General features: G+C 42.5%; 2 protein-coding genes across 2 annotated transcripts; one reads left to right on the top strand and one right to left on the bottom strand.

The window, feature by feature from the left end:
* The first annotated feature begins 23,181 nt into the window (after positions 1–23,181).
* On the top strand, positions 23,182–32,930 carry stx4 (syntaxin 4). Its single transcript, XM_056297188.1, has 10 exons — positions 23,182–23,364; positions 23,751–23,855; positions 24,338–24,437; positions 24,970–25,044; positions 25,376–25,446; positions 26,320–26,428; positions 30,201–30,274; positions 30,840–30,977; positions 31,074–31,184; positions 31,345–32,930. Exons 1-10 carry the CDS (start codon positions 23,335–23,337, stop codon positions 31,423–31,425), a joined length of 894 nt encoding a protein of 297 aa, XP_056153163.1. The 5' UTR covers positions 23,182–23,334; the 3' UTR covers positions 31,426–32,930.
* Positions 32,931–34,748: 1,818 nt separating this feature from the next.
* srcap (Snf2-related CREBBP activator protein) lies at positions 34,749–127,510 on the bottom strand. The gene is made up of 31 exons (XM_056296720.1): positions 125,511–127,510; positions 123,770–124,042; positions 122,635–122,820; positions 122,011–122,151; positions 119,860–120,052; positions 115,677–115,846; positions 112,121–112,208; positions 111,528–111,617; positions 110,336–110,509; positions 109,907–110,145; positions 109,465–109,642; positions 109,088–109,224; positions 108,779–108,948; positions 98,222–98,551; positions 85,605–85,791; positions 84,454–84,623; positions 83,698–83,843; positions 83,105–83,308; positions 82,347–82,511; positions 81,885–82,037; positions 81,041–81,370; positions 80,201–80,385; positions 78,539–78,852; positions 77,640–77,842; positions 76,844–77,013; positions 76,315–76,511; positions 42,880–42,994; positions 42,166–42,291; positions 40,407–40,583; positions 40,023–40,106; positions 34,749–39,749 (listed from the first exon to the last, which is right to left on the bottom strand). The coding sequence occupies exons 1-31, from the start codon at positions 127,503–127,505 to the stop codon at positions 34,749–34,751; spliced, it is 12,291 nt and encodes a 4,096-aa protein (XP_056152695.1). The 5' UTR covers positions 127,506–127,510.
* Positions 127,511–128,431: the final 921 nt, after the last annotated feature.

Raw genomic sequence — 128,431 nt, 5'->3', positions numbered from 1 at the left:
TAGACATACTTACATATAGACATACATATATATAGACACATATACATATACATACATACATACATACATATATATATATATACAGATATATATATATATATATAGATATAGATATAGATAGATATAGATATATAGATATAGATATATAGATATATATAGATATAGATATAGATATGGGATATTTCGCTCCTCATTAGTTGAGCACTCACAACACCATTGACGGTTTCGGAAAAAAACGCTATATGTATATATGTATATATGTATATATATATGTGTATACACACACACATACACACACACATATATATATACACACACATACATATAGACATATATAGACATATATATATACATATACATATATATACATATATACATACATACATACATACACACACACACGCACACACGCACACATATATATATATACATACATATAGACATATATATAGACACATATACATACATATACATACATATATATATACATATATATATACACACATACATATAGACATATATATATAGACATATATATATATATAGACACACATACACATACACATATACATATACACACACATATACATACACACACACACACATATATATATATATATATATACATATACAGATATACATATACATATATACATATATATTTGGTGCTGTAATACTATTTTAAAGGATATTGTGTAACTTCATTTCATCGACGAAGAAAATGAAATATCCTTTCATGGTCAGGTGAATGTGTGTGTGCAAAGCATGAATGACTTTCTCCCAGATCCCATTTAAATCTGTTATGTAACCAGGCATAACTTTCTGGGGCTGCTAAAACGACAGAGGCTGGCTCACAGTTTGTTTGATTCATTTCATAGCTTATGGGACTTCATTTAATAGTTCTGCTAACAGCTGCAAACCACAGAATGAACCCATAGCCCAACATAGCCATCCATTGTATTATCAACCCTCACAGTGTCTGTTTCTCATTGGGGTGCTTTTAAACTGCCCTTGGTAATGTTTCCAAAACCAGAATGATTGATTGAAGAGAGGCTGTCTACAGTTGCCCACAGTCATTGGCATCACATACGCAAACTGCATGTTCTGGTTGGATTGGGTGTTTGATAAATATGTTCTAGTGCTAATTGCTGTTTATATTGCATAGACGACATTTTCCATCATCTGTGTTCATCACACGCTCACGTCAACCGCGAGGGTTGTCAAAGCTCTGACCACACCATGGAAAACCATCCTGAGCCGTTACTCAGAGCAGAGATGGGCTTGACGAAGGTCTGGCTGTGAGTCATCATCAACACACCTACCACTAAGCTGCTTGGAGGTCCTCCCTGATGACGCTGATGTAGTCTGGGTGTAAAGACTGACGAGACAGACCCAGAGACTTGGAGCTGCAATCAAAAATTAATCTGTTCACTTGTGTTTGTGTAAAGTTGGATCTTATCTTGGAAGCCTCCAAAGTCATTGCAGAAATGTTAACATGTTTAGCTGCATTATTAGGCAGTGGCACAATGGTGTTTGCAAAGAGGGTGCAATATTGCAAGTAAGATTTGACCTTAAACACAACAATCAGACCTATCTGCGTTGCCGGGAGGTGAGGGTAGATTCGTGATCTTAGTTAAATAGAGTTGGCGGCCATCGAATGCTTCTCTTTCTTTGTGTATCACCTAGCCTCTTCCTACTGGCACAGTGCTATGTAATGAAACAGGCAATTATTTACTGTTGCAACCCCCTATATACAATACATGTACATATACGTATAGCATTGCTACTGCACACTACCCTGTCCATCTTCCCTCATTATATTCCAAGTTTTCAATGCTATGAAGGCCCATTTCATTCACTCCATAAACAATATTGACATGAATGTGCTGTCCCTTTTAGGATGTCTATACAGCCTCTCAAAGTGCACAGACAGGTTGTTGTCAGGGAGGGCTCGGTAGATGGGAGAAAATAAGACACAGAAAAGCACACTCCAGCCAGCCAGCAAACTAGGTCAAAGCTTTGTTAAGTATGGCAGAATGGCTGCATGAGATGCTAATATACATGTCTTTATGAATAGACAGCTCACGTTTCACAACATAAAAGGTCATTTAAAGACCAAAGAAAAGGAGTTTGTTTCACTGAAATGAAGAAAACCCGTAAGGATCTGTGGTTTGTGCTTGCATATAACATGTAAATGCTCTTCTGCATACATTTCTTCCGCAAATATTATAAGGATGGACTGCAGCCTCGTGCAAAATGCTATTGTCCACTGGTGAAATGTATAGGTCACATCTCTTGTTGGGAATAGGTAATACTAAGCTTCATTATGTACCACTGAGTAGTACTGTGGTAAAGCAAACACACAGACACTTATACACATACAAAATGCTAACATCCCAGTCATTCATCAAAACCACTAACTACTACTACTACTACAACTACTATTACTACTACTACAACTTTTAACATCTCTTCCTGTCCTCTGCATCTTATTCTGTCACGCCAGCCACCTGCATGCCCTCCCTCACCACATCCATAAACCTCCTCTTTGGCCTTCCTCTTTTCCTTTTCCCTGGCAGCTCCATATTCAGCATCCTTCTCCCAATATACCCAGCATCTCTCCTCCACACATGTCCAAGCCATCTCAATCTTGCCTCTCTTGCTTTGTCTCCAAACCGTCCAACCTGAGCAGTCCCTCTAATATAATCGTTCCCAACCCTGTCCTTCTTCATCACTCCCAATGAAATCTTAGCATCTTCAACTCTGCCGCATCCAGGTCTGCCTCCTGTCTTTTCGTCAGTGCCACTGTCTCCAAACCATACAACATAGCTGGTCTCACTACCATCTTCTAAGCCTTCCCTTTAACTCTTGCTGGTACCCTTTTGTCACAAATCACTCCTGACGCTGTTCCCCACCCATTCCACCCTACCTGCCCTCTATTCTTCACCTCTCTTCCACCCTCCCCGTTACTTTGAACAGTAGACCTCAAGTATTTAAACTCATACACCTTCGTCAACTCTACTCCTTGCATCCTCACCATTCCACTGTCCTCCCTCTCATTCATGTATTCCATCTTGCTCATCAAAACCATTAACTTTAGGCTTATTCCACATAGAGAATGGATGAATGAGACGGGCTTTTCCTTTACAGAGGCAGTTGTCAAGCACAGTAGGACAACCTTCAAGCTAACATGAATTACGGCATGACATTAGACAGTAAATCAGTGTGCGAACTTCTGTCACAGTAGATTGGGAAAGAATTGTATAAAGTGTCATTAAAGTTCTGGGGATGTAGTGATGAATTGCCTGTATCAGGATCCCTAATGCTAGCTACACAGAAATCAATAAGCCAGAGATTTATGGCAGGGATTAGAGTGACTCCACTGTCTAGGACAGGAGTGCATGACAAATCGAGCACAGTCAAGTGTCCCATATTCTGGCATTCCCTCATTCATAAATGACAAAACATTTGCGTGTGCATTTGTGTGTGGCTGGAGTTTTAACCCTGTGAAATTGGGATGAAAACTTTTACCGCAAAGTTAGGATGGACAAAAAAAAGAAAAGAAAAACGTACCTTCCCACATTTCACGTAAGTCAGGAGCAGGTTTACGATGTTGATGGCACATCGTTGCCCGCCACAACTGACCTCGACTGGAGCTACTCGGCATTCCCTTTTTTTAGCCCCATTCGTCATATTTGTTTAGTTGTCCTGCCCTTATGCCCGAAAACCAAAGATACCGCTGTCCTCAATAAACCAAAGATACTTTACTACACAACACCAGAAGATCCTCCATTAATGACCAAGTGTGCAACAACAGTCTCCCCTCTGGTTAACATCGTTTCATCCTTCTCATCAGATGCCAGTGCCAGCAGGAGCCGACTCCCATCCTGGCATCCTGAAACCCCCACTGTAGCTTTGATGTTTTAAAGACTTGCGACTCTTGCAGATGATGGAAAGACGGGAGAGTCGGGATCGTTTTCAAGGCTCCCAAGGAGCCCGAATCGGGGATAACTGCACCCCTGGTGTGTGACAGTTCCTTATAGAGACATTGTGTTATCAGCGCTGATGCTTTCATTTGCCACAAAGCCCATATCTCATCGTAGGGTTTCTGTGCTGACAGGGCCTTTGTTGCTGCTCTCAGAACAGAAAGAGCAAAGTGGAGATCATTTTGTAAAATAAATGGCGTCTTGTCAATGTTGAAAACACCAACATTGCAGTGAGACAGGGGGCGGGATTCACACAGTCTAACCGCCGTCTCAGGTTACCAGTCTGCACAAACACACCTGTTCACTTTTGTGTGCATGTATGTGTGTGTGTGTGTCACCAGGTGTGTGCCGTAATGCCTGGCTCACATCTGAACTGCCTGTCAGTCTGTCTGCCACACTATTTGACACCGTTAGCGGGGTTAGGGGCATGGCCCTAAGGTTCCGCAGCAGGAATCAAGGTCAAGTTCAGATCTTGTGTACACATCCGCAGCACTTCCCTTGAGCCACGGTGGTTTAAAAATCCGAACTTCTTTCACTGCTGAGTGATTACCTGTCTTAACTGACATTGCACCTGGACACGGGGGTTGCTACAGCACGGGTTGCTATATCATTCTGACAACCGGGTCTTCATCAGGCACACATTGCTTTAAGAGCTGAGAAGAATTTTGTGTGCCCCAGTTTTTTCTAGTCTACTTTGACTAGGCTCCAGGAAAGGTGGAAAGTTTTTTGGGTTTTTTTTTTTTTTTAAAGGAACATTAAGCTCTGCCCCGCCAGTTCTGTCCAAATGTGCCACTTTTACTATCAGAAACTGCTGCACCTCTGGCTGCCAAGTTCACTTAGCACATTACTGAAAGTTGTGTTCTTCGCAGGGTGCACAGGATAAAGAGATTATAGGGTCCCTTCAGAGTCTCTGTTTTTCCAGGAAAGTAGCTGGTAATAATGAATAATGACCTCTGCAAAGAGAGATGGAGTACAGATGGTACCTAAGGCCAAGACAGGCTTCTCTCCGTAGGCTGATCAACCGATGGAAAAAAATCCAGCGTTGGCATCAATTTAACCTCTGAGTTTTTTTGCAATACTTTGGATTAAACTTCAATGCATTACTAAAGTCACACATTTTTTCTCCCCAGTCGTATCCAGCCAATTATCACACTCTTCCAAGCCGTCCGAGTCACTGCTCGACTCACTCTGCCAATCCGGGGAGGGCTGCAGACTACCACATGCCTCCTCCTCCTCTGATACATGTGGAGTCCTCAACCGCTTCTTTTCACCTGACAGTGAGGAGTTTCGCCAGGGGGACGCAGCGTGTTGGAGGATCACGCTATTCCCTCCCAGTTCCCCCTTCCCCCCGAACAGGCGTCCCAACTGACCAGAGAAGGCGCTAGTGCAGCGACCAGGACAAATACCCACATCTGGCTTTCCACCCGCAGACACAACCAATTGTGTCTGTAGGGACACTCGACCAAGCCGGAAGTAACATGGGGATGTGATCCAGCGAGTCCCGTGTTGGTAGGCAATGGAATAAACCGCTACGCTACCCGGACGCCCATAAAGTCACACATTTAAACTGAGGCAAAGCACTATTGTGTAATTTAAAGAAACCTAGTATCTATGTCTTTATGCATGCTCAATAATCCAGGTAAGAAAACCACAGAAAGGTGAATCAGTTCATCTGGGCACACCATTTATTGGGAGAAACATTTCATCAATCATCCAAGTGAGCTGTTCAGTCTCAGCTGACTGCAGGTATCCCCACCCTTATAAATGGGGGGTCAAAGAGGACATCTGTGTGAAGACGGAATGACTGATCGTTGGTTTCGGTCGTTATGCCACTGTATTGTTTATAAGGGTGGGGATACCTGCAGTCAGCTGAGACTGAACAGCTCACTTAGATGAGTGATGAAACGTTTCTCCCAATAAATGGTGTGTCCAGATGAACTGATTCAACTTTCTGTGACTAGTATCTATAGTGACAGGAGCTGTACGACAACATCTGGGAGGAAATTGAAGATGTAAAGCAGATGACACAAGTGTGTGAGGATAAGGTCAAAGGTCAGCCAAAATAACTCCATCATCAATATCTATGGCACAGTCTCAATTATCAATACTTTTACATCATCAGTGCCGTGGCCCTGTGTATGAAGATCTAAAAGGAATTGATCACAATTTTCAACATTCTCTCACTCTCTCTCTCACTCTCTCTCTCTCAGACAGGTGACAAATTAAAGGGAAAAGGAAAAGCCTGAATGTTTGACCCCTACAGTGAGGGGGTCCGGGGGCTCTATTATGCTGTGAGGGGCATTTTCCTGGCATGGTTTGGGTCCACTTATCCCCTTACAGGGAAGGGTCCCTGCAAAACAATACAAAGTTATTCTGAGTGATCACCTTTATCCTATGATGAAACATTTCTATCCTGATGGGAGTGGTCTCCTTCAGAATGACAATGCCGCCATCCACAGGGCACGAGGGGGGTCACTGAACGGTTTGATGAGGATGAAAATGATGTAAATCACATGGCCACCACAGTCACTACATCTCAACCAAGTTGAACACCTATGGGAGATTTTTGGACTGACATGTTAGACAGCACTCTCCACCACCATCATCAAAACACCAAATGAGGGAATATCTTTTGGAAGAATGGTGTCCATCCCTCCAGTAGAGTTCAGAAACTTATAGAATCTATGACAAGAAGCATTGAAGCTCCTCTGGAGGCTCCTGGTGGCCCAACATCTAACTAAGACACTTTATGTTGGGTTTTCCTTTAATTTATCACCTGTCTCATCGTTGTTAATCACATTTTTATACAATGAAGGTTATCAGTAAACCAGGATGTAATTTTTCATATTTACAGACTGTTCGCCAGTGATGTCACCAGCAGAGATAATTTCAGCAGCGTTTCAGAGACAAACAGAAGGCTGCTCAGTATGATGGCTGCTAATGGACTGTCATCCCTACAACATATGCTAATGGCAATAATGTTGAAAACTGTGACTGTTTCCTCTTAACTGTTGCCACAGAGTTCACATGGATAAATGAGGCCATGTGCACTGAGACCTATCATAATGATCTGTGGTTGGGTAACCTCCGGGCCTAGCTGAAAGCGTTAATGCCAGGAGAGGAGATACTATGTGCTGGAGAAATGAAGGAGATGTATCTCTGGCTGTCCACTCTCCCCGGAGGCAGCCCCAAACAATCTCCCCCATCCTTCCTCTGTGTGACGATGATGACTACTCTCACCCTGTACCCAAACCTCATCATCAGCCAGCCCTTTGGTATCCTGGAGTACGCTCATTCTTCTTCCCCTTCTTCTTGCACTTGCACTGATCTCTCTCTCTCTCTCCCCCTGCCTCTCCTTTTCTCTCTATCGCCATCTCTCACTCCATTATCAAACTGACTCTCCAACCAATGGGGCGAGTTCTACCTTTGATGTTCTGCCCAGAGGGAGACGGGGCTCTTGATGTGCATTTTAACACAGCTAGAAGGAGAAAGGGAGGAGGGAATTAAACCTAAAGCAGCGAGTAAGAATTTCTCTTTATTAACACACGTCTATTGGATTGTGTGGTGTGGTCATATCCGACAACAATGGAGCCCAGAGCACCGTGGTTCCTACAAATAAGATTTGTTAGACAAGTGAGTTTGCCTTTACAAGGGATTTGACTCAATGGGAAAGCATCTAGGTGGTCTCAGTCGGTTACGCCGCAGGAAAATAGGCTATTCTCTCATTCCTGGTTTTTCAAAACGATGGGTCGAGCCCTAAAATAGGTCATTGACCTACTTCTGCTGGGTCCCCACGTAACAAGAGGAGCAATATGTGTTCATGAGCCTCGGTCTGCGCAAAAGAAATGTAATGTCCCAGGATGAGAGAGGAATATCTCATTTGGGAGCTTCTGCTCCAGTTAGTGTTAATGTACTGTGTGGGTACAATAGGGCAGTTGAAAGTTGAGTGAAAGTATGAGCAGTGCTGAGTGCAGATGTCAACTGGGGTTTCTTAGATTTCAGAATTTGTTAATGACATTTTTATGAGGTATCATGAATCTAATTCAATGAAATATTTGCGATAACCCCAATGATATTCGCCCACTCACCTACCCCCAAAATGAACAATTTGTCAGCCTTTGTTTGATAATGCTGGCCTAGTTGTGGAGGACTGCTGCATCAATATCCATCCATCCGTCCATGGGTCAAAATATAATGTAAAACTAAAACAAAACGTCATAACTGACATGAATATGCTATGGCACACTTACTCTACGCTGTTGTGCAGTTAAGCATGGTTGTTTTGCAGAATGGCTCAAAGGAAATATTGGTCATGGACATTGCAGCAAATGGCACCACAGCTCATCCATATGGATACTATGTGTGCTACCTCGGTAGCTACTGTGCATCACTAACTGTGAAACAGAAGTCTGACACGCTCATCACCCAACATCCTCTTTATTTAGACATGGTCACAGATTCGTAGCCCGGACACAGGATGTCCTAAATATGGGCTGGAGAGTCAGCTCATTTTCCACTATACTGTCATCACACACACACACATACACACACACACACACAAACAAACAAGAGCCCTCCTGCTGTATGTGAAGTTGCCCTCTTCACCCCTGCCCTTCATCTCACACCATGCCCAGTGTGGTGACAACAGCGACACCTGAGCTCGGAGGGTTTGACTTCCCATTAAAGTTTAACTAACAGGTCTAGTGGGGTGGGGATGTAGGGTAACAGGTATGGTAGGAGCTCCCCCCCTCCCCCAAACACACACACACACACACACACACACACACACACACACACACACACACACACACACACACACACACACACACACACACACACACACACACACACAACAGCTGGGAAAGGCAGAGCGGGGCGTGTTTCCTCTGATTCCACGTGGATCAAATAGCCAGACAGAGCTCAATGAGCAAACGAAGACCCCGGGCTGAGTTTACATGACACAGTAAGCACTTTCTGGGGAATATAAAGAGCCTAATCATATTAGACCCAGTGTAAGGCCTATCTAGCCTATTCTGCTCTTTGTTCAAAGATGGGGAGGATGATGGTGTATGGTTTGGCTCTAACAATCATGTCAACTAGGTGCCATTAAACAGGCTATAAGCTTTTCCCTTTATGTAACAACAGTGCAGAAACCAGCAAACAAATAGACAAAGAAATATGCCTTGTACTGCATGAATTAGCCTAAGCTTACTATGATCTCATTGTCACAGTTATCATCTGCATTTGTTACAATCAGTAAAGGCATTTTCCTCTTCATTGTCTGCAGGTTTCTTTCCTATTTAACAGAAATAATAGAATCCAGATAATAAAACCAATAATGCATCCATCTAAATCCTTCTGGACTATTTTCCTGCTTGTTTGAAAACTGGTCTCAGCTTGTGACACAAGACTTTTCATGCATGAGGCCAAGGCGATCATTAGGTTTTTCTCATTAGGATAAGAGATGAGAGCACATCCCACTGAGAGCACTGGCTATCCTGGTTAAGGTTTAAATTAAGAGGAAGGCCTCTCCACTGCGTCAACTCAATTCTTGTTTTCCGACAGTCATCGTTTGAAATGAGCCTGGCTGACAGGATGATTTGGACTATGTAGGCCTCAGTAGCAATGACATCTCTAATGACAGATGGGAATAAAAACTTAAATGGTATCCCTCCAAACTGCACTCCATCGTGGGTCTGAATGGTTTTTTTTTTTGTCCCCCTCATTAACCTTTACTGTTCCCATTTACAGTGGGGCGATGGCAGGATGTCGACGTGTTGTGTTTTCTCAAGGACCTCATTTGGCAACTGAAGCGTTGACTGGGGCTTAACTACACCAGAACTGACAGCTCAAAATGAGACATCAGTTGGCAACATGGTCTCTGAGTGTGATTCACATTCTACAAAAGGCTCCAGTTAAGGTCCATGCCAGCATTGAAAACCCCGCTGGAGCTTTGGGACTGTTATTCCCCCTCATGATGTCATTTCCTGTCTACTTCAAGCCACACTGTGGAATGCATGTTGATGAAACACTCCGGTTTCAACTTGCAAGGGAATCCACAAGGACTTTTTTTACCGAAGGGTGTTAAATAGTCCAGTGGGCCTGCAGCATATTTTTGTGTGAGGCGGGCCCTGTTAATGATGAGCTAACGTTCCCTGGCTGTCTCAGTGGTGGCATGGAAATGGTTGAATTTACAGGATAGGTGGAGTACGGGTGGGACACCACTGGCAGCGTGGGTAATGCCTGCCTCAATAGAGCCTGGAGACCCTAGTTGGCCTGCTGATGTAATGGGCATGTCACAGGATGTCATGTAGTCACAGATACATGCAAGCCAAAGATACACACCAAATGACTTGGGAGTTCCAGCTAACATGTTCGCTTGACCCTACCTCTCTCTCTTCATGCATGTTGTGTTACCATAACAAAGTTAGCGTTATGTTTTCAAAGCCTGCATATATCGCATATGGAAATACATGCAAGTCAACATGGCTTGTGTGTATTTTCTTGAACAGCTAAGAAAAATGAATGAATTAAGTGGTAAAGATCTGGTTGGCTGAGGATCAAAAAGTTTGCCTTGGTACGAGGGAGGCAGCATATCCCTGACAGGACAAGCAGAGTGATCATATGTATTTGATGCTACTGGCAGGCATTGTAATATCTATCTCAGTGAGAACCCGGTGACCCTGTTTGCCCCAGTGATGGAAATGATGTTTCACAGGATGCAATGCAGCTGTACTCTCTAACCCTTTCTCTGAATCACTCCACATCATCAGTGCATCTCCTCCCAACTCTCTTCAACAGCTTCGTAGCAACAGCTACGAAGCAACTGAGTCAAATGAGAAAAGTAATACATGTATTTTTTCTATTTTTTGCTCCGGTACCATGGCAAGCCCTTCCTCATCTAAGTCTTTAAAGATGGACTGAAACTGAAACACTGATATTTTCTAACATCACTTATTTAATTTATCATCATGCATTTTGTTTCTTTTATTTGAACCGAAATAAAAAGTCTAAAAATTGGAACTAAATGTTTAGTATTTTTCTCTTTTTGATATTGCACCCCCTAGCTAGCTTCTCTCAGCAGATCTTTTTTGTCTGACACTCATGATGTCATCATACACACTCATTTAAATACAGCCAATCAGATCAAATCATTCAAATATGAAACCCCACCCACCCTTACCACCAAACCTTGCTTGCACCTTGTCACTCAAAGGTCAGCTCATGAATATTATATATTTCACAGATGGCAGTCAGTACTGATGAGTAATGTAGGGGATTGAAGGAATAAGGTCCTGACTATGCACCATATGTACAAAACCAGAAGGTTTGCGAACAGCAGTTGTGCGCAACAATTGCGGATTGTACATTTGAATGCTCCAAGGACAGCCCGGTGGCCCAGTGCTTAGCGTTGCTGCCTCACAGCAAGAAGGTCCTGGGTTCAAACCCCAGGGTTGTCCAACCTTGGGGGGATAATCCCAGGTCATCCTTTGTGTGGAGTTTGTATACTCTCCATGTGTCTGCGGTGGGTTTTCTCTGGGTGCTCTGGTTTCCCCCACCATCAAAAGAAACATGCATGTTAGGGTTTATACTTCTGTCTGTGCCCCTGACCAAAGCAAGGGGGAAAGAACTGGAGTTGGTCCCCAGGCGCAGCATGAAGGCAGCAGCCCACTGCTCCTAGCTACACAGATCACAGCTAGGATGGGTTAATTTGAAGTAACTGAATTTCCCCAAGGGGATTAATAAAGGAGGGGCATGGTGGTGTAGTGGTTAGTGTGGTTGCCTCACAGCAATAAGGTCCTGGGTTCGAACCCCGGGGTTGTCCAACCTTGGGGGTCATCCCAGGTTGTCCTCTGTGTGGCGTTTGCATGTTTTCCCCGTGTCTGCATGGGTTTCCTCTGGGTGCTCCGGTTTCCTTCCACAGCCCAAAGACATGTAGGTCAGGTGAATCAGCCATACTAAATTGTCCCTAGGTGTGAATGTGTTGGCCCTGTGATGGCCTGGCGGCCTGTCCAGGGTGTCTCCCCACTTGCTGCCCAATGACGACTGGGATACGCTCCAGCATTCTGCAACCCCAATTGGGGTACGCGTCTTGGATAATGGATGGATAAATGTGTACTATATTGACAGAGATGTCAGTGTTCTCTTGCTCACAGAGTATTTCCCACAGCCCCTGCATGTACCAGAATGCATTTCTGCGCGTTACCTTCTGTATCATAGTCCATAAAATCCACTGTGCTAGTGTTGTGGGACATCATTTCCACCATTGGAATCATAGCTTAGTCGAGAGAATGAGGATGTGTTTTTGGGACAGAGTGTTTAGTGTAGATTAGAGTATTAGAAACCCTGCTAGGCTGTTTTTAGTTTTTCCTGCTGCCAACGGACATCATGACACGTCACTTGGCAGAACAAAGCTCGGTTTCACTGCCATCCCTAAGATGCAGAAACAATCGGGAGCAACTGCAGGTATTTTTCATGTGCTATCCCTGTTGCAGATAGAAAGAGATAAGACTGAAAATCGGTGACGTTTCCCTTTAATGGGGACTAGACAACCCCCTCTCTCTCAGTTCTTGAGACAATTAAGAACAGCTGCAGATAAATGTATAGTAAAACAAACTATTAGTCATTTACAAATATACTGTTGCTGAAAGTTTTATTATGCTGTCTTCAGGGTTTTTAGACATGAAAATTTAAATCTGATCATTGATTTAGATCCGACTTCAACAGAATAGCATGCCAGTGCATGAAAGGTGCGAGTCAAAGCTGAATTTAGCCTCAGAATTCACCTTGCCTTATTGTCAAAGACAGCATGGGAGCTCGGCGCACAGCATGGTGAAGCAGCATTTCTCGCTCAACTGCCTTCGGTATACTGGTACTGTATGATGTGCGTTATGAATTTTACACGAGCCAGGCAAACCAGTGTCAGGAGGTTCATGTGAGCAAGGTATAAAACTCCTAATTCCTCCACTGAACAGCTGTGGGGGACTCACCAGTAACCAGCAGCTCCCAGGAGTGACTGTATAACAGAATGAAACAGGGGAGCTCTAAAATAGATGGTGTATGCTTGGCCGGCCTTCCTTGAGCAAGGAAATAAATAAATGCAAAGGATGCAGGACACATTCAGGACACCAAAACCTCAGAAGTTTGCATTCGAAATGAGTACCTAAACTCTGGAGACCTCCTCCCCCTTCTAGCTTCAGTTACTGGATTAGCAGTGCAGCCGCCGCCTGTTATCGCTTGGTTTTGCAAACTCTTGCATGACCCACCCTCTGTTTTGTATCGTCATTAGCAGCAGAGCTGAGAAACTTGGGGTGTGACGTCTGTCTGCGTGGCGCTGAGGAGCTCGGCTACAATCTGAGGCAGCGTCTGCCAAACCTCACACTCCAGCGAGTGCGATGACGCACCGACACCTCTCCAAGTAACTCTCTCGATATCACCCGAAAGAGAAAAACTAAGGACGACATCCCGGTTGAACACATGGAGAGAGGGGGCATGGGATCTGTCAAGCTGCACTTTTTTACCTCACCCCATAGGTTGTTGCACCCAATCCTCCTGTCCTGGTAAAGGAGCTCGATCTATGGCCGCCCACTAAGTAATTCAACCAAAAAATGTGATCTTGGTATATGCGCCTCAGTGGAGCACATAGAAAACATAATTGTGTGAATCAGTCGCAGTGTCAGTCACAGGAGGCTTTTTTTTTCCCCCATTGGAAGATGCAACAGCCACCTTCCTGTCCTGCCCTTTTTCCATCTCAATCACTTTCACAGCCTGACTGCCGATGCCCCTCTTGGGTATGTGGCCTGCTTTCGGGGAAAATGCAACGATTTTACCAGAGAATGAAGAGAGACCACGAGGGGAGGCTGAGTGCTGAGTTACTAACACATCCACACTGACAGAAAGGAGAAAGGTGAATAGTGAGAGAGAGAGAGAGAGAGAGAGAGAGAGAGAGAGAGAGAGAGAGAGAGAGAGAGAGAGAGAGAGAGAGAGAGAGAGAGAGAGAGAGAGAGAGAGAGAGAGAGAGAGAGAGAGATGCTATTAAGTAATTGTATTAAACTGTACAACATTTATTGCACTTTACTGTATGGCAATAAAAAAAATTGACTGCTTCAGTAGGCAAAAATATGGAAACTGCTTGTGTGATGACACCTATGTATTTAATATGTGAATTTAATGTGTATTTAATATGTGATGTAATGTTTGAATCTTCTGCAACATATTTTTTTGCTCATGCCGATAAAGCTATTTGAATTTGAATTTGAGAGAGAGAGGGAGAGGGGGAGAGAGAGAGAGAGAGAGAGAGAGAGAGAGAGAGAGAGAGAGAGAGAGAGAGAGAGAGAGAGAGAGAGAGAGAGAGAGAGAGAGAGCCTGGGAATTTGAGTAGCTGGTAAATTGATGTAAGCAGCAGAAAGGAAAAAAAAGGACAAATTGGGAGTAATTGAGAGGAAGAAAGCTGGAAAATAGTTTTGATTTCTTTTCTTTCGGTGCATATGTGTGTTGTATGCACATCATTGGATCTGTGTCTGTATGTGCAAGTGTCTATTTGCGTGTGTGTGTGTGTGTGCGTGCGCGCAAGCACGCACACATGAGCGTTATTGGCACTGAAAATGGGGAAGTGCCTGTTTTGGAGGCGAGAAAATGAGAGTTTATGTGTCTTTACGTGAATGTGAGCTTTCCCCCTAAGCTACTGGCAGGCTTCTACAATCTTTCGTTTCCTCATAATTACAGTGGAGCCAGCAGATAGGGCCAGGCTCTAATTGCTTGCAGGAATGTATCATTAGCACACTATCGCCGTGATTAATGAGGAAGACTCGAATGTGGATAAAGCTCTCATACACACACACACACACACACACACACACACACACACACACACATACACATACACATCAAACGGTAAATGCAACCAACACACACATGTGCTGAGGATACACACAGATTAATAAACCCACGAATGAGCAGGCATATAAGAGAAAGAAAATAATAGTGGTTGTTAAAATAGCCCCCCCCCCCTTTGCACATCAATACCTTCAAGGAACCCAGAGGGGTGCAACCAGGTGCGACGCTACACATTATAAACTTAATGTCACCTTTGTCAGGTCCTATTACTTGCACCACCTCTTCGCCCTTTCAGCCCTGAGCACCTTATGTGGCAACCGGGCAGGAGACCAGGCTACCTCTAATACTAGCCGACACGATTTCATTATGCTCCCAGGACAACATATCCACACTGTATTCAGTGTTTAAGGCGCCCGTGAGTGCTAATTATGTTTCCAAATAAAGCCAAATCATTCATCAAATCCTGAGGATGTTGCTGGAATTAATATACTCGCACTACAACACACAAGCAAGACTATGAGCACCATGTTTGACGAATGGGGTTCATTATCTTTCCAGGGAATGGCCCGGCAGTCAAGGAGGACGAAAAACAGATTAACATAATTTATGTTTGCCTCTATGGAGCCGTTTGTACAAATCTGGAACACATACAAGATAGCAGCTCTTTATTAGTGCCAAATAGTTTGCCAGAAGAAGGCTCTGTCTTCCAAAGTGAAAACGTCCGAGCTCAATGTTGTTGACGAAGCGTCGACAGGGTTGAGACAACACTGTGTCTGGTCTGAGGATGCAGCAGCATCAGAAATGGGATGTCCAGACAGCAGGAGGTCTGGGATTGATGGGGGTACAAGACCAGGTTAAGAGTCCCTCAGGAACTCTTAACTCCAACACAGAATCAGATGTGTATGTCTGAGGCCTGGAAAAGTTGAGTTGGCATGGGGAAAATGCTGAATCAATGTCAAGGATAAACAAAGACGTGGGCGTCCGGGTAGCGTAGCAGTCTATTCCATTGACTACCAACACAGGGATCACCGGTTCGAATCCCCGTGTTGCCTCCGGCTTGGCCGGGCATCCCTACAGACACAATTGGCCATGTCTGCGGGTGGGAAGCCGGATGTGAGTATGTGTCCTGGTTGCTGCACTAGCGCCTCCTCTGGTCAGTCGGGGCACCTGTTGGGAGGGGGAACTGGGAGGAATAGCGTGATCCCCCCGCGCGCTATGTCCCCCTAGCAAAACTCCTCACTGTTAGGTCAAAAGAAGTGCCCGGCAATTCAACATGTATGGGAGGAGGCATGTGGTAATGTGGTAGTCTGCAGCCCTCTCTGGATCGGCAGAGGGGGTGGAGCAGCAACCGGGACGGCTCGGAAAATAGGGTAATTGGCCAAGTACAATTGGGGTGAAAAGGGTGGGGGGGATAAACAAAGACACGTGCACAAATTCTGTGATACGGGGCAATCCATGAATGGAAAGAAGAAAAAAAAAAACAACAAACTATTTCTTCTTTTTTGTTTCCTCCAGGAAGCCGGGATCTGCAGCATCATCTAGCAGTAATTCAGATTTTTGTTCAAAGCGCCAGCTTCGTGTACACAAGCTGAGCCAAGCAGATCGGGAATATGTGAGTCATGTCACAGATAGGAATAGAGTTTTATGTCAGGGAACGCACGGCGGCGTTGACATCCAATCTCTCGCTGCACTCCCTCACTTTCGTCATGTCAAATAAAGCCACAGTAAGATTGTTGACACAAGGCCTTGATCAGATTTTGTTGTGGTGAGGCTGGACAGCCACACGCCGCCCTCCACAGCATGCTGATCAGACGGCGGCTGTCAAGGTCCGGGGAAAAGCAATGGCCCACGCGCTGTCAAAATTATCAAAACTTGTTTTTCACAGTCATCCATCTATCAAACAGTGAGTTTTTGTTCCCGCGTGACAGGGCATGAATCTACTCCGGAATATGACAGGGAAAGCAGTAATGCGTGAAATGGCAAATGAAAAGTGATGAAGCCATTAATGGCATGCCTGGATTTTTCATAGCGGAAAAACATGCAATTTACAAAGCTCTCCTCAATCACCGGGGCTAACACACTGACAATTGACAATGGTTTTTAGACCTGGGATGGAATATGAGCAGAAACACACAATGGCTCCCGGGGCTTTGAGGCCTGCAGCCTACGCACTGCTCACTGACAATAAGAAACCATTTCCTCGTCCGTCACTGAAGATTAGAAACCCGTTTTCCCCAACATCCCTGCAAAACACGTTTTGCTTCTCTCAATTCCGTCCTCTCTTGCGCGTTCTTCGGCTTTCTTTGCTGACCTGGCGCCAAAACTGAACCCCAATACAGATGTCTTGGTCCCACTTTCCAGGAAGAAACATCCTTGATGTCTAATTATCTCTCCACAAGCCCACTGCTGAGACAAACAGTCTCTTAATTTTTATAGCCCTTGCGTGGCCCCGCTACACAGAGAGCACGGTCAAGACAAAAATGTGAATGAAAACATGAACTATAAATAAACAGCAAAATAGTGTCTGGGCCAAAAGAGGATTAGGGGCCTGTCCCCTTCCCAACCTCCCCACCCGCCCACAGACAGTCACACATTTTCATTCAGTCACAGTTTACGCAGCATTACGAGGGATTAATGATGCAGGCTCGGGGTTTTGGAGATGTGTTTAACTGTGTTAGAGCCCCTATGGGCTTACATGCTCAGCTAGAATGACACTCGTTCAAACATTTGTCTAAAGGCAAAATTCGGGAAAATTGTCACACGTGTGTGTTTTCCCCGTGGTGCAGGGCTGTAAGAGCACAAAGCCCTTTTGTAAAATTGCAAATTACAGCGGAGGAAAAGCAAAACAGAGTGTTCAACATCCGCCTGTTATTTGAGTTGCACAATGTTGGTCACTTCCCGTGCAGGATGTTTGAAAGCCGAGAGCTGATGTTCTTGATTAATTCAAAGTGACAACGACAATTAGATTGCCAGGCTCAATTACAGGGCTCAATCCTGATCCAACCACTTTGTTTGGTCAAGATGAAACAGGTTTGGCGTCAGAGACTTGGTTTCCTGCCCTTCCTTTGTGGGATTACCGGACTGCCGCTCTTTGGGGTCCTTCTCGTTCACCTGATCTGGATAGCATGGTGATCTGCTGCATCTCTATGAGGCTATGGCTGTATTTTAACTTCATATATCCCGGTAGGTCGCTGGTTTGCAACCTTTATATTTGACTTGACACTGCTTTCCTTGGTCGGATGTCCCGTTTCTCACTCTCAGAAGATTTATTTTCATTAAGTAAAGGTTAGACAGAAAAATTATGATGTGTGACTAAAAACGTCACTTGGGGAAAAAATTTGGCTTGAAAATCCTTCTTTATCCTTGATTTGAAACCATCAGGGAAATCTGTAGGGAAGATTATTTTGTATACTCATTATGTTTATATATTTGAAATATCTTGGCATACATAAAACCATTTAAAAGTTCAGATAGCCCCTTCCCAATGGGCCAGGTTATCTCCCCCCCCACATCTGAGCATTCCTGTTGCCTCTAGGCACTCCAGATTGTATGGCTTACGGTGGAGGGGAGGAGTGCGTGTGCGTGCACGTGTGTGTGTGTAGGTGGGGTGTTGCGTGTTTTCACAACACGAACCTGATGCTGCCCTGCCTAAAAACAAACCAGGTAATAGTGGCCGCCAAGGAAGGTCATGGAAACATCCAGAATTACATCTGTGGTGAGCAGTCGGGGGTGATGTTGAGCCCCACCCCCCACCCCCACCCCCCCAAATATGACTAATTGGCCCGGCTGTTCTGCTTCTTAGAGTGCAGGTTATAGCTCATCACTGAGTAGTTACGCCTCAGTGGGCTCCTGTGCCTCAGCTCTCAAACAAACAAGGGATGCAAACAAGCACCTGTGCCAGCTTACGTGCATGCACACACACACACACACACACACACACACACACACACACACACACATACACACACACACACACACACACACACACACACACACACACACACACACACACACACACACACACACACACACACACACACACACACACACACACACACACACACACACACACCCCTAAGAACAACTGCTTTGATTCAGGCACAGGGAGAGCGTGTCTCTTGTCCCTTAGAGATCCTGCAGGGCACATTTCCAGTGACTTCCAGCAGTCTTTCAGCACTGGGTAAATGACCATCGAGGTTTCCTGTTAGCCCTACCATGTCCACTCTGCTGAGCACTAGAAAGAATAAAACCTTTTTCATTGATCAGTGCCTGTATCAGCTCCTCTCCCTGATGCCTCCGAGTGTGTGAGTAGCTCCTGGATAGATAGCATGGCACAAAATCCTCTTGGTGTGCCAACTTTACCAGTTGCCGCTGTCAGCCAACCAAAGCAAACATTCCCTATTACAGCACACTTAAAAGCAGCACCTGGGAACCAAAACAAGTTCTTCTGGTTGACGACCTGATAAATCAATGCTCGGATTTTGACAGGTCCTGTTTGGGGAAGATGAGTGAGATGTTGTGCTGTTTTTTTTCCTTCTTCTGTGTCAGGGTTATGCAATAGTCAGAAAGGATGAAAAGAGACTTTATCCCGGTCACCGAGGGGACGGTGTTGACATGTGACATTAGCTTTCAGTTACGAGGTAAGGGTGGGGTTGACTAATAGACACAGCAACAAAGACACCACACTTGACTCCTATCGGGAACAGAGTTGGAGTTTCACTTCTTAAACTAGACCCCCCCACCCCCCACCCCTCCATTACGATAAGGTGGAGAACATGTTTTGAACACTAGTGCCCTTCTGATACACAGCTGCAACAACCAGGGCCTCATTCATGAAATTGCTAAGGTGTGGGTCTCTTGTTGCACTTTGAAAAAAGAAGCACAAACGGGTGGTGGAGACTCGATGGGTGATGATGGGGTGATGAAAATTCAGTTTTGATCTATTACACCTGCACTCATTACACACACACACACACACACACACACACACACACACACACACACACACACACACACACACACACACACACAAGCAATATATTCCTTTTAACAATGGTCAGGAATAGCGGGGTACGCTCAGCTGTTGTGTTAGCATGCTACTCTGCTCGGGTACCATATAGCTTCATATGGTCTCTCCTCATTTGTGCGCGGATGCGCGCTCGTCTCTGACCAGTCAGCTGTGCTCAGTCAATCATACCATTGTTAATAATGCAACTGACACAACCAGGGTAAGCAAATACATGATACAAGGCAGAGAAAACTGGCGGCAACCGTGCCTTAATATGAAAATAAAGGGCAACATATGAGGGCGAATAGTCGACAAATTCACGTTTTAGCTGTTCGGGTCATCGCAAGGCATAATGCAGCCACCTCTCTCTCTCTCTCTCTCTCTCTCTCTCTCTCTCTCTCTCTCTCTCTCTCTCTCTCTCTCTCTCTCTCTCTCTCTCTCTCTCTCTCTCTCTCTCTCTCTCTCTCTCTCTCTCTCTCTCTCTCTCTGGCTATCTATCTGTCTCTCTCTCTGGCTATCTGTCTTGAGTGAAACCATCTCTGATAATTTTGCTCTTACCTGCCCACTGTTTGGTTGGCGAGCTGTCGCATTCGATTGAATTGCTTCTTCATCTCGAGTATCTCTGCGTTAACACCGACGGGCGAAGCAGCTCCACATATCTCATTGACAACAAGTCAGCTCTCCAAAGAAATGGCAGACAAGAAGCGCTGATCTTTAAGCATCCGGGTGTTACATCGCTACAGGGATTCTCCAAAGAAAGAGAAAAACACGAGCTAATGTCTCGTCATTTTGCGGTCTCGCTCACTTCTCTGCAAAAGATGCTGGGACCAATTCCTCCCCCGTGCAGAGTGACAGCTCGGGACACAACGGTCTTTAGCGGTGCATTGTGGGAAATGGAGTTTCAACCACTGCGCGTACGGTCTTTATGTCGATTCAGCTTATATATATCGTAAACGACGGCCCTTATAGTTTATCTAAGACCGATTGGATGATTACAAAGACTACGTGTCTATTGTCTGAAATATCACAAAAGCATCAGCGTCGCTATTATTGCGTTTTTACTACTGCAAAGTTCTGCAAAACAAAAACGGCTCTGGCGGTAGATAATTTCATTTATCGGGACAAATATCATTGTGTTTTGCTGGTTATGTCTGACAAGAGTTTGATATTGACAGTGTGGACGGTATTGACTAAAATGATTCTATGCGAGGTACAACGAAGCTTAGTACAGGCAAACAGCGTCATCGTGTGGCTATGAGAGTGGAATGTATTAGGCCGCATCATTTTACACAGTTTGTGTGTTTTTAAATGAAGTCAACGCAACAGCATGAAACAGTGAAATGCGCCAAACTACAATGAACCAACCCACAGCGACATTGGCTAGTCAGGTGCGGATGGAATTAGTCGTTAAGGAGATATACTCAGAAATACAAAGTACTACATTGAGTCAAAATATGGAGAAACACAAAATATGGGCATTTTAGAACGGAGGTCGACTAAACAAGACCAGGTCAATTCGCAAGAGAACTTAATTTAATTGCAAGTATACATATATATAGTATCTAATTAATTATCTGTTAACTCCCCCTCCTCTTTCATCTGTTTCTATCTGCGACGATATTGCACTAATAATATTACAGCGCAAACACGCCCGTGCCCCTTGTTTTGCATTTGATTTTTATTATCCACGTGGCAACGTATTGTAGCGAATTCGGGGGACAACGCAACCACAGGAACTGCCGCGGCCGGGAAGCGAACCCGTGTCGCCCGCACCGCAGGAGGCATCGCCAACCGCTCGACTAAAAGGTCAGACCCGCCGGCCGGCGGCCAACGTGTCTACTTATCCATGCACGTTACAGTATAAATCGTGGCTTTGCGCCAAGAACACAGGTTCAACGTCATCCTTAATCTCATCAAGTTTAGCAAGAAATGTTTGACCCGGCAACCTGTATATGCGAATGATTTCGGTCTCAGCTAATCAAAAAAAGTGACAATCTCCTTTGAAACGTCCGCACACGAGCACGCCTGGCATGACGTTGCCTTCGTCTGGGCTACGATCACTGCTGCCATGACGACTGGAAAGTCTGGGCGTCACTTACCACCAACTCTCTCAAGTCGCACATATTGTTCACTCTAACTGCATGTGGCTCTTAGCGCCGGTGTTTTGCAGAGGCTCGTTTGCATAGAAAGGGGCCACTTTTGCGCCAGATGTTGAGTATTTCTCTGACTTGTACTACAAGTTACAACGTCTTGGTGCAACGCGCTCTCTTTTATTACGTCTCTTACGCTGGTGTGTGCCCTCCGGCAATAGTCACATGTAAATGTGTTATTCTTACCAATAGATGTTAGTAATCGACCATGAATCACAATATATGACCCTATGTATATTATCTAATTTAAATACGTGCGAATAGCACGGGAGCACCGACACGCTATTTGCTTGGCAGCGCAGTTAGGGGTGCATTTTCCCCTTTGCGGGTGTTTAGGGGATTAAACGGTTCCATTTTTCTTCTTATATGTGCAGGTTCAGCGGCTCCAAAAGGCCCGCAAACCTTTAGTGACTTCGCCAATGAATGTTCTGTCAGTGATTATTATTTGGAGTGCTCTAACTGTGCGCTTTTTTTTCTTTTCTAACTGCGCTTTGCCTCTTGCCTCTCTGTGCTCGGCCGACGATCGTGTAACTTCAGTGACGTTATTGGTCAACTTATCCACTGGCCCAGTCGTGTCAAACATGGTCACTCAGTCAGCCAGCCAGTCAGTCAGTCAGTGACATTTCTGTGAATGTTCTCATTCATCCAGGTCATGGTTATCCAAAGGAATTGAATCAAGTGCAACTGGACTTGGGTTAATCAGTGAAGACGTTTCGCCTCTCATCCAAGAGGCTTCATCAGTTCGTGCCTTTCTGTCTAGCTTGACTAGCTTGGTCTAGTCAGAAAGGCACGAACTGATGAAGCCTCTTGGATGAGAGGCGAAACGTCTTCACGGATATATACCAAGTCCAGTTGCATTTGATTCAATTCCTTTGGTCAGTGACATTCCTCGTGACTTTCTCGTTTGTAAGGTTGGCTCGCCACCAGCATCTGTCTGCGGACTGCAAGACAGGGTGTCTCGTACAAGACACGCCTCCATAATGCAAAAAAACGCCCATTTCCCCCCTCTAAGGTTGGGAGATTACTTTCAAGTTACTCCCCTAACACGTTCCGCCCGCCTTGCAGTCCGCTGGTCCAGTCCAGCCAAAAATGATCGTATCGCCTTAATGCATTTACACTCCACTGAGGCAGGTGGCGATAAAGTACAATCAACGAATAGGTCAAACGGTTAAAAGTACAATAGAAGAAAAAATGTAGTTATTTTACTTGTTGAATGACATCAGATAAAAGAGTAGAGTTTTTTGTTGTTGTTTTTGTTTGCTTTTTTGTGCAAGTCTTTACGTTCTCTGACATACTGTTGCTTCGTTTTTTTATACCTTTGTGACAATTTCCCCTGGTTCCGTCTTCTTGGAAAATGAGGGACCGAACCAAAGAACTAGGAAACGTGAGTTATAAGGAAAATGGCTAACGTTAGCACTAGCCGGCTAGCCCCGCTAACTGAAAGTTAGCTTGAACTTCTTACATGAAGTTAGGTATATTTCTATCAGTGTTTTGTTTTTTTGTTTTTGTTTTTTACAGATCTGCGATGTGATAGGAAATTACATTCTGTTAATTTGACAATATTCACAAATTTGCATACTTTGATTTCTATTCCATAGCACTGTATACTTCCGTTACTATCATTTTGTCAGTTTTCATCAGGATTTTCCAGGCCGGGGTAGGGCTACTCAGTTCTGCTTTTCATTGAAAACACAAGTGTCTTTTGCCATGAGACGTAACACGTATATTTCTAATGTGCACATGTACTTCCTTATGTGTTATTGGCTGCAGAATGCCGAGTGCTCAGACGAGGATGAGGAGGGTAGGGCACTGATGATCAAGCCTGGAGCTTCCTCACCCAAAGAAGAGAAGGACAATGAAACATTTTTCAGAAAAGTAAAACTGCCCTACAGATCCTTAAACTAACATTTATCCTTTGGTAAAATTTTTCACATCTGTTGCATTTGCACGCTTTGCTGACATCCTTTTGAAGATGTATGATAACAGAGTTTGGCAGCAGAATTCACTCCTCAGAAAGAGATGACACAAAAATTGCTGCATCTTCAAATGTGGAAAGGTAGAAATAGGATTTACAAATTGTTGATGTTGTAAATACAGATGATGGTCAGATGGTCCTCTGATATGTTGTGGCAACAGTTTGTTGTGTCAAGATATGTGGCCCCGCCCCCTCTCTTATCTCTTTGTAGTTGAAGTTCTAAACTGCTATTCACATGGGTAAAACTGTAAAGGTATTGCTAAACTTTCATGGGTGCAGTAATGGCATATGCTGTGTTTTCATGTAGATATCTGAGGCAATACATGTGGTAGGTGAAGGCAATAACTGCTGGTTTTCTGTAAACACTACAATGTTCCTTCAGGTGCAGGAAATTCATGAGGGACTGGAAAATCTCAAAAGAAAGGTGTCAGACCTTGAGAACAAACAGAAAACTGTGCTGGGTGTCGCACTACCAGAGGATAGTAAGTGGTTAGCTATATTAACAGTATTATCTTTAGCTCAGAATTTTGGAATAACATTCAGGTATAGGTGACGCTCATATTCTTGAGTATAAGTGCAAAACCTGCCCAATAGCCACTCTTAAGCTTATCAAATTGAAAGGCCAAATTAATTCAGAATGATGATGTCTTATATGGCACTGCACAAATATTAACTGTGAAATTTACATTAATTATTACTGCAGTTTCCAAACTGTAAAGGACAGCAATTTATTCCCTGAGAAAATGGTGTATTTCCTGTTGTACTGCTGAGCAGAATCTTTGCCGATAAATGAAAATGCATCTTTTTTTAGAATTCCTAATTTATTCAGATGGAACACATTAAATGCATTGGTATCTTTCTCGCTGTCTCTCTCATACACACACACACACACACACACACACACACACACACACACACACACACACACACACACACACACACACACACACACACACACACACACACACACAGCCACTCATGGTTTGCTGACAAAGGGTTTTTCTCTTGGTTAAGATATGAAGAAGGAGCTTCAGACATTTCGAGAGGAGATCAAAACTATAGCAAATCAAATCCAGAAGAAACTGAAAGGTGAGCATTGCAACATGAGAAGGTATTTTCGCCAATATGATGGGTAGAAATTAAGAAAATGTCTTGCTCTGGGTTTATAAGGGTGAGGTAAGGTGTTTGCACCACTCCAGATCCCACTTAGCACTTTAATGACACCAGTATTGGGATGGTGACTGGTGATCATTGGGGAGATATGTCTTTGCTTTGATAGTGCCATTGTTTAGGAAATGACACAGTCTTGCTGTCAAGTTCAATTCCTGCTGGGCGCTTCGGATGTCATTGCTCATCCGCTTTTGTTCAGTCAGCTGAGTAACATTCATTATTACGATTATTACTTGTTAATTTTTTTCAGCCATTGAACCCAAGAAGGGAGATGATGAGGGCAAATACATACCCATAATCGTGAGGATGCAGCGGACACAGGTTGAGCATGTCAATTTTGTCACTTTCATGTTTTAATACCTTGATATGATGTTCTCCTCATATCCAACAGGTTGCTTTTACTTCCATTGAAGACATAACTCATGGATAAAAACAAAACAAATTCAAGGTTGCTTTTACATCCATTGAAGACATAACTTGTAGATCAAAACAAATTCAAAGAACTTTACAATCGCTTTCAAAATTTAAAATTCACATCAATATTCCTTCATACTAATCAAATATAACACATTCAGACTTCATTTAAATATGTTTTAAATGTCCCCAGGGCGTCCGGGTAGCGTCTGTTGCGTTGCCTACCAACACGGGGATCGCTGGTTCGAATCCCCGTGTTACCTCCGACTTGGTCGGGCGTCCCTACAGACACAATTGGCCGTGTCTGTGGGTGGGAAGCCGGATGTGGGTATGAGTCCTGGTCGCTGCACTAGTGCCTCCTCTGGTCGGTCAGGGCACCTGTTCGGGGGGGAGGGGGAACTGGGGGGAATAGCGTGATCCTTCCACGCACGTTCCCCTGGCAAAACTCCTCACTGTCAGGTGAAAAGAAGCGGCTGGCAACTCTACATGTATCGGAGGAGGCATGTGGTAGTCTGCAGCCCTCCCCGGATTGGCAGAGGGGGTGGAGCAGCGACCGAGATGGCTCGAAAAATAGGGTAATTACCAAAGTACAATTGGGAGAAAAGGGCAGGGGGTGTTTTAAATGTCATACATGTTGTTGAGTCCTTGTGTAAGGATGGCTGTCAGTTGAAAATCCAAGCCTATTTTTCAGCTTTTTGTGGTATAGTTGCCACTCTGTCTACGTTGTGATGCCAATGTGAGCCCTTCTTTTTTTCCCCTTGACTCCCTCTTCGTCTCTAGCATGGAGTCTTGTCCAGAGAGTTTGTGGAGTTAATGGGTCACTGCAACACCATCCAGGCTCAGTACAGAGATCGTAATGTGGAGAGGATACAGAGGCAACTCAAAATCAGTAAGTTTGTAGGGCAGTTATTGTCATATTTTATTTGGAGTGTTTTTTCCCAGATTCAGAAAAACTCAAAAACCTTGAAATTAACTCATTTACACACACACATTTACATAGACTTGAAGTACTAGCTCTTGGAAGGGTGGGAGCAGAGAAACAAAAAAAAAGAAAGCAGAAAAATGTTTTGCGAGGCTTGACATGAAAAGAAAGAAAATGGGGGAAAAATGTCACCCTTTCAAGAATAATGTAAAACTGAACAAGCCAGTGTTCAGCCCCTACGAGTCTCCCTCTATGGATCGTATCATTTTTCCTCCTACTATGAACTGCTTGCAACATTTTAGTGAAATGTGCTCTTATAAGCCTTGTGCCTACTGAACACATAATGAAATGACTGATTTCCTGCACTTTTCAAGTAAAAGCACACAAATCACTCAATATGGAATGACCGCATCTAATTGCAGTATTTGTGGTCCTGGTAGGAATTGAACCCCTAAATTTAGGCAATATCAGTTAGGGTTGGGTACAGAAACTTGATGTACCACGAAGGCACTGGCTCCCATACAACTGATATACACTCACTGGCCACTTTATTAGGTACACCTTGCTAGTACCGGGTTGGACCCCCTTTTGCCTTCAGAACTGCCTTAATCCTTCGTGGCATAGATTCAACAAGGTACTGGAAACATTCCTCAGAGAGTTTGGTCCATATTGACATGATAGCATCACGCAGTTGCTGCAGATTTGTCGGCTGCACATCCATGATGCGAATCTCCCGGTCCACCACATCCCAAAGGTGCTCTATTGGATTGAGATCTGGTGACTGCGGAGGCCATTTGAGTACAGTGAACTCATTGTCATGTTCAAGAAACCAGTCTGAGATGATTCGAGCTTTATGACATGGCGCGTTATCCTGCTGGAAGTAGCCATCAGAAGATGGGAACACTGTGGTCATAAAGGGATGGACATGGTCAGCAACAATACTCAGGTAGGCTGTGGCATTGACACGATGCTCAATTGGTACTAAGGGGCCCAAAGTGTGCCAAGAAAATATCCCCCACACCATTATACCACCAGCCTGAACCGTTGATACAAGGCAAGATGGATCCATGCTTTCATGTTGTTGACGCCAAATTCTGACCCTACCATCCGAATGTCGCAGCAGAAATCGAGACTCATCAGACCAGGCAACATTTTTCCAATCTTCTATTGTCCAATTTTGGTGAGCCTGTGTGAATTGTAGCCTCAGTTTCCTGTTCTTAGCTGACAGGAGTGGCACCCGGTGTGGTCTTCTGCTGCTGTAGCCCATCTGCCTCAAGGTTCGACGTGTTGTGCGTTCAGAGATACTCTTCTGCATACCTCAGTTCTAATGAGTGGTTATTCGAGTTACTGTTGCCTTTTTATCAGCTTGAACCAGTCTGGCCATTCACCTCTGACCTCTGGCATCAACAAGGCATTTTCGCCCACAGAACTGCCGCTCACTGGATATTTTCTCTTTTTTGGACCATTCTCTGTAAACCCTAGAGATGGTTGTGCGTGAAAATCCCAGTAGATCAGCAGTTTCTGAAATACTCAGACCAGCCCGTCTGGCACCAACAACCATGCCACGTTCAAAGTCACTTAAATCTCCTTTCTTCCCCATTCTGATGCTCGGTTTGAACTGCAGCAGATCGTCTTGACCATGTCTACATGCCTAAATGCATTGAGTTGCTGCCATGTGATTGGCTAATTAGAAATTTGCGTTAACGAGCAGTTGGACAGGTGTGCCTAATAAAGTCGCTGGTGAGTGTATATCAGACCAAAATGCAACACAGATTTCGGTGCCTCATTATGATGCTAAAATGGTGCCTGAGCTGCCGGTTGAAATATCTGCTCACTGTTTTCCACTATCATCTGGTGCTCTGAAACAGACGTTACAGGCAACAAGAGCGTTGGTTTTTGCACTCACCTAAGACCCTGTTGCACGCCTTCACTTAACATTCACTTGCTCTGTTGACAATAAGTGACTGCAGGTGCCATGAAGCTAGCTAACATGTTAAACTTGATCAAAATGCCTAAAGCAGAGTGGTGAAATGTCTGGCTGTATCTTACCCAAAAAGATTCTAACAATGGGACATGCAACAGTAATTTGAATTTAAATGATTTGTGTTTATTTATTATAAATGTAATTACAACAGTTATAAAAGAGTTAACGTTGTTCAGTTTCTTTGCCTTGGCAATAAAAAAGACATTCTTTAAGTTTTAATTTTCTCTTTATTTTGAAGAAAATATTACTTCAGGCAACATTTATTTATTAAGACTTAAACACTTCAGTTTTTTTCCCCTAGCCATCGGGACTCTGAATTCCTCCCTGTAGTCCCCTCCTTACACACCATTGGCATAAATACCACCATTCACCTAATTGTTATGCGTGATATGTTTATTTCTGTTATTTTGTAACTGTATTGTTCGTGATAATATGTGGAGTGTCTGTTTTATGTATTGTGCTGCAGAGTTTGTGTACCAAAAACAAATTCCACTGGCCTTGGTTGTGTGGCTAATAAAACAGTCTAATCAAACTTAGGCACCGGTATTTAGGCACCGGTATTGCTTTCTTTATTTTATTATGTCTTTTTTACATATATTTTTATAATCATATGTGTCACTTATTTTATATTGCATTTTAAGCTTGTGCAGCACTTTGGTTCAACTGTGTTTGTTTTAAATGTGCTATATAAATAAACTTGACTTGACGTGAAGAAATATTGTTTTAGCAGCAGTATCACACACTTTTTTTTTTAACAATACCCATCCCTCGGGCATCTGGGTAGTGTGGCGGTCTATTCCGTTGCCTACCAACACGGGGATCGCCGGTTGTTTGTGTTGCCTCTGGCGTGATTGGGTATCCTTACAGACACAATTGGCCGTGTCTGCAGGTAGGAAGCTGGATGTGGATATGTGTCCAAGTCGCTGCACTAACACCTCCTCTGTCAGTTGGGGCACCTGTTCGGGGGGGACTGGGAAGGAATAGCGTGATCTTCCCATGCACTACGTCCCCCTGGCGAAACTCCTCACTGTAAGGTGAAAAGAAGCGGCTGGCGACTCCACATGTATCAGAGGAAGCATGTGGTAGTCTGCAGCCCTCCCCGGATCAGCAGAGGAGGTGGAGCAGTGACTGGGATGGCTCGGAGAGTGGGGCAATTGGCCAAATGCAACTGGGGAGGAAAAAAAGGGGGGGGGGGTCCAAAAAGAAAAACAAATCAATACCCATCCCTACTGTCAGTGCAGTGTTCAAGGTGTATGCTGCCATAACATAAGGTGCTTTACTGACTGAGCTACACAAGACCAAGATAGAAAACACATATCTACACTACTGCTGTGTGTCGACCGGAACCCTCTTTCAAAGAAATGGGTAAAAATGTGAACGCTTGAGTAGCGCTGTGTGAACAGTGGGTGATCAGTGCTGAGAAGAGATGCTTGATAGTCGATGTTATGCAAGAAAAGGTTTCCTGACTAAAGAAGTGTTCCTCCTGTTTCCTCTTTATTCATATTGTGATAATACACATACAAAATGTCAAATAAATGGGGTGTTTTCTGTTACTAGCACTATTGATTCATTTTCATTACTTTTACTTCTATGTGCTTTGCCAAAGTAAATATAGCTGTCATTTCCTGAATAGGTAAAGCTGCCATGTCAATTTGTGTTTTCAAACAGTATAGTAGTTGCATTTTCTTTGACTTGTTTTCTAAGTCAGAACATCCAGTATTGAAAACAAAGATGATATATACCCTTTTCCTTTAGCTGGCTCCAATGTAACCGATGAAGAGTTGGACGTAATGCTTGAAAGTGGACATACAGATGTGTTCACGCAAAATGTGAGTGCACTTTTCAAGGCTGTTTACTGAGTTACTTTCTAGAAGTAACCATAATGCAAACTGCTAACTCACTAAAGTGCCACAAGTGCATTTTCCATTGTTAAAAAAGATGTTTAATCAACCAGCATTCTGCTACCCACTATACAATGCTTTAAAATGTCATTGTTAATCCACGTATCTCTTCAGTCCAAATAATCCCAGCTGTTTTCATGACTTTTATGCACAAATACACTCAATAAGAGCAGCTACTGCTGTTATTGCCATCACAAGTTACTAAAATTGCATCAATTGAATGATCAGATGTTTTGTAGTCTCTTCTTTTCGCTCTAACTGGACCACAACCTGGGTAAGCATGGCAAAGAAATTGGATGTGCTGACCCGAAATCCTCAATAGTGTGGCTATGCCTGACAGCGTAGACCCCATGATTATTCCATTAGCTTTTCATGTTCTCCAGCTTCATTAGATGTTACCTCAGAGCTTGATTGTTTGTGTGTTTTTCATAAGCATGTGACCGGCACTTAATGCATTTCAGCTAATCCGTGCTCTCTGCACTGCTGTATGCAGATTTTGATTGATGCTAAAGCCACCAAGCAGGCGCTGAATGAGATTGAGTCACGGCATGACGAGATCCTGAAACTAGAGAAGAGCATCAAGGACCTGCATGAAATGTTCCTTTACCTGGCTATGGAGGTGGAGGCACAGGTAAGGCTGCTTGAAAGTAAATGTTTGGTTTCTTTGTTTTTCAGGGTTTTGTTTTGTTTTGGGGGGGTTTTTTACTCTAAAATGTGTCCCATGCAGGGAGAGATGGTCGATCGTATTGAAGCAAACATCGTACAGTCTTCTGACTATGTGGTGAAGGCAAGGGCAGACACAGAGAAGGCCGTCACCTATCAGCAGAAAGCACGCAAGGTATAATTTGGATTATTACAATTCAATTTGTTTCGTTTTTATATATATATATATATATATATATATATATATATATATATATATATATATATATATATATATATATACCTGGTCCATTTTGATGTAATCTGTTTGACATATTTCTCTCCTTTTGATACAGAAAAAAATTTGGATTGCAGTATGTCTTGCCATCCTCCTCCTTATTGTAGTCGTCTCGTTGATCGCCACCTTCAGCAGCTGAGACTCACTGATGTGAGTGGCTCTCAGTGGGGATGACAGATGCACATTATGGGCCCAGAATCGTCTTTCATGTAAAAAGTAACAATGCATACAACCCCACAAGGTGTAGTTAAATTGAATCAATAGATGTTACAATTCATTGTTGTCTTCCCTTTGCCTGTTTCATCTTGCAGCATTGCCCCCTCTAATCCCACCCCCTGTCCGGCTGTTGGACATTTTTTAAAGAGATGGCCTCTCTGTCTGTTCTGACTTTTATAACTAACACCTGCTCACAGACCAGCATATAGTGATGCACACACACATAAACAACTGCAATCTCGACCATGCTTGTTAAGAGGTAACACTGCTGAACATCATGGATTCTGTCAGATCCTGGTCTTCAGCTGCACTGTAAGATCGAAAGGCTTTGTGAGTTGTGTCAATTTGTGACTATATTTTGCTGTAACCCATGCAAGTGTCTATGAGTGACAAAGAATGCAGTATTGGAAACTGACACTGAACTGGCGCTGATCATACTGTACTCAGGAAAACTGCTTAATTCTTAGTACATTGTTTATAAATGAATTGCAGAAGTTAACGTTATAGAGTAGGGCTTTTTTAAACATAGACTAATATAATTGTACATTGTCAATATATTTTGAGTAATTAAGGCATATTCTAAGCAATTTGATTAAAAACTTGAACTATATGAACTGCATTGTGTAAGCAATGTAAATGGAGGAACTTGTGTGATATTAATGGCCTCTGAAATTATAACTTTTTTTTTAAGACTCCGTTTAAGGTGTTGGAGCACTGCAATGACTGGCCCCCATATTTTGTTTGACTTCCACACGTTTGTAATTTTAACATTGTTGTGAACGCTGTGTGAATAGTTCTGCCACAGCAGTGATTCGGGATAGAATCCTCAAGTTTCATAATGGTGCCTTGTCTCGCATTTAACGTCTCGTGTCAGTGGACGGTCCAAAGGCTAAGCTGAAATGATCACATTAGTGCACTAATATATTGTCAAGAAGGGATGGAGTGCACTGCAATGTTTGTGTGATGTTCTGCTTCAAGAGCACACTTGTTACCATTAATTTCAGCATATACATATTCAAATTCCAGCATTTATGTTTGAGCCTCCATGCTGTATCCTTGTCTTATGCAAATTACCCACACTTTGAATCTTATTAATTTTCTTCTCCGGACATTTTGTAAAAGCTTGTACATTGGTTCCCGGGTTTCCAGTTTGTTAGCATTCCACATTAAAATGATGGGGCTCTAAGCTGACCAGAGAACCTTCTTTAAGGAGAGTCAAACACAAATGTAAACAAGATTCATAATGTCTCTTGTCCTATTTGCCATTTTTCCTTTGGATGTTGGAAGGCTGGGATGTCTGCACCGCTAATTTTGGCTGTCGATAAGGATGAAGGGCAGAGCAGTGAGAACTTTGCTACTGTGTATTATGGCTATCGAATTTTGTATCAAACTCATTTTAATGTAGAATTGTTTTAAAATAAAATATTGCCGTGTTCTATATGGCCTGTCCCTTATCTCTTTAAACACTAGACATTAGGTGGATACTGTGAAGTCATCGGCAGGGGTCAGATTCATTATTTGCTTTTAAAATGCTGCCAATTTTCTAAAAGCAGAATTCTTTTCTTCAGTTTGAAGATGGATGAGGGCCAGTTCAGTTTGAGGGCTTGTTCATGTTCCCAACATTAATTTTCGTGTCTGAAACTTGTAATGATGCTGCCCCTTTGAAACCTGATATACCAGCAGATATGGCATTAATATCAAGGCTATCCCTTTCTTCCAAGAACAAACAAAACAAAAAAATGTTGGTCTTTTATTCAACTGTCATTTTATCTTTAATTTTTTTTTCAAGTAAAACAAGTTGGAATTACAAGGGAACAAAGGAATGTAAAAATGAAAAATCAAAATAAGACCACCATAAACTACTCGTCCCATCAAGTGACACCCCGCCCAAAATAGTTTTGACAAATGCAAATCCAAAAGTGAATCAACAATTTACAGTTATCTGGAACTGTACCAGTATTTTTATTCACATATTTTGTCCAGGTTCTTTACATGAAAGAGCAATGAAGAAATGGCAACAGTAAAAATTGTGAAAAAAAAAAGTAATTTGGTAGCACAGATGCACGGGGTGTTTTTTTTTTTCCAGGGAGAAGTTAAATAACTATAAAGTTTTTCCACACCCCAGCTTCAGGTGCTTCACAAGGCAAACCAGGGTTCAAACCCACTTAGCCAAACAGGCACTCTTGTTCTCAAAAACAATGATTCATTGCCATCCATTTAGGTGGTGGATAAATTGACTTTGGAAAGGTGAAGACAACCAAATCATGATTCTGCTGCTCCATTACTGTGTTGCAAGCAAAAAGGTGTAGTGTCTTGGAGACGAGGTTACAAAGCACAGACAGACTTGTATTTAGAGCTTCAGAGATACATTGTGAGGTACCAGGAACATGGTAATTGATTGAAGTTGATGTAAAAATACCACAATGCACTCGAAAGCTGCGGGCCACTGATTAGATGTGCAAATGAGAAAAGCAAGGCTGGATTTAAAATGAAAGGTCCAGTGGACAGGAAATTACATGGGGGCCCAAGCAAACGCAAGCTCCAGCATAGTGCAGCAAAGATCACATTTACAGATCTGTTCTCTTCCTAATACCCTGGAAGAAATAATAAAATATCCATAACTTATCAACTGACTACAAAGAAACAGAACAGCTGACAAAATTTTCAGAACCCAACTGTCTAAAACCTTCAACTTACAATACAACTGGTCACTCAAATGGGTTTTTTTTGAATGTCACACAAATGATTTTCATTTATAATCCTTACAGGGGGCGCATTCTAATCCCATTTTAAACATATAAGTTTCCAGTCTTTTAAGTGATTACAGTACATAGTGTGAACTAAAAACAACTTTCCTTTATCTCTTACACCTTTATACCTCCAAAGTCCCAAGGGTTGCATTCAAGACTGTCTGTGTGACGTCCCCCGATCAGAACTCACCATCAACCATTGTGTGGCCACGACAATGGTGGGACACCCCCCCCCCCCAACTCGGTCCAGCATCCCTGAGCCTTCCCCCATCAGACAATGACTGAGCTGGTGAGGGGATCAGCTCCAACTGGAAGGGGAGAGGGCCCAAGAGGCAGAGAGGTCCATTGCCTGTGCAGCACTCATTAATTCTCTTGCATTTGTTAGAGTGCAGACAGAGCAACAACCTTGGAAGTCATGTCATGCACTCCCGCAGTGCTCTGTGCAAACCCTCTCCCCCTTCTTTCTATTGATTTTTTTTTTCCTTTAGTCCTCCCATCACGTTTTGTTGTGACGATGCTGGCCAGAGGAGGAGCGTGTGCTTGCAGCTGGTGACCTGGCTTGCACTGCTGCCAATGCCGCAACACTGCGCAGCACCCTGTCTGGTGTCCCCTCATTTCCTGAACTGCTGCCCACTTCCTGTGAGAGCCGCTGAGATCGCCTGTTGTCCTTTCGACTCTCCTGTGCCTGGCCTTCCCTCCTGTCCCTGTGTTTTGCCCTCTCTGAACTGCGGTCCCGTTCACGCTCAGAGGAGGTTGCCCGGGAGTGGGACTCTCGGGGCCCTGTGCTCTGAGAGCAGACGCTGGGGGTGCGTTGGCTGCTGTTGCTGCTGCTCCGACTTCTGCTGCTGCGCCCACCATTATCACCCTCACAGTCACTGCTGATGCTGCTGCAGGCGCTTTGGCCCCGGGATGATGGCGCCTCTCCCTCTGCTTCTTTTCCCTCTTCTTTCTTCTTATTCCCCCTCTCCTTTTCTTTGTCCCTTTCCTCTGGTTTGCCCCGCTTGTACTCTCTCGCTAATGGTGGGACAAGAGAACCGGGGCACTGTCTGGTAGAGCGGGAAATGGAGCGGCTAGACTGAGCTGGCATGGAGGGTTTGCTACTACTAAATTTGTTGTTACTGAGGTTTACAGAGTTGGTCTGAGGGGAGGTCTGTATGTTTTTGCTTTTAGGCTTTTGGCTCTTGTCAGATGAAGCGGGGGAGGTCACTGTGGTCTTGGCCCCTGAATCTTTCCGAGTGGTGTGGCCAGGGGTGTCCACTCTGCCCTTCATGGCTAATAGCTTGGCTGCTGCATTGAGTGCAGAGCACCTTTTCCCCAGAACCTCTGGTTCAGGCGGTGCAGAGGGTACACTGTTTGTTTGTGGTTTGCTATCTGGTGTTGGCTGAGATCCTGCAGATTTCCTGGTGATTCGAACAGAAGATGTGTCACTGCCAGATTCTCCGCCTGTGGATGTGGTGTTGTTTCTGTCAATGTTCTGCACTGTCCTCCTCCTGTGCCTATTGCACTCGCCTTCCTGTTCCTGGTCCTGTAGCCTGTGCTTTGCTGAGCGGGTCAGCCGGCGCTCCTTCCTGTTCTCAGAGTTATCAGATTCAGAGGAGGAAGAGGAAGACCTAGAACGTCTTTTCTGAGAGGTGGATGAGATCTCTTCTTTGCCCTCCCCTCTCTTCTCCCCATCCTCCTCTTTCTCCAGCTGAGAGGTGACATCCACTCGCCTTCTTTTGGGTGGATGCCTGTTCTCATAAGTCCGCTTGTGGTGGGCATGACGGGTGAGGGTAGAAGTGGAGCACTCAGAGGAGGCTGAAGAGGAGCGAGCTGACTCCTGACTACTCTGACGGCTGAGTGGCCTTTTCTGACTGAGTTCTTTCTCATCTCCAATGCTCTCCTCAATCTCCTGGTGCTCAGCTTCTGCTTTTTTAGCAGCCACTTGAGTTTTGGAGTCAGAGAGAGCAGGAGCCACTGCAGAGTCTTTGGCCTCTGGCAAACTCTCCACTTTTCTCTTTTTGGGCTGAGATTTATCGATCTCCTGCTTTTTGTCTTGCCCCTCTGTCCCACTATCAGATTTAACCTGCACATCTACCTCCATGTCCATTACCTGCTGAGAGTCTTCATTAGGTGCATGCTTTTTCTGTGTTGACTCCTTCTCCAAGCCACTGGAGGGAGCAGGTGTAGAAACCTTGGGCAGGGGCTGTTTTTCCCCTGTAGTCAACACCCCTTGTGGGACCTCAGTGGTAGTTGAGTTGAGTACCGAAGAGGGTGTGACTGTAAGGCTGTGTGTGCCGGATTCATGAGAAACAGTCTTGGTTGTACTAACTGTAGATGATACCTCCAAGGATAAAGGGACAATGGTTCTAACAGGGGAGGATTTAGCTACGGTGATGGTGTTTGTTGGGACCGTGGTAGCATTAATGTTAGACGTTGATGGGGTTGATGTAGTGGCTGTAGTCATTGTAACTGTGGCTACAGCACCACTTGTAGCAGATGTTACTGAAAATGTGGTTGTTGCTATGACGGTCTTTACCGTGGATGTCAGAGTAGTTGTTATAACTTGTTTGGAAGGTGTCATTTCAACAGTCCTTGTTGAGGCTGGAGGGGTTGTTTCTCTGACCCCCTCTGTTGGGGCCAATGTAGTTGCAGTAACAGCCTTTGCTGAGGCTGTACTAGTTATGGTGGCAGACTTTGTTGGAACAGGGGAGGGAGCTGTGGAGGCAACTACAATGGACTTTTCTAAGGAAGTGGTGGTTGGTGTGACAGTCATCATTGGGGCTTGTGTAATTGCTGTGACAGTCTTTGCTGTTGAAGAAATTGTGATTAGTTTTGCAGGGGCTTTGGTGGTTGTTATAGTAGTCCTTGGTGGGCCTGTGGTCAATTCTGTGACTTCATTCACTGAGGATGAAGAAGAAGCTGCTGCCACACTCTTTAGAGGTGCTGATGTAGCAGAAACTGACTTGGCTGAAGTTGTGGTAGAAACTAGGACAGACTTTTCTTGGGTTGATGTAGTTGCTTTAACTGTTTTTAAAGAAGTTGTTAGAGTTACTGCTGCAACAGGAGAAGAAGTTGAACCTGGTTTAGCTAAAGCTGTACTTGGGGTCGATGTGGTTTGTGCAAGAGTGATTGTGACAGGGTTTGGAGTACGGGGTTCTGCAGGGGGGTGAATACAGTCAGGGGGGTTATTCTTCACAATAGTAGTTGATGTTGTAGGAGCAAGTTTTGCTGAAGCAGTGGTAAGTGGTAAAAGGTTTGTTGTTTCTGCAGTAGTGGCAGGAGCTGGTATTATTACGGCCGAGACTCCAGTGGTACAGGGTGCTTCAGGGGATGATTTAGAGAGTACAGTGGATGCTGGTTTGGTAACTGTGGCAGTTTTGGTCGGTGCCAGGATGGTTGTTTTTTCTGTGGGAGGAGCTGTAAGTTTGGACTCTACATGAACTCCAGAATCTGCAGAAGCCCCAAGTGTTGGTTTTCCAGCTGGGACAGTTGTTGAAATTGTGGTTGCAGCAGGAAGTTGTACTACAAAAGCTGTGGTATTTGGGCTATCAGTGACTGGAACAGTAGCTGGAGTAGGAAGAGAAGTAGAGGGTGCAGAGGAGACATGGGCTGATGTTGTGGCTGGGCCTGGAATCGAAGCTGAACTAGCAACTTGGGCAGAAGCTGATGAGGGGACTGCTGTGGGAAGTGCTGTGGCAGGTGGAGGGGGTGTAGGTATTTTGGTTTGACATATTTTAGGGCTAGAGGCTTGGGCTGAGGTTGGTGTTGAAGCCTGGTCTGTGGCTGATGTGCAGCCTTGGGATGGATTTGGAGTGGTAGCTAGAAATTGGGCAGGTACTGTCGTCTTTGTGATAGCTTCCTCAGCTGTGGCAGATAAGGAGGGTTCAACAGTGCTAACAACAGCTGCTCTAAGAGGCTGGGACTCGGGAATAGTGGAGAGAGGCAGGACCCGTGGCTCTGTGTTAGCATCAACAGACTCAGACTTGTGGGCAGCAGTCTTTGTTGGTGGGTCAGATACACCACCAGTTGTCATGGAAGCGGCATTATTAGCACTCTGTTCTGCACCAACAGCATCTGAACCTGCTGTCATATCTTTGCGGGGTCGACCTCTCTTGCGTTTTGGGGAGAGACGGGGACTCACCTCTTCAATGATAGAAATGGGTTGGGCTGGAGGAGATACAAGACGTTCAGGCTCTGGCAGCCTTTGAGGAATTTTAGGGGGCCGACCCCGCTTTCTTTTGACTGGTGCTATGATGGAATTTACATTGGGCTCTGTAGAGGTGGTGTCTTTACCAGGTGGTATGTCCACTTTCCTGGATTGGTTCCCTCCCCTGCCCCTACCCAGATGCTGCTGTTGGTGCTCCCCAAGCTGGGCGGCCATGCGGGACTCTGTTTCCAGCCTACGTCGTACAGGAAGATTCCTCAGGACGGGCATATCAGGAGAAAGATGTGGTGGGGAGTATGGGGGATAGCCCCTGACAGGTTGAGGGAGTGCAGGGAGATTAGGGTTGGAGTCTTGGTCCTGAACCAATTTAGAGAGGGTCCCTTTAGTTTTGCTGTCAGGACTCTGAGACATAGAGTCTCTACTTGGTTCATCAGTGGAACTGCCCATGTGCTCCTCTGTCATCGTCTCCTCTGAGGAGCCTTGGCCTCCTGTGCCGCTACCTCTCCGTCTTATTCTCCTGGGCTCCTTCTCCTCTACAACAGTAACCAGCCGCCCTGGGAGCTTCCGCAGGACTTTGGCAGATGGTGAGTCTTCCGACAGGCCTCGGAGAACTTCACCGTCAGCACTCTGGCGCTTGCGTGGTGAGCGGGAGCTGGCCAAAGGGGGAGAGAGTGAGCCCTGCTCTTTGCTGTCATCATCTCTGGCCTGAGCTGAATACAGCTGGTGGTCCACTGGACAGGTGGACTCTGGTGACAGTATAGTCAGTCCACTTTCCTGTTCATTCTCTCTCTCTGCTCTCCTGGCAGACCTGCTGTCTGTCTCCCCAACAGTTTGTGGTTTCCCCCCGGGGGGAGAGGTGGAAGCGTTGGAAGGCACTGGGCTGGGGAGAGAGCGACTGGGCAGAGTCCTGGTTTTGACGTTTTGGTGATCTCGGGCAGGAGAAGAAGCTTTAGAGGGCTTTGGGAAATCTTGGATTTTGGATGATGTCTTGGGGTGGTCTGAGCGGGCTGGCGCAGCAGTGGTGCTTGAGCTGGTGGCTGTGAACGCTGCAGAGGTGTCTTTGGCAGCTCCTCGTCCTCTAAGACCAAAGCGGAGTCTCTCAGGCACTTCTCTGAGGGTGGGAGGATTGGGTTCAGGTTCAGGTGAGGCCCCACGTAGCCTACAGCTGGACCTTGTGGAAGTAGCGCTCTTGTCCTTGGGTTTACGGCCACGGCGGGCTGGAGTGGGCTGAACAGGCTCCACAGAGGCTGGTGATGAGAAATCATCATCATCATCCTCAGATGAAGCATGGAGCTTCAAGCCCTCCTCCTTGGCCTGATCCAGACCCTTCCTGGCAGCCTCCACTTGCTCCTATTCATGCGTGCACACATGCATGCACACACACAGACAATGCACACAGGACAGAATTTGTATGACATTTTCACAAAACTGACATAAGCCTAATTAACATTTCAGAAAAAAATATATTTTCAGTTCAATGTTTTAGCCTTTTGTAGATGAGCTAAATTTTTATTTGTATTTGGTTTAATGATTGGGGATTTGTTATTACATTCATTATTAAACTGTTTAACGACAGATGTTTTATTTAACGTAACTCTGTAAATGGTGAAGATGTGATCTTACCTCTGCTTGCTTTAGCTCTTCTTTGCACACATCCTCTAATGAAGCCTCTAGGAAGTTCATAGCATAGCGCTCAATGGGAGTCAGCTAGCGGGAGGCAGAGGCAGATAATTTAGAGCTAATGTGGACTAGCAAGACAGTCTTAAATACAATTTCCATTTTACCTCAATTGCTTCTCTTAGCAGTAAAGAACAAGCATTTCTTGAAATTGAAAGTACTATGGCCATATGAATGAAAATTTTATTAGCATGCTTTTTACAATTAGCATGTAGCCTGGGATAGAGCAATGATGTTTATGCTAGCCACAATAAATGAAGAATTTGAGATTATATGAAGATCACTGACAGGAAATTCAGACAGCCATAAATTCAAACTAATTTCATTTACCTGCTCCACCAGAGCAGCTATTTCCTGCTCAGCCTTGGAAAGCTCCTCCACTTCTTCTTGTTCCCCTCCATCATCTAATGGAATGTTCTCATTGAACTCAGCTAGTTCTGCTACCTGCTCTGCTTTGGCTTGAGAGGCTGCTACGATATCCTCTTCATCCTCAGCTCGACATAAGGCCTGTAACATTCATTTTTGAGAATGACCAGGTTAAATATCTTCACCACACTGGTAAAAGCCTGAGTTGTGTTGATACACTGATGAGCCAAAACATTATGACCCCCTGCCTAATATGCTGTTGGTCCTCTGTGTGCCGCCAAAACAGCACCAACCCATTGAGGCATGGAATCTACAAGACCTCTGAAGGTGTCCTGTGATATCTGGCACCAAAGCATGAGCAACAGATCTTTCAAGTCCTGTAAGTAGCGAGGTGGAGTCGCCGTGGATTGAACATGTCGGTCCATCACATCCCACAGATGCTAAATCAGATTGAGATTTGGGGAATTTGGAGGCCAGGGCAACACTATGAACACTTCATCATGTTCCTCAAACCATTTCCGAACAATGTATCCAGTGTGGCAGGGTGCATTATCCTGCTGAAAGAGGCCACTGCCATCAGGGAATACCATTGTTCATGAAAGGGTGTACCTGGGTCTGCATTGATGTTTAGGTAGGTGGCACGTGTCAAATTGACATCCACGTGAATGGCCGGACCCAGGGTTTCCCAGCAGAACATTGCCCAGTGCATCACACTCCCTCCACCAGCTTGTCGTATTCCCACAGTGCATATTAACGCCATCACTTCCCCAGAAAAATGGCGCACATGTACACGGCCATCCACGTGATCTAAAAGAAAACGGGACTCATCGGACCAGGTGACCTTCTTCCACTGATCCAAGGTCCTGTTCTGATGCTCGCATGTCCATTGTAGGTGCTTTTAACAAGGTTCATCATGGGCACTCCGACTAGCCTGTGGCTACGCAGCCCCATACGCAGCAGAATGTGATGCACTGTTGTGTTTTGACCTAGTCCTCCTGTAACCATCATTCAAATTTTCTGTGACTTGTGCCCCAGTAGACCTTCTATCGGTTCATATCAGATGGGATAGCCTTCGTTGCCCTCGTGCATCGATCAACCTTTGGCAGCCAACACCCCCTCCTCGGACCACTGTTGGTAGGTACTCACCATTGCTGACTGGGAGCACCCCACAAGCCTTGCCGTTTCAGAGATGCTCTGACCCAGTCGTCTGGACCATTTTCTCGGGCATCCAACACATTGACTATGAGAAATGATTGTTCGCTTACCGTCTAATCTACCCAGACCTTGACATGAGCCCCTGTTTGGAGACGATCGATGTTATTCAGTTCGCCTGTGAGTAGTCATAATGTTTTGGTTCATGAGTGTATGATAAATAATCTTTGCAAATGCAATCTGCTGAATTCAAACCAACTCTTTACCAATCCAATTTGACATAAACATCATTAACAAATAAACTGTCAATCACTGCTATATATTTTTTAAAATAACATTATTTTCCCACTTTTCTTGAACAAGGACAGAAATTTTACATTGCACCTCGATAAACCACCACACATAAGCAGAACATTCAACTTAGCCCGACCTAAACATTTTACCAATCTACACCGTTTTTGCATAATGCAAATTTCTTTGGCCCCAATCATCAAACATTAGGAAGACGCAATAATAAGATTGATCGACTACACAAGTCTGCATATGTATGATGGCATGTCATGTGGCTAACCTGCTCTAGGATGGTGGTGCTCTGTTTACTGCCTGATTCCTCTTCCTCAGCCTGGGGCACTGACAGCTCCACTGCCACCTCTCTCTTCTCCCCGTCATTCACGTCAAACAGCTCACGAATGGTTTGCTGGGGAGGTGAAAGAGCAGAGCAGAGACAAGATACCTTGGTAAAGTCTGCAAAGAGGTGTTTTGTAGAGTTAACACATTTCAAAATGTGGAGTGATATACAAGTTCAAAAAAAGTTTCGAGCAACAGTTAAAAATGACATGAAAATTCAAAGATTAAGTTGTTTTTCCTTGCCTGCGTGTTTCTGTGGGAACACGCAGAGGATAACAAAGCAATTTTCACATCAATTTCTAGGGAGAAATATGAGGAAGATTGCAGAGTGGAAAGCTTTTTATGGTTTTAGCATGTGCCCTCAAACAATGGAACTTAATGCAGCAAATAGTAAATTCAATGCAATGTGTTTTGTGTAAGAGGTTAGAAGAGAAAAAAGGAAGGAGGTAAAAAGCTGGAGAAATTATTAGATATTACAAAAAAAAAAACGACCCAGAAGATAGTATAGATGGAAGATAAAAGTAGGAGAAAAAAATTACTTCCAAAACCATAGATTTAAGATTTTAAGAAAAGTTGGTTATTTGGTTTAACTTCTTGTATGCCTTCTCACCACCCTGCTTGATAAGTATTGTGGGACTTGCCCTCAGTAAACCCTTACCTCTTTGAAGAAGGCAGTGGTGAAGTTCCCTCCTTCAATAGCCATATCTCCCAGCATCCTCTTCTGGTTGGCTTTCTTCAGAATGTTCTCCTCCACAGTGCGCTCACTGATCAGTCTGGGTAAGAGGTGGAGGAATAACATTGGATTAAGGATGGGAGTAATGTCTGTGAATGTTCTCATTCATCCAGGTCATGGTTATCCAAAGGAGTTGAATCAAGTGCAACTGGACTTGGTATATATCCGTGAAGACGTTTCGCCTCTCATCCAAGAGGCTTCCTCAGTTCGTGCCTTTCTGACTAGACCTAGCTAATCTGACTGGCTGGTGATGAGACTCAGAATTTATCCTCTAGGAGTCGTTGTCAGTCGTTGATGGGAGTAATGGCTATTTTACAGGCTAACTAACAGTTGTCAATAACCAGTGGAAAACCAGTTAGCCGACGTTTTTTCTTTTTTCTGCAATAAACTGCTAGCCTACAAGGTTCAACAAGTGTGCACACTTGTTGAACCTTTTTATAGTAGCGCGACACCACCTCCTTTCTTGTTCTTCCTATTCGTGTAATTTAAGTTATACCCATCCATCCATTATCCAAACTGCTTATCCTACTCAGGGTAGTGGGGACGCTGGAGCCTATCCCAGGAGTCATTGGAAATTATATCCATCCATCTCAAAATCCACCCCTTTCTCATTGTTGAGCCAGGTCTCAGATATCACTATGATACTGAATGGTTGTTGGAATAGATTTAAATATTCCTTTATGTTTTGAAAGACATAAGATTAATAATAATAATGTTGTAAGTAATTTATGTTAAAACCAATACATAGCCTAGATAAAATATGGGATTAAAACATGTTCCTCCTTAAAATAACCCTTCCACCACTGTGGGGCAAGGACAAAAAAGAAGCTACGCTGTGAATCTACAGAGGGCCTCGCTCAGAGGCCCTTGCTGCCGATCAACCCAGTCACGGCTCTTTTCTGTCCTGGCCCCACAGTGGTGGAATGAACTCCCCACTGATGTCAGGACAGTGGAGTCGCTGCCCATCTTTCAGCGCATGTTGAAAACTCACCTCTTTAAGAACTACTACCCTGTTACTTGTTCTTAGCACTTATTGTATTCACTCATAAAAAATTTTTTTTTTTTTAAATCTTTCTTGCACTTTTACTTTAGCACTGGTTTTGCTCTTAGATGCTTGTTTAGATGCACTTATGACCTCTGATGACTAGTAGTTCTCCTGATTTCCTACGTTAAATGCACTTATTGTAAGTCGCTTTGGATAAAAGCGTCGGCTAAATGACTGTAATGTAATGTAATGTAACGTAATGTCAGCATTAAGACATCAGGATAGCACAGGACACCTCCAGGCAACAGTCAAACTCAAAACATTTGGGGACACAAGAATGGACCTGCAACTGAATGAGCAATGAAGAAGGAAAACAGAAATGCACAATGAAAAAGTGAGACAAAACGGAGAGATTGAAGAAGCTGATTCATTGTGTCATTTTCCTGGGGAAACAGGAGTTAGCATTTCGAGGTCATGATGAGGGCAAGGACTCAACTAATAAAGGTAATTATCTGGAGCTTCTTTCATTTTTGGCCGAGCATGGCAAGGACTTGTATCACCACCTGTCTGACAACAGGGTGTTCACTGGCACCTCAGGAACTATACAGAATGATTTGGTTAGTGCTGTTTGGGATGCACTGGGGGAAGCAATTAAAGAGATAAGCAAAGCACCATTTGTTGCGGTTATGGTTGATGAATCTACGGACATTAGCAATGCAGCACAGCTTTCTCTTGTGCTGCGCTATGTGACTGACTGTGGTGTCAAAGAGAGATTTTTAAAGTTTGAAGATGTGACAGAGGGCAAGTGAGCAGAAGACATTGCAGCTCTCATCCTCAAATTTCTGGAGGAGTGTGAGTGCGTGCACTTAGTTGTGGCCCAGTGTTATGATGGTGCAGCCGTCATGGCATCCGGTCTAAATGGACTCCAGGCTTAAGTGAAAGAGCAGTTCCCTCTGGCTCTATTTATCCACTGTTATGCGCACACCCTTAATTTAGTCCTGACACAAGGTGCAGCGAAGATGAGAGAATGCAAGATATTTTTCTCACACCTCTCTGGACTGGTTGCATTCTCTCCAGGTCTCTGAAACGCACGGAACTGCTAGATCAAATATGTGAACGGCGACTCCCACGAGTAGCACCAACAAGGTGGAACTTCACTTTCAGGTTGGTCAGCACTGTGATCGAGATTAAAGAGAGACTGACATGCTCTTTCTGAACACATTTTTTAACATTGGGAGTTTGAGTCATAACCAAAAATAGGTGTGGTTTTATGAATTCAAAGCTATTGGCTACTGTCTTCCAGGGTGGGTGGGGCTCGGTACCGCTCGTCACTTGTTATTTACAAAAAATGTCAGATAGCGAAAACGGGGGGGGGGGGTCCTCTGTGAGGATTACAGTTTCACTTTAAAGATGCACTGAGGGAGCTTTTTGAGTACATCATTGAGCACCATGAATATGAAGATGATGCTGTACGCAGTGCAGATGGATATATCGCACATCTGAACAGCTTCGACTTTAACTTTTTGCTGTCAACTTTTTGTGAGATTTTTGCTTATGCAGATGTACTGTCTGGGATTCTTCAGTCCAAGGCACTAGATACGCAGTTCTGCCTGGCCAGAGTGGAAGAGTTCTGTGAAAATATCGAAAAGCAGAGAGACCGTTTTGATGCGATTTATGATGGGACTGAGCGTGACGTAGGTGAGCCAGAAGGACGGAGAGGCCAGGGGCATGGGGACATTCGTTTAAAATACCGAAAACTGCACAATGACATCCTCAACAACATTCAGACCCAGATCACAAACAGATCTAAAGACCACAAGAGACTTGCTTTCCTTTCCCTTCTCGATCCACACCAGTTCCCCGTATTCAAAGTCACATTTCCTTTATTTTTCTATGTGCCAATCACTGCTACAATTTTCCTAACATTATTGTCAATTTCAGTTTCAAACAAGGATTCAACAACTATCCATTAGGGCTGAGTGCTATAAATCTATGAGGAAAAGCCAAAAGCCTCACAGTTTGAGCGTAAGGGAAAGTTATCCTGCAGGTTCAGTGCAGACTGGTTCATGAGACAGGTTCCCCGTTCGTCAAATCAATAGTTTCTGTGAATCATATCACTACTATGAATCTAATACTGTTAAAGGCTACGATAAATATATATTTCGTATGATACCCCATACATAAACCTAGTGTGTAAAAATTTGTAAAAGTAATGGGATTCACAGAAACTATATTGTGTTCTGAGTTCTGTCACTTATTTTACACACGTTCTGTGTTCCCTATTAGTTTAAATGAGTAAAGTGAGATTAGTAACGATTTGGCTACAAGTTTTGATTTACACATTAGTGCATATCAACTGCGGGGGGGGGGGTTGTTCATTTTTTTTCCCTCATTCATATAATCAAGTCATACATCATTCATATTTTTCTCACTGTACTCATGTACTCTCCTTTGTAACAAAAGTTCACTAATTTATTGTTTTTAAAAAGAATATTTTAATGTTTAACTGCACTTGCAGCAAGTACAGTATGTATTGTAACAGATGTGTATTTTCACAGATTGTACTTTTGGATTTCCATCCTGTGCAGCTACAAAGCTGCCAGTGTACCTGTGTGGCAGGTGCAGCTTTATGCAACCATGTGGCAGCGCTTCTTTACCAGACTGCACATTATTCCCATCTGAAGATCACCTCTGTTCCCCCAACACACAGCTGGACAGAAACTGAACAGATGTGGCATAAACCAAGAACCATGGTAACTAAATTTCTTAACATGGTAATTTTAGTTTAATTATGGATATTTGTAAGGCTTCTGAGACCCAACCATCACACTGCAGACATAAGGAGGGGGCTGGACATGGAACCTGCAGCAGTAGAAGTGCAAGGGAGAGCAAGGGAGGTTAGTCAATATCCTTGTGGGTTCCTTATCCACCCTGACGCACCTTGGATGGAGTCATCCCCTGATGGCATAGTGTATGACCCAAAGGAGTAGCCAGAGTTTGGCCTTGTTGAAATTAAATGCCCAAATGTTTCGAGTTATGTGGACTGCCCATACATTAAAATCAGTGAGGGCACACATACACCAAGGAAATCCCATCTGTACTTTTGGCAGATCCACGGTCAGCTGTTAATTTCTGGACTTGAATGGTGTGACTTTGTTGTCTACACACAGGAAGCCATGTTCATTCAGAGGATTTCCAGAGACAAAGAAATCACAGCCATAATCAAAGAAAAAATTGACCATTTCTTTTTTGATTTTTACCTCTATGCTTCCCTGCAATAGAGAACTGCTCTGCACGCTGCCTTACTCAGCTCAGTTTGTTACAGGGATAGTCAGTGGTAGTGTATATATTGTAATACTGTATGTTTAAATGTTTATCTGTAATTTTCTATAGTGCGTTAATATTTGTTGTTAAAGTGTACTGAAGTGGCAGATCACATAACATGATTAAATTAAGTTTGAGTTAAAACAAAAAAAGGTTATAAATGCCGTTGCAAGAACAATACTTTCCTCATATTTACAGATGTTTGATTAGAATGAGAACTTATTTTAATTGTAATTATACTTATTCTAATTATCTGCTAACTCCCTCTGCTCCGTTTCACTCTGTGGATGTCTTATTTTTCTCTCTGTGTTGAGTGTTTTGACAGGGATTGTTATTTGGAGTGCTTTAACTCAGTGTAACAAGGATACATGATTAGCATTGGAATGTTGTATTAACTACAGTAATTGTTACAGAAAGGTAAATGAGCAGAACTGATGGGTGGCTGACCAAAAAAATAAATTGAACAAAGTGAATGTATTTCAGTAAACAAATGTTCGATAACTTGAACAACATAAAACAGATTTCAGATAGTGTATATACAAATAATTGCTATTTACAAGATTCACATCATCAAGATAGTATACAACTCATTTCATCATCACTGAACAAAGTGAAATGATTTCAATAAACCAATATCAAACAACGTTAACAATATAAAACAGATTTCATGTAAGTATACAGAGTAATTGCTATTTACAGGATTGACATTTTGTCCTCAAGACAATACATCCCTTGCTAGGCTTTTTTGGGGATGGAGCCAGTGGCATCTTCAATAAAGCTACTCAGGCTTCTTTGCCCATGCCTTTACAAGAGACATGTCTTTACTGAGAGCTAAATCAATAACTGCAGGATCCGGAGCCAAAGTGTAGTCGTGGTCCCTGGGGATTGTTTCAGCCTCCTCGTCCGGTGTGTCATCCTACGCCATTGGTCGCTCTCTCCCCTCCCAAATCCCCGGTCTTGGAAGTGGGATGGAGAAATTGCTCCACTCAAACAACACCGGAACCATGGATTTCCATTGATTTCGGCAAGATGGCGGACTGAGCGGCTGCACATAGTCAAAGCGTGTGTAGAAAAGTTCCTCTAAAGTTGATATTTAGGCAGGTTACCCCCACTAACCACTCGAAAATAGTAGTGTGACCATGTCATGCAAAAATAATAAGGGAAAAAGTGAGCAGGAAGCACAAAAAACACGTGCAGAACATCCTAGAAACATATCCCCAGCGGAGCATGGGTATGCTCAAGCTATGGAATGCAAAGCTAGCAGCAGCAAATGGAACCTCAAAGACATGAATGATTCCCCACCTGTTACACCGTCCAAAGGAGCCCACACTCGGAAACTGACCAAAAATTACGAGCCCCCATCCTCCGGTGTGCTCAATGCTATCCATGTACTTACGGCCAGATTCGACAATCAAGAGAAAAAGATGGAAGATTTTGGTAAAAAGATGACATGGAACACAGTGATGATTGCTAATCTCACGAAGGCAATGAAGTTCAACACAGCGGAGGTGAAGGAATGCAAGGAGAGGATTTATACCTTGGAAACAAAAGTATCCACCTTACGCAAAGACGTCAACGAACTCAGAGAAAGGGGGAGAGAGCAGGACCGATACAAAAGACGGTGGAACTTGAGGATCAAAGGAATGAGGGAGAAAATGGGTGAAAACATCAAGGATGACGTGATACAGCTGCTCGGAAAAACCACCCCAGAGTGGTCACAGAAAACGGATGAGTATGTGGACACAGTCCATCGGATTGGAAGACATGGGGAGAACAGAACCCGCCAGGTGATCATCCAGTTTACTAAACATCAACACAGGGATGGCATTTGGAAGATGACCAAGGAGTCTCAGATCTGCAAGGATGCAGGGATCCGTTTCACTGAAGATTTGACCAGAGATGACAAGCTGGAGAGGGAAGCCCTGTGGCCACGCATTAAGCAAGCGAGAAAGGCAGGTGAAAAGGCATACTTTTGTGGGTCTTTCGGATTCATAAACGGTCGCCGCATTTATGTAAAGAAGAAGTAGGTTCGCACTAGAGACATTGACTAGTTACAACACAAGTTGAATGTGGGGGGATATTTGAGTTTACATGAGGGATGACCCTTCACTCTACCTCTAAAGGAAAGTAAAAAAAAAAAGACGCTTAGGCTTAAGTTACTGTTTGTTTTCTTTTTTTGGTTATTTGTTATTGCTGAGTTCATCCAGCAGTTTTTACATTGTTGTTAAACACAAGTCTAGCCTTTATTTTGTTAAACGCAAGGGGTCTGAAAGACAATGTGAAGTGAAAAGCTATTTTCTTATTTTGTAAAGAGCAAAAGGCCCACTGCACTTTTCTACAAGAGACTCACTCATGTGACGCTGATGCCACCTTCTGGTCAAACCAGTGGGGAGAGAAAATAGTGTTCAGTCATGGATCTAACCGTTCTGGAGGTGTAGCCATATGTTTCAATCGATGTCCTGGGAAGGTAGTCACGTTCAAAGCTGATGTGGACAGACATTGGCTGGCTGTTGTGTTAAATGTGGAAGGTAAATTTTTATTTTGACTAATGTTTATGGATACAACAATAGTAACCAAAATAAGCTGCTGTTATCAAGTGTGACATATTATTTCTGAATATAAGGACCATTATCATACAGAATTTATTTTGACAAGTGGGTTTTTTAATTTGACACCTGATGAATGGCAAGATAGATGTCCCTCTAGATATAATATTAACCAATATAATACTACAATTCTTGATTTCACTAATTCCAATTCGCTAATAGATGTTTGGAGGGACAGATACCCAGATGTTAGTCAGTTTCATGGATTAAACCCAATGGTAGCTGTAAATCCAGAATAGATCTTTGGTTCGCTGCACCCGAAATTATGAGGGATGTATCTGATGTGTCAATCTCTAGCACTCCTCTAACAGATCACTGTCTAATACACCTTGTCTTGAACCTAGGAGTTAGGACGTTTAATGGAAATTTAATGCCTACCTGTTAAAAGATGAGGATTATACTAAAGCTGTTAAAAGATTTAATGCTGAAGATGAAGAATGATATGACTATAAACAGCTATAGTAGTAGATGGGAGTATTTTAAATTTAAAGTTAGGGAGCTTTCAAATTCAGTAAAGCTAAATGTAGGCAACAAAAAGAATATGAGGTTAAATTACTAAGGGATATTAGCGAATGCTGTAATAGGCCATTGGTATCTGATGAGGAGAAAAACAGACTTATAAGCTGCAGAAGGTGCCTATGTAAGATCCCGAGCTAAATGGATAGAGGATGGGGAAAAGAACACTTCCTACTTTAGTGGGCTAGAAAGGAAGAGACAAGAGAGGAAGACAGTTAGTGTATTAATGATTAATGATGTTGAACGCACAGATCCTAGACATATATCTGAAGAAGTTTATAGATTCTATACTGTGTTATGTTCTTCCTCCTATTCTGAGAGTGATTCATTTGCCTTTATGGAGAGTATAAAACAGCATATCCTCAAGATAGACACAGCTTTTAAAGAAATTTGTGACTGATATCCGTATGGAAGAACTGGATAGTGCTGTTAAGAGAATATAATTAGGAAAAGCCCCAGGACAAGATGGTCTGACCTCGAATTTTCACAAATTCTTTTGGGAAAACTTGAGAGAATTGTTATTTGATGCTATAAGTGAATCTATAGAGAATAATATTTTAATGACTACAATGAAACAAGGGTTCATAACTCTTATACCTAAACATGGTAAAGACAAAAGATATATTGACAATTTACATCCTGTGACACTATTGAATGTAGATTACAAGCTGTTTACTCACATAATTGCTGACAGAATGAAGGATGGTGTGACACAGATAATAAGTGACACTCAATCGGGTTTTCTTAGAAACAGGTCTATACATAATAACATAAGGCTGGTCTTAGATTTATTAGATTATAGGCATTTGATTGAAGGTGAGGGTTTTGTTGTTTTTTGGATTTTTACAAGGCCTTTGATACGGTTGAACACTCGTTCATGCTTAAAACATTAGAACATTTTGGATTTGGTAATACATTTTGTAAGGGTAATTGAAATGTTATATGACGATATTAATAATTCGATATCTCTCCCACATGGAACATCTGGTAGGTTTAACATAAAAAGAGGAATTCGTCAAGGTTGTCCGAGCTCTCCGTTACTCTTTAATCTTGTGGTTGAGTTGTTAGATATCCTTATAAAAAACAGCCCAGACATAGAGCCTTTAAATGTTCATTGGTAATAAGTCAATTAGCAGACGACACCACTTTGTTTCTTAAAAACAATGCACAGATTCCTGCAGCACTAAATGTTATATCTTTTTTCTCAAAGGCTTCTGGTTTACATTTAAATGTGAAAAAATGTGAATTGATGGCCATTCAGCATCACCCTTTGATTACTGTGCATGATATACCAGTTAAAAATTAGGTTAAATATTTAGGGATTATAATTTCTAAGGATCTAAAGGTTAGGGAAAAGTCCAATTTACAGAATAATATACAAAAGAACTGAGCTATTCTTAATAGTTGGCTAGAAAGGGACTTATCCATTTTTGGACGTGTTTTACTCACGAAGATGGAGGGTTTATCAAGACTAACGTATCCTGCGTATTCTTTAGGTTTCCCTGACAAGGTCATCAAATCAATTAATCAAGATATTTACAACTTTATTTGGAAAAATAAACATCATTACTTAAGAAAAGGGGATATTGTGAAGTCTATTGAGGAAGGTGGTCCAAATGCAATTGACTTTGATCCAGTGAATGGTATCATCAAGTTGAAATGGATACAAAATTTTGATAAAAATCTTGAAAGTTTTTGGTTGATCTTTCTTCTAAAATAATTAAGAATTTTGGTGGTATAGATTTTTTGTTAAGATGTGACTTTGAGATTTCTAAACTACCCATTAAGTTCTCTGCATTTCATCAGCAAGTTCTTCGTTATTGGAAGCTAGTATACAAACATAACTTTACCCCGCACAATATGCCAATTTGGAACAATAGATGCATCTCAATTAAAATAATTTTTTTTAATTTTGATAAAGATTGGATGGAGAAAGGTATTTGGTCGATTCAAGATTTAATGGACGATAATGGAAATCTGCTACGATATGTTTTCATTCAAAAATATGATCTGATTTGCACCAACAGACAATATAATAACGTAATGAAAGCAACCCCACAGGCAATGATCCTTTTAATCAAAGGCATGTTGATGTATTCTACTGTTATAACAAAGATTCCCCCATTAGTTATAGCCGGATTCCATTTTTTTAAGATATAAAATGCAGTAATAGATTTTTAAGAACTAGCTTTACTACTACTCTGTTTTCCCTCGCCCTTGAAGAGGAAACATAAGTTTCAAGATTACACTAGAAGCTCTATAATCAAGATAAGGACCAGATATCTTACTTTTCCTATACCACCCAAAGCAAAAGAAGTGCATTTCAAAACATTTAATGACATCTACCCATGTAATGATTTCTTGCATCATAGATTCAATTTTGATTCGAACAATTATGGTTTCTGTGGATCAGACATTGAAACAGCAGAACACCTGTTCTTTGACTGCAAGGTCACGAGTACCTCTTGGGATGCATTCCAAACACCGCAGTTAAGATATGAAAATATAAAACTTGTTCTTTTAATGGGGGCCAGAAAAGCTGAATTTATGTACCATAACCCAATTATCTTAGCAAAGTTCTTCAAACACAAATGTCGCTTCTTGAAAACAAACCCCGTTTAATGGATTTGTTAATGAAATTAAAATACACAAGAGATGTGCAAAATTGATCAAATCAAGAAAAGCCCAATGTCTTTCTGAGAATCTTGGCACTTTAATTCCTGGTTGACCGCTTTGTGTTTTTTTATCTTATTTTTGTGTTGGCTGATTTCTTTTATTATTTTTGTTCATAACTTCCTTTGCATGGTTGTTGTATTTGCTCAGTGTTTGTATTTGCAACTGTTATTTTGAAAGTTGTGAAATGCCTTTTTGATTATTGAATTAAAAAAAAGCCAGCTTCCGTTTGTGCGTTAAGACTAAATTTCATTGACCGCGATTGCCCAACGATCGCTTATGTTAGCATTTGTAGGTGAGAAAATATGAATTTATACAAATAAATACACAGCATATTTCTTAAACCCCGTTTTGGCCACTATCACCGTGGCAGAAGCAGTTGTCAGCACGGGGGAGCGCCGCGGTTCAGTTAGAACTCTGTATTTAACAATTGAATGGCAGTGGGGACAAAGGAAGTCTTATATCTTTTAGTCCTAATACAGGGCATCCTCACCCAACAACCTGAGGGTAACAGCTCAAACTCTGGCCGAAGGGGGGGACCGTGGCACTCCAGAAGGGAAGTAGCCTTTCTGAACACCCTTCCTATTATAAAGGTCAGTCTGCTGGGCTCGACTTCTCCCTGAAATCTTACGAGCCCATTTGATGAGTCAATCAAGCTTTTACTTATTGGCCAGAGTCAAATTATCAAGTCAAGCAACCATACCATACATTAAAACTGTTTCAATAAAACTTGTATGAAAGAGAGTCATCATCTGGGAGGAGACATTAAATGTACACATTTTCCTCAGGAAAAAAAAAGTCTTGTTGGACCTTCTTTGATGTGAGAGCAACATGAGTTTCAAAGCACAACTTGTTGTCGAGAACAACCCCCAGATATTTGTAGCTGTCCACAAGCTCAATGTCAGCACCTTTAATGCTGGTTGGTACAGGACTAGGAGGAGTCTTTCTAAAGCTGATCATCATGTCTTTAGTTTTAGGTGAAGAAAGGACTAATCACACCAAGACACAAAATCGATCATAGGTCCATGTTGTTCCTCCTCCCATTTATCAAGACTAAAATCACTGAATCATCAGCAAATTTGAATATGTGTCTATTGGTATGGTTGCTACGACAGTCAGTGTACAAGATGTAGAGTAACGGGGAGACGCAACAGCCCAGAGGGGCACCAGTTGAAGAGTACAGCTGACTGGAAAAGGAGCCATTAACCCTCACACACTGGGACCTATCAGTCAAGAAGTTCAGTATCCAGCCAACTACGTAGATTAAGACCAAGTTTGAAGAGATGATTAGCTTTTCTGCTAACAGATGTGACTGGATTGTGTTAAAGGCTGAGGAGAAATCTATAAACAACAGTCTAGCATGAGCATTTGTCCTCTCAAGATGGCGGTACAGAAAATGTAATCGTGTTATCGGGGCACCTTGTACACCCCTGTCAGTCACAATTTTATGTATGATGCAATTGATTTTTTTGAATTTGGACCTTTTACAAGCATGCAATACAAACTATGTATAAAGAATGTAATAGTATAGTTAAATTGTCTTTTGGCACCATCCCTAGATTTAACATCTCAAAAGGTATAAAACAAGGAGACCCCTTCCGTTTTTGTTAGTTATACAGTTGATGACATTACATATTAATAATGACCCTTTCAAAGGACTAAAAATATCAGATACAGAGGTCAAATGTACCCAGCTGGCAGATGATACTACAATTTTTCTAAGAAATGAGGGAGAGATAAAAAAAGAGCTATAGATTGCCTAAGGTATTAAATATTAAAAAACGTGGACTGTTTGCACTGAAAGAAAAACCCAATCAGTTAAATGAAGTCGTAGGTATTCCAATTAAACAACAAGTTCCATACCTGGGCATTAAGATCTGCAAAAATCAAATAGCAAGAACAGACCTAAATTTAATTCCCCTAATAGATAAAATACAAAATAAATTTAACATGTGTTTGATGAGAGATTTGTCACTCAGAGGTCATATTCTTTTATATAAAACTGAAGGTTAACTCACTTGATTTATTTTGCTTTGGTATCACAGGCTCCAAAATCTTTTGTTAAGAAAGTTGACGGCCTCTTATTTAAGTTTATTTGGAAAAATAAGTGCCCTGTGATGGCTTGGCAGCCTGTCCAGGGTGTCTCCCCACCAGCTGCACAATGACTGCTAGGATATGCTCCAGCATACCCGCGACCCTGACAGCAGGATAAGCGGTTTGGATAATGGATGGAAAAATAAGATCCATTATCTTAACAGAAAAGTATTATGCAATCCTTATAAACATGGTGGTTTGAATATGCTTGATTTTACTCATCCAACACAATATTTAAGGTAACCTGGATAAAGAATTGCATCTTAAAACAAAAATAAGCTTTGGTACCTCATCTCAAATATCATTTTTTAAAAAGTTGGTGGGATAGAATTCCTTCTTAAATACGACTTCAATATAAACAAAATCCCTGTCAAGTTATCCAATTTCCATAGGCAGGCCCTCTTATCTTGGCTTCTCATTTACAAATATAATTTCTTTCCCCATAAACACTTAATTTGGAATAACAAGCTCATTATGTTCAAACACAAAATCTTTGTTTTTTGACCATTGGATTAATAATAGCATATTATGGGTGACACAGTTACTTAATGAAAATGGACACCTCACATTTACAGAATTTTCAAGAAAATACAAAATTCTGGTCACTCCTAGGGAGTTTGTGATAGATTGTGATGTCATTCCTTCAGGCTTAGTAAGATTATTGCAAGGCAGTGATATATATATAATGAAACTCCTACCTTTACTGTGAAATTATGTTAAATGGTATGGACATTAAGGGGGAAAAATTGTAATAATAGATATATTAGTAATATTATTAATTATACAACTCCTTATGCAGAATATTTTAGGAATTCTCAATTTGAAAACACTGATTGGAATGTAGTATGGACCTTTAATGATAAGTGTCACCAACAAAGTTAAAGATGTATATTTCAAAATAGTTCATCTTGTTTATCCAACAAATCAGACACTTAAAAAATACAAACGTGACACTGAAGTAAAATGTGTTTTTTGTGATTATGATGTTGAAACAGTTCTACATTTATTTTATGAATGAATGTGTGAAACTTTTTTGGCTCGAGGTTGAACATATGTTTGAAAGAATAGGTTGTATTAAAGTTTATTTGAATAAAGAGGATATTTTATTTTTTATTAAAAGAAGAACAAGAGAAATTTTTTTGTTGAATCTCTTTATTTTATATGGTAAATTTTACATTCACAAATGCAGATGGTCAAGTAAAAGACCACATATTGTTCAATTTAAGATGGAACTTAAGTATTATTTTGAATCTGCAAAATATTAAAAACAAAAAAGCCATTAAGACTGAAAATATACGAAGCCTTAAACATATTTGATTTTTTGTTTTGTTTTTTCATTTTCCCCTGCTGTATTGTTTATAATTTTTTTTATTTATATGTTTATGTTCTCTTTGTAATGTTTTGAATTGGATGTAAATAGTTTTGTTAAACCAAAAAAAAAAAGGTTAGAGTATACATTACAACAATCCTATATTCTAAAAATAGGAAAGCTATTAAAGCCATAAATGTATGTACCCTTTATAACATTTTTGTGAGCTAATTCATGATTTCTGTTAGTGTTCTGATCCCCTGGCACTATCTGTTTATGTATTTACTATATAAAAAATAATTTAAAAATGTAAGGTTAGAGTAATGATCTGGGGGGTTAGATGTCCCTTAGTTAACTTCATGTAGTGACAATAGTGGGGTGGTGCTTTCTGTGCATTGAGGACAACTATATGGTCACAGATTTTGGTTGAACAACAAAAGGCTGATGTCTAGATGGCCTGTTTGCTTATTGTGTTTTATTTATAACATTTTCATGCCAACTTACACAATGAAGTCAATGAAACTAATGTTTAATGCCAATTAACCATTTAACCGTTATAAATATCGAACTGAAAATAAGTGGTTAGCTGGCTAACTAACTGGTTAGCTGTGTACACCACTAATCCAATGACAATATTTTTGTGGTCCTGTCACTTGCATTCAGTATTATACCCCTAGGCAGGCCAAAATGGCAACTGAGCACTGCTCTCTTTCTAGCCTTGCTGTCATGTAAAACACTTCCATTCTCTGTCAAACTGTCGTTTAGTAAAGGCTGCACTGTTTGGTCTCATTTTGTTTGCAAACACAAGAATTAATACACAGTCTAAGGTAAATGGTAGGTAGTGGAGCAGATAGATTCCCAGAAGCATTAATCAGCGAAAATACAAAGTTTTTACTGGACATTAATAGTTGTAACACAAAGAAGACAATCCACAAATGTGTACCATGATCCACAAATATTTCACTATCCACAAACATGTATTTTTTTTGTGTTGTGTGAAGCCCCTTGAGACAAATTTGTAATTTGTGATATTGGGCTATACAAATAAAATTGACTTGACTTAACTTAAGTCATATCCACAAAAATACAGAGCAGTTCGCAAATATGCAAAACTTACTGTAAACACGTATTTCAATTTCACGTAAAAATGTTATAGGTTTGTAAATAGTTTCACCACAACAAATACATGTAAAGTGATATTTACACATTTATGGATCCCTTTGTACACGTGAAACGAGTTTTGCACAGGATAGCTTCCTGTCAGTTTGTGGGCCATGTGACATTTTACTTCTCTCCTATTTGCGAACTTCTGTCCAATTCGTACCGCAGAAGAGCGGTAGGAAAAAAATCCACAAATGTGAGGTGCAGTTACTAGCTACACCAGCAGGTGATGATACACACACACACACACACACACACACACACACACACACACACACACACGCACACACGCACACACGGAGCGAGAGAGGAGGGCAGACTTGAATACGCCATGTCCAGTTGAGTGTCTGTCTGGACGGGCATTGTTTTGCTAAACGTAGTAGTGCACGCTTCGGCGAGCTCCGTGACCGCCGTAGCCCGTGCTCTGATTGCGCATTCACGAGGTTCCCACGAAAGAGGCTGAGTTGCCTTAGTTTTGTACAAATAATGTAGGTTAATACTTTTAACTATCCTGTCATGCTAACATTACAATGTCGTTAACATGTGCCATGAAAATATTGAGAGGAATTTTACTGGCTAGCTAACGTTAGCTAACCGTTGACAACCTAACGTTATGTCAACAGGATCCCTTTTTAAAACAAGCCTCACACGCGGAGAGCTTGGTAACGTTTGCCCCACGGAGCTATAAAGAATGAAGTCAGTCCAGTGTATTGTCAGCGTTAAATTTGTTAACCCTAATGTTAAATTATATAACCCTAATGTAAACAAATTTAAAGTGAATCGCACCGTATTGTTAGCATTTCAGTTCACATCCGGCGAGTGAGCGCATGAGTTGAGTTGTGTGTGTGTGTGTGTGTGTGTGTGTGTGTGTGTGTGAAGTAAAATCGCAGTGTGATCAGAGGGTTAACGTTAATCTTAGCTCTCTGGGTTTTATGTTTTATAGATCTATCCTGTGTGCTTTCATCTTTTCAAATACTGAAGAGAAGCAGTGGCTATATTTCTGGAATCGTGAACTCGGAAGAAGAACGGGGAACCCTTCTGGAAAAGCCACAAAAGAGCCACACAATTCTTTCAACAAGTGGTATGTATGACATTACATTCTCTGGAATTTTTTTTCTTTTAAATTTGTTTTGGTTAATGTGTGTAAATGGCCCTTTCTCATGATCCTAGGTCTGACAATTTGACAGACTAGCAAACTGAAGGTGTTTTTTTAGAAAGTTTAATCAGTTCATCTGGACACAACATTTAGTGGGAGAAACATTTCATCACTCATCTATGTGACCTCGTCACTCTCAGCTGACTGCAGGTATCCCCAACCTTGTAAACAGTATAGTTGCGTCACAACCGGAACCAGCTATCGGTTTCACATACAAATTGCTGTGACCATTACAATGGCCATGTGTACTATGCACAGAGGATTAGGGAATCGTTTCAATCCCAACACCTTAAGATGGCTACAGATGTACCCCTGCCCCCCCCTCGATTCAGGAATGGTCATGGTCATTCCCCCTCTTCACATAGATGGCCTCTTTGACTTCCTGCTCAAACCAGTGTTTTGACTCCCCATTCAAACCAGCGTTTCTCCCTGTCAAGGATGTGCACATCCTCATCCTTGAAAGAGTGGGCACTGGCTTGTAGATGGGTGTAGACCACGGAGTCATGGCCTAACGAGGTAGCTCTTCTGTGTTGTGCCAGCCTCGTCGCCAGAGTTGGTCTGGTTTCCCAGATATACAATTAATGAGAATCCTCCCGGCACTTAACAGCGTACACTATATTGCTGTTTGTGGGGACTCGATCCTTAGGTTGGACCAATTTGATGGCATTTTTACACAGATCCCACAATACTGCTGTGATGACGACCCATCTTCACGCTGGCTGTTTTTTTTTTTTTACACTGAACCAAACAAAGGCAGCATAGTCATGCCCCGGTGTGTGATTTTACATAGCATGCTGGTGTTCCAGAAGCAGAGGTGGTATGATGTGTAACACAACAGTGTCGGCTGTCCCTTTTACACTAGAACGACTGGGATTTCACTCCTACCTAAAACGACCATGGGCAGTCAAAATGACCACCAGATTTTAAACTCTATATTCCATCTATCCATTATCCAAACGGCTTATCCTGCTCTCAGGGTCAGGGGGATGCTGGAGCCTATCCCAGCAGTCACTGGGCAGCAGGCAGAGACATATTAATGCATTGCATATGTTAGTATGTCTGTTAGGAAACGACTGACACCAAAATTAACATTTTAACAGCTATAATACTATTTTTAAACAATTTAAATTTCAGAGAGACATGGTCGAACTTGAATAGTAAAATTGAAAAGGTGAAAATATTACCTGAAAAACAAAACAGAAAACACATATTGCTAATCTAACAAACGTAACAAGGCCTATAAAACATGAAATATAAAAAACTACTAGAACGATCGTGGGCAGTCATTTTGACCGCCACGGTTTTTAAACTCTATATTCTGTCAAGATAAATACCCAATTGAGAAATTAATGCATTACATATATTAGTATGTCTGTTAAGAAACTGACACCAAAATTAACATTTTAACAATGTTCAATACTATTTTTCAAACAATTTAAAATGGCCGCTGTCCAACGCCTGTAAATACTGCAACACGTTGGTGGTAGTCATGGTACATCTGTAACAGTGTCTGTAACCAGACATGTTGGCAATAATCAAATCAAATTTAGACTATTTCTCTGCACCGGAGAACGCTAGTTTTTTTTTCTAGGACAGAGCAATGAACTCCGTGAAGGAAATGATGCAACCAAAACATGCCATAAATAGAGACATAACACGCACGATCATGTGCAAATTATGAGACGGTCATTTTGACCGCTCATGGTCATTTTAGGTAGAGCTTATAACTTTTTTTGTGTGCAATTTATCTAAAACACATTTCAAATGCAAATATATGCAATTTTAGAAGAATCCAGGAAGTAGCAGGTCTCTCTTTTTTTCCCCACAAAGTTATTAAACTTTGAAAACCCAAAATGGTCGTTCTTAAGCTGGGGTCAGATGACACGAATTCGTCCCGATTTTGACATGATTTTGTCATTGCTGACAAATTGCCAGCGTCGGGCCCCGATTACGAATGTCGGAAATTATGAACGGGCGACTTTACCCCATATAGTGTGACATAATTGCTGGCAGCCATACCAACATGTACCCTGGCTCTGCCGAATGATAGAAGCTAAGCAGGTATGGGCTTGGATGAGAGACATCTCGGGAAAACTGAGTTGCTGCTGAAAGTGGTGTCGGTGGGCCAGAGGTCATCTTCCCCCTCTGGTCCTAATTTAAAAAAAATAAAAATCCCAATGCCCCAGTGCAGTGATGGGGGCACTGTGCTGTAGGAGATGCTGTCCTTCAGATGAGACATTACACTGAGGTCCTGACGCACTGTGGTCATTAAAGATCCCATGGCACATATCGCAAAGAGTAGGGGGTCCCACGGTGTCCTGGCAAAAATTCCCAACCTGCCTCACTCCATCTGGCCACCTTATCATCTCCCTGTGTAATTGATTCAGTGATCCCTCCCTCTCCACCTCAAGCTGATGTGGGGTGAGTGTTCTGGCACAAAATGGCTGCTTTGCATCACCCAGGTGGGTGCTACACATTGGTGGTAGTTGAGGTGGGTTTTCCCCCCCTTCTCTGTAAAGCACTTTGGGTGGGTGTCTACATAAATCGCTATATAAATTTAATCTATCATAATCGAAGAACAGTGATGTGGTGTCTGGAATGCCCCACGACACCCAGATGAAGAACAGTCTAGCATGTCAGAATGTTTTGTATTTTCCCGCCTAGTCTGACAACTCCTACAATGTGTTCCTTGACGTTGACCAACAGGATGACAGAGTGCTCTCTGGAGCACACATGTAAACATGGCAAAGAGAACGTGGGTTGCTACTGTCAGGTCAAACAACGAAAATGAGGAAATGTTCATTGGCAACAATACCTCCTCGGGTCTCTTTGATGTTTTCTCAAGGGAGTCAAAAAAGATAAAATGTTGGTGAAGAATAGTGTAGGCACTTCAGCAACCTGCTGAGTAGCTGGTTAATGCTAGGTTATCATTCCCCAGTAGCACTAGCCGCAACAGTGTCCACAATCGTTTTTTCTTTTCGCAACACAAGACCAACAGCATCATACATAGCAGTTCTGTTGCCATAATTGACAATTTCTTGACCCTCCTCCCCAACAACCCATAAACTTGTGCATGATCATGAAAGGCAGTATACAATGATTGGTCGGGGTCATACTTGTAATGTTGCCAGTCTCCCAGCCAAGACACGGCCAGAATTTATGGCGCTATGATTGCCTAATATCATGTAGTCTGATCCTGGCATTACACACACATCGATTCAGTTTTGTGACTACTTCCTCTGCCGGCTTAACACCAGAACAACAATGGGAGGGCGGAAGGTTACAGCCAATCACCCTCTCAGCAGAGCGAATCATACGCTGCAGTCTGCCCTTGGCAGTGGTAGCAGTACACCAGATAGTGATGGAGGAGATGAGGGTGGACTCAATGATAGTGGTGTAAAAGTGCACCAGCATTGACTTTGGCAGGCTGAACTTCTTCAGCTGCCGCAGGAAGTACAACCTCTGCTGTGCCTTCTTGGTGAGGGAGCTAATGTTCAGCTCCCATTTGAGGTACTGGGTGATGATGGTGCCCAGGAAGTGGAAGGATTCCAGTGTTGACAGGGGAGCCACATAGGGTGATGGGGCAGATGGGGCTGGGTTCTTTTTGAAGTCCACAACCATCTCCGCTGTCTTACGGTGTTGAGCTCCAAGTTGTTTTGGTCACACCAGGGCACCAGATGGTCAATCTCCCACCTGTAAGTGGACTCATCCCCACCAGAGATGAGCCCAATGAGGGTGGTGTTGTCAGTAAACTTCAGCAGACTGGTGACTGGAGGTGCATCTCATCTGCGGCAGCGCGTCTGGTCTTCAACTAACCCAAAATAGCACATGTCACGCCGCTGTTCATACCTCCACTGGCTCCAAGTAGCTGCCCGCATCAAATTCAAAACCTTGATGCTCGCTTACAAAACAGCAACTAAAACGGCTCCTGTCTACCTGAACGCCCTCATTCAAGTCTACACTCAGTCCCACTCACTACGCTCTGCCAATGAAAGGTGCCTGGCACTTCCGCCACAACAGGGCCCTAAGTCACTAAGCACTCTCCTCTTCTGTAGTTCCCCAGTGGTGGAACGGGTTACCAAACTCCATTTGATCCGCTGAGTCCTTCTCCGTCTTTAGGATGAAGCTAAAAACCCAGCTCTTTCACAAACACCTCACCTGATAGTATTAATATATTAAAAGGGGGGGGGCTGCTTCTATGGACCCTATGCATTGCCTTTTTGCACTGCCTGTTGACACCTACAGTGCATCCGGAAAGTATTCACTCCCCTTCACTTTCCCCACATTTTGTTATGTTACAGCCTTATTCCAAAATGGATTAAATTCCTTTTTTTTCTCATCAATCTGCACACAATACCCCATAATGACAAAGTGAAAAAGGTTTTGTAGAAATTTTTGCAAATTTATTAAAGATAAAAAACTGAAATATTGCATGTACATAAGTATTCACACCCTTTGCTATGACACTCAAAATTGAGCTCAGGTTCATCCTGTTTTCACTGATCATCCTTGAGATGTTTCTACATCTTGATTGGAGTCCACCCGTAGTAAATTCAATTGACTGGACATGATTTGCAAAGGCACACACCTGTCTATATAAGGTCCCACTGTTGACAGTGCATGTCAGAGCAGAAACCAAGCCATGAAGTCAGAGGAATTGTCTGTGGACCTCCGAGACAGGATTGTATCGAGGCACAGATCTGGGGTAGGGTACAAAAAAATTCTACAGCTTTGAAGGTCCCGAAGAGCACAGTGGTCTCCATCATTCGTAAATGGAAGAAGTTTGGATCCACCAGGACTCTTCCTAGAGCTGGCCGCCCAGCCAAACTGAGCAATCGGGGGGAGAAGGGCCTTGGTCAGGGAGGTGACCAAGAACCCGATGGTCACTCTGACAGAGCTCCAGCGTTCCTCTGTGGAGATGGGAGAACCTTCCAGAAGGACAACCATCTCTGCAGCACTCCACCAATCAGGCCTTTATGGCAGAGTGGCCAGACAGACGCCTCTGCTCAGTAAAAGGCACATGACAGCCCGCTTGGAGTTTGCCAGAAAGCACCTAAAGGACTCTCAGACCATGAGAAACAAGATTCTCTGGTCTGATGAAACTAAGACTGATCTCTTTGGTCTGAATGCCAAACGTCACGTCTGGAGGAAACCAGGCACCTCTCATCACCTTGCTAATACCATCCCTACGGTGAAGCATGGTGGTGGCAGCATCATGCTGTGGGGATGTTTTTCAGCGGCAGGAACTGAGAGACTAGTCAGGATCGAGGTAAAGATGAATGGAGCAAAGTACAGAGATCCTTGATGAAAATCTGCTCCAGAGTGCTCAGGACCTCAGACTGGGGTGAAGGTTTACCTTTCAACACGACAACGACCCTAAGCACACAGCCAAGACAATGAAGGAGTGGCTTCGGGACAAGTCTGTGAATGTCCTTGAGTGGCCCAGCCAGAGCCCAGACTTGAACCCCATTGAACATCTCTTTAAAGACCTGAAAATAGCTGTGCAGCAACGCTCCCCATCTAACCTTACAGAGCTCGAGAGGATCTGCGGAGAAGAATGGGAGAAATACCCCAAATATAGGTGTGCCAAGCTTGTAGCTTCATACCCAAGAAGACTTGAGGCTGTAATCGCTGCCAAGGGTGCCTCAACCAAGTACTGAGTAAAGGGTGTGAATACTTATGTACATGCAATATTTCAGTTTTTTATTTTTAATAAATTTGCAAAAATTTCTACAAAACCTTTTTCACTTTGTCATTATGGGGTATTGTGTGTAGATTGATGAGAAAAAAAGGAATTTAATCCATTTTGGAATAAGGCTGTAACATAACAAAATGCGGGGAAAGTGAAGGGGTGTGAATACTTTCCGGGTGCACTGTATGTCCTATCAGACTTGAACCTAGTTTTTTGACACTTAACTTGCGTTGTTGCCTCCTGACTAGATCCTTGCTTGTGTTGTATTAACTCTCAGATGTACGTCGCTTTGGATAAATGTGTCTGCTAAGTGAAATTGTAACACTGTAAATGGAACCAGGTCATGTTGTAATTTTTCTGCTTGCAATATTCGTTGAAATGCAAAACATAAATTAGCCTATTGTATTAATCTTATTTAGGCTCTACATGGTGGGCAAAACAAGGGAAGAAGATATATCTAGAATAGAATTGTGTTGTGACACAATGTTTACTCTCTTGTCTTGCAACCCAACGATGTGAATTTGATCCTCTCCAAAATGTGTCAAAATCTGTCAGGTAGAACATACGTCTGTAAGCACACTAAGTCTGTAGTGAATTGTTGTATTACTAAAAAATTTGTGCCAAAAAACCCCCAAAACAGAACGTCTATAAAGCCATCTTATTTTGTCATTTTATTCTTACAATTAATTTGTTCTCTGCGTTTAACCCATCCTATTGTATAGGAGCAATGGGCAGCTGCAGCACCCAGGGACCAATTCCAGTTCTTCTTTCCATTGCCTTGGTCAGGGGTACAGGAATGAGTATTAACCCTAACATGAATGTCTTTTTGAAGGTGGGAGGAAACCCATGCAGACACAAGGGTGAACATGCAAACTCCACACAGAGAGGACCTGGGATGGCCCGGGATTCGAACCCAGGAACCTTTTGCTGTGAGGCAATAGTGCTAACCACTAGGCCACCATGCTGCCCTCAGTATGTGAATTCATCTTTATGTATGCAGACATTCTAACTCTGGTAATCGTCTGGTAATCGGAAGGTCACTGATTCGATCCCCGGCTCCTAGAGAGCGTATCGAAGTGTCCTTGAGCAAGACACTGCTCCTGATGAGCAGGTTGGCACCTTGCATGGCAGCCTCCGTGTATGAATGTATGTGTAAATGGGTGAATGTGAGGCATACACTGTAAAGCACTTTGAGTGGTCAGTAGACTAGAAAAGCGCTATATAAAACGGAGTCCATTTACCAAGGTTTTTCCTGCATAGGGGAATTTTTGCCACCCCCCAGAAAGGTTTTAGCCAGCACCAAAGGAAAATCACCAGCACCAAAACGATAAGAACTGAGAATAAAAATAGCAATTCAAACCCTCTCCGAAAGTGTTTAATAGCTTGTTTCAAGTTCAGCCCATTCAGCCCCTCTTTCCTGCAATTTCAGTGGTTTGGACCAATAGTAATCGAGTTAATAGACACGTTATTAGTATCTTAAACATTTTGGCTTCATATTTATGGGTCCATTTCGTGTCATGTCAGAGATTTCCAAAGATTGCGAAGAGCAAGCTCAGAGTGACAGCGGCGCGTGAGCTCAGTGACAGCAAAGCTTGTTGAAGAAGACAGCCGGCAGGCACATAGACAGCAGAGCTTTTTTGAAGACAGCCTTCGAGTCGGATCACCTGTGAGGTAAGTTTCCAGTGAAATTCAGCTTATTTTCTTTGTATTGATTTGAGTACATGTATAGCTACATATTTTATTCTGGATTGCTGGTCACTGACTGTGTAGTAGAGTTACAATAGACCGAAATCACCCCCACCAGACGCTCGTTGTCTCAACAGGCGCGCATTAATTAGATTCAGCTTGTTTTCAATTTATAAATATCATGAGTAACGTTAGGCTATAAAATATGTATACATATATAACCATCCCGTTCTTAATAATAAGAATTTGCGTATTATTGTATTGTCTGTATTGTTGTTGCGGGGAAAAGAGAAGGGATTGTTGAAAAACGGTTGAGAGGAGGGAGAAAAAAACGTTTTATGGTAAACTGTTTCAAAAGACTGAATAGTTTGTATTTGAGCGGCCTGCTGTATCTACACTACCGTTCAAAAGTTTGGGATCACCCAAACAATTTCGTGTTTTCCATGAAAAGTCACACTTATTCACCACCATATGTTGTGAAATGAATAGAAAATAGAGTCAAGACATTGACAAGGTTAGAAATAAGATTTTTTTTACATCAAACTTTGCTTTCGTTAAAGAATCCTCCATTTGCAGCAATTACAGCATTGCAGACCTTTGGCATTCTAGCTGTTAATTTGTTGAGGTAATCTGGAGATATTGCACCCCACGCTTCCAGAAGCAGCTCCCACAAGTTGGATTGGTTGGATGGGCACTTCTTTGAGCAGATTGAGTTTCTGGAGCATCACATTTGTTGGGTCAATTAAACGCTCAAAATGGCCAGAAAAAGAGAACTTTCATCTGAAACTCGACAGTCTATTCTTGTTCTTAGAAATGAAGGCTATTCCATGCGAGAAATTGCTAAGAAATTGAAGATTTCCTACACCGGTGTGTACTACTCCCTTCAGAGGACAGCACAAACAGGCTCTAACAGGTACTATTTAATGAAGATGCCAGTTGGGGACCTGTGAGGCGTCTGTTTCTCAAACTAGAGACTCTAATGTACTTATCTTCTTGCTCAGTTGTGCAACGCGGCCTCCCACTTCTTTTTCTACTCTGGTTAGAGCCTGTTTGTGCTGTCCTCTGAAGGGAGTAGTACACACCGGTTATTTCTAACCTTGTCAATGTCTTGACTCTATTTTCTATTCATTTCACAACATATGGTGGTGAATAAGTGTGACTTTTCATGGAAAACACAAAATTGTTTGGGTGATCCCAAACTTTTGAACGGTAGTGTACATTAGTCTTAAGAGTTGAATGTTTTATATTTGTTACAGTTAGGGCTGAAACGATTGATCGAGTAATTCGAATAATTCAATTCCAAAAATGTATCGAGGCCTTCATTAAGTGAAACTACTGTTCACTGGTCACCATGTTCAGAACAGACAATTATTACTGTTGCACAATGTGCTTGCGCTACGTCTACGTGACAGCTAGCTGTTTTGATAGTTGGCGCGATGCAGAGTACAGGAGGAGATGCTCAAGAGACGGGCCCAAAGAAGAGACCAAAACTCTCCAAAGTGCAGGACCATTTCAACTTAAACAAAGCCAAAAACACTGCGCAATCTGTACGTTGCAAAACCAAACTAGCATACCATAAGAGCAAATCGTCAATGCTGCAGCACCTTAACCATAGGCACCCCATTTATGCATCCAGTTCTCAGGGCGGGACCGACACAAGGTAACGTTTAACTTTATCTTTTTAGTGCAAATTAACATGACTGCTAGTTGAGATGAACGCTGGTGAAGAACATAGTTGTGGCTGTATGTATTGGCTAGTTATGAACATGAATCAATATGGAAGCTACTTATGTTGTGTTCCGTACTTTATTTAGCGTAGTTTAGTTCAGAGAAAACTTGTTTGGAAAGCCGTTCATGTAGCCCATAGCTGCCAACTTTCAAGGCTGACTTGGAGTGAAATTAACGAAGATTGACAAAAACTCATCTAAACGGGAGTATTTGTTTGGCGTGAGATGGAGTTTTTTTCCCCTATATACTAGCATGTCACGCTGAATGCGCGAGAGTTGGCAGCTATAAACTAGAACATGCACCTCTCTCTCTCTCTCTCTCTCTCTCTCTCTCTCTCTCTCTATCTCACACACTTACACACACCATATCTACCTCATTCAGGAGACAAGATCCTGTCTGAACTTTTTTAACAACTACAAATGCAACAAAGCCTTCCAAGAAGAGTTTTATTTTATATGTATACCTTTTGTTTACATTTGCCTATACTGTTTTTATTTTTTGTGTTTTTACATTTCAATTTTTTTTTTTACAAAACCAGATGGCACTTAAATGCATCAGTTGCACTTAAGAAAATTAGTTTCTAATCCAGGAGAAAGGATCCTGACAAAGATTTTTATTTGCCTCCTACAAATGCAACATTGCCTTCCAAGAAGATAGACAGTAAAGGCTATTTTGATTTATGCCTTAGTTACATGTATATCTTTTGTTTACATTTGGCATTACTGTTATTTCCTATAAAATGTTGTCTATAAAATGTAATAAAATGTTATGCTTTTAAAAAGGAAACCAAGTAGTTGCTCATTTTAAGAGACCTAGCTTCTTTCCTTTTGTATATTTACTTTTGCTCTTTAATAATTCCAAAATGTTTTTTATCTGATTACTCGATTAAATCAATGGAATAATTGATAGAATACTCGACTACTAAAATAATTGATAGCTGCAGCCCTAGTTACAGTAACACACCGTAAATGTTAGCTAGTTAGTTTCTTTTCAAGTTAACAGCTGTTCATGTTAGCTACAGTCAGCTACGTTCGATACCTGCTGCAAACTAAAGTTATGTTAGCTAGCTCAGTGTTTCCCAACCCAGTCCTCAAGGAATCCCTATCCTGCAGATTTTCTTTGCAACACTGAATAGGTACCTGTTTGTAGTTATTCAACCAATCAGCAATGAATTATGTCAGACGTTGCACACCTTGCATAATTAAGTGCTGTGAGATGATTGGTTGAGTAAGTACAAGCAGGGCTACCTATGCAGGGTTACAATGAAAATCTGCAGGATAGGGGTTCCTTGAGGACTGGGTTGGGAAACGCTGAGCTAGCTATCGAAAGACTCCGCCAAGGTTGTCCCTTGTCTCTGTTTGTGATATTCATGGACAGGATCTCAAGGCGCAGCCAAGGTGAGGAGTGTGTCTGTTTTGAGAACGTCAGAACTGCATCTCTGCTCTTTGCAGATGATGTGGTTTTGTTGGCTTAATCAGAACGCAACCTCCGGCATGCACTGGGGCGGTTTGCAGCTGAGTGTGAAATGGCTGGGATGAAGAGTCAGCACCTCCAAGTCTGAGGCCATGGTTCTCTACCAGAAAATAGTGGATTGCTCCCTCCAGGTTGGGGATGAGCTGTTGCCTCAAGTGAAGGAGTTCAAGTATCTCGGGGTCTTGTTCATGAGTGAGGGTAGGATGGAGCGGGAGATTGACAGACAGATTGGTGCAGCATCGGCAGTAAAGCGGATGTTGTACCGGACCGTTGTGGTGAAGAAGGAGCTGAGCCGGAAGGCAAAGCTCTCAATTTACCAGTCAATCTTTGTTCCAATCCTCACCTATGGTCACAAACTTTGTGTAGTGACTGAAAGGGTGAGATCGCGGATACAAGCGGCTGAAATGAGTTTCTTCCGTAGGGTGTCTGGGCTCAGCCTTAGCGATAGGGTGAGGAGCTCTGACATCCGGAGTAGAGCTGCTTCTCCTTCGCATCGAAAGGAGCCCGTTGAGATGGTTTGGGCATCTGGTAAGGATGCCTCCTGGGCGCCTTCCTTTGGAGGTTTACTGGGCACGGCCAACTGGGTGGAGACCCCCAGGGTAGACCCAGAACGTGCTTGAGGGACTACATGTCCAATCTGGACTAGGAACGCCTTGGGATCCCCCAGGAGGAGCTGGAGGGCGTTGCTGGGGAGAGGGACATCTTGAGTGCCCTACTTAGCTTGTTGCCGCCGCAATCCGACCCCGGAAAAGCGGCTGAAGATGAGAGATAATATATCCAAATTATGAGACCCAAGGAGTTACAATATGCACTACTTCTGGTGATTGCACCAACTGAAATGTAGTTTGGTGAGGAGTGCCCAAACTTTTCCATGCTAAGGACCCTCAAATAGATAGAACAGAAAACTTTTAGACTTGGACTGCTTTTATTTGTCATTGCCTCATATGCATGTTTCACACGGACCTAAACATCACAAGCATACCTGACATGGACAGTGAGTAATAAGGTCAAAAAGTCATTTTGTGGAAGGTGTAAGTGTTCATTCAGGCTGTTGATGAACCTCAGCCTGAGGAATGAAACTGTTGCACTATCTGGTGGAGAGTGCACGGATGCTCCGGTACCTCCTGCCAGAGGGTAGGAGGGTGAAGTGAATATGGGAAGGGTGGGGTCCTTCACGATGCTGAGAGCATTCTGGGTGCACTGTACATCATAGATGGCCTGGATGGATGGGAGAGCAGTTTCTATGATCTTTCCAGCTCTCTTCACTATCCACTGTAGGGATTTGCGGTCACAGGCCTTGCAGTTCCCCATGCCAGACAGTGATACAACTGGTCAGAATGCTCTCTATGGTGCCTCTGTAAAATGTGATGAGGATGGGTGGGAGGAGACTTGCCTTCTTCAGATGCTGCAGGAAGTGAGGACACTGCTAGGCCTTCTTGGAGAGTGCAGCAACATGTGAGGACCAGGAGAGGTCCTCTGTGATGTGAACTCCCAGGAACTTAGCACTCCTGACTCTCTCCACGTCCATACCGTCAATGTTCAGAGGGGTATGGTGGGTACTGGTCTTTCTAAAGTCAATAATAACTTTAGTTTTCTCAATATTTAGGGAGAGGTTGTTGTTTTTGCACCTCACCGCCAGTTGATCCACCTCCACTCTGTATGATGATTAATCGGTGTTGATGATGAGACTGGGGCTGCAACGATTAGTCGACATAATCGACGACGTCGATCATAAAAACTCGTCGACGCAGAATTTTAGCTTCGACGCGTCGTATAAAAACAATCAGAGCCAGTAACGTTAACTCAAAACCGCACAAATGTTCATTTGTAACTGCAATGCCCTATAGGAAGTGCTGGGGGCAGTATCGCTTCCATCGTCTGATATAACTGCATTTTGCATGAACGACGAAGAGAAGAAGAAAGCGTATGAACGATGGCGGAAAGGAGAGCGAATGAGGCTAATGAGGAGCAAAAACCAGCGAGACCGAGACTATCAAAAGTCTGGGAGTATTTCACAGATGACAAGCCAAAGAAGTCAGTTAAATGCAGAATATGCAAAGCCGAATTGGCATTCCACAGCAGCACTACGGCGATGCACGAGCATTTGAAACGCAAGCACCCTGGAGCCACGATGATTGCTACTTCGGATCATGGGTAAGTTTAGCTAGTTAGCCACAGTATCGTAATGTTTACGTTAGCTTAAGTTACATGTTGGAAAACAGAACGTCTCAAGGGTGATGCTTGCTAAGCGAACGCTATTTCAGTTATGTGGATTCTGCGTATCCACCAACGAGCTGTATGTAACATTAGCTAAACAGCACCAAGCTTGCAGCATAGCACACTACAGCTTAGAGTTGTTTAGCTCCGTCATTTATCACCGAGTGTCGTGTTTTTGCAGACTGGAGTATTAACTAGCTAAGTTAAGATTGCTAACGTTAGCTAAATGTTAACGGGTTCTAACATTCACTGACTCTGCAGTAACTTACGCTATGAGCTCTAGGTTTCTTTTTTTTCAGTTGAAAAAAATTGAACTTTTTGGGCTAAAGCGCAGGCAAGACTGCAGAGACGGGGAACGTTAGCACCATCTAACATTAGCTAGCTATCTTACTTAGCTAGTCAATCTGCAGTCTGCAAAAACACGACACGGTGCTAACGTGAGCTGTCTGTAGCCTAGACAGTCAACTAGCTTTCACAGTGCGCTCTAATCAGCTGTAGCTTGTCGTAGCGTTAGCTAGTTAGACTGGGTTGGAGCATATCAATAATTCAGTTGTAAGATATTTATTCATTTAAATGGTTTAATTGGTATTAGGCAGTACACTAAGATAAACTGATACCATAGCCTACAACTTGTGATGATAATTAATACAGCTTTCTGTTTTGTTCTCTTTCTATTTTAGTACTAAGCAAAGGCGTGTGGATGAGTTCATCCTGAAGAGAGGCTCATGCACCCCTCAAATGGCTGGAGTCTTAACAGAGAGCATCCTCAACATGCTCGTCAATGACATGAGACCAATATCCATGGTTGAAGATGGGGGATTTAAGCAGATGGTCACCACATTCCATCCAGGTTACACCTTACCTTCCAGAACTCATTTTACTAAGCTTATGGAGGGAAAGTATGAAGCTACTTTTGGTAAGGTTAAAGATGCTCTTAAAGCAACCAAGAACAAGATTGCCCTGACAACTGATGCCTGGACCAGTGTCGCGACAGAGGCATATCTTGGCATCACCTGTCACTTTATAAGTGATGACTGGGAGCTCACTAGCTTCTGCCTTACAACCATGCCACTCGAAGAACGGCACACTGGACCCAACATTGCTGCATGGATTGAGCAGGCTGTGGAAAGGTTTGAGATCCCTCCAAGCAAGATTGTGGCAGTTGTTCATGACAATGGCTCCAATGTCGTACTGGCTGCAAACATCTTGCAGGAAAAACATGGGTGGGTGTCTATCCGCTGTGCAGGCCACACTTTACAGTTGGTGATCAATCGTGCACTGAAACACCCTCAGATCAGTAAAGCACTGGGAGCAGCGAGGTGTCTCGTCGAGCACTTTAAAAGGAGCGAACTGGCTTCAAGCAAGCTTAAGACAAAGCAGAAACAGATGGGAACCCCGGAACACAAACTTGTCCAAGATGTCTCTACCAGGTGGAACAGCACCTATTATATGGTGACTCGCATGCTGGAACAGAGATGGCCACTGACTGCGACTCTGTCTGACCCGGCAGTAACACAGAGAGGGAAACAATACCTAGACCTCAAAGCTGATCAGTGGACCCTGCTAGATGAACTGGCCAAAGCTCTCCAGGCCTTTGAATGTGCCACTGTCTACTTGAGTGGTGAAAGCTATGTGACAGTCTCCGCCCTGCCTCCACTAGTCAGAGGGCTTTTGAAGTCCACCCACACTGCCTATAATACAGCTCCTGTGCAGGCCTTCCAGGCGGCTGCTTCAGAGGAGACCACTGCACGCTGGTCAAGAGAGGTCACCATCACAGATGATGACCCAAGCAAACAGATCATTGCAGCTGCACTAGACCCACGATTTCGAAAACTGAAATTCCTGACACCAGAGGAGAGGTTTACTGTTCAGAATAAAGTACAAGCTCTGGCCCTACAGTCCAAGGATGGGAGTACTGTGAATAACCAGCACACCAGTGGGAATGAAGAAGCCACAGCAGCATCAGCTGACAAGGATGCCACAGACTCAGCTGAGGGAGCTCCAAATAGGTCTGTTTCAGCTCTCGATTCACTGCTTGGATGTGACTCAACAGACAGTGACAGTGAGACCAATGATGAACAGGATGCACGCAACCAAGCGATCAGTAATGAAGTGCTGATGTACTTCGGAGAGCAGCCCCTCTCAAAGACAGAAAGTCCCCTGTCTTGGTGGAAATTGAATGAGGCAAAGTATCCAACCCTTGCATCACAAGCCAAATCGTTTTTGTGTATTCCAGCTACTTCTACTCCCTCTGAGTGTCTCTTCTCAGCAGCTGGGAACATCGCCTCAAAGAAGAGAGCCAGCCTCACTCCAGAGCACGTCGACATGCTCACGTTCCTGCACTGCAATTTAAAGCATTTATGAACTGCATGAGATCAGAGTAAGACACACATATACACACACACAGCTCCTCTCACTCACACACAGCAAACAAAAGACCTACAAGTCTGTCTGATCTGACTCATCCTCCCCTCCTGTTGGAGATGGTGGAGCCTAGTGAGTGGATCCACGTCCCCCTCCTGGACCAGGTTAACAGCCCCATCAGAACCGCGGTGCTGGGGCAGAGGCTGCTATTTTGAGTTACTTTTAAAACATTATTTGCACATTATCTTTACGTTTTGACTTGCACTTTAATTTGCATTGTTTAATTTATTTACTTTGTTTTTATTATGATTGATAATGCATTGACTTTCATTTGTATTATTTAATGTATTTATTTAGTTTTCATTATGATTGATGATGCATTTGATTAAACAAGTAGCTCCAAAACAAGTTCCAAATTCAAATGTTTCATGAGTCATTATTTTAATTCGCTATGGGATCGTGTTATGTTAAGACAGAGACACAGGGCGACATTCACAGGTGTGCAGACTTAAGCATGTGAGGTAAAACATGCACTGGAGCCCGGAAGAGGATCCGCGCCCTCAGGAAGCAGAGATGGAGGGTGTGAAAGAAATAATCGTTAGATTAGTCGACTAATCGAAAAAATAATCGACAGATTAGTCGACTACCAAAATAATCGTTAGTTGCAGGCCTAGATGAGACCTACCACTGTAGTATCACCAAACTTTATGATGAGCTTGGAGGTGGATGATGCTTTGCAGTCATGAGTCAGCAGGGTGAACAAGACCGGACTGAGCACACAGCCCTGTGGGGCGCCAGTGCTCAGTGTGATGGTTTTGGTGTGGAACGCCTATGCACGTTCACCTGAGAAGAGGTATCTTACCCTTGATAATAGAAGTAAGTAAGGAAGGTTGAATGTACTTGGTCTATGACCTGGGACATGATGAAAATAAACTGCACTTAGTTTTATTTTAGGCTACTTTATATGATAACCTGTGTGCACCTTCGTAAGAATGCAGAACAAAAATCCTGAATTATGATAACCTGTGTGCACCTTTGTAAGAATGCAGAACAAAAATCCTGCATTATTTTGGTTTGATGAAAATGAGAAGGTGGACTAAGTGGCAAAGGATGGGCTAGTTTTATTTTTACATCTTTGAAAATTACGCAAACTTGACTGCAGACATACAATATGAGATCAGTTTATTTGATGCATGTCAAGTATGAAGACATACTATTCATGTTTTCCTGTAATTTGGTCTCATACCTATGTGCATGGAAATTGATAGTCTACCTTGTAAGCCCGTTTGGGCTGGGCATATATTGATGCCAGAATACAGACCCTCTGCCTTGTAAGCCCATTTGGGCTGGGCATCTATTGGTGCAAGATATTACATTGATATCAGAATACAGATTTTTGTTAGACATAATGTAGTCCATCTAAAGTCCAATATATTTTAGCACTATTTAATTGAACATATTTTCCAGTATAACGTTATGATTGTGAATCTGAGAATTTATCAAAAGTCAGGTAAAAGTCATTTGAAAATCTACAGGGAAGTCTAGTCGTGGTTGCAGCCATGCAAGCAGTACAAAGAGCAAAAATCTAAGTGTATCTTCATAAATCGATGATAAAAAAAAACTGTTTGAAGTTACAATTAGGCGAGGTCTCCTGTAGGTTTAATCTTAGGGTTAAGGCAAAGATTAGGTTAATAAACAATATTTTAGGTTACGGTTTTGCTAGCTTATCCAAAAAGTAGACGATCAAATGCCAGCCAGTGAGACCACATATCAGGCACACAACACTATGTCACACAGGACATGGCACAACCCCTGCGTGAAATACAAAGTTTTTAGGGAGTCCCCTTCCAGTAGAGACTAGTTTTGCCAGCTCATGTTAGGGAGTGTCATCACCTGCTGGCGTATCTTGTAACTGCACCTCACAGTTGTGGATTTTTTTCCCACAGAATTGTTGCAGTTTGAATTGGACAAAAATCCACAAACAAATAGGAGTCACAAATGTGACGTGGCCCACAAACTGACAGGAAGCCATCCACAAATGTGCAAAACCCGTTTTGCATGTACAAATGGATCCACAAATGTGTGAAAATCACTTTACATGTATTTGTTGTGTTGAAACTATTTACATTTGTAAAACCTATAACTTTTTTATGTGAAATTAAAATACATGTTTACAGAGTAAGTTATGCGTATTTACAAATTGCTTTGTAGTTTTTGTCAATATGACTTTACACAACACAAATAAAAAAAATACATGTTTATGGATAGTGAAATATTTGTGGATCATGGTACACATTTGTGGATTGTCTTCTGTGGGTTACAACTATTAAAGTCCAATAAAAACTTCCATACAATAGCGGAATGGTCAATATCTACCTGTAGATGTGAACATCTCTGGTCTGACCAATGCGGTGGCAGCGGTCCTGAGCCTGAGCATCCATGGTTGGGTTCCAGTCACTGTCGTAGAACACCACTGTGTCGGCCCCTGTCAGGTTAACTCCCACGCCCCCGCTACGGGTTGACAGGATGAAGCAAAATATGCGTCGGTCGGCATTGAAGCGCTCCATGAGGGCCTGAATGAAGGCAAGGTGTTGAGAGGCAGAGAAACGCAAAGAATAAGTCCATGTGAGATTGGGTATGGTCTCCCAAACCAGTGTCGCTGGTTTCTCCTTACCCATCTGAATTCTATAATTTCTAAAATTAGCCATTTGGCGAACAGTTGCATATTTTACAGAAATTTTAATTCATGTGCACTGTCCCTGCAATAATACAATCCAAAATATATTTCTTTACTGAAATATTTTTAAAAAACATTTATTGTTATAATATTTAGACAACGGGATAAATAAATGGTCAAATCAGGAAGAACAACAAGTGATCATGTGAAAATCCTGCCAGCCCTGACCTGTCTCTGCTCAACACGAGTGCTGCCATCCAACCGGAGATAGATATGTCCATGGTAGTTAAGGAACTGCTCCAGCACGTCCAGCATGCGTGTCATCTGGGTGAAGATTAGCACTCGGTGGCCTCCTGCCTTAAGCTTCCGCAGCAGGGTGTGGAGTGTCTGCAGTTTACCTGCACACGCACACACAGACAAGCACACCTTCATTAGGGCATTATTCCCATATTCAGGATTCATTTTCATACTCCATGTGTAAATGGTGTAAACATTTATTAGTTTTACCATCGAGACTGAGCTTGTACACACCAAAAATCAGGATCAGATGTCTCACAAGCCTCTGCATCTTGGTTAGGGCTATTATACTGCAGGCATGTTATTAGGATACTTTCATAATCAGGATTAGAGCTTAATCTCTTAAATAGGATCAGATGATGACATGAGACAACTTGATGTTTTGACATCTAATTTTAATGGAGGAAAATATGGCCTATTTAATTGCAAGCAAATTCATTCCATTTCTGCTGTATTACCTTGTTTCATAGTGCACAAGACTGAATACAGTGGATAAGAAAATAGAACCATTTTGACTGTTGTGGTTTTATTTTTAAAAGACAGATTCGATGAGATATCTCCCATTTCCACCATTACTTCTACTGTCAGAGAATGAAAGAGTTTGTACACTATTCTATGGTCGTAAGAAATTCATAATTTTCCTTTATTTTGTGATTTTTGAGATCCTCATCTAGGAAGAGATTTAACAAATGCAGCCAGTTAAACTTAAAACAACTTGCTGTCTTACCACAGTCGTACTGTATCAGCCTCAGGTCTGGAAAGTGGGTTCTCATGTTACACTGGATGCGGTGGAGGCCATCTGTGAGTGGTGCGAGCTGAGCGGACAGCATGGAGGAAAAGACAGACTGCTTGTGGCTCAATGAGGGAGGAGGATGGCAACAGTGCATGGAGATGGGTGGAGCCTCTACTGGTGGAATCACAAATGTAAACCTAAGGTGGGAAAAAGAGACATTACATTAGCGTTAAGACCAGAGGTGGGCAACGTGATCCAGAAAGGACCGGTTTAGATGCAGGCTTTTGTTCCAACCAAACAGTTACACACCTGACTCTTTCAATCAAGGTCGTTAGAAAGACTACTGGTTACATAGTAGAAGGTGTACAGGTGACTTAGTTGTTCCTCTTGAGATAGTTTCACCCCCCCCCCCCCCCAGTTAAAAACATGGGTAGAACACGTCATTTCTGCACAAAGTGTCTGACAGCAGTTTTTTTCTTTACCATTTTTTATTTGTGTAGCTCCATCTGTCCAAATAAAAAGAAATGCAAAAAGCAGGACTGTAAAACTTCCAGTAGTAGTACAGTAACAGTAGTACCCCATATACTATTGAGGGCCATGTGTATGCAAGTTTTCATAACAAACCACTGCACCAGCTGATTTCACTAATTACGCCTCTGTTTGAAGGTGGACTTGTCAGTCAATGAAATCAGCTGGTGTAGTGTTGGCTTGGAAAGAAAACTCATACATATGGCTCTCTGTGGCATATCACTAAGTATCACTACTTTAAGACAAGGCTAACAGTCAAGCACTCATGCTAGAATAAGTGCCAATAATGCACCACTGATCCATTTTTGTGCAAATTTTCTCTTAACCAATTACTTAATAAATCAATTAACCGCTCATCTACTCACCTGTCAATAATGTCACTGAGCAGCTCCAGCTTCCCTTCAGTGCTGTGGATAGCCTCTCTGAGGGCATGACTCTGAAGCCAATAGTTGGCTTTATTTTTGGACTGCGCCAACAAGCAGTTGCCGTGGCCTGACCGGCCCCATTGCCCCAATGAGCCCAGGGGGGCTGGGGATGGGCTGGAACCAGGGAGGAAGGTCAAAAGGTCCAGCACCTCCTGGCCATAAATAGGCTTGGTCCCGCAGTGCCGCTCATTGACTTGCACAATCATGTCAAGTCGGCTGTCACGCTGCTGCTTGCGTCTGTCTTCAAGCCACGACTATGGGGAAGAGGGATATAACATCAGCGGGGTAAAGGGTTAGGCTACTGATGGCCACATGTGGGGAAAAAAGCAGCGATAATGTTTTTAATGTGCCTTGTGTAATTCTACATAACTCCTGACCTGACCTGACTCCTGACACCAAGAACTCAAAACAAGCAAGACAAACAAATTCAAATCAATCAATCAATTTTATTGAAAATGTTAAAGAAAACACCGAAGCAATAAAAACATAAAATCATCAGCAAATAAAAAGATTATGGCTACAGGGCACTTTTGCAGACATTTGCCATTTTTTAAATATTTTTGGTAGATACTGTGCAGTGTGAGCCAAGTCTTTTTGGGCACAGGGTGTCAAACAACAACAACCGAAAAAAAAAAACCCTTGGCTTGCCTGGGTGCTGTGATTTTGGGTGTAGAAATTTGGAGAGAGGCAGGGGCTTGAGACTCGAGTTGTAACTAACAATTATTTAAGTAATTCATTCATCTAGATTATTCAATCCATCTTAACGATTATTTTTCATCCAAAATAACCCACAATTGAATATTCACATTTAAGTTTGTTTGTGTTTCATTTTTTTGCAAGCAAACAAGTGAATACTAGCTATAACTAATGGCTAAACACTGTCAGCTGTAGAAGCTTTTTTTGTTTGTTTGTTTGTCTGAAGAAATCCCAGACTAGCTTTTTTTGGGGGGTGGGCAAACGGCAAATCTTATACCACAAGTGAGTCACATGGAATCACAGAACTCGGGCTTACAAGTTCATCGTATTACTTAACCACTACCACACACATTACGGTGAATAGCTGGAAGGCAACTATGGCCCAATTTATAAACAACCATTTGAATTATAGCTATGACCAAAAAAAACCGAACCACTATTGGATTCAATAACATTGATAATACATTTGCCGTTTATGGAAAGCACTTCATCATATCATCACTGCATAAATGTGTGGCAATAAGATGTTTACTGCCAACAGCAGCACAAATTGATCACTGACCACAGCATTCACCATTGTAAAAAAAAAATTTTTTTTTAAATTCCCCTTGACTGATTTATTTGCATTCTGAGACAGTCAAATGCAGGATTCTCCCTTCTCTCCTTGAGAGTTGGAAATCTTATTTAGCTCTGGAATTTCTGAACAGACCTTTAGTTTTACATTCAGTGGTTATGTCCCAAGCCTGCAGAATTTTTTTAAGTATCTTACAAAAGGTCCATTTACATAGTGGCCAAAAATTGTGTGAGCTATCAAGATAAGTAGGAAACAATTTCCCTAACTTAAAGCATGTTTTCAACAAGGTCTGTTAATGATGTAGGGAGTATGAAGAGGAGTAGGATACTCACCATGTAGAAAGGAGAGCGAGGAGGGGGCCGAGGTGCTACCCTGGTTCGAGGAGTGGATTTTGCACCTGCACTGGACCCTGACTTGAGAGGTGGTGCCATTTTACTGGAACTTCCATCATCCCGTGGTGCTACTGAAGACTTGGATGAAGAGAGGGATGAGGAGGAGGAACTAACACGAGCTGGAGCTGAAGAGGGGATAATGTGCAAAGCAGAGCAAGAAATAAAAGCATGAATGTGAACAATGATGTATTTTCTGAATTGGTTTGCATCAGAGTTGGGTTCAATTCAATAAATTGAGAATTCATTTTATCTGTAATTCAAACACTCAAAAAAAGTGAGGTTTGAAGGCTGTTATATCCAGTCTATTAAGGAATTAAGGCTGAATGCCCTCTTCACAAATTAATTTAGCCTCTGCTTCCATTTGAAATTGATTGTATGAACTGACTACAGGCCTTATTGGTACAAAGGAAATTTCTTGCAGGTGTTGCATTTTTCCATTAAGCCTTGGACAACACAATATTAAGCATCTGTTTTAAACTGTTCAAGTATCAGATGGGATGGGTGTAACGCATCAGGACAATATGTATAAGTTTTAGAATTTCGCAATCATTCAAAGCACAATAAACTCGTTTTTCAGGGACTTCTCTGCGATTTCCTAGTGTTTACAGCATTCATCACACTGTACCACAACCTCATACTACATCTGACACTGAAGTTAGCAAAGCACATGAAAACACTAAACCCATTTAGAAAACAATATGACCCAGATTCTTTGCCATTCATACATCCTTGTGAAATACAGCTCAGGGTGAAACATATTTTTAAAGCTCCTTGTCTCACCTGGCTGCTCTGTGCTTGCCGGTGGAGGCTGCACTACTTTCAATACAGGGCGAGGGGGCTGGGGCTGACTTGAGGTTGAACCAGGGATTTTGGGAGGAGCTATAGTGTAATGGGCAGTAGCAGGACCAGGGGTGCGCTGGGGGATTTGCGGTGGAGCAGGATTTCTTACAGGGGGTGCGTTGGAATGAGGGTGTGGGGAGGGGGATGGCTGTGGAGTGACACGAGGGGAAGGGGCCACTGCCAGTGTGGGCACAGGCCCGCCCTCCTTGCCTGCTGCCTGGCGCACAACGATCTTCACAATCCCAGGACTGCTCACCATGGACGAGGGTACTAAAAAGAACAAAGAGAGGGGACCATCAACCATGAGTACCCCCCCCCCCCCAGTGCGCATACAATCAGGAAAGTTGGCACAAACTTGGTGCAGAATTTTATAAACCTAAGATTGCACAAAACTTTTACAAAACGAGATTAAAATCAGATTTTTTTTAATTGAAGCATTCAGCAGCCTAATCTTAGATGTGAGAAATGGTTATAGATGTGTAATTAGTGCAAGCAAGCTTTTACTTTGCATGCAAACAAAAAATCAACAACTGAAGTTCCATGAGGACACCAAACAAGCTAAGCGATATTGCAAGCAGTGACAGCAGGCCTGGTAAAAAAAACAAATTTTTTTAAAAAAATTGATCTGAACGTTTCCTCCTGTTCAAAACATGCCTGGCAAGATAAACAAAGCAATTAGCCTTTACAATTTTATCAAATATTTTCCACAAAAACTAGAACTGTTTTTGTTCATGCTTGTTTTAGAGCAAGTGAGAGAGACAGGGTGGGAGAGAGAGGGAGAAACCTTGCGAGGAGGTATTGAGGGGCAGTTGAGTCCCAGAAGGAGTTGGAGAGGTGTTAACAGGGTGTGTGCTGGTTGTGCCGAGGACAGCCACCTGGGCAGGCTGGCTGATCAGGTGGTGCTGCCCCCCGCTGGACACCAGTTGCATCAAATTACCTGTGGACGAGACAACGGATTCAGTCACACAAACATTAAGTCAAAGAACCATCCCCAGCTAAATAGTAAACACATTGGCAGAAATAAAACAGACATTTTAAAATAATTTCCAGCAGATCTTTCATCAAGATATTCAGAGGTGACCCAACTCTCAAGATGTACTGAATACTGTACATATTTCACATTTAGTTTTTACATTATTCCAACATTTAAAAAAAAACTCATTTGGTGTATGAATGTCTGAAGTGGCACAACACAATCTTAAGCATTAGCCTGGTATAATAACTATAAAATGTAATGAATACTAACCTTGTACTGGACGTGGAGGAGCTACAGGGACTTGGTGAATCTGGGCTCCAGACAAAGTCAGCTTGTTGCCTTGAAGCTGGAAGGTGACAGGTTTACTGCCCTGGCATGAAGATACAGGCCGTCCTGCCAAGGAGGCAAGCTGGGCTATGCTCACTACTTCACCAGCTGAGGAAGACAGAAGGAATAAGATGTGGATTGGGACACAATATGATATATGGTCTTAGTGAAAAGAATGTGTGTGTGTGTGTGTGTGTGTGTGTGTGTGTGTGTGTGTGTGTGTGTGTGTGTGTGTGTGTGTGTGTGTGTGTCTAGCTGTGTTGGGGGATGTAGTGTACAATGGGATACTTATCAAGAAGTACTGAACTTTGATCCAAGGCTCATTTAGACATGATTTAAATCTTGCTATGTGGAGACCCATCGGCATCAGATTAAAGATTTATTTAGATCTCAATGCACAACATATGTTGTTTGGTATAGTCTTTGATCCAAAGAGCCCTACAGTGACATGACCAGGGGAATGTTCGAAGGAAAGAATTACCCAGTTATTCAGCTAACTGACAAATATGTTATGTAACTGTTATCAGATAAAATATGGAACTTTACAAACAGCCCTTATGGATCTCCAGCAGAGGAAAATCAGCTGATGAGCTCTTTATGAACTTAGGAGAAATATATTATTTCTAAAAACCATCGACTTATCAATAGAGTAATCTCAGTTCTATTTAGGGTGAAGAAACACAAAGGAAAGGGGTACTTACAAGGCAACCTCGCCTGCATGTCAGGACTGAGTAACACCCGCTGGGGCATAACGTTGCTTGGGGCAGAGGCTGGTACACTGGGTGCACTGGGAGAAGCGGAAGGTCGTATGCTCGGCACTGGCTTTGGGGCACTGGACCGTACTGCAGTTTGAGAGGGAGAGTGCACTGGCAGACGAGGGGGCGTAGGAGCCACTGAACACACCACTGAAGGAGAAAGAAAGAGGAGGAAAGAGATGTACAGAGAGACAGTGAGGGTAAAATAAAGAATGAATGAGAGTGTGAAGAGGGCATAGGGGATAAAGGTTGTGGAGGGAAAGCTCATTTAAGATCAAACTGAGACAAGTTTATCAACAACAACAAAAAACAAAAACAGGACTTTTCTGATGTGAAATCAACTTGACTCATATTTACAAAATCATGTTTTTCAATATTTTCTGAATTATTCAGACCTTGAAACAGTTACCAAACAACTTCATTGAGAGAAATAAATATATACTATGGATTGTGTTTGTTTTTTTGTGTAGAAAACAAATGTAATTTTCAAGGAACGTTATTTTGTGTTCCCTTGTACACATTCATAAATGTTTACTGACCTTGTTGAACAACAGGAGCAGGAGGTGGGGCGACCTCGGTTATCATGGCAGGCTTTGGAGTTTGGGGTGCAGGAGTGACGGGACAGGTAGGTTTATTCATCAGCAAGACTGGCTGACTGTCAGCTTTAGGGGGTGGCTGAAACATTCTTACAAAACACAGGCAGACAACACATGCAAAGTTCTGTATTTCACAATCAGTTAGCCATGCTCGCTAGCATTATTCTAGCATTGCTAACTGATTCCTACAGGAAGCAATGCAAAAACACTAGTTCAATAACCTTTTGAATGTCTAAAGAGAGGGCTTGATAAGTGAAAATCCTACACCTACCCTTCCTACACCTTCCCTTTAATAAAATTCAGCATTAAACTCTAGGACAATTGTAGTACCCTGAGAAATGGAAAATAAGGCTTATTTATGACTGTTTGCCAATTACAATACCCCTAAGGTTAAAAATTATTATAAACAAAACATCATCTGAGGAATTGATGTTTGATACTGTTCGTATTGACTGTATTGTATCTTTCTTTTTTTTGTATTGTATCTTTTTTTGTGGGGGAAAAGGAAAATCTCAATAAATATAGTTTAAAAAAACAAAACAAAACATCATCTCTGAACAGTTATCAATCATTACCTTACTTATTATGTACAACTGTTATCATGTTAACTGTTAGCAGGGGTTGCACACTCAAAATACCCCTCCCTGGATAAGTGAAGGCTGTAAATGAAAAATAAAGACTAAAAACTGGTCTGTTTACCTGTTGACTTTCATTCGGACTGGTTTGGGGCGTGGAGGTGGTTCAGGGGATTCTACAATCTCCTGGATGAGCTGACGGCTGACCTTGTGGTGGGGTAGAAAGACGTCTGCCTGGTATCGGGACACGCGGCCCTCCAAACCAATCAGGTCAAATACAGACAGGTCACAGCGCTGAGGACACAAATACATGCAGTCTCCTGTTACCAGAAAAAGCTGAATTGACTGCCTTCTGCTGAGGCCAAGTACAAAACTATTACAAAAGATACTGAGCAAAATTATTAATCATTTTTAGGAGGGAATCAAAGAAATAATGCTAATCTGAATTTGCATATTAAGCAACCCTTAATAGTTTTTATACATTTATAGTAAATAATAAGTTTACTATAGCCAGAGACCCAAAAACAGTTTTATGCGGGGTATTTTGGCTTTTCTGAAGTGTAATATGGCTATCAGCATGAGTTGCAGAATAGTACTTTCTGATACAGCACAATGTCTCAAAGCTCCCCCGCTCTCCACATTTCTCAATTTAAAAACACAATAGACGGTACATCGTTTATGTGTTTAACACCGCCACCTAGAGATTTGGCTCACACTGGCAGTCTGCATCAATCCATCTACTGAAGGCGTTAAAAATCAGTTGTCCACAAACCATTTATCCACTACCTTTCTATTTTTTTTAGTCTTGCTTACTTTGATTTGTTGTCATTCACATCACTGAATGACAGACCTCAGGGTTCAAGAAGACTTAAACATAGCACCTTTAACGATTCTTATTACAATTAATTGTAAGTTGATTAATATTTGTCCTCATCAAACTATTGGTTAGAGCGCTTTTGTACTGATCCTGACAGAAAATAATTTCAGTGTCGTGCTCTTTGATCTTTATATAGCCAACATAAAGTAACCCTGGGCACTGACATTCTATCTATAGTCAGTGTCTTCCATTGCCAACGAAAAGCCTCCAGCATTCAGCTTTGTGGGATCAGCAAAAAAAACCTAGGCTCTCTTGCTTCTAGTTTAGGAATGCACCTGATGTTAATTGTCTGTCTGTACGAGTTCATGGGAAAACCACATGAATCCTGACAGTCTGGGTTCTCCCGTCTTACTGACCACAAACCCCCCCCCCCTTTCAGTTGTTCCTTTGATGCTGACCTTGAAAGGAGAGACCTCCAGGGCGTCCTGCACCAGGGAGGCTGTGTGAAAAACAATAGGCTGGGTGATGAACGGTGACTGGATGGGCCGAGGGTCAAACAGGTTGGGGTGGTTGCACACTTTGCGTAGCTGCATTAGGATGTTAATCACAGACATGAAGTGCCCACTGGCCAAGGTTTCCCGGGTCCTATGAGCCAGAAACAAAAGGTGAGGATATACAAAGTGAGGTGGTCATTACATTAATAATAACAACAGTAATGAACCCTTTCTTTAACTAACAGAGCTGTTTTAAATATACGGGGCATATATCATCAAATCAACAAACATCAGCAATAACAATGGTAAGGGTAAAGTTACAATTAGGGGTGGGAATCACAGAGTAACTCACAATATGATACTATCACGATACATTGCCCCCGATAATGAGGGTATCACGATACAGCGTTCTGCGATACTCGAAACATTGCAAGACAATCAGCTACAATACATCACAACATCTGTGTACATGAAGAAAAAAATATCCCTAAAATTGCATAAACATGAATCGTGTATTTATTCACTGCATTGTGGTGTCATTCACAGAATTTGATCCGTTTCACTGAGATGAAACGATGTACAACAGGGCGCATAGGGTCTTAGCTTAGTGCCTCTGTAACACACACACAGACTGCAACATGTCCATGTATGCCATCATTTCAATGTAAAATAAAATTCCCTGGCAATGTTTCTTTTTTTTTTTTTGGACTATCCTCCCTTTTTCTCCCCAATTGTATCCAACCAATTACCCTATTTTCCGAGCTGTCCTGGTCGCTGCTCCACCCCCTCTGCCGATCTGGGGAGGGCTGCAGGCTACCACATGCCTCCTCTAATACATGTGGAGTCGCCAGCCCCTTCTTTTCACCTGACAGTGAGGAGTTTTGCCAGGGGGACGCATGGGAGGATCACGCTATTCCCCCCAATTCCCCCTCCCCCCTGAACAGGGGAGGCACTAGTGCAGTGACCAGGACACATACCCACATCCAGCTTCCCTCCTGCAGACGGGACTCCCTAAAAACTTGGTGTTTTGCCCGGGGGCGGTGCCTTACGTCCTGCGCCACAAAGAGTGTCGTGTGTAAGGGCACCTGGGTAGTGTAGCGGTCTATTCCGTTGCCTACCAACACGGGTTGGCGGTTCAAATCCCCGTGTTACCTTTGGCTTGGTCAGGCGTCTCTACAGACACAACTGGCCGTGTCTGCGGGTGGGAAGTCGGATGTGGGTATTTATCCTGGTCGCTGCACTAGCGCCTCCTCTGGTCGGCAGAGTGGGTGGAGCAGCGACCAGGACGCTCAAAAAAAAAAGAGGGGGGTAATTGGCCAGATACAGTTGGGGAGAAAACAGGGGGGAAACTGAAGGGGGGAAAAAAAAGTTCCGTGTGCCTGATGCACACGCAGCTCCGTGACCATCTTTTCCACAAGCCACATTTAGTTATGTATTTTGAAAATCAATCAGTAGTTACGTATTTCCTAGGTCCCAATCAGATTCAATCCAGACTCCCAAGACGATTGTGATTTGTTTAAAGAAATACAGCATTTTTTTCACCCTATGGTAATGAGTGCAGCCAGACCTTTCTCCAGCGCTGGCACAAACAAAGTGTGGAGATAGGTCTGGCTATGCAAGACTAGGGGCAGACAAACTACACTGAATAATACATTAATATGAGATGTTATTTGTGCAGATGTCATATATGAATGTAAACATAATATTCTAAGAAAGTATTCCTATAATTTGTATATTTGGTCTCACATCTGTGTACATGGAGGTAATTCTTGCATGTGTCTTGGGCTGAGCATCTTGATGTAAGATAGGGCCCTCCGTTACTTTTAATGACATGTTTTGACAAACTCCAAAATATCCAAATTGTGAGACCCAAAGAGTTGCAACATGTACTGCCTCTAGTGATTGCACCAACTGAAATATAGTTGAGGAGCATGCTAGGGACCCTCAAATAGATAGAACAGAAACCTTTTGGTGTGGAACCAATACTGTATGTCCTGAGAAGAGGTGTCGTGCCCCTGGCAAAAGAAGGTAAGTGAGGAAGGTAGAGTGTATTGGGAAATGATGAAAATAAATTGCACTTGGTTTTTTATCTTAGTTTGGATGAAAACGAGAAGTTGGAATGAGTGGCAAAGTATGGGCCAGTTTTATTTCTAAAGATTGAAAAATTAGGCAAACTAGACTGAATAACACATGCATACAATATGAGAATGGGTTTATTTGATGCATATCAAGTATGAAGGCATACAGAATATACTATTCATGTTTTTTGTATAATCTGTATATTTAGTCTCACAGTCGCACCAGTGTAGCCTACATGGAACATGCAGTATGGGCTGGACATCTATTGATGCAAGATACTATACTGATATCAGAATAAAAATCTATTGATGCAAGATACTACAATACAAATATACAAATACAGAGACCGCTGCTTGAGTAGATTGTTGTTGTTTGACATCTAAATGTCAATATATTTTACTATTTAGTTGTATATTTTCTAGTATAACGTGATGGTCAATTTGAGAATTATCAACAGTCAGGGAAAAGCTGCAGGGACTCTAGTTAGTCGCGGTTGCAGCTGTACAAGGAGCAAAAATCTAAGTACATTTTCGTAAAATGTTGATCGCAACAAAAAAAACATCTTTGTATGAAGTTAAAATTTGGACTGAGGCTTCCTGTAGGTTTAATCTTGGGGTTACATCAAAGATTGGGTTATTAAACTACTTTTTAGGTTACGATTTCGCTAGCAAGCCATCTTATCTACAAAGTGACTGGCGAGACGATGTAATGCGCGCGCATCAGGCACGACACTCTGCGTGACGCAGGACGTAAGGCACCGCCCCCGGGCGAAACACCAACAAGTTTTCAGGGAGTCTCCGCGCAGACACTGCCAACTGTTGTCTGGAGGCGCCTGACCAAGCCGGGGATAACAAGGGGATTCGAACCAACGATCCCCGTGTTGGTAGGCAACGGAATAGGCCGCTACGCTACACGGACGCTTCTCTTTTTATTCTTTTAACTTTCGTATTGATTTACAATATGTTACTGTTGGTTGAGTTTGACTGTTATCAATAAAGTTGGAAAGGGGGTCACATGATGCACGGAGCCGGACAGATAGATTTTTCGTCTCCCCACTGGATGAATCTAAGTAAATATTTTAGCATATTTACTCCCAGTTAACTACTTTCAAAGTGACGACGGTCTGGAAAACGTTTTCACTACGTCTGGCTCATCTAAAAGGAAGGACAATCACTGACACCATGCTTGCTAGCCAAGATAACGCACATGCTAACACCGATGATACAGCGCAAGAGGCTAGTTTAGCCGACGGAGAAGAGATGAATGTGCAACGAGACGGCTTGATAGTGGAGCGAATGGCCACTAACATCGCCAAGATGTTAGACAGTAAGTTAGTCGTCATACTCAAGTCAAAGAGCTTGCTGAGAATTTCGACACTACTTGAGACAATTGGGACTGTTGAACAGCGGGTCTCCGATGTGGAGGATACTTCCAACGGCTACCGTGCCACGTTTGGACTCTGGAGACCAAACTTAAAAAGGCACTGGATCGTCTTGACGTGTTTGAGAACCAAAGCCGGCGGCAGAATGTGAGAATTGTTTGGCTGAAAGAAGGCATGGAGGGCAAGGGGCTGGCGGGTTTCTTTGAGAACTGGTTTCGAGAAGTTCTTGGCATACAAGGAGACCGAATTGGGATTGAGAGAACGTACCGCACTGGACCTCCACTGAGACTTGGTGGTAAGGAAGCTCCAAGGGCTGTCTTAGTGAGCCTACGCAACTTTACCGACAAGCAGAGGATCTTGTATGTGGCAAGAAACAAGGGCAGGATAAAAGTGGAGGGCCAGGACGTGTCTATCAGGAAGAAGTCTGCAAACGCAAGCAAGCGGCTGCGTGAAGCTGGTATAAGATATTCCTTCGTGTATCCTGCCGTGATCAAAATCTCTCATCCTAACAGAATGACTGATCTGGCTCAGCTTTGCTGACAGATCAGGTATACGTATACCGCCACATACGACTAAGTTGATATAGCTATGCTTGCCGAGTTAACGATGAGGGGTAAGTCCTTGTATTTGGCTGACAGTTGGAAGGATGGGACATTTCCATCAGTTACTGATAATATTGAGTCGGTCCAGCCACTTTGAGTAATGAATGCAAATCTCAGAACAACTTGTTTTCCATCCATCCATCCATCCATTATCCAAACCGCTTATCCTACTCAGGGTCGCGGTGATGCTGGAGCCTATCCCAGCAGTCATTGGGCGGCAGGCGGGGAGACACCCTGAACAGGCCGCCAGTCCATCACAGGGCAGTCACATTCACACCCACACCTAGGGACAATTTAGTATGGCCGATTTACCTGACATACGTCTTTGGACTGTGGGAGGAAAATGGAGGAAACCCATGCAGACACGGGAAGGACATGCTTTGATCAACCCATGCAAAGCAAAACCAGTAACCAAGATGTCATTAAATTAGGCTAAATTGTTATTTATTAGATGGACTAGAAAGTGTTTCTTCAAAATTAGCCATGAAAAAAAGAACCTTGCTTTTTGTCCCCCTCATTCATCCATTATTCAAACCGCTTATCCTGCTCTCAGGGTCACGGGGATGCTGGAGCCTATCCCAGCAGTCATTTTTTGTCAAATTGTTTTATTTTACATGTTATTAATACCTCTGTTTCATTGTGGTAAACCTAGCTGTAGATTGACTAGCACTTTACTGCTGAAATCCAGATGGGGAAATTAGTTGGGGTTTTTCTTCCCTTTCGATCCCCTGTAGCTGTACTTTTGCAATGGTAGAAGAGTACAAGGTTAGACTCTTGGTTGTTTCTTCTTCTTTTCTCATCTCGTTTTTGTTTTTGTATGTTCTCATTTTTCCCATTTAGAATAGGGTTGTTAGGGATTTCAATCTTTAGGTTCTATTTTTGCTTGTAACTATTTTTGTTGTTTTTTGGAGTTCAGATAAAGTCCAAATCATATGAAACAGTAGTTGTTATAAACCATCCATCTATTATCCAAACCGCTTATCCCACCACACAATATATCTTAATTAGTTGTGAATGAGTATCGAGGGATGTTCCATGTACAAAACATGGAACATCCAGGGCTCCAATAACGTTGTTATGAGGAAAGCTGTCCTGAATTCTCTTAAAAAATATAAAGTCCAAATAGAATTTTTACAGGAAACACATTTAAACAATGAGGAACACAAGAAGTATCTTAGGGAGTGGGTTGGTCAAGTTTCCTTTTCATCTTATTTAACAAACAAGAGGGGTGTGATTGTATTAATACATAAAAATCTACCATTTACCCTTACAGCCACATACAAAGACACTGAAGGAACAGTTGTTTTAGTTAAAGGGGTGCTACATGGTGAAAATGTTTTGTTAGGAAATGTTTATTCTCCTAATGTCCAAGATGAGGAATTCTTTGCTGTACTCTTTAGTCAACTTGCTGAAATGGACTGCTCCAATATGATAATAGGAAGCGATTTTAATTGTAGTCAATGTCCCATATTGGATAGGTTTCGACCCCAAAATATTCAATCCAAAAATGCATGGGGGAGTCACAAACATTACTAAGGAGCTTGATCTTCTGGATGTTTGGAGGCGTTTAAATCCTATGTCAAAAACTACACATTTTATTCTCAGCCCCATTCATCAGCATCACGTATCGACTATATATTATTATCGAGATGTTTAACCCATTTAATAGAACATTCGGATATAGGCCATATTGCTCTTTCGGACCATGCTCCTGTTACTATATTAATGCAACTTCTTAGGCCTATCGAACGCTAATTCTCTTGGAAGATGGATATACTATTGTTCTTGGATAACAACTGTATTAAGTTCTTAGAAGAACAACAGACCTATTTTTTAAATTTAATGAAAAAGATGAGGCTGACCTAATAATTGTGTGGGATGCATATAAAGCTTATATGAGAGGCATGATTATTTCATGTACAAGCCGAAAGAAAAAAGAGCAGGTAGCCGAACAAATTGAAATCGAAAATAAAACAAAAGAAAACTTATGTAACAAAATTAGATGATGTATTAACTAAATTAAAGTCAATCAGAATAGCGTTGTATAATCTGATAACAAGAAAAGCAGAAAAGGACATTATATTTGCTAAGCGGAGACTTGTTTGAATTCGGCAACAAACCAAATCACCCGTTAGCACATTTGGCAAGGAATGCCCCTATAAAATCTTTTATTTCAGTTATACAAGAGGAGAATAATCAATGCCAAATGAATAACCGTCAGCTTGATAGAGTTAAAAGGTTTTATGTGACATTATATAGCTCAGAGATTGACTTAGATAGGCTCAAGGAGGATACTTCTTAATTTAACTATTCCACAACTATCCGATGACCAAGCTAATCTATTGGAAGGCCTCATTTCTCTATTAGAGATTGATACAGCTATATGCTCACTCCAATCAGGGAAATCCCCAGGGTTGGACGTATTTCCAGTGGAATTTTTTAAAGTATTGAAAAGCAAAATCAATAAATTGTTGCTAAGAGTTTTCAAAAAATCTATTGAGGATTCAAAACTCCCAGAATCAATGTATATGGCTAAAATAACATTGATACGAAAGAAAAATAAAACCCAGAATTATGTTCTTTATATTGGCCAATGAGTCTGCTTGGAGTGGACACGAAAATATTATCCAAAAAATTGGCTCATAGGATAGAACGTGTGATGACTTACGTACATTGTGGACGCAGATCAGACTGGATTTATAAAGGCTCGAATGTCCTATTACAATACGTCTGCTTAACATTATTCATTATCTCAATCATTGTCAAATCCCTGGAGCCATTGTATCTCTGGACGCTGAAAAATCATTTGATCGAATTTAATGGGAATGTATGTTTGAAGTCCTGAAGAGATTTGGCTTTCAATCCAATTTTTGAGGTTGGGTTAAACGTTTGTATAAGATGCCTACAGCCTCTGTCTTGACACATGGTCTTGTGTCAGCACCCTTTAAACTAACAAGCGGTGCGGCCCAAGGAAATCCAATGTCCCCACTACTGTTTGCCTTGGTTATAGAGCCATTAGCAACAGCTATCTGACATAAAATATTAAAGGAACAATAATAGGGACAAAACAACACAAAAATCTATTATACGCGGATGATGTCCTCTTGACCTTAACAGACCTGACTAATTCAGTACCAGTTCTGATAGAATGTGTTAAAGAAGACTGATACCTGGGTACGAAGTTAATTTTGAAAAATCAGAAATGCCCTTGCTGAGCTGTAGACATGTTGAGCCTCAACTATTTGGGAATAAAAGTCACACCAAAAGTTAATCTGCTGTACACTGAAAATGTTAACACTTTGATAAAACATCTTAAAGAAAATATTATAAGATGGGGGAATCTTCCTATATCCTTTCTTGGCAGAATCAATCTTATTAAGATGACGTTTCTTCCAAAAATAATTTACCCTGTATCTATACTTTTTGTGATTTTAAAACCAAATGATATTAGAGACATTGATAGAGCCATGTCAGACTTTATCTGGGCAGGCAGGAAACCAAAAATTAAATTGGGAGATTTTACAACTCCCAAAAGAACAAGGTGGGTGGGGTTTACCCAATATGGACAATTATGTATTGTTAATACAAGCCAGAATTATTTCTTTATGGGTGGTTGAACAAACTGGATTGCCTTGGCTTGAAATAGAGGCAATGATTTATAAATCCTTTGATTTATAAATCCTCCACCGGCCGTCCCCGACCCGTTGTTCCAGTGGCCTGGCGCCGTCGAGTTTTCGATTCAATTCACTCCCTCTCGCACCCTGGAGTTCGGGCGTCGGTGAAGTTGGTCTGGTTCGTTTGGCCTGGCCTCCGCAAGGACGTCAAGGGGTGGGCAGCTGCATGTGTAGCGTGCCAGCTCGCTAAGGTCCACCAGCACACTAAATCATCCCGGCCAGACGTTTCGACCACGTGCATGTGGACCTGGTGGGCCCTCTACCTTCTTCACAGGGTTTCACGCACCTGCTCACAATGGTAGATCGGACCACCAGGTGGCCAGAGGCTGTCCCTCTGTCCTCCACAACATCCTCGGATGTTGCACACGCTTTCCTGTCCTCCTGGGTCGCCCGTTTCGGCACTCCGTCAGATATCACCTCAGACAGGGGCCCCCAGTTCGTGTCAGAGCTCTGGTCGGCACTTGCGAGATCCTTGGGTGTGCAGGTACACCGCACTACCGCGTATCGGCCGTCCCCGCCCCGTTGTTCCAGTGGCCTGGCGCCGTCGAGTTTTCGATTCGATTCACTCCCTCTCGCACCCTGGAGTTCGGGTGTCGGTGAAGTTGGTCGGTTCCAAGTTCGTTTGGCCTGGCCTCCGCAAGGACGTCAAGCTGCATGTGTAGCGTGCCAGCTCGCTAAGGTCCACTAGCACACTAAATCGCCCCTCGAACCGTTTCCGATCCCGGCCAGACGTTTCGACCACGTGCATGTGGACCTGGTGGGCCGATCCTTGGGTGTGCAGGTACACCGCACTACCGCGTATCACCCTCAGGCTAACGGCTTGTGTGAACATTTTCACTGGTCGCTCAAGGCAGCGCTGCGTGCTGCACTCTCGAATGGTAACTGGGTGGATCGTTTACCTTGGGTTATGCTCGGGTTGCGTTCAGCTCCTAAGGAGGACCTCGACGCTTCGCCCGCTGAGCTGGTGCTCGGTCAGCCGCTCCGCGTCCCTGGGAATTTTTGCCTGGGAGTTCCGCTCCTCGACCCCGTCCGGCCGTTTATACTTTTTTGCCCAACAGCACTCGGGTTCCAGGCCCCGTTCACCACTGTTTTCCGCGGTCGTTCGTGCCTGCGGAGCTCATGTCGGCTCGTTTTGTTTTTGTACGGCATGATGCTCACCGCTCGCCCCTCCAACCCCCATACGATGGCCCATTTCGGGTTCTTGAGACGGGTCCTAAGGGTTTTGTGCTGGATATGGGTGGGCGTAGGGAGCGTGTCACGCTTGATAAGCTAAAACCGGCGCACAGGGTGGCAGGCGAAGTTGTGTTTCCGGCCCAGGTTCCCCGTCGGGGTCGTCCTCCTTCCAGGATCCCAGCAGTGTCTTCATGGGTTCAGCATTCTGCTTCTCAGCCGGCTTTGGACTGTGTTTCACCTACTGTTTCGGCTGAGGGACGGCGCAGCCGTTATGGCAGGCTGCTTAAGCCTCCAGTGAGACACTAATTTTCTTTCCAGGAGTCCCTTCTGGGTGTTCGAGGGGGGGCTGTGCAGTGGACACTAGGGGCTATGCCTCTCACCCAGCAGGACTGTGAGCTGGGGGCGTAGTTTACGTTCCCGGGCTCGCCGGTGCAGGGTTGTTCCTGCTGCAGTTGGTTTTTGGAGCTGAGGAATAAACATCAAACTCGCCTTCGTCTGCTGTGTTTTTCCTCATCCTGCCACAGCAGTTTTATTTATTTTACTAAGTCAGTTTTAAACTTGTTTGTACTTTTATAAAAAAAATTGTCTGTACTTTTATTTATCTTGTGCTTTTATGTTTTTTTCTTTTTATGTTTTGCCTGTAGAGCACTTTGAATGACCTCTTCAATGATAAGGTGCTATACAAATAAACTTGCCTTGCCTACAAAAATTGAACTTGGACCATTAAGAACATCTTGGGAGTACAATACTTAAGGTGGCAATAGATAAAGAAACATGGGAAGAATTTCTATTGCCTTCCAGAATATCAATATGCAATAGATATAGGGAGATGCGATATGATATTTTATATGTCTACATATCGCCCAATGACGTGCGGTGAGGTTCGTGGCTGGTGAGGCACTGACTTTTTCAGAGTCAGATTTACAAATATATGAACCCAATATAGTAGCTTCAATTCACCATTCATTTGGCAGCTTGCACATTGACTACTGCTTGTGTTTCATATCTCGTCAGCATTCTTTACACACACATAATTAAGGTACATATTTGGACAAGGAGCGGCTCAGAGAAAGAGCGCATTTGCTCTGCACCGTGCGTGTTTTCCTAATTTGCCATCGTAATTCCACAATTCCTATTACTATTTTTTATATTGTGTAGTTTTTATCTGTTGTTGCTTTTTGTATTTGTTTATCTTTGTACAGTTATATATTTCTCAGCAAAAGCATGTAATAGTTCTACATAGTTGCCATGATTAAAAGAGCTTGTACTCTCATCGTTACCACGAAATGCCAATTCCTGTTTGGCTAGGAAGCAGGTTGCATTAATGAGGTCTTTTAAAATATCTCTGTTTTCCTTTACCTTAGCATTGTGGACGGAAATATTTAGTCTCCGTTAATCCAAAGCCAAATCTATTCTTGAAGATCCAAAAGTTTTCAAAGCAATTTGGCTTTGAATATGAGTTGTTGATCTTTCATGTTTGCTGAGGCTTCTTGGTAGATTTTTCAAGTCACAAAATCCTGTGTTAGTCCAGACATTATCGCATGTTGAGAACAAAAGACAGGGAAAGCAGAAAAGGCGGTTTCTTGTAGCACAGCCACACAGCCAGTCTTTTCGGGTGTACCACCACTCCGTTTGAAAAGAGCGAGTTATCTTCTGTCCTGTTGTTTGAAGCAAACCTTTTAGCTGCTCTGGCGGCATTGGTCCTCCATCATCTATCACTTCGCTTTTTGATTGAAAGTCCAGTTTTGAGAAACTTTTGAGCTTAGATAGAGAATCTACCATTTTTGCAGTCAGAATTTTTTTTCAAAATAAACGAACTGCTGTAGTGAACTTGACTCTGCATTAAAGAAGAGCAACAGCGGAAGAAGAATGCATCCTGTAAACCCGTGGGCTCACGCATACGCCCCCTTCAGTGAGGCAGAGGTACTGGCTGCCTCATCTCATGCTTTTTCAGGGGGGGTTTATGTAAGATCAGCAAGACTAAATATGTTATACACATACATGAAATACATTAACTATTTTAAGGAAAGTGAGGACATATAATAAAAGTGTCTACAATCATTACATTGGTGACAAACAGTGGGAAAGCAAAAGGCATGCGCTCAACCCAGTTTGTGAGGGATTGCGCAATCCGAGGTGAGGCTCCACTCCTCGCTGCCTCAACTCGCGTATCCCCCCTCTAACTGAACAGGAAATATGCAAATTCAGCGATTTTGATAATAAAAATGATTAAAATTATTGGAATTGTACATAAATTACATTTATAGCACAGATCAGTAGACAAATATTGATATTTATTTTACTTTATCTTCATTTGTTTTTTCTTTTCATGATGAAAGGTGAGGCTCTGCCTCACCTGCCTCCCCTGACTGCACGTCCCCAATATCGCCATATGTTTATAGTAAGTATAAAACAGAAGCCTCTCCAAATTGTCCCAAATGCAAAACAATTTCTGGCACCAGACTACATCTTGTCTTTGGGAGTGTAAAAAATTTCAATTATTCTGGAAGGCAATATGTAAAGAAATAAATATAGTGATAGGGCAACAACTGCTACCCAGCCCACTATTATTCTTACTAGGAAGCATACCGGATTCTTTGAAGGTACACAAAGAAAAAGTTCAATTTCTCTTAATGTTGGCTAGAAAGGCTATAATGACGAAGTTTGGTTGGGGATGATTCTCCTTCTGTTCAATTGTGGAAATCTCTGATATCTGATGTTGTCTATTTAGAGCAGTTGAGATACCGTATTGGTGGGAGAATTCTTCTATATGTAAAAAAAAAAAATGGGAGAAAATCACTGAATCTTTTAGGAATTAAGTGCAGTTTGGCATCAAGATAATTGACTGAGCTAGGGGATTGTTTTGTTTATGTACAACACCATTGTTTAATACTTATCTGGTGACTAAATGAATGTGGAGCATGCATTCCTGGACCTATTATGCAAACATTTTGTACATGCTACTGAGTTGTTGTTAATGTTATTTTCTTTTTGAAAATCAAAATCAATAAAAAGAATATTCAAAAAAAAGTTGGAAAAAAATGTTTTCATAAAAATATTGTCAATATTTGGCGCCAGTGTCTCGATAATGTGTAGCAAGAGGAAGTATTACGATATATTCTAGTATCAATAATTTGTCCCACCCCTCGTTACAATACTGCATGGGTTATGTAGATAAAGCATACTACAGATGTGATATCAGAAATACATTTTAAGAAATAAATAGGTAATAATAAAAACCAATACAAAGTCTGTTCTCTTGTTTTAACCACAAATGAATGAGGCCTGTATTAGCAAAAAATTAAGTGTTATTAAGAGACATTCTTCTTCTTTCAGCTTTTTCCCTGTTTTTCAGGGGTCGCCCCAGCAGATTTTACAGTTTCCATCAGGACCCTGTGAGGGCACAGCACCAATGCTGGCCATTATTAATGCAGGCCTCGACTGATATCTAATTAAGAGACATTAAAAGAGGAAAATAAATACCCAGTACTTAAAAGGAGAAGATAATGCACAGAATCATAATGACCCATACTTTTAATTTTCCACAGTTTGGAATCAAACAGTGCCCAATTGCATAATTACATGTTTGACTGTTTGTAATGAATAAAACTTCCTGTGCAACAAGGGCATTCATTCCCTGTTCCTTCTAAACAAAATTGTTCAGTAACTTACGAGGCCTGTGCCATGAAGTCATCATAGAGGAATCGCTGTCTCTTGGAGAGGCGACAGCGCACCACATGCTCGTATTTCTTCGGCATCTGCTTCTCCACGTCGGCTTTGATTCTCCTGAGCAGGAAGGGCCTGAGCACCTTGTGGAGCCTCTTGATCAGGCCCTCATTGTACTCCTGGCTGCCCTCAATCATGCCTGTCAGCGGGTTGGAGAACCACTCCTTGAACTCGCGGTGAGACTGGAAGACGTGGGGCATGAGGAAATGCATCAATGACCACAGCTCCATCAGGCTATTCTGAAGAGGGGTTCCTGTTAGCAGCAGTCGCCTGTGGCTGTAATGGGGAAGAGATCGGAAAATTTTCTCTTTAACAATTTTTATTGATTTTCACAATAATTTATTTTTTGTGATCAACAATTTTTATTTATAAAAAAAACAGGACACAACAAACACACAAACAACAACAACAGGGCAGCACATTAGAAACAATGTTTAAGGACCGAAATAAAGAGAAAAAAATTTACAGAATAAAAAAAACGTATCCATTGTAGCTGAGAGTAAGAGACAGACATTCCCAGGGGAAAAACAAATAACAGTGGACTGAAAAGAAAGACAGAAAAAAGCAATAACACAAAACTATACATTGTATATACAACCATCTATTTCTACTAACTTCCAAAGCTGGCCTGCTCCAGGTCTGATGTTACTGGGTGTGGAGGGGTGCGGGAAGGGGGAGATCCCTTCTTTTAAGGTAGTCTCTTATGGACACCGCTATGCCTGACCATGCCTGCACAGTAGCAGGCTTGGCTCTACTGAGTCATGCTGTTGTACACTCAAGAGACACTATGCTCTGGTAGGACGCCATCCAGCACTTAATTAAAGGAAGTTTGGGATTAAACCACAGTGTCAGTATGGTCTTTTTTGCTGCAGTAAAGCCTGCCAGCATTAGTCTTCGCTGATTTAAATTGAGAAACAAGAGACAAATCGCCAGTGAGCAGACAAAGGCAGGGATGAGGCAATATTGTTGATCCTAATAACTCTGACAACGTTGACATAACCTTTGTCCAAAAATCTCTGATCAGTGAGCAGTCCCAAAACATATGCATTGCTGTGCCCGGCACCTGAGCCCGGCAGTGAGTACAGTTACGGCTGGTAATTAGTTTAATTTTAAAACATTTGATTGGTGTAGCATATGCTCTGTGAATCATCTTAATAGTGTATAAGCTGATGCACAGGATTTTTAGAGGTACTGCTTATGTTAGACCATATCGTTTCCCAATTTGGTTCCACACCGTCAATGCGGAGTTCCCTGGCCCACACCCCTTCAACTGCCAGCGTCTTAGTAGAGTGATCAAGCAGAGAGTTATATATACGTGTCACTGTCCCCCGAGTACCCTGCCCAGGACTGATCCACTCCTCCACAGGGTGCTCCAGCAAAGGCCCATTCCAGGGCATCCCATGTTTTCATTGCAGTTCATTGCAAGTTAAAAAAGAAAGAGGTGCCCCGTAAATCATATTCCTCCCTAATATCTTGGAATGAATAGAGTCCAGCATTGTTAAAAATATCACAGAGTGAAGACACCTTTTTGTGACCATGAGGGAAATGTAAAAGGCTGCCCACCTGATTGAAGGTGATAGTTATTCCATAGTGGAGATGTTTGATGAAATAAATCTATTTTTCCCATCATCAGTTCCACTTTTTTCCATACATCAATAGAATTGGTTACAATGCTCCCGTATTGTAGATTAATGTTTTTGCGCCCCCTGCCTGTATATAAGTCTTCCAGATGGTGTGGCTTCACACGTGCTGCCTCCATAGCCCGCCAAGGGACCTCAGATTCCTGGTTTCTCCAAACATGAAGTGGTCTAATTTGAAAAGGATAATAATAAAAAATAAGGTTTGGGACAGCTAAGCCTCCAGTAAGTTTGGTTCTTTGTATGGTTGTAAGTTTGACTCGTGCATGCTTTCCTCCCCAAATGAACTGTGATATGAGAGAGTGCATTTCTGTGATACATTTTGGTGGTGGTGCTAGGGGGATCATAAAAAACAAAAAATTAATCCGAGGCAAAATGTTCATTTTGATAGTTGTAAACTCTGCCTTGTAAAGACACAGAGAGAGCCCCACCTCTTCAGATCATCTGTAATCTTCTTTTTCACAGCCAAAAATTTTCCTGAACTATTCTACTAAGACTGGGGTAAATCTTAATGCCAAGGTATGTAAAGGATGTACAGTTAGGGATGTCAGCAGTCAAACTGGTATTTAATGCAGCAGTATTCAATGGAAGAAGAGCAGATTTAGTCCAATTGATTTTATATCCTGCCATCCCTTTAAATAGATCAAAGAGTTTTAGGACCTGCAGTAGTGATGTCCGAATATTAGATATGAAAAGAAGACAATCATCTGCACATAATGAAATATAATGTCTAGATTGGTCTATGGTTATAGGAGATATTGTGTCACGCTCTCTGATGGACTGAGCCAGGGATTCTAGGGACAAGGCAAAGAGCAGAGGGGAAAGCAGACAACCCTGTCTGGTTCTGCGATGTAAAGGAAAGGGTTGTGATTGATATGTTCCTGTGAGAACTGATGCCGTAGCATGATCGTATAGCGTTTGTGTCATGGAGATGAAGTTAGGCCCAAATCCGAATCTCTCCATGACCAGCCATAGATAACTCCATTCCTGTCTGTCAAAAGCTTTATCAGCATCAAGAGAGACAACAATACAGTCCCCTAGAATGGTATCTGCAACCTCGATAACATGTAGGAACCTCCTAACATTATCTGATGCTACTCTTCCTTTCATGAATCCCATCTGATCAAAGTGAATTAACTTCCCAATTACCACCTCCATGCGAGTAACCAGTACCTTGGCATAAAGCTTCACAGCTCCACAAATCAGCGAAATTGGGCGATAACTTGAGCATTCAAGTGGCTCTTTACCTTTCTTAAGATGGTGATGAGAGCATTTTTCTGGTCCCTATGAAAGGATCCCTGTTCAATGGCAAAGTTCATAGAGCCCAATATAAGAAGAGGTCCTACCTGACCCCAAAAGGCTAGATACAGTTCCGGAGGTAGGCCGTCCAAACTAGGACTCTTACCCTTTTGGAGAGTTTTTACTGCTGTTTCAATCTCTTCTAAAGAGATGGGGCTTTCTAATTTTAAGCTCTCTTAAGTGGTCCAGACAAGGCAAAGCTAAATTTTGAAGAAACATGGTACACTTCTCCATATCTACACAGCAGTCTGATGTGAAGAGACCGCTGTAGAAATTTTTGAAAACATTGATGATTGCACTGGGATCTGTAACAACGTCACCTTCTGTTGTACGAATTGCATTAATCACTGCTTTGGATTCATTTTGTTTTAACTGAAGGGCTAACAGTCTACTCAGGCGGTCGCCATCATAATAATATCTCTGTTTGGTTCTATGTAGGATAAACTAGAACAGATTTTCACAATACATTTTTATGCACATACACACATATATATATATATATATATATATATATATATATATATATATATATATATACACTACCGTTCAAAAGTTTGGGATCACCCAAACAATTTTGTGTTTTCCATGAAAAGTCACACTTATTCACCACCATATGTTGTGAAATGAATAGAAAATAGAGTCAAGACATTGACAAGGTTAGAAATAATGATTTGTATTTGAAATAAGATTTTTTTTACATCAAACTTTGCTTTCGTCAAAGAATCCTCCATTTGCAGCAATTACAGCATTGCAGACCTTTGGCATTCTAGCTGTTAATTTGTTGAGGTAATCTGGAGAAATTGCACCCCATGCTTCCAGAAGCAGCTCCCACAAGTTGGATTGGTTGGATGGGCACTTCTTTGAGCAGATTGAGTTTCTGGAGCATCACATTTGTGGGGTCAATTAAACGCTCAAAATGGCCAGAAAAAGAGAACTTTCATCTGAAACTCGACAGTCTATTCTTGTTCTTAGAAATGAAGGCTATTCCATGCGAGAAATTGCTAAGAAATTTGAAGATTTCCTACACCGGTGTGTACTACTCCCTTCAGAGGACAGCACAAACAGGCTCTAACCAGAGTAGAAAAAGAAGTGGGAGGCCGCGTTGCATAACTGAGCAAGAAGATAAGTACATTAGAGTCTCTAGTTTGAGAAACAGACGCCTCACAGGTCCCCAACTGGCATCTTCATTAAATAGTACCTGTTAGAGCCTGTTTGTGCTGTCCTCTGAAGGGAGTAGTACACACCGGTGTAGGAAATCTTCAATTTCTTAGCAATTTCTCGCATGGAATAGACTTCATTTCTAAGAACAAGAATAGACTGTCGAGTTTCAGATGAAAGTTCTCTTTTTCTGGCCATTTTGAGCGTTTAATTGACCCCACAAATGTGATGCTCCAGAAACTCAATCTGCTCAAAGAAGTGCCCATCCAACCAATCCAACTTGTGGGAGCTGCTTCTGGAAGCGTGGGGTGCAATTTCTCCAGATTACCTCAACAAATTAACAGCTAGAATGCCAAAGGTCTGCAATGCTGTAATTGCTGCAAATGGAGGATTCTTTGACGAAAGCAAAGTTTGATGTAAAAAAAATCTTATTTCAAATACAAATCATTATTTCTAACCTTGTCAATGTCTTGACTCTATTTTCTATTCATTTCACAACATATGGTGGTGAATAAGTGTGACTTTTCATGGAAAACACAAAATTGTTTGGGTGATCCCAAACTTTTGAACGGTAGTGTATATATATATATATATATATGGAACTACATAACCATAAATGCATTATACCTAATCCATACACATAGATTAGTACACAGATTGCAAATGTATCTTGCCATACATACACTACCGTTCAAAAGTTTGGGATCACCCAAACAATTTTGTGTTTTCCATGAAAAGTCACACTTATTCACCACCATATGTTGTGAAATGAATAGAAAATAGAGTCAAGACATTGACAAGGTTAGAAATAATGATTTGTATTTGAAATAAGATTTTTTTACATCAAACTTTGCTTTCGTCAAAGAATCCTCCATTTGCAGCAATTACAGCATTGCAGACCTTTGGCATTCTAGCTGTTAATTTGTTGAGGTAATCTGGAGAAATTGCACCCCACGCTTCCAGAAGCAGCTCCCACAAGTTGGATTGGTTGGATGGGCACTTCTTTGAGCAGATTGAGTTTCTGGAGCATCACATTTGTGGGGTCAATTAAACGCTCAAAATGGCCAGAAAAAGAGAACTTTCATCTGAAACTCGACAGTCTATTCTTGTTCTTAGAAATGAAGGCTATTCCATGCGAGAAATTGCTAAGAAATTGAAGATTTCCTACACCGGTGTGTACTACTCCCTTCAGAGGACAGCACAAACAGGCTCTAACCAGAGTAGAAAAAGAAGTGGGAGGCCGCGTTGCACAACTGAGCAAGAAGATAAGTGCATTAGAGTCTCTAGTTTGAGAAACAGACGCCTCACAGGTCCCCAACTGGCATCTTCATTAAATAGTACCTGTTAGAGCCTGTTTGTGCTGTCCTCTGAAGGGAGTAGTACACACCGGTGTAGGAAATCTTCAATTTCTTAGCAATTTCTCGCATGGAATAGCCTTCATTTCTAAGAACAAGAATAGACTGTCGAGTTTCAGATGAAAGTTCTCTTTTTCTGGCCATTTTGAGCGTTTAATTGACCCCACAAATGTGATGCTCCAGAAACTCAATCTGCTCAAAGAAGTGCCCATCCAACCAATCCAACTTGTGGGAGCTGCTTCTGGAAGCGTGGGGTGCCATTTCTCCAGATTACCTCAACAAATTAACAGCTAGAATGCCAAAGGTCTGCAATGCTGTAATTGCTGCAAATGGAGGATTCTTTGACGAAAGCAAAGTTTGATGTAAAAAAAATCTTATTTCAAATACAAATAATTATTTCTAACCTTTTCAATGTCTTGACTCTATTTTCTATTCATTTCACAACATATGGTGGTGAATAAGTGTGACTTTTCATGGAAAACACAAAATTGTTTGGGTGATCCCAAACTTTTGAACGGTAGTGTATTATTCATAATACACACATACATATAGAAAAAAGGAAAATAAACAGACAAAATAAAAATTAACAAAAAAAAAAAAAAGGGGGGGGTTCTCTGCTGCCTCAATCTAACTCTAATCTTCCTTATTGAGTGGGATGTGTAAGCTCTTGTAATAGTTGAAAAACGGGGTCCAAATCTTCATAAACTTTTGTATAGAGCCTTGACGGGTGTATCTGATTTTCTCAAGTTTCAAAAACTGCATAATGTCTTTAATCCATCTGGAAAAATTAGGTGATGCTTGTTGCTTCCACAAGAGAACAATGAGATGTCTAGAAAGCAAGGAGGTAAATGCTATAATTACATGTGCTTTACCTTTAAGGGTACGAGTTTCTGGAGCAAAAACCAGACAGAGCATATATTGGGGTTAGGAGAAAGGTCTTTTTGAAACATCTTGCTATAAGCATTAAAAATACTCGTCCAAAATGTGTTAAGGTTATGGCATGACCAAAACATATGTGTGGTGTGTGATCTGCTGGTTGACTTTTACAGTGAGGACAGGAAGGGTCTGTATTTGGAAAATTTTTGGCCAGTCTAGCACTGGTCAAATGTGCTGTCAAAACAATGTTTAGCTGTATTAAGCTATGTCTTGCACATGGTGAGGAGGTATGTATTAGGCCAAGTGCAGCCTCCCAGTCATCATCCGTCATTTCCCCTCCAAGGTCCTCTTCCCAAAGTCTCCTAATAACTTGCAATGAATGAGGGGAAATATTACTTATTCTGTCATAAAGAACTGATATTAAGCCTTTGCAGTGTGGGGCTAAAGAAAGAATGTGATCGATTGTATTGTTTGTTGGCAAATTTGGAAAAAAAGTAGTGTTTTTCTGGACAAAGTTGGATTTAGAGATATCTGAAAAAGTGAGATTTTAGCAAGTCGTACATTTGGGAAAGTTGTGTAAATGAACTGAATTTCCCATCAACATATAAATTAGAAAGTGACTTGATTCCCTTTGAGAACCAAACTCCAAAGGTAGAATCAGAGAGACATGGCGGGAAGTTGTAATTATTTTGGACAGGGGAAAGTACTGATGTCGTATGCAACTTAAAATGTTTCCTAAATTATGACCAAATTCTAACCGAGTGGCACACTATTTGGTTGGAAGAAAATGGGCTTTGAGGAGGGGGTGAGGAGGCACAAATTAAGGAACGTAAATGAATGGGCAGAAAGCATGTTACATTTGTACCCAGGCCTCACAGCTGTCTGTCACACACTCCCCCATCAAGGGTAATATGTTCTTGATATTACAAGCCCAATTGTCATAAATTAAATTAGGTAGAGCAAGGCCAGCAAGCTTTTTAGGTCTCTGCAGCACGCTTCTTTTAATTCTGTATGGTTTACCGTTCCAAATAAATGAAGATATACTCTTCTCTATATGAATTTAAAAAAAAAAAGACTTAATCAGAATGGGGATATTTTGGAATAGGCAAGTAAATTTTGGTAATATAATAATTTTAATAAGATTGACTCATCCAACTATGGACAGGGGGAGCTTCATCCATCCAGCCATAATTTGTTTACATTTTTCAAATAAAATACCAAAAGTGAGAGATCAGAAATTTTTCCAACACAAATAAACTGAAATATCTACTACTACTACTACTACTACTACTACTACTACTACTACTTTCGGCTGCTCCCGTTAGGGGTCGCCACAGCGGATCATCCGTTTCCATTTCTTCCTGTCTTCTGCGTCTTCCTCTGTCACACCAGCCACCTGCATGTCTTCCCTCACCACATCCATAAACCTCCTCTTTGGCCTTCCTCTTCTCCTCTTCCCTGGCAGCTCCATATTCAGCATCCTTCTCCCAATATACTCAGCATCTCTCCTCCACACATGTCCAAGCCATCTCAATCTTGCCTCTCTTGCTTTGTCTCCAAACCGTCCAACCTGAGCGGTCCCTCTAATATAATCGTTCCTAATCCTGTCCTTCTTCGTTACTCTCAGTGAAAATCTTAGCATCTTCAACTCTGCCACCTCCAGCTCCGCCTCCTGTCTTTTCGTCAGTGCCACTGTCTCCAAACCATATAACATAGCTGGTCTCACAACCATCTTGTAAACTTTCCCTTTAACTCTTGCTGATACCCTTCTGTCGCAAATCACTCCTGACACACTTCTCCACCCACTCCAACCTGCCTGCACTCTCTTTTTCACCTCTCTACTGCACTCCCCGTTACTTTGGACAGTTGACCCCAAGTATTTAAACTCAGATGCCTTTGTCACCTCCACTCCTTGCATCCTGACCATTCCACTGTCCTCTCTCTCATTCACGCATAGGTATTCCGTCTTGCTCCTACTGACTTTCATTCCTCTTCTCTCCAGTGCATACAAATAAACTGAAATATAGACTACCTAAATACACGATTAAGGAGAAGAGTTTAATTAAGAGCAACTGTCATCTATGTTGAAACCTGTCGCAAAGAACAAAAACATATAAAAAGTATATAGGTAAACCCTGATTAGCTTAAAATCTTGTCTGAATTTCACATGAAAACCAGTGGCCATTTTTAGATCAACGCATTAGAAAATTGTGGCTTGATTTTTCTTCCCTATAAAATAGTACAAAAAATGCCCTGTTTTCTTTATTTTTACATTTGATTGAACATAGCATTTTCACAGTCTATTCAATCTGCCTGATCTCGTCCGTCAACCCGTCCATCGCCTGATGGACAGGTTGACAGACGAGATCAGGCAGGAGTCGCCGTGGACGATGATGTTTGCGGATGACATTGTGATCTGTAGTGAGAGTAGGGTGCAGGTTGAGGAGAGCCTGGCGAGGTGGAGGTATGCACTGGAGAGAAGAGGAATGAAAGTCAGTAGGAGCAAGACGTAATACCTATGCGTGAATGAGAGGGAGGACAGCGAAATGGTGAGGATGCAAGGAGTAGAGGTGACGAAGGCATATGAGTTTAAATACTTGGGGTCAACCGTCCAAAGTGATGGGGAGTACAGAAAAGAGGTGAAGAAGAGAATGCAGGCATGGTGGAGTGGATGGAGAAGAGTGTCAGGAGTGATTTGCAACAGAAGGGTACCAGCAAGAGTTAAAGGGAAGGTTTACAAGATGGTTGTGAGACCAGCTATGTTATATGGTTTGGAGACTGGCACTGACGAAAAGACAGGAAGCGGAGCTGGAGGTGGCAGAGTTGAAGATGCTAAGATTTTCACTGGGAGTGACGAAGAAGGACAGGATTAGGAATGATTATATTAGAGGGCCACGGTGGTGTAGCGGTCTAAGCATCGGCTTTGTGTCGATGCAGTTGCCCACTGGGGACTGGGGTTCGCGCCCCGGTCTCGTCAGATCCGACTATGGCCGGACTCGATGAAGCAGCAATCATTGGCAAACGCTGTCTTTGGGAGGGGGGCGGAGTCGGCTTGTGTTCGTCACGTGAAAGCGTCTCTGGGTGTGTCGGAAAAAAGCAGTGGTTCGGCCTGGAGTCGCCTTGTCACGAAAGTGGGGAGGCGTCTCCTTCGAGACTGCCGGCCGGAGAGATGCAGTTGGCGAACGCATGCAGTACGAGGGTGGGTGTTTGAATTAAAATAGGGATCGATTGGCCACTAAATTGGGAGAAAAAAGGGAAAAATCAGAAATAAAAAAATAATTTTTAACTATAGAAATGATTATATTAGAGGGACTACTCAAGTTGGACGGTCTGGAGACAAAGCAAGAGAGACAAGAATGAGAGGGCTTGGACATGTGTGGAGGAGAGATGCTGGGTATATTGGGAGAAGGATGCTGAATATGGAGCTGCCAGGGAAGAGGAAAAGAGGAAGGCCAAAGAGGAGGTTTATGGCTGTAGTGAGGGAAGACATGCAGGTGGCTGGTGTGACAGAGGAAGATGCAGAAGACAGGAGGAAATGGAAACGGATGATCCGCTGTGGCGACCCCTAACGGGAGCAGCCGAAAGTAGTAGTAGTAGTAGTATCAGTAGAGACTGTGAAAATGCTATCTAGAAAAAGAATAGTGTAGAAAGAAACCAGTGACACTAAAATTTAAGCAGCTCTTTTTCAAATATTTACAGATCTGATAAAATAGCAAATTTGGAAGGCTAACTTGCAAATATAAAAGATGCCATTGATGATGATAATGAAAATAGTGTTCATGATAAAATAAAGAATAAAAATATTCTATCACGGTAGCCACCAACATGACAGTTACTGACAGCACATCTTCAATGGTTGAATGCAAACTGGCATTTACTGACAGCTCACAGATGATAAAAGTTGATGACTATGAATATGTACCCCCACCCTACCTGTGAACATTAATCATTGTGATCATATTTCATGAAGCGCTACAAGTTCAGCTCCATGGGGATGTAATGCTTGCATAAATGCCTATTTCACATCTCAAATCTACATGCATTGTGAGATCATGGCACTAAGCTCGAGCTTTTGCCTCTGGAGAAGCTATCCAGATTCGTAGCCTAGACATAGCCTTTGTGTACCTCATTTGCTTCTTCTCACAAATGCTTTGGATTAGACAGGCTGCTCTACATACCTGTTGAAGTTGAGCAAGCTCTGCCAGCGCTGGGACTTGAAGTTTTTGATATTCTGGGCTTCATCTAGGATCAGGTACCGCCAAGACTTCCGTCGAAAAGCCTGGTGATCCTGCAGCACCAGCTTGTATGAAGTGATGCACACATGGAATGCATTGGGCTTGGTCCAACCCTTAAAGTAAATAAGATATGATTCAAAAGATAGGCCTGAGTATAAAGTGGAGTCAAGTACCTCCACTCTCTCCAAAAAGAAAAAAAATTAAAATATTTGGGAATGAACTGCATGTTCTATTAATCAATCAACTTGTTACCTGTCTCTTTAGCTTCCTCTCTTTCTGGCTGCCAAAGTAGGTGAGGATTTTAAACCCAGGACACCAGCGCTTCAGCTCCATCTCCCAATTCAACATCACACTAGTAGGGACGATGATGAGATGAGGGCCCCAGTTGCCTGAATATGACAGGTTAATAAACAAATTATCATGAATCTAACATACAGGGAGGGAACAGTGTGCTACTTTCACTACGGCAAGTTGAAGCGATGCATAAAGTCTTAGGAGTAGGGAGTGATAAAAAATGTCATAAAAAAAAAGAATCATGAAACAGCACCAAAAAAAAAAACGTAAAATTTATTTTACCTTGTGACTGGACTACTATTTAAAAGAATGTTGTAATAAGTCAAATCTCTTACCTTTGACACAGGCGAGATGAGCTAGCAGAGCGATGGTCTGGATGGTCTTACCCAGGCCCATCTCGTCAGCTAGAATGCCATTGAGTTTTTTCTCATACATGGTGACCAGCCAGTCCAACCCAATGTGTTGGTACTCTCGTAATGTTCCATGGAGCAGGAAGGGAATTGGGGTCTTCACCTGGTATCCAACAATAGATGAGAACATTGCATTTTATGCTTGTACACATGGGGATTCATTTTTCGGGAATATGTAGCCAATAATGAAGAATATTCAGTTTAAAGTTAATGTTTTTTGCACAAAAAATAAATCATGGCATAGTCTCTATATTCTGGGTCATTATATTTTAATGAGCCTCATTTGTGCAATTGATGAATAAAGTTAAGAACTCCAGACTTACAGCATTTCAGACACAAACACAATGTTCCTGTAATTAAGACAAACCTTAGTGGTGGCCAGAGTGTAGCCTTTAGGCTGCAGGCTCTCCGCAGTAGCTGCAATATGGCTGATCTCCTTCTTTGGCCGTGAGCCAGTGGAGGGCGGGCTGTTGTCTCCCTCTTTCAGCAAGACCTCCATCCCCTCATCTCCAGAGTCATCCTCATCACCATTATCCTCCTCTTCCTCACTCTCCTCCTCCTTTTCACTGTCGTCATCCTCATCTTCCTCACTGTCCTCAGGTGAATCTGAAACAGAAGCATACAGCAGCAGGATTCAATTTAATGTCTTGATGTGGTTCTAAAAGCGGTAAAACCGCTACAGAAGGCAGAAAGGAGGCTTTCCCTCTCTTGAACTGATTAACACTGTGACTTGTCAGCGTGCGACAACACAGCTCTTGCAACAGATTGTTTCAATTCTCTCAGTAGTGGCTTATACCTGAGGAGGAAGTGTTACTTTCCACATCGCTCTCATCTTCCTCAGTCTCCTCCTCCTCATCACCTGACACCTCCGACTCAGAGCTGGATTTAGAGGCAGATGCGGAGGGCTCCTCAAAGTCTGAGGCATATGCTCCTTTGTACTTCTCCAGTAGCTCCTCAATGCTCATGTCGCCTAGGTGTGGAGTGAAAACAAACAGGTGAAACGGGGACACTGCTTGAAAGAAAGGAAGCGCTTATTCATGGCCAGCTACTGGCAAAAGCTTGTCATGTTTCTTCAACATTAAATACTAACCTATAGACCAAAAAAAAAAAAAAAAAAAAAACAGCAGCTCTGCACAAATCATGATGAAAATACACATCAGGGTGTTTGAAACTTGTATTAACTTAAAATTTAAGGAGTTATCAGTAATTTGTTAGCATCCTGCCAAGTAAATGTTCCTCTAATGTGCAAATGAAAACACAGAGTACTTGGGATAGTCTAAAAAGGTAGGTTTTGGTGGCCTTTCTCAATGATGTCAGGGTGGGGGCTTCTTTAATATGGTTTGGGAGGGTGTTCCACAGAGAAAGAGAGTTGAATGAAAAGGACCCGTGACCCCAGCGCTTGGTCCTGGTGTTTTACAGGAGGTTGGCATCAGTTACCTAAGGCAGCAGGAGGCAGCGTACTTGTGGAAGAGATCACAGTTACAGGGAGCCTGGTTGTTGAGGACCTTGTAGGTGGCAAGTAGTGAATCCTTAGTTTGACTGGGAGCAATTAGAGGTCAATGAGGACAGGGGTGATGTAGTCTTGTGAGTAGGTACAAGAGAGGATGCGAGCGCCAGAGTTTTGTACCTACTGGAGTTTATTTAGGATTTTGCTGGAAATACCATAGAGAAAACTGCTGCAGAAGAAGAGCAAGATGTTCTCAACTATACACACACTGAGTGGTGCACTGGTATTATTGGTGTAATCAAATTATTAGTTTTATGGAAAGCCGCAACCTCAACACAGAATAAGAGATTTTTCCAAGTAAAACTAGTTGTGACAATAGTTGCTTAGAATGGATAGTTTTCAGTTGTTAAAATGAATGAATTTCAATAAAAACAGTGAAGCTTTTTAAACGCTGCTTTAAACATCAAACAGATATGTTAGCAACGTTAACCTGTGGGGACCACCTTGTTTTCTGTATGCGCTTGAAATAGCACAAGCCTACCTTCTCTGGCCAAATCATCAAGTTCCTCCGCGTGATTTACATTCCCCTCCACCTTCTCCTGGGCAGCTATGGTGTCCTCCTCATCCTCAGCTGAGAACAGAAAAGAAAAATAAGTCAAATATTTCAACCAAGAACTATTAAGTTAAGCTAAGTTTCCTTTATTAATCCCCTTGGGGAAATTCATTTACTGCAAATTAACCCATCCTAGCTGTGATCTGTGTAGCTAGGAGCAGTGAGCTGCTGCCTTCATGCTGCGCCATGCTGCCTTGGTCAAGGGCACAGACAGGACTATAAACCCTAACATGCAGGTTTCTTTTGATGGTGGTGGAAACCGGAGGACCCAGAGAAAACCCACCTCGGACATGGGGAGAACAGGCAAAAACACGGAGGGAACATGCAAATTATGCATCGTCTCAAATGCCATTGTGTCCTTTGGAGTTAACTGTTGTCCTAAACAAACATCAAGGGCCTCTGACAAAATAATGGCATAATATTCTCATCGTAAACTCAAAAAGTATATCGGTAAACCCTGATTAACTTAAAATCTAGCCTATGAAAACTGCACAAAAAGGTGTATTTGAGGCAACACTCACCATCCTCTTCGTTGGCAGTAAACTCCCCATCTTCTTCCTCCACTGAGGAGGAGGTCTCATCAGAACATTCTTCTTCTGAGCCAAATTCCTGGGGGACAAACAATATCCGTCATTCAACTGAGACATGTTTGGAAGCATAATAAACAAATGGTAGCTTCCCAGTGATTAATATAAGATAGATGTACTTTAACTGTTCCCCTTGGGGAAAGTGAATCATTGCAATAGCAGAACTATGGCCATGTCAGGTAACAACAACAGAAACCACATAAGACAAGTACATTAGAAAACAAATTGACGTTAAAAAAAAAATCATGGGTTCGCAAAAAGTTGCAGCAACATATGTGAAAGATATGTATATAGTTCTCCGATTTGGGGCCTCTTTCATTCCCACTCCGAGCATCAAACGACTGTTCTTGCACTATGTAACTTGGGTTGAGTGGGTATGATCTCCTGTGAGCAATATTTTTTTTCCTAGGATGGCAAAGTCAAGTTCAGGGCACGGCGTAGGAATGAAAGAAGCACCATTCTCCCTATTTCATGTCAGTGTACCATCAAAATGACTTTGAAGCTATTATTTCAAGGTACAAATAAAAGTTGCATTATGTTGCTTTACGAGTACCAGCTTGTCTTGATTTCGCCTAGCTCAGCTGGTTAGTGCTAGCAAGTGTTTTAAGGGTGTTAAGCACTTGGTAATTAACAGAAAACTGAAGTGTGCTCGTCAATCAACACGTTTGTCCCAACAATCGAGAAGAACTTCCAAATCAGCTCTCGACCTAAAAATGGATTTCTCCTCTAGCTTGGTCGGCCCTACAGGCACAATTGGCCGTGTCTGCGGGCGGGAAGCCGAATGTGGGTATGTGTCCTGGTCGCTGCAGTAGCGCCTCCTCTGGTCGGTCAGGGCACCTGTTCAGAGGGGAGGGGAAACTGGGGAGAATAGCATGATCCTCCCACACGCTACGTCCCCCTAGCAAAACTTGTCACTGTCAGGTGAAAAGAAGTGGCTGGTGACTTCACATGTATCGGAGGAAGCATGTGGTAGTCTGCAACCCTCCCCAGATTGGCAGAGGGGGTGGAGCAGCGACCAGGACTGCTCAGAAGAGGGGTTAATTGGCAAAGTACAATTGCGGAGAAAAGGGGGGGGGGGGGGTTCATAAAAAAAAAGGATTTCTCAGCTGTATCACAGCTAGTGATGGCTCTGTTGTACATGAATCATTGGAGGGTTGCTGATTAGCTCTTAGTATATATGAGACTAACTTAACACTAGAACAACTGAGATTTCACTCCTACCTAAAACGACCATGGCGGTCAAAATGACCGCCGGTTTTTAAACTATATTCTGTCAAGATAAACACCCAATTGAGATATTGATGCATTGCATATGTTAGTATGTCTGTTAAGAAACGACTGACACCAAAATTAACATTTTAACAACTATAATACTATTTTTAAACAATTTAAACTTCAGAGACATGGTCGAACTTGAATAGCAAAATTGAAAAAGTGAAAATATTACCTGAAAAACAAAACGGAAAACACATATTGCTAATCTAACAAACATAACAAGGCCTATAAAATGTGAAATGTAAAAAAAGAACTGAAAATAAGCATTGAAAGAGTTCCAAACAATGACCATGGGCAGTCAAAATGACTGGCAGTTTTTAAATTCTGTATTCTGTCAAGATAAATACCCATTTGAGATATTAGTGCATTACATATGTTAGTATGTCTGTTAAGAAACGACTGACACCAAAATTAACAGTTTAACAACTTTAATACTGTTTTTCAAGCAATTTAAAATCACTGCTGTCCAACGCCTGTAAATACTGCAACGCCTCGGTAGTGGTCATGGTGCATATGAAACAGCGGCTGTACCCAGACAAGTTGGAAATAATCAAAATTCGAGTTTAGACTATTACCCTGCACTGGAGAATGCTAGTGTGTTTCTAGGACAGAGCAATGAACGTTGCAAAGGAAATGATGCGACCATCACACGTCATAAATAGTGACATGACGTGTGCCATGATGCGCGGTCATTTTGACCGGTCATGGTCGTTTTAGGTAGATCTTATAACTTTTTTTGTGCAACTGATCTAAAATTCGGGGAGCGGCAAGTCTGTATCTTTTTTTGCCCGCAAAGTTATTAAACTTTGAAAATCCAAAGCGGTCAAAATGACTGCCTTTGTCGTTCTAGTGTTGAGTGTACTCGTGACAAATAAAAATGTATCTTATTAGTACATTTAAAACAGAGAAGGGGGCCTTCTCTAAACATTACGCTTTGAGTTGGTTAACCCTCAGAGCCCTAGGCTATTTTCAGGGCAATTTCACTACCTTTACTTTTAAACTCTCATCTTGGTCATTATAAGGGCTAGCCATACATGCTTTGTGTTCAGAACAGTCTAGGCTAACCAGGTCTTCCATCATTTGATATGATAATACTTGCAATTCTTTTAGATTAGCCCTTCTATCAAGGAAAAATAGATCGCATCTATGAAATTGTTATGTTTTTACATGTATCTCACCATAAAATGCTGGCAGTGGAGATATCTTTTCATAATTGTGTAGGGGAGATTGTCTGGAATCTGTCGATATTAGAACCATGATGGTGGGATATTCTATGACTTAGCAATTTGAAAAGATATGTGCTTAGTGCCTAATGGAAATAAATGTCATTGTTTCATTCACTGAAGTCTTGTCATGTGCGCACTTGCACATACGCCTACTTGCACACAGGTGACCTGCGCATGTCTTTTCACCACAATTTTTGAATCATTGCAATGAAAAGTAAATACTTTTTTTTTGTTCAGTGTAATTTTTTGAATCATTGCAATGAAAAGTAAAGACTTTTTTTTGTTCAGTGTAATTTTTTGAATCATTGCAATGAAAAGTAAATACTTTTTTTTTTTGTTCAGTGTTCATACAAAGTGGGATGTAATGTCAGCCTATGTTGGAGACAATGCAGAAATCCACTCTAATTTCAAAACTCAATTACTCTACAACACTGTCACACAGAGAAATAACTAGCATCATCAGAAAGGGTAAGTTCCCTTTTTATATGCGGTACATTGTGAAGCGATAGGTTCTTCGTGACTTGTTCAACTGAGAATCCGGAGTGTGAAAATGGGTGAAGAAATTAGTAAAGATATTACTTAGTATAAGTTTGATCTGACTTCATAACGTGATTACTTCAGTATGTACAAATACGTGACTAGCATCATTACAAAGCTCCGGTTCCTCTCTTTCTTGTGATATGTGTTCCACATCTTTATAATCACGAGTTCATGAGTAATTCAAACAAAAGCAATGGATGTGGAGATGGATGCAGAGCTGTATGCAGATTGTACCTATGATTACATCTGATGTAAATTCAAAATTATTTTTCTCACCAACATTTTGTTGCATAGACAAGCAACTAGCATTGTTGGAAAGCTCAAATTGTGCAGTTTCATTTGATATGTGCTCCACCTCGCTGATAATTACTTCGTGAGCAATTCAACCGAGAAGAAGGGATGTGAATTTGGGTGCAAATTGTGTCTGTCGGGCTCTAAGGGTTAAGTACCTGCGGGAGTTTGAGGGTACTGAGCAGCTGGTCAAGGGGGAGCATTCCCTCCTCCTTCAGCAGCTCAATCTCTCTCCTACGGCTCTCTGCGTCGTTGCCTTCCTGCTGCTCCTCCACCTCGATAGTCTCCTCATCATCCTCTTCCTCACATTGAGGCTCAAAGTCTCTGTCTGCAAAATAGAACAAAAGAACCATTAAAAGCCTTAAAAGTATTTGCTTCTTGGCTACAACTTGCCTTTATGAATACTCATCAAAACTAAGGCAAGAGATGGTAGTGTTTAGATTGGTTAGGTTTAATTGTAAGCAATAGATGTGTGCCATATCATATCATTCACGATAATACCGGTATAATTTTTTATATAAGAAAAAAAATTTAATATCGTGAGAATGCCAATATTTCAACTCATTGACATAATGATGTCATACCATTATGCACAGCAACAACAAGCAAGGCTGAAAGCGAGAGTAACATTGCTACCAGCTCCACAGTGTAGGAGCTAATTCCAAAAAGGGGCACAACTTCAGTAATGTGGAAGTGGTTTGGTTACATAAGATAAGATGTACAACAAACCACGGTAATATGTAAGAAGTGCAAGAAGACTGTAATGCTACATTCAGACCAAAGGCGGCGCGAATTTTTTGGGCGGCGCGAATGCATGCAAAGTCAATGGGAGGAGGCGAATGGGCGGAATAATTCGCGGCGAAATTACGGGTGGCGCGAATTGGGCGAATCGAGCGACGAACGCGCCTTCGCGGGAGTTCAAAAATGTCCAACTTGGATGAAGATTTCGCCAGGCGATAAGCCAATCACCTTCAAGTAGGGTTAGAACCTGCCTTCATGTTGGGAAAGAATACACGCCCCCTACCCAGAATTCCGGTGAAATTTGCCAAGCTGGGCACGTCTCCCGTTTATGCTATGAACCCAAACCGAACGCTGACGCCGGTTTCGGCGGCACAAGTTGATATAAAGCAGAGCCACCGCAACTGATCTCTGTCGCTCATCCATGATGATCACACGTAAACACAAACTGCTCGTGTGTGGTATTTGTTGTGTGCGGTCTAGCAAACTTGCTAGCAGCGTTGGTGTAACTAGACTGCTTGTTGTGACGTCAACACAGCGAATTCGTGTTCTGTTCGAACACACCTGGCGGAGCTGGCGGCCAAACTCTGGCAAACAAAGCAGCGCCAACTCTCTCGCCGCCTTTGGTCTGAACGTAGCTTAACAACAGAAGGGGGCAATACAACAAATGTATTTCACCACCTCAAGCAGAAGCGCCCAGTAGTACAAGGAGAGCCAAAAATCCTGCAAATAGAGCTCAAAGGCAGATGTGAGTTCTAAACCAAGCAGACAAACTACATTGGCTTAGTGTAGCATCGCCGAATCATTGGCAAATTGTACTCCGCATGACAGAAAAAGAAGATGCTGGAAAGAAATTACCGAAGCCATCGCATCTTGTTTGGCTAAAGATATGATTCCAATCCAAACAGTTGGGAAGGAAGGCTTCAAACCACTTATTAGAGAGATTATTTTTGTTCAGCTTTTACTGAATATTTGAAGGCAAACCGTTTCATTGATGCTGACATATAAAACTATAACACTTTTTTGCAATTGTGTGTTCTTGAAATTAATAAGAAAATATTTTTCAGTATTTTGTCATATTGTCAAGAACATCGTTATCGCAGCGATACCTTGAAATATTGTGATATTATCTAGGGTCATATCGCCCACCCCTAGTGACCTCAGGGAGGAATTGGAATGGGGGGGGTAAAATGAATAATGACTGGAGTTGGTCTTCAGTGACAGTCACAAAAGCTGAGCACAATATCACCGCACTCCAATACCTCCAGAATATTGTTAGACAATAAACTGAAGATGGGTCCAGACTCCTGACACTTGGCAGAGAACATGGGCAGCAAACTAGCCTGACAGGTTCAGCCAGTCTTTGGCCTACAAGGTGCTGGGTTGCCTTTGCCTTAAGGTCGTATTTGTCTCATTAACTATCATTTCATAACCAAAGAAGGTTGAATCAGTTCATCTGGATACAACGTTTATTGACAGATACGTTTCACTCATCTAAGTGACCTCTTCAGTCTAAACTGACTGCAGGTATCTCCACCGTTATAAACAATAAAGTTGTATAACGACCAAAACCAACGACCACTTTCATATGCAAATATGGGCGTGACCATTAACTATAGTTTCAACGGCCATGTGTACTATTCACAGAGGATTTGGGACTGTTTGCAAACACAGCATTGTAAGATGGCGACAGATTTACTCTCAGCACCCCCTCCCCCCTTGGTTCAAGGATGATCATTCCCTCTTCACATAGATGGCCTCTTTGACTCCCCGTTCAAACCAGCGTTCCTCCCTTTCAAGGATGGGCACATCCTTATCCTTGAAAGAGGGCCACTGCCCTGTAGATGGGTGGAGACCGCGGAGTCCTGGCCTGACGCATTAGCTCTCCTGTGTTGTGCCATTCTCTTGGCCAGCGTCTGTTTAGTTTTCCCAAGTACAAGTCACAGCAATCCCCCTGGCACAGCACGTTTTGGGGTTTGAAAGCAACTGAGATGCGGTGTTTGGAAAATACAGGTCTCCACTTTTCCAACACTCACCTGTATGTGAAGTACATACAGTACTTGTACTGTACAGTATGTGAAGTACATACAGGGGGCAGTGCTATAGGCAGAGGCATGGGTGTGCTACAGGTTCCCCAGTCTCAACTGTAGTGGCCAACTTGTATATGGAGGAAGTAGAAAAGAGGGCTCTCATGTCCCATCCTGGTACACCACCTAGCCATTGGTTCAGATTTGTGGACGACACCTGGGTTAAAATTAAATCTCAGGATGTATCACATTTCACTGACCACATTAACTCTGTGGACAAACACATCAAGTTCACCAGGAAGGATGTGAACAATGACAGGTTAGCCTTCTTAGACTGTGAAATTGCAATTGGTGATGGGGGACATTTGATTGTTGATGTTTACCATAAACCAACACATATTGATCAGTACTTAAGGTTTGACTCTCATCATCCACTGGAGCACAAACATCAGGACGCTGTACCCCCGAGCTGACAACAGCCCCACTGACATAGCGGCCGGGGAAGGGGAGAAATCCCACATTAAACAGGCCCTGATAAAGTATGGTTATCCTAACTGGGTGTTTGTCAAAGCCAGGAAGACGCCCAAACTGTGCACCAGCCAATCGAAGAGAGGGGAAGGACAACCACTGCATAAGCGTAAACCAGTGGTGATTCCATATGTGGCGAGAGTGTCGGAAGAGTTGAGACACGTATTTTCCAAACACCGCGTCTCAGTTTCTTTCAAACCCCAAAACACGCTGCTTCAGAAATTAGTCCACCCCAAGGATCGGGTCCCCCGGCACAAACAGAGCAATATAATGTATGCTGTTAAGTGCCAGGAGGATTGCTGTGACTTGTACATTGGGGAAACTAAACAGATGCTGGCCAAGAGAATGGCACAACACAGGAGAGCTAATCTGTCAGGCCAGGATTCAGCAGTCTACACCCATCTATAGGTCAGTGGCCACTCTTTCAAGGATGAGACTGTGCACATCCTTGATAGGGAGGAACGCTGGCTTGAATGGGGAGTCAGAGGCTATCTATGCTAAGAGGGAACGACCATCCCTAAATTGGGGGGAGGGGGAGCCCTAAGCATACATCTGTTGCGTTCTTACAATGCTGCGATTGCAACCATTCCCCAATCCTTTGTGAGTAGCACATGGCCATTTAAATGAATGGTCATGCCCATATTTGCGTATGGAACTGGTCATTGGTTTCGGTCGTTATGCAGCTATATTGTTTATAATGGTAGGGCTACCTGCAGTCAGTTTAGCCTGAAGAGGTCACTTCGATGAGTGATGAAATGTATCGGTCAATAAATGCCGTATCCAGATGAACTGATTCAACCTTCTTTGACTGTACCACAATGACTAATCCAGCAAAAGCTAGTGACCTTGACAATTACAAATGCGAACCCTTGGCTTATGCAAGACATTACTTCTGCTGAAGCCTACAGAGACGTGTGTAGCTATGACAACATTCCTTGTCTTAGTTACATTTTCAGCTCTGGCGAGAAATCTTGATTTCTAACAAAGAGACAGTTAGCTGCGTTTATAATCAAGAGTAGTTAAGGAAATTATAAAAAAAAACTCTCACCATCCTCATCAACTGCAGATGGGAGAGCTTTTTTGGCAGGTGAAGGTACAGTTTCAGCTGGTCTTGTGGGTGCGAGGGACTGGCTGAGGAGGTCAGAGTATTTTTCAGTCTGGCCAACGATGAAATCCAACTGAAGATCCAAAGCCTTTTTCCTCTTCTCCTCCAGTCTGGACTGTTGCTTGTACTGAACCACCTTTGTTGACAGGGACACAAAGTTTAACTGGTTGATCTCTATTTCACCATTTCTATGCATATTATATATATAAACTTAGCACAAAAAGTAAGGAAATTTGTGTTTGGTAGATTATTTCTTTGCTGTAACAATACTTCTTGGCAATAAATCTTATGTCAGGCACCTGATTGTCAGCACCTGGGGTACCAGAAGCTCAAAACAAGAGTCAATAGCAACAGCAAAATAAGCTGTTTGGCATTGGAAGAGAAGATTTGGCAAATTTTTCATGGGCGCAACTCACATACTCAGCTTTGCTGCTCATCCCACAAATGCCTTACAAATTCCTTACAAATGTGGCACCATTTAAAAGGGAAATAAACAGGCTTTCCAACGGTATAAGATTCATTGCCAAGAAGCATTGTTACAACAAAGAAATAATCTACCAAACACAAATTTCCTTACTTTTTGTGCTAAGTATATATATATACATAAACCACATTTTCCAATCAGCAGGAAGATGACGAGTTCATTGTAAAGGTTGACATAAGAGTATCAAATTATTTTTGATGAGTAGGCATATAAGTTAATATCCTCTCATCAGAATGAGTGCACATAGATTTTTGTCTTTTCACCCGAGAAGGATGTCTTATGTCTATTTAAAAAACCAAAGATTAAAAATAGATACACTACCGTTCAAAAGTTTGGGATCACCCAAACAATTTTGTGTTTTCCATGAAAAGTCACACTTATTCACCACCATATGTTGTGAAATGAATAGAAAATAGAGTCAAGACATTGACAAGGTTAGAAATAATGATTTGTATTTGAAATAAGATTTTTTTTACATCAAACTTTGCTTTCGTCAAAGAATCCTCCATTTGCAGCAATTACAGCATTGCAGACCTTTGGCATTCTAGCTGTTAATTTGTTGAGGTAATCTGGAGAAATTGCACCCCACGCTTCCAGAAGCAGCTCCCACAAGTTGGATTGGTTGGATGGGCACTTCTTTGAGCAGATTGAGTTTCTGGAGCATCACATTTGTGGGGTCAATTAAACGCTCAAAATGGCCAGAAAAAGAGAACTTTCATCTGAAACTCGACAGTCTATTCTTGTTCTTAGAAATGAAGGCTATTCCATGCGAGAAATTGCTAAGAAATTGAAGATTTCCTACACCGGTGTGTACTATTCCCTTCAGAGGACAGCACAAACAGGCTCTAACCAGAGTAGAAAAAGAAGTGGGAGGCCGCGTTGCACAACTGAGCAAGAAGATAAGTACATTGGAGTCTCTAGTTTGAGAAACAGACGCCTCACAGGTCCCCAACTGGCATCTTCATTAAATAGTACCTGTTAGAGCCTGTTTGTGCTGTCCTCTGAAGGGAGTAGTACACACCGGTGTAGGAAATCTTCAATTTCTTAGCAATTTCTCGCATGGAATAGACTTCATTTCTAAGAACAAGAATAGACTGTCGAGTTTCAGATGAAAGTTCTCTTTTTCTGGCCATTTTGAGCGTTTAATTGACCCCACAAATGTGATGCTCCAGAAACTCAATCTGCTCAAAGAAGTGCCCATCCAACCAATCCAACTTGTGGGAGCTGCTTCTGGAAGCGTGGGGTGCAATTTCTCCAGATTACCTCAACAAATTAACAGCTAGAATGCCAAAGGTCTGCAATGCTGTAATTGCTGCAAATGGAGGATTCTTTGACGAAAGCAAAGTTTGATGTAAAAAAAATCTTATTTCAAATACAAATCATTATTTCTAACCTTGTCAATGTCTTGACTCTATTTTCTATTCATTTCACAACATATGGTGGTGAATAAGTGTGACTTTTCATGGAAAACACGAAATTGTTTGGGTGATCCCAAACTTTTGAACGGTAGTGTAAATGATAGAACACAATTATTTTAATTTCCTATGCCAAACATAAACCCAAATTCGTCTGGCAAATTGAGTGAGGTGAGGTAAGCTGGACATCTGTACCTTTTCAACACTGCTCCAGAAAGCCCGGACTTCCTTTGCGATGGAAGAGGCGACTCTTCTGATTTTGGCGTGCTCATCCCTCTTGGCCTTTTCCTCTTTCTGCCTCAGCTCCTCATGGTGTCTCATCACCATTCGCACCACCTGAAACACAGAATAGTGGCTCCTATGTAGTTTCCCCACCACCGACAGATCAAAGGGCCATGGTTCTAAACACATCTAGACTATACAGTGAGCATCATTACACATTAAACTGAGGATAGCATGCGACTGTGAGTGCATTTAACACCAACAAAATCTTGGAATTTTGATTTTATAGCCTGAAAAATATGCATTTGTATTTTGGTTGGGGTGATATCAACTTAAATGCGATATTATCTCTCAATATATATTTACCTCAAATAACAAGAAAATAAATTCAGGTGAAACAAAAAAAATTATGTTTGCTTAATTATCTTTTCGCTTGTTCCCACCACAGAAAAGTCAGAGCATACGCAGTAGCACCCCTGAATCTGATAGGGATATAGTGTTTGGCTCTAAAACCTGGATTGTTTGGTTTAAGAGTGGCCTTCCAACTCATTGAGCTTGTACATTGCCCCGCTGCCTGTTGCAAGTAGCTGGTCTTACCTTTCTAGCCACCCCTCTCTTCCACCGCCTCTCTTGGGCAAAGTCAGCCGAAAGCCACTGCATCTCCTCACAAAGGTAATCCCAGTGCACTTTGGGTCTCACCGGCTCTGTCAGGCGGGTCAGACGCTTCATAGACCAGAAGCCTTCGCGCTTCAGGGCCTGGGTTCGATGCTCTATGTCTGCTTCCTGAAAGGAAACATCATAAAACCATTTAAAACTCTTGGATGAATGGATGTAATCTGTGTTTCATAAGTAGACGCAAAAGTCAGTAAACAAGAGTGCACCCAGAAAGTAGTGTTGAAACTATGGGTCAGGACCTAAGTAGGGTTGTAGTTCTACATCTAGTTGCATACCTAAACAGTTAGTGTCTATTCCTCATGAGCCTTGAACCCATGGCAATATTATGAAAAAATAAATAATTTGGTCATCAGGTTCTTGACTCTAAAGCACAGATTTAATAATCAGTAGAATTTAAAGTTTGGGTGAAAGATTCTACAGTCTCAGTTATTCTGACTCAAGAAGCTCTATTTGAGTCTCCACCTCTGTCAAATAAAGTCAACAGACGTTTTTGACTACGAACGCGTAGAAAATTGAGATGTCAGTGTACATGCTCACACCCAAACAGAAATTACTAAAAAGTAAAGTTGTGCACAAATCCAGATCTACTTATTTTCACTCAAGCACTTAACACACTCTAACACTCTCAAATAATGTTGAGACATTTTACATAATGAACAGTCAGAAAGCTGAGATGTTACTGCAAATTTTTACACTCACGCACAGATAGTCAAAGATGAAAAACGGACACAAATCCAACCCACCTATTTTTTTCCACTCAAGCACCTCCTTGATTTCTCTATTACTCTCAAATGTAGACGGAACGCATTTTAGACTATGAACAGTAAAAAAGCTGAGATGCCACGATAAACATTCATGCCTTAACATAAATTATCAAAAAGCAGAGGAGGCCACAAATTCTTTACTTAAAATTTTCATAATAAACATTTTTCTTCCTCTCTTACAGCTTCTGACCATGCTACATGCCATTAAAACTCCAGCAGCCATCTTAGCTTCTCTGTCATTCTCAAATGAAGCATGATGAATTAATATGTTTGGCATGTTAGGACCCACATACATGTTTAGCCAGCTCTGCCATGTCCGTGCGTCTCTCCCCACGAGTTCGATGGGCAGTTGCTTGGTCTGCTGGGGAAGAGGAAGAAGAGTAGCCAGCAGGTCCCAGAGAGGAAGGAGAGAGGAACCTGCCTGTGGGACCCCGGAGAGGGGAGGCCCTCTCTCGGCGTGGGGTTAACCAGTCTCTGGTAGATGAGGGAGCAGGGGAGGGCGAGGATGTGCCAGGTGAGACAGGAGACGAACTCACTGTGACCCTGTCTGCTATCCACTGCCGCACCTTAAGGCAAAGGGAGAAGGAAAAAGAGGAATCTATAACTTTTGAACATGGAGACATTACAAATAAGAGGAAACGAGGCACGCATGCGCGCGCCCACACGCACACACACGCACACACAGAGGTTAGAACAAGTCTGCATTAAAAAGCAAAAAAGTCTTAACAAGCTGCAGTATTTATAGATGCCACCAGTGATTGATATTACTTCAACTGTGCTTTCCCTTACATGCATAACTGTGATCATAAAAAGCAGGTTACCTCTTTGAAGTGGCAATCTCGAAGATTCTCACTTAAATAAATGTGCGTTAATTTACTATCTTTTGCCAAACAAGATAATACAATGACAATTCAGTCTATCAGCCATGATGACAGGCAATAATCAGAGAAATACAACATGTGTCTGTGGCAACATTCCTGAAAAAAATCCCAAGTGTTATACAGGGACTGATGTGTTTAACATCACACAGCAGTGGTTGATCCACCAGAGAGGTTCGGCAGAATAGACGCGCTGTGTTCCACTGTTCTGGTGGACAAACTAGTCAGCGGTTTCAAAATAACTCATGGGAAGCGTACGCCAATAAGGAACACAAGTGAAATCTTTGAGATTGCCACTTTAATTCGAAATGTCACACAGTGTAAAAAGTGACAGTGCCAGACTATAATGTCCCCATGAATATCCTATCTGGGTGACTGACAACCACCACTTACCTTTAGGAACAGTGCCTTTCTGTCTGTCCTGCTCTGTCCATGCTGGAAAACACACATGGCTTAGCATGCGACCAACTTAAAATTCACTCAGTAATAAGACTGTGTTCGTACCTATTGGATTAATGAGGACTACAAGCAAAAATAAAATATTTAGAAGTGAGAGTAGAATGATGTCATATTTACAGACAATGGAAACATGGCAGTATAATTAACATAAGTCACAAAAACATGATAAAAGAATGATTATATTCCATAACCTGTAGCTCAGCTAATAAATCCCTAAACTTAAGTTAGGCCAATGCTGTATTCATTATTGAGGTTAGAAAGTATAGTAGCTGATGCCGTTGCTGAAAAAAAATCATCAACATACACCAGACAGGTGATGATGGCACAGAAACGCAACACAGCCAATCAACATTAGAAACTGACCTGCCTGACATGATAATCAGGTATACAGAGGACCTTCTTAGAATTTGGCATTTGCTATCTTTCCTAAGTGATATACTTTAACTGCTTCTAAAAACCTGGAGACTTTGACGATGACCACTTGGGTTTTATATGAAACCTTATACTTCAAGCACTTTCCTCTTTGCTAACTTTGCTTATGATGATGCTTAACATTCATTGGTAAACCCAATCTCATCAAGACTCTAGCATCACACGACCTGGGATCAAACCATGTCGAAACATACTCTCCTAAACCTGAAATAAAAGGGACCAAATTAAGTGACTGCATTCTAGCCTCTCAAAAAAAAAAAAATACCTTGTGTGTTGAGCTGGGAGTGGCAATCCCACATTCACTTTTGTACAGCTCAGCGTCTTCATCACTTCCCTCCTCTGAACTGCTAGCATGCCCTGGGGCAGACTCCTGGGGCCCATCCTGCTCCATCTCTACACTCTCCTCCACCACACTCTGACAGAATGAATCAAGCTGGCTGACAGCATGTTTAGAACTGGACGAATCTGGAGCTTTGCTTGCCCCCTCCAGTGAAGCTGAGAGCACGTCAAGGGTCCGGGGCTTGCTAGGCGGGTTGGTATCTTTAGGGTTCAAGACAGTTTTGGGTGCAGTGTCTGCTTTCCCCGTTGAAGCTTTAGTCACAATTAAGGCCTCTTTGTCAGATTTATTTTGTAATGGTGAAGAGAGAGCAGGTGCAAGCTGACAGAGCGGGGATGGGATGTCTGCAGTACTAGGCGGCTGTGCCTTGGTGGGAGGTGTTGTGGAAGAAGTTATATGGACAGAGGACTGTGCCTGATCTTTCTGGCTGCTACCAGCCACAGACTTAAACACAGAGTCTGCTGCTAAGATAGTTTGGGGAAGGCACTCTTTTATCACTGTGCCAGACCCAGAGCAATGGGCATTGACCAGCATACTGACCACATTCTGTTGCTTGGACACCTGCCCTAAAGCAGAGGGTGGATATTTCAGGAGAGGAGTCTCTCCTGGTTTTGGGATGAGGAGCTTTGGATTTATAACACATGAGGAGGAAGTGGGGCAGGGGGCCTCTGGTTTGGTCTCTCTGGCTGTACTTTTCTTAATATTCTGTGACGGGGGCTCTATCAAATTAAGATTATCTTTGGTCCCTTCACGCAAGGAAACGCAGATCTCAGGTTTTGTGACAGCGACTTCATGAGATTGTTTTGGAGTCAGCTGATTTTCTACCTCGGAAACTTGCAATGAAACTGCAAGGGACGAATCTATCCCCATTTCCTCCACTGTGACCACTTCTACTGCGGAAATAAGAGACGATGAACAAGCTTTTGCTTCTGCCTCCAGCGTTTGAACTAAATGGGAAGCTTGCACCTCTGTTTGGTCTGAGACAACTGGTACGGTCTGCAGACTAGGTGCCAGTGTTTGCGCACTGGAATCAGTTTGTTTGATGGTAAATGAATCAGGTGCAGAAACAGCAGCCTGGACTACACAAACACTGCCTGATTCTGCCACTTCCACAACTTGGTTAGCGTCTAATACTAAATGCTGCCCTATATCAGCTGTAATGGTGTTTTGTGTAGAAATGTGAGAAATATCGTTTGAGCAAACCTCCATCACATTTGTGTCATGTGATGACAGGAAGGGCTGCTGGGTAATGATGACATTGCCACTTTCATTAATTGTGTGAAGGGAAGTTCCAAGGTGCAAGTCCAGTCCCTCTTTGTCCGTGTACTCCTCAGAATGATCCAGTAATGCATTGAACAAGTTCACTTCGTAGCCTGGGGAGGAGGGCATCTGTGCACTACTACTGACACAGATGGTTTCCTCTGCGACCTCCTCCACCAGACCACAAATTTCATATACTTCGACAGGTTGTGATTCTATCTCAATGTCTGAATGAATACTTTCTCCATACAGCTTTGGTTGTCCAGCAGAAAGTTCAGAGCTCAGCTCGTTTACGACAGCAGCCTCACAGACAGTGCCATCCTCCTGTTGCACGAGGTAACTCTGATTCAAGTGCACCTCAGACCAGTTCCCACTGATGTGAGCCTCTTCTCTGACAATCACAATTCCTTGAGCACTGGCCGAATGTACAAGCTCAGAGATCAGTGGAGCGTCGATTGTGGCTTCTTGGTCGGGAAGATGATACGTTTCTGCTTCAACAAACTGCTCTACCTGCCCTTGGTTTACTAGGTCTGTATTGAGAAGATGGGAACTAGCAGGGGGTTCTGTGGAACTCTCCTGTGGGGTGGAACATTCTGGCAGCTCTGTGAAGCTGGATGAGGAAGCAGCTGCATCAGCCTGTTCCCTGGTCTTGTTTCTTTCCATCTGCTCTGTAGTTGGGTGATGGGAGCTTGTCTGGATACCGCTGTTGTCCTCTCTCTCAGTCGTGCTGCCAGAATCTGAGCTTCTTTTACAGTCAATGTCGCTAAGCATTTGCCCTGGTATTGGTATCTCAAGTATTTCAGCAGAAAAAGGTGGGACTTGCGTTTCACTGTGAGGGTTTTTAACAATCTCTTTAATATGGTCTCGTATCTTAACTGATTCCGTGGTATTAGCTCCCTGCATCTCTCTGGCCTCATTTGAGATTTGCATGATGACATTGAGCTGTGTGGTTGAGAGGTCAGTTTGTTTGCTCTCACTGTTGTCAGACAAGGGGGCTGGGGGCGGAGGTGGTTCTGAGTTTTGGTGACCGCATGTTTTCTCCACAGCATCAGACAGAGGTATGTGGCTGCCCTGATTCGCCTGAGTGAGAGTTGTTTGGGACTGCTCCATGTTGCTCTCCTCTGTGGTGTTTTGGACTGTAAAATCGGCACTAAAGAGTGGGTCAAGGATAGGGGAGGCTGTAGAGCACAATTGAGTGTTGGACTGTTGGAGGATATTACTGACTGTGTGCTCTCCTTCTCTAAATACCTTATTTGTTCCAGTCTCTGGTTTATATTCCAATGTGTCTCTGTCTGAAACGGGCTGTCCCTCCTTTGACCACCTAGCCACCAGTCCACCAACTTCTGCTGACGACTGAGCCTGACCTGACTGAGTTTCTGAGTGACTTTTTTCTTTATCAGTCTGTGATTCGTAAGGTTGCCCTGTATTTTCGGTTTGTGTGTCTGAAGCGGGAGGAAGAAGGGACTCGGCAGAGGGACTGAAGTCCTCAGTGAAGGATGTTGGTGAGAATCCTCCACCTTTGAGACCCTCTCTGGCACTTTCCACCGTAGGCCCTCCTTCCAGGCGGCTGTCCTTAGTGTTGCCGCTGT

Source organism: Lampris incognitus, chromosome 17 (genome assembly GCF_029633865.1).
Source record: "Lampris incognitus isolate fLamInc1 chromosome 17, fLamInc1.hap2, whole genome shotgun sequence".
Taxonomy (NCBI): Eukaryota; Metazoa; Chordata; class Actinopteri; order Lampriformes; family Lampridae; genus Lampris; species Lampris incognitus.
Note: the sequence above shows the minus strand (reverse complement) of the source record. Positions and strands in the feature narration are given on the sequence as shown.

Excerpts from the sequence above, each read along its gene's own strand:
- stx4 (XM_056297188.1), top strand. The coding sequence starts at position 23,335 with ATGAGGGACCGAACCAAAGAACTAGGAAAC. Across the intron at positions 23,856-24,337 it reads ATGAAACATTTTTCAGAAAA|GTGCAGGAAATTCATGAGGG; the intron begins GTAAAACTGCCC and ends ATGTTCCTTCAG. Across the intron at positions 26,429-30,200 it reads ACAGAGGCAACTCAAAATCA|CTGGCTCCAATGTAACCGAT; the intron begins GTAAGTTTGTAG and ends CTTTTCCTTTAG.
- srcap (XM_056296720.1), bottom strand. The coding sequence starts at position 127,505 with ATGGAAAGAAACAAGACCAGGGAACAGGCTGATGCAGCTGCTTCCTCA. Across the intron at positions 122,821-123,769 it reads TGGCAGAGCTGGCTAAACAT|GAAGCAGACATAGAGCATCG; the intron begins GTATGTGGGTCC and ends GTTTCCTTTCAG. Across the intron at positions 77,014-77,639 it reads GCTGATACAGTACGACTGTG|GTAAACTGCAGACACTCCAC; the intron begins GTAAGACAGCAA and ends GTGCGTGTGCAG.